Genomic DNA, 144179 nt, shown 5'->3' on the forward strand with positions numbered 1-144179 from the left:
TGCCCTCATGACTACGTCCTTGTGGGAGAAGACAGAACAAATAACCAGTAAACTATATAGCATATTAGAAGATGAAAAATAATGTGCATAAAAGTAAAATGCAGAAAAGGGATGGATTATACCTGGGCTGGAATGCACAAGACTCAGATTGTGGTTTTAAATTGAATGATCTGAGAAGTCCTCACTGAGGACTGAGAAGGTACCATGTGAACAAAAATTTGAAGGGATGAGAGTGAACCATGTGGGCATATGCGGGAAGAGTGGTCTAGGTAGTGGAAGCAGCCCAAACAAAGGAACTGAAGCAGGATCTTGCCTGGCAGGTTCTAGCAACTCAAGGAAGTCAGTGTGGCTGGAACAGAATGATCCAGGGGAAGAGGAGTAAAGGTGCGAGAGGGAGAGTTGTAGAAACAGCCTTTTGCTGAAGCACAGTAACACAGGGAACTAGGAGTTGCAATTGTTCACCCAATGAGACAATTTCAAGGTCTACTGAAGTGCAGCATCAGCTTTGGGAGGATTCCAAATTGAATTATTAATTTACTTAAGGAAATATGCCTTGCTGGGAGGGGCAGTCCAGGGAGGAGAATGGCCTTGGGGGAAGGAGAGCCAGCCTGGGATGGATATTCATCCATGGGAGCAATGCATCTGTTCTGGGAGACACGAGTGCTCTTACTGCAGATCTGCCTCTTGCTGACTCAAGTAATTATGGACTGAAGCAAAATTTGGGGTTAATGCCATTGATCTTGTTATCTGGAGGTATGTCGGCACTTGGCAGCAGTGCCTGTGACTGATGGATCTTAGCTTTGGGGTGTTCCTGTTAAGCGGGTGACTAGAGCATTTGTGTTATCTTAGGACATTTATTCTCTGTACAGTAAATTTCATGTTTTATGCCAACACATATTACTGTGCTTTCTGTATTTTCTACTTCTAGATAGTATTAATTCTATTTAAAAAATTAGGGATGGCACAACAAAGAAAAGATAGTTTCATCATTCCCGGACATGTCAGGAATGTTACCGGTGGTTTGGAAGGAAGTTTTTATTTGTTTAAGATGTATTTTAATAGATCATGTGGAAAAATGCTAACATTAAATATAAAATATTTTTGACTTATTGAGGAAAAACAATGAGGGCCTTCTGTGAAATGGCCAGAATGATATAATGTCGACCCAAGATTGAAAGCAGACAGGGCAGTATTATGTACTTAGAAAAGGGCTTCCATCTTAGCCCTCTCGAGGTCTGGAGAGCTGCTGGGTTCTATCAATGTTTTGAGCATAGGGCGAGCCAATGCACAAGGGAGGTCAGGGGTCTGCTCGAGGTCAGACAGCCCCTGGATGGCTCAATCAGGATTAGCCATGGCCGTTTCTGCTTTTTGTCCTTTGCTTTGATGACTATTCCACATGGCCTCTTGAAACGTGTACACCATCCTTCTGCAACACCCCAGCAAGGTTTAAGAACACATTTTACCACAAACATATTCTTCCTATTATAAATATGCTTAGCTTGCAAGAAGGAAAGAAATGGTAGATTATTTAAGAGTGGCAAAAGGCTAACGTTTCCTACAAAATTGATTTGGCAATACATCAACCTTTTAAAGAGAAATTGATTTTTTAAAAACTTTATATTAAACTGCAGCCTTGGTGATTTCGTTATGCACTATTTATGGGTGGGGTAGGTAATAATGTAAAGAAGCAGGCTGATATATGCTTGCCCACATTCATCTAACTCTAAAATCCTCACTATATCTTCGGCAATAAAGAAAAAATCCCGGGCAATTAAAAAAAAAAAAAAAAAAAAAGCCCTCACATGAAGACTTTCCAAAGCTCAAACATGTAAGAACAATGGAAGGTAAAGATTCTATATAGCCACTGTACCTGTCAAAGCCTTCTGCTTCCGAGGTGACAGTAATACATCTATTTGGGGATAGTAAGTTTCCTTTGGGTTATTTTTATCTCCTTCAGAATTTGGCTTTGTTAATGCACTCCTTTGGCACTCTGCTGGCTCCTGTTTAAGGCTGGTTAGTCCAAGGCCTTTTTCAACTTGGTTACCACATTGGTCTGCATCACTGGTCAGTGTTTTCTCGATAATCAACAGATTATCTGTAGCACATGCTGTGCAGCTGAACTCAGCGGTGTTCCGAAAATCCATTTGAAAACAGACTTCATCATGGTTCTCATTTGATAGGTCTTCAAAGTCTCCATGGCCTGCGTTCTTTACCACTCTCATCACTTGGAATTTATCTTTTTCACCATTTCCCAGAGTGTTGGGTGAGTCTTCAGGATTTTTCATTCCCATGGGACAATGAGAATAAACCGTGCCTTCTTTGTCGTTTTGAATAATTAATCTTTGCTCTAACGCGTCAGTTATCAAGGTCATGACTAGCTCTGTTGTGCTGGGAGTGGCGCTCTCTGGATGACTTGCCTGGGATTTTGCTGGGCCCCAATCCACAGTGCTGTGGCTGCTACCATTGAGTGGGTTGCCAGCAGAGGGGCTGCCGGAGGATGCAGGGCTGAGGGTTGGACGCGGTGTGCTCTTCATTTCCAACAGTTGCTCTGCTTTTGTACGAGTGTCACTATGAAAAGCGGCTCTGTGAAAGTCTCTGTCAGTCATGTCAACATGCTCTTCCTCAAAGTTTTTCAAAAACTCAGCACACTGAGCGAAGGAAAACGTATCCCCAGGGATTTCTTTAGGTTCTGAATGTCTGGTGGCCCAGTGGGACGGGCTGAATGAGGAGGAAGACTTCAGAGCATTTTGACTGGAAGGGAAAGATGAAGAATTTGATTTCTCACAACAATCTGCGGGTGGAATTTTGCTGCCTTTGCAATAAATGCTGGTTGCCTTTTCTTCTACAAGCTGCATGCTCGGAGAAGATGAAGAGCAAAAGTCAGAGTCTTTGCTGCCTTGAACAGGGAAGATGTCAGTCATGGCACTTGGCAAATAATTTATTCCTTCTGTGCTTTGCCTTACACATAAGTCTGATGTGATATTTTCTGGCATATCAAAGACGATCTTCCTCTCTCTGCCCACACCCTTGGTATCCTCAAAAGGCATTTTCCATAAGCCCGTATCACTTAAACTTGTGGTCTTTAGGGTATCTTGTGAAGTAGGAAGAAGGCTTTTGAGAAGAGTCTCAGCCTCAAAGAAGAGTTTCTTTTTGGGAGTGCTCTGACTAATTTTGAAGTCCTCCTGCTGAGAGATGGCAGATTCTACCTTACAGTGATCTAAAACTGGAGACAGTGTATAAGGCTTAATCTTCTCCCTCTCAGGGGTTGAGCACAGAAAATTCACGGCTGTATCGACATTCTTCTCCTTCTGGACAGCAAGCACAATAGGAGGAGAGACATGCAAACCATCTGAACTCTGATGCTTGTTCTCAAGCTGCCGCTTTTCAGGGTGCCTAATATCAGATAGTGCACGAGACCTGGAACATTCTTTAGTAGTGTGATTGCAGGAAATGTTTCTGTATGTAGCTATTTTCCCCCTTCTTTTAGGCTGAGTTACATTAATTAATATGTTCTGTTTCTTACTCATGTATTTAACTTTAATTCCTTTTTCTACAATGCTTACTTTCAGGGAAGGTCTCTCTGTTCTGGCAATTTTTTCAGACTTAGATGGCACCTTGGGTTTTAGTTCTTCTACCAACACATTCCTACATCTAGAAGAGCAGCTTCTAGAAGTGTACCATCTCTGAACGTGTCTGTAAGAGTAATGTTGGTGACATTTTGGACATCTCCTTTTTGTTGGGAACTGCATTTCTGTTTTACAGAAAAATCTGTTCTTGATTTCTACTTGCATGCTGAAAGCCCCACATTTTACTTCTGTAATGATTTTGCCTTTTGCTGGTTTAAGGGCTTCTACTGTGTTTGGTAAATCCTGCAGTGTAATTTTTCCTGATAATGATTCTTCACAGGTGTTAAACATGGCCACTGACAAGACTCTGTCTCGTTGATGAGAAATAGATGAAGGAGGATTATTGTTTTCCTTCTCCCGACTTAGTTTGCTGTCAGGTGAAAGTTGTTTATTATCTTTAGGGAGGAAAGGGGAATTCTGTTTTCCATTCATAGAAGCAGTTGTATGCTCATCTCCATTTTCCTTAGATTTCCCTGATGCCCTAGTCGGATGAAACACAGCCTTTGGGGTGTCTCCTTTGACTTCCTTTTCAAGATCTTTTATATTTTTTTGGTATGCTTGATTAGCAAGCTGAGGTTCACCTAAAGACGAAGCAAAAAAAGAAAAGAAAAAAAGAAAAAGAATAAAAAAGAGAGAAGAAGAAGAAAGAAAGTTTTCTGTGTCCATTTAGAGAGCAGAGGGTATGCAAATTCTAGGGTACAATTCACTGCATATTCTTTGTATTTTGAGTAACACTTTCATTCATTTCTAGTATGTAAAGGTATTTTACATAAAAATTCATTTCTAATAAATTAGTTTAAATCAGTTATTTTAGAATGTGGACAATTACTTGGTAGTTCTAGGAACTAAGAATGTAATTAAGCTTTACTCTAAAACAGAGACTTCCAAAATGGGTGAAATGAACATTTCAGAACAAATTAATGCAAATAAATTTTAAGAGACTTCTAGATAAAGAATAAGTTCCCATGATCAAGTATTTGAACATGGCATTATAATACTACATATAATACTACTATAATACAGGCTAAATCAAGCTTGATTTAATTTGAGAAGGTATAGCAAATAAAGAGACCCAGGTATGGGTTATAGATAGCCTTTTAAATAGGTCCAATAGTTTCCTTTGCCTGGGTAGAGGCTTTTTATAACACAGAGAAGGTGTCCTAGTATTGCCAGATGCTATCATCTTCCAGGAGAGAACTAGAGCCTGGATTTATTATATTGTGAAATCTCCCAATTTCTAAAGATTGTCTCACATTTTAAAAAAAAACCCTCTATAGATGGAGGCCAAGAAATATAGGGACCAGCTTTGGCCTAAGAACTGCCAGCTTGCAACCTTTACTCCTCTACTTCATAATTTTAGAATATTTTGCTTGAAGACTTGGTGAATCTGAGTATGAGGTAGCAGATCTTGTGTAAAAAAAAAAACAGTGGACAAAATACAAAGATCTCATATGTGTTAAACTATGTCTGAAAGAGTATTTGGAAAGGAAAGGAAAGAAGAATGGGCAACAAATAGACGGAGATGTTATGGAAATCTATGAACCAGGTCTCCATGGAAATAACTTTAATAAGTTGATTAAGCTAAAAATTGGAAAAGATTACTTATAATTATTTTAAATGTTCTTAATTTGTATGTAAGTACATATAAAATCATATTTTATATAAATATTTATGCAAATAATAAATAATTAAATTCTCTTTAACCAGAAAAAAAACATCCTACCAAAGTTAGGCTAGAGGTGGCATACAATATGGAGTGCAGAAATATAACTAGTGCTTCAGAATCAAATAAAGAACCATAGGTTTAGGAATTACTACTTTCCAACTTTAGGTTCTCAAGCAGCCTGGAGTTCCATGGAGTTCCCATTTGCCTCTCTGCTAGTCTGATTCTCTCATGGCAAGTACTGAAAGAGTTCCCTGCAGGCCTGCCTACAATCTGAGAGCTGTAATGTAGAAATCGTGGGAGAAAAGACATGGAACCATGTCTCTCTAAAGCCCATTTACAATATAGCATGAATACCCTAGTAGTTTATATACTGGTGGACTGTCTTCCAAAACTATAGATTACAGTTTATTCTTAAAATAACACCTTCATGCCAAGAACAGTTCAGTTTATAGCCCTTTTCAATTTCATAATTTTGTAGTTTATAGCCCCTTTCAACCGACTATAATTTCTACAAGTAACATAGAACAGAGATAATTATGTAATAGGCCATTGATAACAGATTCTAAGAACAGGGGTCTTAATAGTCTTTGAATAAGTATATATATATATATATAAATTTTTATTATTTGCAATATGTACATACCTACCAAACTTCTAAATTGCTTTATAACATTAATATGTATTTATCTTCTTACTTTTATAGACATTCTGTGATTAAGAAAACAAAGTACATAGCTGGGTAGTTCATTTTATACACACTTTTATAAAGCCAATGAATTAGACTTACCTACGGTGGGATACAAGATTTTCAATTTTTTATACACTTTTCTTCTTTTCCTTCTCATTTTGGGAAGCTGAGCATCTTCAGCTTTCACTGTCCTTTGAAAGCATAAAAATTGAAATTATTTTGCACTCAGAATTTAGGTTTAGTAAAATTATTAACTTATTTGCTAACTTGATAGCATAGTTCTTTCTCTGGTGTCCAATAGTGTTCTCCTTTGAATATATTTTATTACCATAATTTTATTTTCCTTTCCTGTTTAATTCTACCCCAACCATTTAGTGCATTATTATATCCCATGTGAACATTCAAACATGTATTTTTTTCATATGTGTAGACATTTAGGATGCAAGTTATAAAAACATATTCTGTTTAATCAATTATTTTTGTACTCCAACTTTTCCTAGCCTAACAGAAATATGATTTTTTTGTGAAGTTGATGTAAATTTATTATCATCAGATTTATAGCCCTGTTAAATTGAGTGGGGTAGGGAGATGGGGAGATGATTTATCTCCATTACATTATCACCATAAACACTATATTTAAATAGTCTAAGATTGGATACACACTCTATAGTCTTTGTAGAAGATAAAATTAATTCTGTACCTTTATTGTGAAACAAAGGCTTATTTTCCCTGTTGATGTCTTAACTAATAAAAAGTATTGGGAAAGTTATTTGGGGGAGATGCAGCCTTCTGCATCTTCCCCGGTATCACCTCAGTAGGCACCTGCCTGTGCTTAGAGCTATGCCTGATTCAATCGCTTTCCTTTTAGACGATTAAACTGTCTGCAAAGAGGCAAAGAGAAATAGCTTCACTCTGAAGCAATTGTTTTGAGTGTATTTAGGTAGACCGTGCCTTTGGATACCTCAGCAGAGCAGCTCAACTTTTATCTGTTTTACACATAACTCAAGTAAAACAGGACTGTTTTGTGGCCAGTTTTGGCAAAAATTTATTTAAATTCTTCTTAACTATCTCTGTCCTCAAAATCCCCTATATCCTGGAATGTGATGATTTCAAATCGTTTTTCCTCCATAAACTCTCAAAATCTCATAACTTTCTGAAAATTCCTTTTCCTTAGGCAACCTTTTGTATATAGAGTAACTGGCACTCTTTTGGCATCTTCCAATTATCCTTTCTGTTCTTTCCCCCAGTAGGCACAATTAAGTTCCTATGGCTGACTAAGGAGGCAATAATCCTTTCTTCTTAGAAGGCTAACATGGGGGTTGGATTGGGGAGAGGATTACAAACACCTAAATCATATTCTTTCTTTTTTTTTTTTAAATTCCTGTCTTACACATATTGGGTTTTCTAATTTAAAAAAAATGCTTTAAAAGCACTTGACTGGGTTATTGATTATTTCTCTGTGTTCCCATATAGTTTGAACAGCAAAATGTAGGGGGCTCCTCTGTGTTTAGTAGAGAGTACTCTGGGCTTTGACTCCAAAGTTCTGGGTTGTGGTCTGGCTCTGTTGCTTATTCAGGGCGGGTCGCGCAATTTCGGTGAAGCTGAGTTTCCTTTGACTCTAAGATGGAAATGGTAACAATTTTCACCTTACAGAGTTGTCTTGAAGAAAAAACTGAAAATGTGTGATAAATAGTTCCGGTCAAATGGTATCTAACATCTCTAACATTTTTAACCTTATACTGGAGTGTATATACATATCTGTAAGACATACACATTAATATTGAGCAGTGCTTGCCATGGGGAGAATACCCATCCCATCAGAGCTGTAAGTGAATGCTTAGATAAAGCTGATCAAACCATCAATTCTTTTTGAGCTAGACTATCTAAATGAAGTGTTCAAGATCATCCCATTCAAAGTTCTCATTTTGCACGGGAAAAACTGATACCCGGAGTGTCCTTGCTTCCTTTATCACACTAATAGTGGCAAATTGAGGACTAGAACCCAGGCTGTTAGGAATTAGGCTAACTCTCTCTTTGAGCAGACATGCAAAGTATAGATGCCCTGAGATGGCTTCTGATCATACAGAGCAAACTTTATATTCTTTTTGCACTTAAGCTCAGAAAGAGCGTGACAACTCTGATCCAGGAAATTGAACGTACTGTTGAACGTTGAATATGTAACCTAGTTTCTAGTACAGTGCCTGACACATTAATAGGCACCTAATAAATATGTATGACTAAATGAATTAGATAGCCAGCTCAATCTGCATCTAATTATGTTTTTAAGAATGTACCCTCTTGACAGTCTCCGCCGAGAGTCGCCGCGGTTTTCTGCTTCAACAGTGCTTGGACGGAACCCAGCGCTCGTCCCCCACCCGGGCTGGCCGTTCAGAGCCAGCTCTCCGCCATCTCTTCCTCGCGCCCTCGGACCTCTCCAAGGCCCCCGCTGCTGCTCGCTGCCGCCTTTTCTCAGCTGCCGCCATGACGACCGCTTCTCCCACGCAGGTGCGCCAGAACTACCACCAGGACGGAGGCTGCCATCAACCGCCAGATCAACCTGGAGCTCTATGCCTCCTACGTCTACCTGTCCATGTCTTACTACTTTGACCGCGATGATGTGGCTTTGAAGAACTTCGCCAAATATTTTCTTCACCAATCTCATGAGGAGAGGGAACATGCTGAGAAACTGATGAAGCTGCAGAACCAACGAGGTGGCCGAATCTTCCTTCAGGATATCAAGAAACCAGACGGTGATGATTGGGAGAACGGGCTGAATGCAATGGAGTGTGCATTACATTCGGAAAAGAGCGTGAATCAGTCACTACTGGAACTGCACAAACTGGCCACTGATAAAAGTGACCCCCATTTGTGTGACTTCATTGAGACTCATCACCTGAATGAGCAGGTGAAATCCATCAGAGAATTGGGTGACCACGTAACCAACCTGCGCAAGATGGGGGCTCCCGAATCTGGCATGGCAGAGTATCTCTTTGACAAGCACACCTTGGGAAACAGTGATAGTGAAAGCTAAGCCTTAGGCTGTCTTCCCATAGCCACAAGGGTGACTTCCCTGGTCACCAAGGCAGTGCATGCATGTTGGGGTTACCTTTACCTTTTCTATAAGTTGTACCAAAACATCTACTTAACTTCTTTCATTTGTACCATTCTTCAAATAAAGTAATTTGGTGCCACCCCCCCAAAAAAAAGAATGTACCCTCTTGTATTTCTAAATGTATTCTTTCTTATTACTGTGTATTAATTTGTTGATTGTCAATAAAGGTCTATTTTTCCTCACTAGTTATCTCTCTTGCTCTGTACACTTCCATAAGAGGTACCGAAGTCGTTGGTAGTGCCTGGAAAAATTGGCATAGGTCCCATGAGCAGTCTGTCATGGGTGCTACAAATTCTAGTCTACCTAAATGGCAGCAAACATTTCCCCCATTTGCCTGTCAAACAGGGCATGGCTGCAGTGACATTGTCTTAATTGACCCTGAGCAAAATGAGGAGTGGGAGAAGGTGTTCTTTAGTGTCCCCAGTCTACTGTTTCTTTGTGGGGAACCCTTTTCTTCCTTGTCAAATCACTGTATTCTCTCCCCTGCCTCTCTCCTTTCTTTTAGAAAGAGCTTAATAAATTTATTCATAGAGACAGTGCTTGCTTAGGACACCGGAAAGCAGGGGACACCAAAATTTTAAAAGATTAAAGAATTTGGTATTTGATATTTCAAAAAATTTCAGAGCAGTCATCACTGGGAAAACCAGAATAGTGTTGGATTTCCTTCCACATACTTTAGAATTTTTAATTTCACCTTGGCATCACAATCATTTCAAAGCTTTCCTACAGTGATTTAATAAAATTCTCATACTGGGGCATCTGGATGGCTCAGTTGATTAAGCACCCGACTCTTGATTTCTGCTCAGGTCATGATCTTAGGATCATGAGATTGAGCCCAGCCTCAGGTTCTGCTGGGCATGGAGCTTGCTTAAGATTCTTTCTCCCTCTTCTTTTGTCCCTCCCTGCACTGCATGCACACGTGCACATGTGCAAGCTCCTTCTCTCAAAAAAATGTTTTTGCGGGGCACCTGCGTGGCTCAGTGGGTTAAGCATCTGCCTTCAGCTCAGGTCATGATCCCAGGGTCCTGGAATTGAGCCCCGTATTGGGCTCTCAGCTCATCGGGAAGTCTGCTTCTCCTTCTCCCTCTGCTGCTCCCCCCTCCCCGTGTTTGTGCTCTCTCCCTCAAATAAATTAAAAAAATTTTTTTTCATATTTCCTATCTCTAAAACAAGTATTTCACACTTTCTCTTTTTTCCCCCCTCCTATCCCTGCCCCTCTTCCCACACTCCATGATGATGTGGACACATGGTCAGAGGAAATAGAAGCTGAGTGAAATTCTGTTTCCCAATACCAAAACTGCAAGCTTCTTTCTTTCATTCGTATCATATACTATCAAATCTCTCCTGTTTGGAAGATGAAATGGTCCCTAGGACCATTTTCCTGCCATTATCCCTCTCCTCTCATGTAGTGTCAATTTCTGTCTTCTGTTGCATCATTCTCATGTCAGAGTACAAATCTTCCCTGACCACTCCATCTGTTGTCACATGTCTCTGTTTACCTTCACAGTAACACATCTTGGAGGAGTTGCCTTTCTATTCTGACCCCACTTTATCTCCTCATGTCTCCTCCAAACCCACTCCAAGGAGTCTTTTATCTGCCCAGCCTACTGGGAGCACTCTTGCCCCAGTCACCAGTGACGTCTATATCGCCAAACCTAATGTTCCTTCTCTGTAGTCAGGTTTTTCACACTCTTAGCAGAATTCGACACAATTGGTCATTCTGTTCTTCTCGACTCTCTTCCTTCTTTTAGACTGCATGGCACCATATTCTCCCAGTCCTTGTCTTGCTCCACTGACCATTCTTCTTAGATGCTTTTGCTGGATCTTCCCTCGCTCAGGATCTAATCTTCGGCATCTTCAGTGTTCTTTTTGCTTCTTCATCACCTCTCTCCCTAGGAAATCTCAATCATTTTCATGGCTTTAAGACCATCCATATAGATGACTATAAAATTCATAATTCCACTCCTGACTTCTTCCCAAGTCCAGTGAATCCCGAGTCTTTCCAGTCTCAGCCAACAGCTTCACCATCTGTCTAGCTCAAATCAAACACTGACATACAACCTTTGACTCTTCCTTTAACTTACTTTCCTCCTCAAAACCACCAGCCAGTTTGACCTACGTTACTTCAAGTATCTTATCTTAATATGTCCATTTGTTTTTTCCTCCTTGCTACCATCCCAATCTAAACCTCCCTCCTTCTCTTCCTATATATGTGTATATCTATGTGTGTATACATGTATATATATGAGTCTAGATTTTTAAAATTTATATATAATATATCCATGATAAATATATATATTATATATATTTAAAAAATCTAGACTATAGCAATAGATTTCTAACTGATTTTCTTCTATATTTATAACCTTTGATTATTCATATAGCCAGCAGAATTTTTATTAAATATATAAATTAAATCATGTCATCCTCCTGTTTAAAATTCTCTAATGGCCTCTCCTTCCACTTTGAAAAAATTTTAAGCACTTTGGTGTTTTTTTACACATATGCAATAAGGTATAATTTTATTCACAAGTAAAATATATCATCACTAGACCTTGGGATGTACATTAAGGTATCCATTCCATTACAGATTCCCTGGATTTACATTTTTCATAAATGTTTATTCTGTGCAAAATTGGTAATAAAATTTAGAAAAGTTACCATGATTGCTGTTATATATCAGCTGAATCCTATCACATTTGAGACCTTTATATTGGATTTTATAGATCTTTTCTCTAACTGGGTTTTGACTCATTACTATAATGAGGAAAAATATAAACAGGAAATACCAACAATGCCTTTCTACTGCAGAATTATATAGTGACACCATTATCCTGAGAAAACTGTTAGATGGTAAAGATTTCTTTTTAAAGTTATTAGAAAATTTTACTGGTGCCACTTTTCTGACAAATTATTTAAAAATTCTCTATTGTATTGCTAAGCTGAAATGTTTTCCTTGGAACATTCAAAAGCAATGACCTATTGCCAATAAGAAGAGAAAAAGTCATAAAAGAGTACGTAATGATCACTGTTAAAATTCTAAAAGGAGACTAAATATGATGTCAACGATACTTCAGTTTAAAAAAGAAAGAAAAAAAAAGAAAGGTTAAATGTTTAACCTCCAGGGTGGCATACTCTCTTTAATGTCTTTAATATCCATTGGCTCCAGTTTTCTGTAGAATTTGAAAGAAATCTTAGTGTATTTCTTATGGCTTTATGTCCTTGATTTTAAAACAAAGCCCATGTTCTCTGTACTAAATGTTTAAAGGAAATTTATACATATAAAACATACCATGGAAATTCAAGCTTAAAAATATTCAAAGAAAAGAAATTTCTAAAATTTCCATTTAATTTTGAAAGTGTACAAACCTGTCTTCTGTCATTCCTGATTTTGAATGGCATGGATTTTAAACTATATTCTTTTGGCCTTTATTTTTAAAAATTATATAAGGCATAAGAAGAATAATATTGGAAAATGGCTGTTTCAGTAATGCTCATATATCACTTCAAATTTGCACTCAGCTTCCATGGGGCTGGAAGTTGACAAACTTGGTTGCCGTGTAGTAATTCTTAATGAATAGTTTGCTAGTGTCTTGAAACTAAACAGCTTTAGTTAAGATCATTTAAGGCAGTCTCAGTACTATTGCAAGTTGTTCTTTACACCTGTACTTTTTCTGTGGTGGAAACATTGAATAGTAAATGTATTTCTATCTATATTTATATACATTCATCTGGGTAAAATACTGGAATCCATTAGGTTAAAATTTTAAAATAAAAACATCCAAATCTCACATCCAGTGAAACCAGATTTTCCTTTCCCCAGGCACACAATAAGTAGGTTGTTGAAGCTCACTGGTAGTGTTCATGTTCTTGGTGATCACTTTAAACATAAGGTTTGTTGGAATGCCATCACCTTACTTGACCCATAATCGATCACACATAACCTAGAGGATGAGGGTAATGCTTGGAGAGCAAGAGGCACGCCCCATATAAGTTAAATTAGAATCTCTGCAGAAATGAAATGCAGATAGAGAAGAGCATTGTGCAGTGTGGAATTTCTTATTGTTCATATTACTATTATTAATGTTTTAAAAACTGGATAAGGAAAAATTTGTATTAGTGAACCAAAAGGAAATTGAGCTCAGTATTTAATGAAGTTTGATAAATTAAGTAATATTAGTAAAGGAAGGAAAGGATAAACTGAAAATGAAGGTCCCTTATACTTCCGAAAGTTTCTGCTGTTTGTTCCAGGATAGGTGTGAGATCACCTACCCAACTCCCTCATAGCTTATCAGAGGAAACAGAGAGGAAGCAAATTGCCCAAGGAAATGTAGCGCTGAGAGGCTGCCTCAATTCCTCTTCTACCGTGGCAAGACTCTGAAAGTGAGTTTTTTTATTTAAGATTTTTGAAAGATGTTTATTACTTTACTGTGTTAAATGTAGAGGATCTTCCTGACATGCTTCAGGAACTATCCCTTTCCTCTCTCACTTTATTATAAAATGAAAGGAGTTAAATTATGGTTGGGGAAACCCAGTGTACTCCCCACAGAGGTAGCCTTCCCACAGAGGTGCTTTGGGCTCAAGGTCCTGAGCTGGACTTAAGATGGAAATGTAAATACAATGTAAACTTCAAGGAGTTTACAGGGTAGCACAGGGATTCTCAAACTTGAGAGTGCTCAAAATATCACTGAGCAACTTGCTAAAAATGTAGATTTGGGGCCTCACTTTAGAGACTCAGATTCTGAGGCAGGGCACAGGAATATGCATTTATAGTAAGCACCCACTTTCCTACCCCCACTGCAACCAAGTGATTCCGATTGAGAAACCTCTCAATGGGATGGAACCTCATTCAGCAAATCTTTTAACAGCCTTAGGATTTTAGAATAGGGCAGTCCTGAGGAACCTTGTAATGAATTCATTCCTCCTCTCCTAATTGGTACACACTAAGGTTTAAATTTTAATTGTTTTGGTTTAAGCTCAGATTGTTTTTCTTTCTATATCAGCAAGCTTCTAGAGAAAAAAAACTCCTTGAGAGAACTTTTTTTTTTTTTTTTTTTTTTTTTACATTCAGCCCCATGTAAAGAAGCTCTACTAAAATTGTGTCCTATATCTATCTTAGGTGTTAACTCTCCAATATCCTTCTTTCATCTTGTGCTAACCATAACTTGTGATAGAAACTAGCAAGTCAGATTAGCAAGCCAGGGCCACTAGAATAAGAAGATGTCACGTTGTAATTTTCATTGCTTATCTCCCATGTTCACATTTGACTTCTCAGAGTTATTCTGGGATTGACTTTGTTTATAAGAGCCAAAATGGTTGGCAGGTACTGGGGCGTTACAGTGTAGTAGAAGGATTCAGAAGGGCGGTACTTGGTAGAGTAAATGAGGTACCCAGCTCTTGATCTTCCTATTTATAATGGTGCATCCATCAGCTCATTTCCTTAGAACTCCAGTATTTGCTGGGCATGGCTCTTTATGAAGCACCTTTAGTGAGACTATTCTCCTCTGAACCAGACCTCTGGCTGCTCCATAGTCAACCTGACTTGAGCCAACAGTGCTTTAGGGGAAGTTTAATTTTGGACCCAGCAAAGGTAGCTAGAACACCCCAGTGTATTTAGCTGTAGATTATCCCAGTCTCCTGAGAAATCATTAGAGATGTGGACTGAAATGTAGGATCCACAAGGGCAAAGAACTTGTCTATCTTATACTTGGGTGTGTTCCTATTCCACATATGTGGAAAAACACAGTAGTTAGTAAGCATTTTAGGGTGAACGAATGAGTAAAACTTGCTCTATTGTTTCCTGACTTCATCATTTGTATACTATCTTCATGATTCTGATTATTCCCATGAAATATCCATCCTGCTATTTGCTTAATAGTTTCTTGATTCATTAAAATTTTACTTTAGCTTCATGTTAGATAATAATGTATGTGAAATTCTGGGTTGTAGCTATTGCCCATTAAAACAAAAACAATAATAAAAAGAAAATACCTTTATGTTGTACCACCCAAAACATTTTGCATACCAGCCGTAGTATATTGTCTCTTACTTGAGAAGATACAGTCATGTGCTGTGTGCTATTGTCATGACATTATTAGACTAGAAATCTATTTTGTATTTTGCTTTGCTTCATTTCCTTTTTGGCTTTGGAATGATTATTAGACTACAAGTTTTGCTAATCCCATGTGCAGAATGATGCATGAATTAAATATCACTGTATGAAGAGGAATCACCCTATTCAGCTACAATTAGAACCCTAGCTACTCTAAATTTTTTCATTGCTAGGTCTGAGAAACCTGTAATTATGGTTTTTCCCTACTTTGACCTTGACCAGCACAGGGACTTTCAGAATCTATCTTGAGAATCCCGTTTCCGTTCTCTCAGTCCTAAGTGACAATTCACATTATTCCTCTTCTGCTAACTATACTGTCTGCAACTAGATGAGAGATGACAACTTTATTGCAACATTTATATATTTCAAATAATTAAAAGTTTACTAAACAGGTGTATTTCTATTAGATGAAGAGAGGGGAAAAATAAAGCACATATGTGCACTTAAATATGTCATTAGATACTTTGAAAAATTGGCCAAGAATAGGCACAAAAGGATAACTGAATAGATCTCAGGGACTACTTTTTTCCTGCTTGAGACTTTCCCTACCTATTAATTAAATGAAGAATGCCTTTGAGTTTTCTAAAGAGGAATGCTGTCTCCTTTTTCACATACTGAAGCAGAGCCACACTACTTCACTAGGTTACAGAAGGGCTATGCTTCTCTGAAGATTTAATAATTGCTAAAATACCAACTCTTGATGGGTTTAAATAGCATCCTCTTAATTTTGAAGCATTCAACCTTAAAACTCAGTTTGAAGTAGTGTTTGAATATACTGTATCTTGATCTTCATACAGAAACCTCTGTATGTAATTTCCCCCAAACATGAAATCCCTGTGATTCTTTCAATGAGATGTCTTATCCCTCAGCGGCAGATCTCATCAGTTCTGCTGACAACAGAGTTTTTGATAGCTCAAAACAGAAAATGTGTAACATCTTCATCCCTTTTCAGCATAGAACCAAGAAAAACCAATATATAACCACACTGGTAAATTCTAAAGAATGAGGAAAAGCTGAAGTCAATATTTAAACATTCAAAATACTTCTTCCTACCCCCAAGCAAACCTGTGCTTTGCTCATAGTAGCCTAAAAAATGCCGTAGGTTAATTTCTACTTCTTCCAGTCATTCAGAAGGAAGTAATGAATATATTCTATATATTCTATATATATATTCAGAAAGAAGTAATGAATATATTCAGTGGAAATGTTATCATCATCAGCTATTTATTGAGCCAACTTTTTATTTTTATTAGGGTACTTTGGGCATTTTTATTTTTTATTTATTTTTATTTTTATTTTATCGGGCATTTTAAAATAATTTCGTAATTCAAGATAACTGGAATTGCCTTAAAATTACTTACCTCTGAAAAAGTAATTTGGTGAGAATATTAATGTAAACAAGATATAAGGACTACAAAGAGGCTTCAATCAAAAAATTTAGAGACATCATCTTCAATAATTTCAGAATCACCATTTAAAAATTTTTTCTATGCTTATTTTACTAATTCACTAAAGTAAATAAATTTTCATAGCTTAATCCCATCTAATGCATGTTTTTGAAAACAACAAAAAGGCATTGATATTTTAAATGCTCTATGATATTTTCTGCTGACCTTTCTTTTACATAGCTTGAGCTACCAGCTATGCTATAGTTGGCCCACTGTCATAAAAATGTGTGTAAATTGCTGTCTGGCCAATGATGAGGGAATGAGAAATTATACTTAGAATTAATCTGCTGGGTTAATTTAATCACTTTATGATTAGGTTTATATTGGGCAGATAATCAGTGCTAACATTCCATCCCATCCCTCAGTTCATTGAGCTCTGGGCAGTCTCATGATATAAGAATAAGGTATCAGTGCATTTTGTGTAATGAGCATATATCTTCACAAGTCAGCACATTCAGAATTTCCATTCCACTTTTTGCAAAAATAATCAGGAACAAGTCTATGAAAGAAGAGTCATCATAACTGAGAGAGTCAAGAATTTGACCCATCACAGTTAAATTCCTGGTGTGTCATTTTAAAGACCTTTTTGAAAACCTGGTTATTGAATGATTTTTTTCTCCTGAAGACACCAAGGCTATTTTATAAGCATCCTGATTATAATTTCATCACATGGTTACTACAGATTTCTTTGAGAAGTTAAATGACTGCACATAGAATTTTTTTTAAAAAAGTGAATTACTAGCAATGGAGAGAATATCTGGGAAAACAAAAGGTAGACAACAGAGATTTACATTTCAGTTTACTTTCCAAATGAAGGGTTTTAGGATACTTATTCAACACTGTTGCAATCTGACACTAGAATAAAATAACTAATGTTTAAATGCTGGGATAAGAAAAGAAGGTTAAAAACCATCTAGTACTTAAGTTCCGAGTGAGACTGAGGAAGGTAAGAAGGACTGGCTGAACTCTTGATGGCAAGAAAAATCTTTGTAAATTTATATTGACATCAAAATCTTGGAAGATATCATTTAAAGATCAACTGATGGTGAAATTGCAAATAAATTATTTTGCAAACTTTGATTTGGGATTATTTATACAAAAGATATCAGCCAGAATATTTTGCCAATGAAATTGGTCTAAATCTCAGAGTAACTGCAGTTGTTTATAGAAAAAACATTATTCCTTAATGTCTTCTTTCTTGAGATCACAATATATTTCAAAAAATAAATATAAACTTTTATATAGGTAAAATTACTTCTTTATAGTATAAAATTAAGGAAGAAAAATTCTAACAAAATCAGATGAGAAAGTCATTTTGGTGATTAGTAAATTTAATGCTGCAATGGAAAAAACAGAATTCTAGAAATTCAAAACAAGGGCTATTGCTTTGAAATGAAACTGACCTTCCATGAATTCAGAATGAATTTCAATTACGCTTAGAAGCCTAGCTTGTCAGTTGCATTTTCCTTGCTTTCCAAATGCACAATTTATTTCAAATAACCAAATTAGGATATGGATGGTAGCTATTCAAATGTGCATATGATGTCTTTCTTAGCATAAATAAAAGAGTCCTAAACACACTATTTAGAATTTTTTTCCCCATCCACCCTTTTTCTGTATCCATCCTATTTGGTAACCCAGCAAGTTACAAACAGCTGTTGGATTTTTTGTGACTGGCAAGAAATGAGTTGTTAAATTGTCTTCATATATAACATTCCAATAATTTCCCCTTTGCTATCATCCTTTGCTAAGCAACTAATCTAGGACAGCAAGGATTAAAATAGAGGATACTTCATTCAAAACAGCAAAAGAAAAAAAAGGAGAAGTAAAAAGAACATATAATCAACTCACCTGGGTAAAGCCTTCATAATTCCTCAGGTCTGAAGGAGACATAGATAAAACACAAAGATGTATTTTGAAAAAGAAGAAAAGGAAGTAAAGATTTGAATACTTCCTCTTGTTCTGCTTGGGATTTATCTGGGTTGTCTAAATCCAAAATCTGATTAGCATACTTAATCTTATGCAGTGTCAGGAATGATCTACCATCCTTTAATCAGTCTATTATTATCTGTCTTAACCATTCCTAACAGTCTGTTGGTTTTCAAATATACCTTTAGTGAACACTGATCTACTGTGTGCTTGTGTTGCCTAGGAGTTTGGATAGGAGTACTTCGAAACATGGCCATGAGGTTCATGTGGTGTAAATGGAGTGGAAGAACCCCCTCCCCCAATAAAAAGGAATAAATGATCTAGTTTTGCTCTTGACACTGGTGGGGTTAATTATAAGGTAACACATTTATCTTTGTGAGACAGATACAGGGGCAGAAACAGTCTGGTGTATGGTGTGGGGTGTATGGTGTGGCAGAGGTTGTAGATTTTGATTAAGGAGATTTAAATTTGAATCACATTTCCATATCCTATGTTGATTTTGAGGGTCATTTGACTTTTTTTTTTTTTAAAGATTTTATTTATTTGACAGAGACACAGCGAGAGAGGGAGCACAGCAGGGGGAGTGGGAGAGGGAGAAGCAGGCTTCCCGCCGAGCAGAAGCCTCTGATGTGGGACTTGATCCCAGGACCCTGGGATCATGACCTGAGCCGAAGGCAGACCCTTAAGGACTGAACCACCCAGGCGCCCTCATTTGAATTTTCTTAGACTCAATGTGCTCATTTGTAAAACTGGGATTAATAATATAGACCATGATTTAGAATTTTTGAAATCCTATGAAAGATGTAAATGAAATTAGTTTAGAGATAGAGTTTAGAATCTTTAAATGAGACATTTCTATTAAAGTAGTAATATTGCTCATAATTATTTAGGTAATTCTTATTAATGCCTAATAAAAATTTAAAAAGTTTTTCTGTGGCTTTTTGCAAACACATAAATTATGATATATATGAGGCTGGAAGGAAGGGAAGTGATCAGAGTTGAAACTGCAGAGGTAAATTGCTATACTAAGGACATTGGACTTGATCTTTTGTCCAAAGGGGAGTTTTTTTGGAGAATTTAGCAAGATCTCTTTGGCTGCATTGTGAAGAATGAGTTGGGAGTGAAACCCGAAGTAAGGAGACCAATTTAAGAACCTAATGTAGAAACCAGATTCATAGCCTGAGCTCAGATGGTGGCAATGGACAGAGAGACAAGAAGTATTAAGATTCAATAAATATTGAAGTAGAGAGGAGGAAAGAGAAGAAGATACTGAGACGAAGTATCAAAGAACTAAAAGCAATAGGATTTGGAGATTGCTTGGCTGCAGGGTGGGGTAGGATAAGGAATAAAGTAGACGATAAGGATAATACCCAAAAGCTCCATATTAGAAATTGCAAGATTATTAAAATAGGTGACTAGAAGCAGGAATGTATTTGGGATAAAAGATAATTTAACTGTACACATGTAGTATTTGGGAGGCAGTGAGATGTCCCAGTAGGAATGTCTGATAGCTGGAGATAGAAATCTGATAATTAAGCAAGTAGTGAGGGTCTTACAGAAATGTCCAGAGTAACAAGAATATAAGGTCCAACCTGAAAAATGACCAAAATTTAAGGAACTGAGAGAGAAATTTGAGATTGTAAGTTCTCAATGCAGCGTTATTAAGAAAATTCTGTAAGGTAGCTCTGGTAAGTGGAAAGATGAAAGGATTTGAAGTGAAATACTTGGGTTCAAATTTTGGCTCTCCTATTTATTCACAATGTGACTTTGATAAAGTTAACCCCTTCTTAGCCAACTGTAAAGTGGGGATAATGATATTGACATTCATTTCATAGGGGTAAGGATAAAAAGAAGTAATAATTGTCAACATTTTATATATAAACTCCTATGTAAATAGTATTATGAGAATAACCTAACCAAAGAGTTACATTTTCTTAGGAGTTTGTTGTAAATAGGGATCCATAAGTAGTTCTGAGAAATACGTTGGGAGAGAAAAGGCAACAATTTTTACAAAGTTCAGAAATCTGGATTTGAATTAAACTTACAACTTATCAGTGTTAATGTTAGAGATACTGAACAAGGAAAATATTCATTCCTACCCTCTTCATGGTGTAAAACAAAACAACGTATTTTATGTGATCATCTTAATAGAATGATGATAAATCATTAAAGAATACTAGGATTTATTATCATATAGAATATTGTGATTTATCATCATAATAAAATGAAAAACATTTATTCATGAGGATGTATGAATGGCTGGGAACTAAAGAAAAAGAGCAATATGACAAACCTAGTCATATGTGTACAATAAGAGTATTTTTCTGAAATAATCATTATTAGACACCTGTACAACCATGAAAACGTTGAGGTCCACATTGATACGTGCATATTTTCTTTTCATCCTCGACAGTGTCTCCCAGAACACACAGAGTTCTAAACTTCACTACATTCCCGGTGAAGACTTCACTACAATGCAGAGCAGATGATGGTCAGGACCAAGGCAGCCCCTGAGGTTTGAATTTGTACATGTCATTAGGGCTTCTTATTTGGAGTTCCAAATCCTCCAAACTGGCATTAGAGTACTCAAACTTGTTTCATAAACACAAGTAAATCCAGCAAAAAAAGCAAAATAACCCTTAGCAGCAAAGCCACTGGATAAATGGCATTTTAAATCATTTTTAGACCCACTGATAGAGATGACTTCAGCTCACTGCTACCTGAAAGCAGTATAAATATTTATAAGGTACTCTACTGAGGTGTTCAAAACATCACACTGCTCCAATAGACTACAATTTCAGGGTAGAGTAAAATGGACAGGATAAAAAATAAATAAACAAAATAAACTTCAGACATCATTTGTCTATTTATGCTGGCTGTTCTAAAATAATATGAGTACTGTTTTCAATTTCTACTTCGGGGTGGAACTTTCACATCACTAAAAATGAAACCACCTCATAAGTTAAGTGGCTAGAATGTTCTTAATCCATCAGGGTGAGACAAAGAGTTGGTCTGCTATAGTTTCCATGAGCCAAGGACTGGAAAGCCAGGATATTTTTTTGCTCCTTATGCTATATTTTGTCTGTCTCTTATCAGACTCCTAGTGAGAAAAAAAGTTTCCATTAGCAGAAAGTCTTCTTTTTAAACTTAAAATCGGTTTTAAAATTTCACAGCTGCCCCCACTATTCTGTACAGCATCATTACAATGGGAATTGTGAAAAGGAGAAATATCCATTGTCCAATGCTATGGCGTTGTGTGCTGAGCAATAAAAGAGAAACAGTATTCTTGAAGGTATAAAGAAAAGTTGAAAGTGCTATTTCCACCAATAAGTACAATTATATGTAGATATCCTTCAGTAAAAATAGAATGAGGAACTTGCCTGTTAACCCAATTAACATGTCCAAATGTTTGTTTTATAGTTGAAAAAATGTTTCCCAAACAATAAAGTAACGCAGCCTTCTGATTGCCCATTTTTCCTATGCCATCTTTATTACTTGAATAACTTTCCTTTTGACCATTCTACTTTGGGCAAATAAAACGAGCCATTTGAAAACCTATTGTGGATGATAATAAACTGTGCTTGCTATTACAGAAGCTGTTCTGAATTCCACCTGAGTGTCCTGGGAAGAAAAAGGACAAGGCGTAGTATAAGGGGGAAAAATCATTTTCAGCATTGAGTTTATTCTCACAAAGAAACTCCTTTCCATTTCTCTTCTGACTGGTAAAACATTATGAAGATGCAGGCTCTGGTGACATTACCCCTCTCTCCTTGAAATATACCCTCTGTGTCTCTCATCTGTCCCTATGTCAAAGCTCCCTAGCATTTGAACCCCTTATTAAGCACCCTCCACGTGCACTGAAGTCAAACTCTCTTGCCCTCTTTTTCAACCCATTTGCAAGGACTTCTGGTTTGCCTCAAGACCTAGCTCTTTTACATTTATAGACAGATACTCTTAATTTTGCACTTTGGATTACTTTGTCCTAGGTATTTTTCTACTAGAGAAAACTGGACCTTTTAAGCACAGCACATACATAAATTTCAACACCCATTACTCCTACCTTGCTTGAATACACACACACACACACACACACACAAACACACACACGTATGTATGTATGTATGTATGTATGTATATATTCAGAACCTAATAGTTGGCTCTCATCTTTAATAAAATTTGTGTTGTGGAAATTTTATTCTAAATAATTAATGGATTTATCTTATAGAACATTTACACCTACTCTTTTGCTATATATACATTAGCAACACAGTTCTAGAAACAGTTGTCCACTGTTATATGAGATTTAATCAAGTTTATTTGGCTTATTAACAAACATACTCTCTTCTTCCACCTCATGGTCTCACCCTTTGTTTTTCCATTCTTTTGTCCTCATCCAAATCTCTAACCTGATCTTTGAGTTACTTCATAATTTTTCCAACTAAATGAAATATGTGTGCTTCTAATTCTTTTAGCCCTTCCATGAACAGTAAACAGTGAAAAATTCAAAATGCAAAGATCAGTATTTTGAGACAAGTAATAAAAATAGAAAGTAGACATATAACTTCAAATCTGATGATGAAAAATTATTGACTGTATATATATATATATATATGTATGTATATATGTAAGTTTGTATGTGTGTATATATATGTATAGCTTAAAGATTTAAGTCTTCCAGATATGAATACTATTAAAAGGGCTTTTGTACTTTTTGTTTACACATCATTATACAGGGGGGGATGACTGCAATTTGGCTTTTCATTTTTCAGAAGACATTAATCAAAACATATTAAAAAATACCTAACACACAAAACAGAAAATAGATAAATATTTTAATATATTGTTACCTTCATTTCCATTAGAATACATTCATGGCACTTGAACCTCTAAAATTTCTTTGCTATTCCTTCTATTTACATGTAGCTATTCACCTCTCAGAGGTTAGCAATGTTAAGAATGATTATTAACAACAATAATTTACTTACTGATTTTCCTGAGAATAGGATTAAATATCCAAAACTAAATTTATAACTACATTTTGTTGATATTTTATATTTCACTTTGCTATCTGAACATGGAAACCTGGAACTTTATGATGTAATCTTAGAATCTCTAAGTAAATTTGGAGTAAAACCGAACCTCAAGTCATCATACTTCATAATAATCAAGGCACATAATTTTCTATGTACTTATGTAGTTAAAATTTTATTATGTATCTAAATGTCCAATGTAAGTCAATTTTGTCTAAAGACCTGATACCAATAAGCTTTCACCAGTTACTAAGAAAATCATTGTTTATTAGTAAAATAAAGTTTTATCTAAGAAAATTACCATATTTAAGTTAGATTTTAGTATCTAAAATTTTAATTAACAGTATTGGTAAATTAAATTTGTTCTTATCATCGCTTATTTTAATTTATTCTACCTACATTTTTAGTAGTAGTTTCTACTTCCTATTAGAGGGAGAGTCCTGCACTAGGCTATATTGTTAAAATTAAGTTTTTAACTATAATTACAACTAATTGTATGAGCAATGGTAAGTTGTAATTGTGTAACTTTCATCGATTAATTAATTGATTCAACTTTAATGGATTAATTAAATTCACCTCTCAGGATTTCTCTTTCCTTATCTATAAGAGAAGGTCACTAAACTACATATATTATCCTTAAGATCTCTTCCAGTTCTAACATAAAATAATAAAGAGCCAAATTATATAAATTTATACATTGATAGACTAACTTTTAAAACAATTTCAAAACAGCCTTATAAAATATGACAGTTGCATATTGTAAAACTGTGAATTACTACAATTTACTTTTCTCTGAATCTTACTGATTCAGTTCTAAGATATACGTATTTTATAAAGGCTTCTTAGGATGTGTTGAAATAAGGCCAAAATCAAAATAATGCATTTGAGTTTAATAAATATAATTAGTAATGATTACATAACTTTTTGCAAATGCAGATAAATCCCTTATCACAAAATGACATAAAGCCAGTGTTTTTATTGAATATGTAAATCTATCTGGGAAATATTTAACATCTGATCTTTGAAGAGAATTCCTCAACAGATAATTATACATATTAATTGATTTTAGGTTTAAGGAGGAGGTCCCATACATAGTGGTATGCTCTTATTTAAACTCTCCTTTCATGAAGGCATGGTACTATGATCATCAGCAGATGTGTTAAAGTAGAAAATTCTTAACACTGATCAAAACAGACGAGTGGCAGGACTATAACAGCACCACTGCTAGAACAATGAAACCAGGAGAAAAAAGTGGAATACAATGCGAAGTGAGCAAAAATTAGCTACTGATGGCTGAAAGAACCTTTATGGTAATGAAAAGACTGGAAATGAAGCTTAAAATTCATTAAAATTATTTTGCCTGATTTCTCAAGAATAGAACTTTAGTGATTGGTCTAATGCTTAAAAGAGGCAGTGGAATTTAGGTTTGTTTACATTTTTTGGTTTGTTTACATTTTTAAAATATACGTCTTTACAACATGATTTTTCTTATTAGAAATATGGTTTTGTGAGATAGAATTGTGGAGTACAACCAAAAAAGTGTTTGGAGAGGCTGACTTGGATTTTAACAAAATCTGAGGCAGTCCTGTAATTTATAAAAGCACAAGTTCTATGGTTAAGATGGAAAGTACATGTTGAAAATATTTCTGAAACCTAATATGATATTTTGTGTTGTGACATTCCAAAGAGCACTAAATATTTCTAATCTCACTTGAGGAATAAGTTATTAGAAATCAATTAATACTCAAAGTCTAGTTATTTGATTTAGAGATTGGGGTTCATTCCAATCCAGTGTTTGATTAACTGATGGGCAATAGCTCGGCTTGGTGGCACAAAAAATGTCTGCTGCTTCCCTTTGGTCAGAACATCCACAACCTAAAATACACCATAATAAAATGTATTAGAATTTTAACACTGTCATACTTAAATACTACTTCTATGCTTTTACAATTTAAAATGTGATGATTTTACAGTGAATAACAACAGTACAAAGTGACAACATCCATGTTCAACATGCAAAATTTAGTATAGTATTTTTAGTTGATTCAATGAGTTAGTGAATCAATTAAAAAAAATATTCCAGAAAGGCATATTCCCTTAATGAAAATAAGGACATGAAAAAGAAAAGTACACATTCCACACTTATTTTCAAAGTGAAGTCAACTTTTGCAACAGGTTCCCTTTTATAAAATTCTAAAAAACACTTAATTTCTACTTTTTGAAGTTGAGCATAAAATAAAATAAATTTTGTTTAGGCAAAGTCTGAAAGGATTTCAGGTCTTCACTACTGATAGTGTATCCATTTGTTTTCTATACAAATACTTTAGGTTAAGCAAAACAAACAGTAATTTATCTTTCATTATACTACTGAAGGATGACATTTTAAAAAGTTCTTGTGACTGTATCTTTGCTATATAGTTTAGTTATTCTTGTCCTTAAGCACATTTTAAAATGAACAAGAACTTTTCAAAAATTTTAAGCATTTTTACTATTTTTTGAGAGCTACCTGTTTTAATGCTGTAAACTAAAATACAAAATGTCTAAGAAAAATCTTCCTGTTTCTCATCTTTGAAATAATGTTTACCTATTTTAAGTCCATTGAAAAGTATCATTAATCTGAAGGAATGGCATTTGAAATTAGAAAATGGCACAGAATCATCAACTAGAAGAACCTCACAGAATGAGTTAACATAGGACACATCAATTACATTGTAATCCATGCATGATGGGTGGGCCATATGCATTCATTCAACTTGGTGAAAACATGTATCCTTGTTGCATGCCCAAACTGATACAGTCAGAGAACAATCAATAGAAGAAGGAAATTAAATTGAACTTTACCTGTTCTCTAGTGAACCAGCGGGCATCCTCTATTTCATTCTTGTCAACTTTAATTTCTGTAGACACTGCCACAGCTAAGCAACCAATCATTAAGGAGGAGGGCATTGGCCATGGCTGACAAGAGACATACTGAACATGGCCAACTTTGACTCCACTTTCCTCTTCTACTTCTCTCCGAACAGCATCTTCTATTGTCTCTCCTAATCAAATGGGGCAAAAGACAAGTAGCTGATGAACATTCCTTGAACATTTTGTCCTCCGAATGGTTCAAACATTTGGAAATCACTTTGGACAGAAACCCAATTTAAAGAATGAGAAAGCAGAAGCCTAAAACTAGACTGGAATTTAAAAAAAATATTATTTCTTAAAGTATATAACTACAGACATAATCAAAATGCCAGAGAACTTTTCTTGAAGGTCCAAATTTTTGCTTACAGTGTAAAAATGGTAACATCTACAACTATCCAGCACCTGCTATTAGCTAAACACTATGCAAATATTTTAAATATTATCTCATTTATGTATTATCAGTAAATAGTTACAAATTATTCCAAGATTTTTATAAATGGCTAGCCTTTACCTTACTAAAATTTTGAAATTTTTTATGTTGTCAAACAATTACTGCAGATAACTTTTCTCAAAAAGAGTTAAAACTAAACACTAAAAGCTTAAAAACCACTTAAGATGAAACAGTATTTTTTCTTTCTAAATGATTTTTTTCTTCTAGATGACTATTGACTCAGGTATGATAAAATATAGTGCCTAGAAATGTACTTTTTATTTCTGATTTGTTGGAATTGAGAATCAGAATAAAGGGAATGGTTTGTAAATTTATCTGAAAGTTTAGAAATATTTTACTATTTAAACACAGCTTTTTATTTCAAATAGATTGCTATATTTCCTATATTATAATTAACAACTTATGTTCACCAAAAAATATAGTGGAAAGGTAAGTCATAGACTGGCATTAAGATATTTGCAAGACCATAGCTAAAGAGTAGCATATAATACATTCTACAAAACTCCTAAAATGAGATAAAAGGATAAACAACCAAAACAAAATTAGGCAAAAATATAAACATGTAAAATTCAGAGAAAATGAAAATCGGATGCCTAAAACACATGTGAAAAAGATGCTCCATCAGTAGGGAAATGAAAATGAAAACTACAATGACACTATTTCATAACTATTGCAATAGCAAATTATAAAGTACGAAAATTCTAACTTGGTGAAGATGTGGAACAACAAAACATTTCATGTGCTGTTAGAAATAGTGTAAATTGGTAGGGACACTTCAGAGAGCAACTTGGCAATGTCTACGAAAGGTTAGGATGTTCATATCCTACAAGCTAACAATTCTACTCTCAAGTATATACCCTTGATAACTCTTGCAAATGTGCACAAGGAGTAGTATAAGAATATTCTTTGCAGTGTTGTTTGCAAATGCAAAAGCTGATATAAACTAATTGTCCAACAACAGAATGGATGAATTGAAGAGTAAATAAATAAAATGGTACACAGCAGTTAAAAAAAACAGCCTAGAGTTATTAGAGACAGCATAGTGATTAAGAGCATGGACTCAGCCAAATTGCCCACGTTTGTATCCCTGCCCTATCACTGATTAGCTGTTTGATCTTAGGCAAGTGAGTCAGCTCCTGTACCTTAGTGCCCTAGCTGTAAAACTGCTGTAATAGTTACTCTTTAAGTCTGTATGAGGGTCATATGATTGAATATCTGGAAAGCCTTCTAAACAGAGTGTGGCACAAAGTATGTTTAGTACTATTATTATCAGTGCCGATTAATACTGGAAGTTAAGATTAAACATGTTTGTTAATTATCATTTATTCCACAGATATTTACTGAACTCCTACTATATATAAGGCACTGCTCTAAGGGTGTGGGCTACAATGATGAGTGAAATCAAGTCCCACCCCTATGCAACTTACTTTCTGGTATGAGCAGATAATAAATGAGTAGATAGATAAATAGATACATACATACATCAGATAATAAATACAGAGATACATTCATACATACATACATGTCAGGTGGTAATGAGTGCTATAGGGAAAAGTCAGTCAGGATGACAGAATTGTGAATGCAGGGTATGACGCTAACTAATGTATTTGGGGCTATCTGGGAAGACCCCTGGAAAGGTGACACAGTTGGGTCTAGTAAAGAAGGAAGTGAGGTGTAAGTCATGCAGATACTTTGGTAATAGCAATACATGAAAGAGGAAATGCTGAATTTTTAAAACAGACAAAATTATTCTGCTAGTAAAAACAAATATTACATCACTTAAAATACACAGAAAATATTTAAAAATATCCCAGTTTCATAGCATGATAATTTGTCAAATGCTGTCTAAAATTTTTATTTGGACATTACAAGTTAAAGGAAGATTATTATTAAAATTATTAAGAAAAGGCTTACCAGGTTCAATAAATCCAGCAAGGCAAGTAAACATGCCTGGGGGAAATCTTTTCTGCCTGCCTAAAAGACATTTGGTCCCATCTGGATGAATAACTTGCATGATTACTACTGGATCTGTTTTTAAAAAAATCAGATGAATGAATGATAGGAAAAAATAATTTAGACTCATTGTGTAAAGTCACTGTCAAATAGTATAATAAAAAGGTTTATCTCCTGTAACAACAAGACTCTTGTCTAATTATGAGAATATTTCAGGGAAATTGCATAGAATATTGTACGCTAAAGGAAGACCAATTTTGTCTTCTTCTTAATAGCAACACTTATTATATACTTACGGTATGCTAGGCATATATTTTAATTATAAAAAAGTTAGAGTAGGTATTTTTTTAAAGATTTTATTTATTTATTTGACAGAGTGCTTTAAAGAGAGAGAGCACAAGCAGGGGGAGCTGCAGGCAGAGGGAGAAGCAGGCTCCCTGCTGAGCAGACGATTAATGACTGGGCCACTCAGGCACCCCCAGAGTATATTATGGCATGAAGAAAATACAAATTTTACAATAGTAAATGTGAATTTTTCTCTCCCTTCCAATCCAATCGTGAACAAAAGTTTTTATTTTTTTAAATATTTATTTATTTAATTGACACAGAGAGAGAGAGAGAGAGAGAGACAGTGAGAGAGGGAACACAAGCAGGGGGAGTGGGAGAGGAGAAGCAGGCTTCCTGCCGAGCCTGATGCGGGGCTCAATCCCAGCATGACTCGAGCCGAAGGCAGTCGCTCAACCAACCGAGCCACCCAGGCACCCCCTGAACAAAAGTTTTTAAAAGCTAATGTGGCTCTATGACTAGGTTTAAGCTGTTAAAAAGATAAAATTTAAATTAAATAAGTTTGTTTTCCAGAAGTCATTAATGCAGTGAATTCTCCTTACTAGAGCATGATTGAAAACAGTTATCAAATGAAAAAGGCTCCTGTGCAGTGAACCCAGGTGTCACAAAGCCATGCATTTTACTCTCAGGAGACTTCCTCGGGTATTGCTCAGTTTATCTATTATTTTTTCACAAGTTTTAAAGGACTAGGTTCTCAGATTTCCAAACCTACAGAAGACTCCAATGCAGCAATTAGAAGGAGAGAAAGTATAGGCTGACAACAGCAGTGATGTAAAGCTAGGTCCAGGCTGTATTGCTTTGGTGATGCCTTGAACAGGCACTGAACTGTTGGGGTACTTTTTTTTTTTTTTTTTGTCTCTGCACTAAGTGGACCCAGAATGGTAGACTTTTGAAATCATGTATTATAACACATCAAATTCATATTGATTAACTCAGAGTTAAGAAATGGCTAATTAGGGATGCCTGGGTGGCTCAGTCAGTTAAGCATCTGCCTTTGGCTCGGGTCATGATCCCAGGGTCCTGGGATCGAGCCCCGCATCAAGGCTCCCTGCTCAGCAGAGAGTCTGCTTCTCCCTCTGCCTGCAGCTCCCCCTGCTTGTGCTCTCTCTCTCTGACAAATAAATAAAACCTTTAAAAAAAAAAAAAAAGGCTAATTATGTACAATGTCCCTTACTTAAAAGTCATGAAACCATATAATACTTTAATACTTATAGTCTTAAGTTATATTAAATATGCTTTTAATAAAAAGGTAAACACCTCAACAACTCAAAACCTTTTCTTCCCAGAATGTCTTATTCTCTAAGATTCCAGATGGCTGAGATTTCACTATAAAGGAAAAGGCTTACCAACTCTTGGATATGATGTATTGTGAACACCATGGAGACTAGGACAGTCTTCTTTTAAGCATACTCTTTTGTAGCCACCTTCTTCAATTTTAGTTGCACTTCCACAGGTTGGGCAGAACTTATATCGACTGTGCCAGGCAAGAACAGATCTTGCTTGAGCTACAACCCCTTTAAGAAAAGCGTATAAAGTTTTAATTCTGTGATAAACTGTAAACAAATTAATATCAAAGTAAAATGTTCACAAGTCAAGGCATACACTATATTTTCTGAATAGCAACATAATCAAGAATTTTTGTATTCCTATTTTTATGATGTATATTTCTTTTGAAGTAGAATAATCCAAAGATGACATGAAAATTTGATTTAACTTTAATTTGAACTAATCAAATATAACTCTCATATAAGATAGATGTTAGCACACCTATCTTATATACTATATTAGCTCAGGCTTTTACTACAGGTGATTTTTAAATTTTGGATATACAAGATTCTAGTGTATAGTGATTTTACAAATACTGACTTTACAATAATGATGTTTATAAAAATACACTATGCAGCGGGGCGCCTGGGTGGCTCAGTTGGTTAAGTGACTGCCTTTGGCTCAGGTCATGATCCCGGGATCCTGGGATTGAGTCCGACATCGGGCTCCCCTGCTCTGCAGGGAGCCTGCTTCTCCCTCTCCCTCTGCCTGCCACTCCTGCTGCTTGTGCTCTCTCTCTCTGTCAAATAAATAAAATCTTAAAAAAAAATACACTATGCAGCCACTTCCTGATTTAGACTTGGACTATAAAGAAAATATTAATAGGAAACTGCAGGAATTCTCCTTTCCTGGGTGCCTAAACCACTACTGCTCCATGTCACTGTGAAACATATCCTGTTTACAACTGGAAACTGCATAGAATATTAATAAAATACTATATTTATAACATTCATGTTAACGTTGTTCATGAAAAAAATGCCTACTAGAATAAATCTTACAACATATATATACTTTGGCTATAGCCTTTACCCTGGTACGTCAAAAAAGAATATGGCCTGACCAAAAATGTTATAATTGAAGCAATAAAACTAGAAATGTTACATATGCATTTGCCTGACAAACTTGTTCTCATTAAAATACATTATTTGGTTTAAGGATTTTTGAAAAAAAAAACAAAATAACCACAAACAACAATAACAATGTTTTAAACTGGAAAAAACAAAATAAACCATACATAAAAACAAATTAATACTGAAATTCAACAAACCATAGGCAACATTAAATATTTCCCTGCTATGTTACCTTGTAATACGTAATTCATGCTATCTACATTATTTCAATATTGTTTCAATAAGAAAGTTAATATTTATTGAGTACCAACTATGTGTGAAGCATCATGCAAATAGCTTTATATGTATCATCTTATTATTTATTTAGTTATGAAGAACAAAACAGGTATATTTCTATTGAACTACCTGATACAACAGTGTGGTATGGATGGATAGTATGAATGACAAATAATACAATATATTTTATGTGAAATAAAAATATTTACATAGCTCAATGGGTTACCTCATCTTATTTAATGTTTAGAGCAATCCTATGATGTAGGTACTATTATTACCCTCTGTTTCTAGAGTAGGAAACTGAGGCACAAAGAGGTTAACTGTGGAAGTTTACATAGCAAGTGAATAAAAGGGCCTCAGTTTTCTTACTAGTAAAAAGAGAGATCCTTTTGATTTTAAAATTATAGCTACAAAGAAAATATATTTTCTTAAAAAGTGCAATGTTTTCTCCATAGATGTGGAGAATAAAACATACCAATCCAGACTCTGGGAAGAGATAATCTAATCATTCTCTGGAGGGGCCCACCATACATCTCCTAAGGGAAGGTGGACATTGACAAGTGACCCCTTCCTTACCTCCCATTAACTTTCAGTCTACCATAATTTAGCTTATATTCCTTCCACTCCATTGATACCCCTCTTGTCAAATTCATCAACAGCTTCATATTACCAAAACGAAAGATCCTTAAAAAAAATCTTTGTCTATCTTACTCAAAGTCTCAACAGCATTCAATATATGTAATGTAATGTAATGAAGGGGGGGAAATCAGAGGGGGAGATGAACCATGAGAGACTATGGACTCTGAGAAACAAACTGAGGGTTCTAGAGGGGAGGGGGTGGGGGGATTGGTTAGCCTGGTGATGGGTATTAAAGAGGGCACGTACTGAATGGAGCACTGGGTGTTATACGCAAACAATGAATCATGGAACACTACATCAAAAACTAATGATGTAATGTATGGTGATTAACGTAACGTAATAAAAAAAAAAGAAATACTCTGCTCTCTTGATTTTCATGAGCATATTCTCCTGTTTTCCTCTTACCTTATGGCCACCTTGATGGCTCCTCTTTTTCTACCTGACCTCAAAATTTAGGGGGATTCAGGTATGATTCTGAGGCTTTCTTTCTTGCTTGCTCTTAACTCTCTAAGTTTCCTGAGATTTAACTATCACCTTCACGTTGCTGACTCCCACATGGGTATCTCTAACTCACACCTCTCCTCTGTTCCAGATTCTAATATCCTTCTCTAAAACTTGAACATGCCCAAAACTAAAATCTTGATTTATTTACTTCAAGTCTGTCTTGCTTCCCTTGCTCAACCTGTCACCCTATTTTATCAAGAAATAGTATCACTATCCACCAAATTACTAGTCTCAAACCTAGCAATCATTCTTGATCTTTTCTTTCATCATTATATACCCCATACCCAATCCATCAACAAGTGCTAATGATTTTCTAAAAATATACCTTGAATGTACCCTTTTCTCCATCTCTACCATTGTCACCTTAATTCAGGCTGTACTCCAGGTTACTATCATCTCTCCCTCACTTATAATAGTCTCAACCTACTGATCAAGCCCTGTCAGTTTTACCTCCAGAACATCTCAAACTCTCCCTTTTTCTCCATCAACTCAATCCACTGCAACCTTTTACCTGACCTACTGTAATCTCAAATCCCCTCTTAAGACTTCTGATTTCATACTTAATTACCCAGAATTCATGATCTACAAAGCAGGCAGAGTGACGGTTTTTGTTTCTTTTTAAACCATAGGTCAGGTTACAACATTTAAATGGAATTTAGAATAAAACCATGGCATATAGGGCCCCACATTAACTAGCATACCCTGCAACAGAAAATAGTCAAGGTCTTTGACATCATGCTCAGTGTATTGCAGGTACTCAATAATTACTCACTGAAGAATCAAATAAAACAAGCATGCATTAGGATTAATTCTGGGGAAACTAATCTTGGCTGATTAAAACTGCTGTAACTGCTCAGGAGAGTAGTCCCCTAGAATGAGAACTTTAGGAAAGTTCTAATGAAGACAGCCTAATTTCATTGCTTACTGAAAAAAGTGTGCCTCCTAGAAAATGAAGATATGCTGTATAACTCCAACCCAGTTCCAAAAACCAGATTACCACCAACAGGTAATTATTACCAACAGGTAAACCATGTTCACTTCTTACCAGCTTCTTTTTCTTTCAATTGCAGAAGAGCAGGTATTGGAGGATGAAGAAAATAACAATTTTCATGTCTTTGCTTAAATTCTTCGGCAGCAACAGGATCTATATCTAGAGCAAACCAGGCAACCAACCCATCTTCTTCTCTTGGGACTTCTCCAGTATAATTGAAAGACTCTTTCTTCATTTCAAGTTCTACTCCAAGAAAAATCAAGGTGATCTTTTCACGCTGAGCCAAATAATTTTTTATATCTGTGTAGTTCAGCTGACAAAGCCTGACTTCTGGCTGTTGGAAACTTTCTTTATTGCCACCTAGAGTAACTAAAGGATTTAAATCTGAGAAAAGGATATAAACTGTGGCTGGATGGCTTTCTTTAGCTAGTAGCCAGTCAGAATTATTTCTTTTTTCACTTTTTCGGTCTAATAGTGTTTTACTAAAATAATTTTCACATTCTTCCACTTCATTAGTTAGGAACCAAGGCTTCACCCCACCTTTAGCATTAGCTAGTAAGTTAGCTATATGCTTATAACCCCAAAATTTAGCAATATCCAGTGCAGTCTGCCTTGATTTATTGACAATGGATCTGTCACACCTATAGATGGAAAGAAAAATAAAAAAGGAAATAAACATTTTCTTTAATATTTATTACAATAAAATATTTCCAGATGCACTTGATAGCCCCTCTAATGATTATTATGTAGATTTTTTTAGTACATAATTTACTAATGGGAAGGTTAAAAGAAATAATCATAAATGATGAAAAGTTAGAGATAGTAGATATTTAACATTTCTGGAGAATTGTAAAATAAAAAACAGTAAGTTTGTGTTATAAAAAGAAATTAAAATTTTACGAGGGGTTCTTGAAAGTTATAGTGGGTAGATCTACATTTTCTATTTGGGAGAAAAAGATTAGACTAACTCATATATTTGCTTTGCTATTAAGTATGAAGGATTTATCCCTCAATAAAAGAAGTTAAAAGCTTTTAGTTAGATACTATGCTGTGTTTTTATAAAATGAAACTGGTCAATGAGTTATTTACAAGCCCAATGATATAAATACGACTACAAGAAAAATTTAAAAGGAAATATGTAACCCAGAAATTAAACCAGAGCCCTTCAAGAAGTAGTGCCTAAAATGTTTACCCTTTCTCAAGTAGAAATTGGACAACATCTGGGTGCCCATTCCTTGCAGCATACATTAAAGCAGTCCAGCCATTTTCAGAAGTTTCATTGAGAAGAGATGGAGAATGACTGAGGAGTACTGTTAGTCTGGCAATATCTCCTTCTGCAGCTGAATAGTGAAGCTGGGAAATTATTTCTTGCTTTGGGCTTCTTTTTATAGAAGACATTTCTTCCTTAAAAAGAGGAAAATAGAAAAAAAAAGCCCTCATTTTCAATTGCCCTTTGTTCAATGGTGGAACATTATCTGAATACAGATGTAATTAGGATAGTTATAGTTTTTAAAGCTATATACTCTTCAAAAGGTAATTAGTACTCAACTGTCATCACAGCATACCTTTAAAAATTGTCTTAAACATAATTTAAATTTTAAATATAATTCACCATGGGATGTATAACATAATGTATAAAGAGCTTTGGTAATAAAGATGGGGGGGGCATATCCTTGAGAACGGGTGTCAGGTAACACACATTACAAAGAGGAGGTATCTGAAGTAGACCGGAGGGATTTCACTATAGATCAGGGAAATGAGGGGAGTTAAAGCAGGCAGAAGTCAAGTCAGAGGTTTTTTAGCAGATGACTAGTATTCTCTTAGATTCTATGGTACCAGAGACAGGTGCCTGCCCTTAGGAAAATTATGATCCTTTCAGCTGACTATTCAAAACTTGTGTTAAGTTTCACATGAAAGCAATTTATTGCTTTCCCATGCACAATTAATTCTACAATTCATCTGGGATTGATTTTTGTTCATAGTGTGAAGTAGGGGCAAGATACATTTTTATCCCAGTGGAAAATCAATATGACTTGGCACCATTCTTGAAATTACCATTTGTCCCATTGCACTGCAGTTATCATCTTTGTCATAAATCAGATGACCATATATTTTGGATCTATTATTGAATATAGTTCATTTGGTCACTTTGTCAAAATTTGAATCCAAGAAGCTTTTTAAAACCATTACTTTGTCTGCTTTGTTACTCGCTTGTTTCAGTAAGGAAAAAATATAGAAAATATGTTTCATACCTCTTCATAAACGTCTCAACGTGGATTGAAAGTGGTAGGGCACAAACTGAGCTATTCTTTGTGGAAATGGTTCATGCTTACGTTGTCTATGAGAATAAAGTATTTTTTTAAGGCATGAATTTTTGTTTACTGAAATGTTATTTAAGAATTGATTTGGGATTCTAACTAGGTTTCTATTATTCTAAGCAATAAGATATTTAGGCCAAAAAAGAAAGGTAATAATCCATACATTTTGACTGCTCTTGTCTTTCGTATTCTCACACTGCAATTTGGCTGATCAATTATATAGTAGAGGGAGTATGAACAAAATTTAGGGAAAAATGGGCTGAAAAAATTGTTCACCTTTCCTGATTTTATCTTTCTGCTACTTATAAAAAGGTCAAATGTGACTATACACAAAAGGGGAGGCAGGTGGGGGCATGGGTGAAATAGGTGATGGGGATTTAAGAGTATACACAGGATGAGCACTCAATAGTGTATAGAATTGAATCACAATATTGTACACCTGAAACTAATATAACACTGTTCATTAACTATACTGGGATTAAAATAAAAGGGTTAAAAAAACTACTCACAGGAATGGTGAAAATGTTTATAATTTAAATTAGGGGGAGTGACTTCTATATTAGAAAACTATTTCTTTACTGTAGAATTTACTTCACTTTTCTGTTCATATTGAGATTTCTAAATGCTTTACAAATATTATCAATTACAAAACTACAACTTTTCAGGACTTGATTTTGAATCATTGTTGTATATTGACTCATGTATAGTATCCCTTCCAAGTTGCCTTTCCCTTGAACTGATTTTCCACAAAATATCACACTGATTCTTCAGGTAGGTTTACTTTAAGCAGTATTTTACTCTCTCATGTTCTGAGGTCATAGTCATTTCTTCACCACAGGCCACTCCACAGGACAAAGTGCAAAACTGTCCTCCAAAAATAAAGTACTGTTCACTACCTCCAGTGCAATTCTTATGCATACAGTATTCTCAGGAGAAAGGCAGTGAAAAATGTGTACTTTCTCCCTTAGCTTTTTTTTTTTTTTTTGGCAGCATAGCCATCTAGAAACAACCATTTCTCATTACAGAGAATCACACAAAATCTGCAATCCAGCTCTACTGCTGGATTTACTTTTTCATTTCTCATTGACAGGTTTTCCACAAGGTAAGGATCTGAAGGCAGGATGAGGTGATTCACTTAGCAAAATGCTGCCCCTGCTTTCCAAAAGGAACAGAGACCATTCTGAGAGGTCCTTTAACCAAACCACATCCACTTTTACCGATGTGTACTGGGGGCCCATGACTTGCTCAAGGTCACATGGTTCAAGAGACAGCGCAGAGTTCCAAATACGGCTGTCAGTGAAGTCGCTGACCATTATTTAACGAATTCCATGTCCCTCGGGATTCGAGGTGGCCATTTAACAAGTCAAGCGCCACTTACGCAAGGTCTCTTCAAACATTTAAATGCCTTGAGATCGTTTACTTTCTTGTCACTACTGTGAGACTCCTTCTTTTAAACGTGAATCTAAACGGTGAAGCACCCTTCGTTTTCCCCACCTCAAAGACTGGGCTCTAAAGGCCACCAGGAGTCCATCGGCTGCGCCCCCTCCCCTCTCCGGGGAGCCAGGGCTACCAGCCCACAGCTCCCGCCCCTGCACCCTCACCGCATCCGGAGGCTGCGCCAAACAACCCAGCATGGCCAGGCCAACAGCGCTGAGATCAAAAACACTGAGAACTGGTCACCCAACCCAGGGAGGGCACGGGGCCGACTAACTAGTCGTTGCTGTTACTAACCCAAAAGTGACCAGAGTAGAGAAAAGCAGGATATAGCCGCAAGACCCGGAAAACCCCACTTTCACTCTTCCCGGCGCCGGATTCAGCCTTCCTGACTTCCGGCGGAGGTTCGCTGTCCTCGAACGTTTCTATGGGAAATGTAGTTTGATTGTCATAAATTGTGTGCGATCCGTGAAGGGGCGGGGCTTGGGGGGCGCGGGGAGGCGATGGCGTTCGGGAACCTTGGCGGGAGGTCCCGGCTGTGAGGTCCAGCATCTTGGCGGTGAGTGAAAGACTGGTTTTCCTTCCCGGTCATACCGAGACGTGTGAGGTGTGGTGAGGCCGCGGAAAACTGTTGGTCTGTGGAAGCGGTTTTTAAGTTTCCAGTATTTCACACCCAGTCCGCTAACCTTCTCTGTTGTATGGTCCGATGCAGTGGCATGTTCAAAGCATTCTTTCACCTGGAATATTGGCTGGGCCAACTACAGTGCGTGACCCTAAAACATTTGTGCACCTCTAAACCTAAACTCGTCATGTGCAAAATGGTACCATGTATTGATGCCTCCTTCATTTAATCGTCCTTTAAAAAGTATATATCAAGTACCCACAACACCTCCTTGGGTTATGCGGTTAAAAGAGGATAATGCATTCAAAGCTCTTATGAAGTTTAGAACTTAGAATTAGTACTCACAACACAATTATTATTCGTGCTGTTAGTCCACTTCCTGTGCTTTCAAATTCCAAAATCTAAAGTTACATGTGTCCGAGATTACAAAGCTAGGTGTTGGTAATCTCCTAGACCAGGGCTTTTTTTCTTTACCAAACTGCCACCTTGGCAATCAGCAAGTTGAGTCAGCTAAGGCTGACCATTGCTTCCTGACTGAATTTGAGAATTTGGAAGCTTTTTCTTCTTACAGTGAAGTTACGTATACTTGCCGGCATTGTGCTTTCATTACTGCTTTTTTATTTTTAATTTATTTTTATTTTTTAGGTTGTTTGTTTTATTTATTTTTTAGTAATCTCTACACCCAGTGTAGGGCTTGAACTCACTACCCCAAGATCAAGAGTTGCATGCTCTTCTGACTGAGCCTGCCAGGCACCCCATTATTACTGCTTTTTAAAACTTTGTCCTATGCTTCTTTCTGTGAGTAGTTATTTTAGTCTCTCTTGATTTCAAGGATCAGACAGGAGATCAGAAGTACTAAGTTTTGGTAACTCACTTGAAATACGCAATCTTTGTATGCAAACATATATTAAATAGATTAGTATAAGGGACACTCATATATTAATCATCTAGCATAAACAATTACAAATATATAGTCATCCCAGTCCTTTGGATTCTTGTGAAGTAAATACCAGACACCATATTATTTTATTGATAAATATTTAAGGGTAAGCTTTTCGGAATTATGAATATATATCTAAAATGTAAAATGTCTCTTAAAAAGAACATAACTATAATATCATTAGTACAATTAAAATTTTAATAATTCTGTAATATCATGGAAGACTCATTCAATGTCAAATATAATTGTCTCAAATTTTGTTTTATATATTTTACAGTTGATTTGCTTAAATCAGTCCTAAACAAAGTTTCCACATTACATTTGAAGTTTTTAGATCTATAGGTTCCCCTATAATTTTTTCTTGCAATTTATTTGTTTAAGAATAATGATTATCTGCTCTGTAGAGTTTCCCATATTCTGAATTTTATAAATTGTCTTCCTACAGTGTCTTTTTGCCTGTATTTCCTATAATCAGGCAATATGATGCCCCAAGCTTTGTTTTTCTTTTTCAACATTTCCTTGGCGATTCGGGGTCTTTCCTGATTCCATACAAATTTTAGGATTGTTTGTTCCAGCACTTTGAAAAATGTCATTGGAATTTTGATTGGGATGGCATTGAAGGTATAGATTCCTTTGGGTAGCATAGACGTTTTAATAATATTTATTCTTCCAATCCATGAGCATGGATGTTTTTCCATCTTTTTGTGTCTTCTTCAGTTACTTTCATGAGTGTTCTGTAGTTCCTAGAGTATAGATCCTTTACCTCTTTGGTTAGGTTTATTCTGAGGTATTTTATGGTTTTGGTGCTATTGTAAATGGGATCATTTCTCTAATTTCTCTTTCTATAGTTGCATTGTTAGTGTGTAAGAAAGCAATTGATTTCTGTGCATTGATTTTGTATCTTGCCACATTACTGAATTGCTGTATGAGGGGGTGGAGTATTTTGGATTTTCCACATAAAGTATCATGTCATCTGCGAAGAGAGAGAGTTTGACTTCTTCTTTGTCAATTTGAATACCTTTTATTTCTTTTTGTTGTCTGATTGCTGTCGCTAGGATTTCTAGTACTATGTTGAACAGTAGTGGCGAGAGTGGGAATCCTTGTCGTTTTCCTGATCTTAAGGGAAAGGCTCTCAGCTTTCCCCCGTTGAGGGTGATATTCACTGTAGGGTTTTTCATAGATGGATTTTATGAACTTGAGGAATGTTCCCTCTATCCCTATACGCTGAAGAGTTTTAATCAGGAAAGGATGCTGTATTTTGTCAAATGCTTTTTCTGCGTCAATTGAGAGGACCATATGGTTCTCCCTCCTCTTATTAATGTGTTCTATCACATTGATTGATATGTGAATGCTGAACCACCCTTGCATCCTGGGGATAAATTCTGCTTGGTTGTGGTGGATGATCCTTTTAATGTATTGTTGGATCCTATTAGCTAGGATTTTGTTGAGGATTTTGGAGTCCATATTCATCAAGGATATTGCTCTGAAATTCTCCTTTTTGATGGTGTTTTTGCCTGGTTTGGGGATTAAGTTAATGCTGGCCTCATAGAATGAGTCTGGAAGCTTTCCTTCTGTTTCTATTTTTTGAAATAGCTTCAGGAGAACAGGTATTATTTCTTCTTTGAATGTTTGGTAGAATTCCCCAGGGAATCCATCAGGCCCTGGACTCTTGTTTTTTGGGAGGTTTTTGATCACTCCTTCAATCTCATTACTGGTTATTGGCCTATTCATGTTGTCAATTTCTTCCTGTTTCAGTCTCGGGAGTTTATAGGTTTCCAGGAAGGCATCCATTTCATCCAGGTTGCTCACTTTATTGGCATATAGTTGTTGATAATAGTTTCTAATAATTGTTTCTATTTCCTTGGTGTTTGTTGTGATCTCTCCCCTTTCATTCATAATTTTATTAATTTGGGTCCGTTTTTCTTTTGGATAAGTTTGGCCAGTGGTTTATAGAACTTATTAATTCTTTCAAAGAACCAGCTTCTAGTTTTGTTGATCTGATTGTGTTTCTGGTTTTTTCTAATTCAGAAATTGCTTTCTTTTGAGGTCTGTTGGTATGGAAGATGGATCTCCATCCCTCCACTTTTAGTCTGGATGTATCCTTAGGTTCAAAATGAGTCTCTTGTAGACAGCATATGTATGGGTCCTGTCTTTTTATCCCATCTTCAACCCTGTGCCATTTTATGGGAGCATTTAGGCTGCTCACGTTGAGAGTGATTATTGAAAGATATGAATTTATTGTCAACATGTTGCCTGTGAAGACCTTGTTTTTATAGATTGTTCCTGTAAATTTCTGTTCTATATCACTCTTGGGGTCTTTCTCCTTTTATAGACCCCCCCTTAATATTTCTTGTAGGGCCAGCTTGATGGTCACATATTCTTTTCGTTTTTCCCGGTCTTGGAAGCTCTGCATCTCTCCATCCATTTTAAATGACAGCCTTGCCGGACAAAATATTCTTGGTTGCATGTTCTTCTCATTAATACACTGAATATGTCTTGCCAACCCTTTCTGGCTTGCCAGGTCTCTGTGGATAGGTCTGACGTTATTCTGATATTCCTCCCTCTGTACGTAAGGAATCTCTTCCCCCGACTGCCCTTAAGATGGTTTCCTTGGTTCTAAGATTTACAAGTTTTACTATTACATGCTGGGGGGTTGGCCTGTTTTCCTTGATCTTGGGAGGGGTCCTCTCTGTCTCTAGGACACGAATGTTTGTTTCATAATCCAGATTAGGGAAGTTCTCAGCTACAATTTGCTCAAATATATCTTCTAGTCCTCTCTCTCTCTCCACCCCTCAGGGATCCCAATAATTCTGACATTGGAACGTTTCATGGTGTCACTTATTTCTCTGATTCTATTTTCATGGATTCTGAGTTGTTTTTCCCTGGCCTCCTTTTTTCCCTTCTTGTTTATCAATTGGTCTTCTAGATCACTAATTCATTCTTCTGCCTCGCTTACCCTAGCTGTTAGATTATCTAGATTAGATTGGATCTCATTGATAGCATTTTTAAATTCTGCCAATTCAGCTTTCATTTCTGCCCTTAGAGACTCTATGTTGCCATTAATCGATTTCTCCACTCTCGCTATTGTCTTCACAATTGCTACCCTGAATTCCATCTCTGACATCTTGGTTATATCTGTATCCATTTGTAAATCTGTGGCATAAGTAATAACCTCTAAGTCTTTCCTATTTGGGGGGTTCCCTCCTCCTAGTCATTCTGTTGAGGGGTGGTTGAGGGAATGTATAGAGTCCAAATTATTGACCACAACCCAACCAAGATGCACCTGTTTTCTAGGGACCTTAGGGTTGCTGGCCTCTTTTATTCCCAGCCTGTCCTTCTGGGGGAGGGGCCTGCCAGTCTGTTACTCAGACAACGCTGTTTGGGGAGAGTTGCCCTGCCCCCTGTGCTGGGGGATGGGCTCAGTGAAAACCGGTTTTTTGGGGCTTTTGTTCTCTGGTGGCTTTCCCTGGTGGCTTTCCACATCTCTTCCGAGAGTCAGAGCAGAAGAGATCGTTTCCAACCCTCTGCCTCAGAGCAGAGAGATTGTAGTCTCTTCTTCAGTGAGCTCTCCAGGCCACACTTTCTCCATTTCTGTCTGTGCTGCTATGAACTGCAGCGTCCTGCGTTGTGCACCCCTCAGCAGCGCTCGCAGTCCTTGCCTCCAGGTCTGGGCACATCTCTGCCCTTTGTGCTTCCAAAACCGCCAGCCACCTCCAGTTCACACGTGTGGCCCTGCCGTTACAGGTTTCCGTCGGGGGGCTGCCCTGAAGTCCTTTCCTACCGCTACCGATCTGCGAGTCTGTGCCCTTTCCCCAGCATGGGAGGCTATCACTCACCAGGAGTGTAGGATCCCCACGGCTCCCTCCCCTTCTGTTTATCTTCAGATATCTGCCCGCAGAATTATGGCTCCCTGCTTCATACCTTGAAACCAAACGCCTGTGATACTCTGTTTGTAGAGATCCAGATCTATCTTCTTATATCTCAGGATGATTTCCTGGGTGTTCAGAGTGTTCTGGTAGTTATCCAGCTCAATTCTGGGGTCAGTTGGAATAGGGCCCCCTACACCTCCGCCATCTTTTCGCTGCCTCCTTATATATTTTTTTAAAGATTTTATTTATTTATTTGACACAGAAAGAGAGAAAGCATGCACGAGCAGGGGGAGTGGCAGGCAGAGGGAGAGGGAGAAGCAGGCTCTCCACTGAATAGGGAGCCCGCTGACATGAGGCTTGATCCCAGGACCTGGGATCATGACCTGAGCTGAGGGCAGATGCTTAACTGACTGAGCTACACAGGACCCCTCAAATTTTTGTATTAATACTTCATGTATTTTTGCCTTATTCTTTAATAGATTGTATTTTTTTAATTGAAGAGTGATATTTAAAAAATCCAATATGATAATAGCTGCTTTTCTTTCACATGTAAGGCACTTAATAAAGTTGGTGGTTGATAGTGATGAGGTGTGATGGGAACCATGCTTTAACTCGACAATATAGTGGTGAATTCCTTAAAAGTGAGAATATCTTTAACTTTACATAAGGTCCTTGATAAAAGATAATTTCATATGTAACTATAGTTAGGGGTGTTTCTACTTTACATACATCATACAAATATTCTACATTCTTGAATATACCAAGTTTGCTTTGGACTTCGGACAAGCTTTTACCTCCTTTAAAAATATTCTTCTCTTAGATCTTTTTTTTTTTTTAAGATTTATTTATTTGAGAGAGAGTGAGAGTGCAGGGGGAGGGGCAGAGAGGGAGAGAGAAAGAGAGTCTTAAGCAGATTCCACACTGAGCATGGAGCCCCATGCGGGTCTTGATCTCTGGACACTGAGATCATGACCTGAGCTGAAATCAGGAGTTGAATGCTTAACCAACTGCACTACCCAGGTGCCCCTCCCTTAGATTTTCTAATTACTGACTCCTTATCACCTTGCCCTCCAGATCTTTATTACCCTGTCATGGCGATATGGGTATGGCACGTTAAGACCACCAAGTCACAAGGAGATAGGACTGGCACTCACCCTTGAGAGGGAGCTGCTATGGATGGCTGCCAGACTTGAAACAGACTTTGTATGAGTGAGAAATAAAACTTTTTGGTGTAAGCAAAGAGATTTCAGGGTTAAGTTGCTACCTCACCATAACATAGTCTGTTCTAAGTAATATAGAAAACAGGGAGGAGGTAATCTCTGAACTGAGATTTAAAAGATCAAGAACAATTGAAGGACAAAATCAGTTCATCAGGGACTCGTCCTTTCCTTCTTGCCAGGGTGGAGCCTGGTCCCTTAAAAGAGTAGGAGCAAACTTAAAAACAGAAGTAGGTTAGTACTCCAGATTCTAAGGAAATAGTAGAGTTTACTAAGTATCAGATATGTCAGGAAAACGCACCATAAAATTCTGATATTCAAGGGCCCTGGTAGGCAGAGTGCAGACACCGCTTTGTCAGCAGTCCCCAACTTGTCTGATTTAAGGCCTGTTGTGCTCACTCTGCTTTTGCAAATACATTTCCCCTTACTGAAAATGACAGCATGTAATAGCAGTTGGCAGAGATGACCAAAATAAAATACTTTCCCCTTTGCAATGCGTATATCCAGAAATGCATTTAATCTTTAAATACACTCATTTATGATTTTTATGGGTACCAAGCCACTTTTGTCTAGTTTAATGGTAATTTCATCTGTCTTATGATTTTCAAAAACAATTTTCAGAGTTTTTCACTCTTGGAAGTATATGGAAATGACTGTATTTTTCACATAAACATCAATTTAGTTTATGTATTTTATAAAGAATTCCCAAGCAGCAGTTTATTCTTATTTATAAATCATCTCTCCCCTTTTGCTGTGTGAGTTGTGTTTTATGAAGCAACAACTGTGATATGAGGAGGAGTCTGATCAGAGGCAGAATTAACATTGCTTTGAAAGAGCAGTATTCTTTCTGTGTACTCAAGTTAATTGATGCAGTAATTTAATCATTGAGCCAATACTCACATTTCATGTTTAAGTCACTTAAGCTTGATTTTTTTTCTTTTTTAGAATGTCTAGGCTGATGAGGATTTAAATGGATTTGTAGCATTTAAAAATGTCGTCAAAACTGATTGCAGCATGACATTCATCAGATTCTGTATTCAGTTTCAGTTTAGTTATTTTGAAGCTATCAGATGAAAAAAAAGTCTGCATTTAATATTCTGCAACAGGTTTTTCTTTCACCATCCCAAAGCCGAGGAGCACAATATATATATATATATATATAGTTTTGTTTTGTTTTGGTCTTCTATTTTTCCTTAGGATATTTTTGACCCTAGATACATTTTCCTTTAAATTTGACTGAGCTGTGATCATGACTGTGACCTCTAGCCTTGAGAGAAGAGGAGTTATGCCTCTCAGGAGCAATGCCTCAGGCACTTTGCAAGTCAGCTGGCAGGGATTATTTCCCAGGCTGTGAAGCGATGACCTTCTACAGAGAGTGAATGTCTTCAGTGCACGTAAATTCCTTCAGCCATGATTGAGAGCCTTAGGTTTGTTACCTGCTTTATGAATCAGAGTCCATTCTATCTCTATGGAGGACAAGTGCTATATTTAAAGCCACATGTTATGTGCTCACATGTCAGATAATTTATTGTTGGTGGTGAATATATTTTGTTTTTGAGCCCTGTATAGGGTTAGTTCAGAAGTAAATCGAATTTTGGAATGAAAAATTGGGATGACTTTACTATTATAGAGGGCACCTTACCTGTTATTTCTAAACCAAGTGCCCCAACAGTGCTCTGTCAGCTGTCTCTAATTCGTATGATTTCAGTATCCCAGAGAGGATTTTTGTTGCCTCCTAAGCTATCATTACAACAATAATATAATGCTGATTGCCACGATATTCTCAGAATACATTAAAAAGAGGAATGAAATTTAGAATGATTAATAAACAATTTTGAATCTGTGGGATGGCATTTGTTTTTATTCTCTGAGCTGTCAGTCTATATTCAGTGAATTTCTAGAATTTTGAAAAATAACAAGAATATTCCATCTCTCCCTCTTTTCATTCCAGAAGTACCTATACATTTTCAAGGTATAAAAACCTCATATTTAACATTATATTTAACAGTCATGGTAAAACACTTTATATATTTTATTGATTTTTTTAAAAGTAATCTCTATGCTCACTGTGGGGCTTGAACTTCCAACCCTGAGATCAAGAGTTGCATGCTCTATCACCCGAGCCAGGCACCCCAAAAATGTTTTATGTATTTTAAGTTCTTGTGAAAAATCCTTGAGAATCCATTTATTGTCACTATCCTGGTTAGCCAGTTTCAGTATAAATCTGACTGGCAGAATTGTGGGAAAGCCAGAGTAATTTAAGAGAGGAGCTGTGCCACTGAAGGCCACATGAAATACTTAGAAAACACTTTTCCCTTTAGAAAGTCAGGATAAGGAACCATTACAAAATGCCAGTAGCGATATCTCGTATAATATTCTGTTTTGTCCTAGTTAAAAAGTTATCTGCTGTGGTGAAAACATTTCCAATTTAAATCACATGGAGCTTTTCTGGCAACAGGCCACCCATGTGATACTTCTTATATAGGACTAAGCACTTTGATCTGAAATAAAATTTGAACAGTAATTTATTCATTCAGAAATAGGTAAGGTATTGTTGAAATGTTGATGGAAAATAGTACTGGAAGGTACAACGTAATCAAATTCTATTATCAAATCTTTTCCTTTTCCACAGTTTAAATTTAATGGAGATCTGTTATGCAGAATGTATCTAATTTTGTTAAATCCAACTGTTTAAACTCCCATGGATAAAGCATAACTTACCTAAGTTGTATCTCATTATTTGTTCTCTTTTGTTTGGTTTCTGGCTCTTAGCAAAGGAAATCTGTGATATATTTGGACGCAGATTTATTTAAAAGTCCCTGGCCTTTTGAACCTTTCTGGTAAAACAGAGAAGGAAAATGGAAGCAAATACTGTCTTTCTTCTATCACCAATATGATGGCATTGGATAATTAGATACTGATCTGAGTATCTTAGCTTTCTATCATCTAGTACCTTTCACCTTCACCTTTGCCTTCCTCTTCCTTCCTTCCCTCTCTCTCATCGTCTGTAAGATTTAAATGAGCTTACATGAGAAAAACTAGAATGATATAGTTTGGATAATGAATATACTGCTTTTCAAATATTGGTCCTAGTCATGGAATAAGAATATAAGTTCATCTTTGAGTTTTAATGATCTCTAATAGGATAATAATGCATTTTAACTTGACCTGTAAACCAACTTTTGGAAAGGTATGTGAATTATCTTTGTGGAATTGTGTAAGGCCCAAAATGTAATAAATGATGTAAATCAATCTGATTTATAGTTTTATACTCTTTTTTTTTCCCCTTACAAGCAGCCTCTGCCTCCTCCTTGGCATTCCTCTTGTGCCACCATCATTATTTAAGATATTCTCACTAGGATTACCACAGTGGCTTCATAACTGTTTTACCTGTCTCAGGGCTCATCTAATTTACCCCCTAGAATATAGTCAGAGTGACCTTTTAAAATCCAATCATTGGGGTGCCTGGGTGGCTGAGTTGGTTGAGTGTCCGACTCTTGGTTTCTGCTCAGGTCATGATCTCAGGGTCTTGAGATCCAGAGCTCAGGTCTGAGTCTGCTTGAGATTCTCCCCCCTTTCCTCCCACTCCTCACACTGTTCCCCTCCCCCAGCTCTTGGGCGTGTGCACACTCTCTCTTTCAAATAAATAAATAAATAAATAGATAGATAAATAAATACATAAATAAAATCTTAAAATCCAATCATTATTCATTTGCTTAAAATGCTTCATTACTATGCATCACTTTGAGGATAATATAGAATATGAGGTTCTTTCTTTTTCTTTTATTGCAATATCACTAATTAAATTTTTGGGAGGACATATACCCAATGCATATTTATTTATTTACTAAAAAATAATGTTCATTAAAGAATATGTTCAAAAAATAGAATTTTGAGGAAAAGGTGGTAAGCATAATTGTAAAAGAAGTTTTAATATTTTATTCCTGTACTCTTATATTTGTCTTATGCAGCTTTGGGCGTATGCAACCAACTTGGGAGAATCCATCACTTCCTTATTTGGTACCTACCCTAGACCCATAGTTAAGTAATTATAAAGGATGTGGCATGTCACTTCTATTTCTTCTGGTTGAAATACCTACCCCACTCCATTTCCTCACCTATACTGCCTCTTCTGGAGTAATGCCCACTTAATTTTCAAAGCTCAGTTCATGTGTCACCGTCTCTGGGAAATTGAGTTATATCCCTTTGTTTCAAGAGCACTCTGAATGAATCTATCTTATAATATTTTATAGTATAGGTATTTATTTTTTCTGTCACTCAAAGGATTAGGATCTTCTTTGGGAGCAACTATTTTGTTCATCTTTTTAGACTTAGAGGCAGCCATAATGCCCAGCACATGTTATACCCTCTATAGAAGTTAAATGAATTAATGAATTAATCAAGAATGAAGGAATGAAGGTAGGAAGTAAGCCAGAGCGAGGGAGGGAAGAATTATCAGCTGTATTCAAGATAAAACAATTGGTTGTTGGTGGAAAGAGAATCTTAATCCACATCTCCATGGTTCCCTGATGGCCAATTGATAAATATTCAGGGAAAGTAACTTTGCATTATTTTTAGGTGAGAAATTTTGATTATATATCAGTATCAAATATAAATATTGTTGGGGCACCTGGATGGCTTGGTCAGTTAAACATCCGACTCTTGATTTCGGCTCAGATTATGATCTCAGGGTTGTGAGACTGAGCCCCGCACTGGGGTCCACGCTGGGTGTAGAACCTGCTTAAGATCCTCTCTCTCCCTCTGCCCCTCCCCCTTCCTCTAAAAAAATTTTTCTATATATAAATATTGTTATGTAAATGTTGTCTGATTTTGTCCAGTTCCTAAATATTCACCTGGTTACTTCTTCCTATTCAAAGCTTCATTTTTGTCCTTTAGAAAAAAATACTCTCTTTTATGTAATGCCATAGGACCAGCACAGGTATGTAAAATATTCAAGTGCTTAAAGTTCCTTTTGAAATGAGTATGAGGATAGAGTGAATCATAGGAAGCAGGTTATGGATAAGGATAATGTATTTTGATAATATTCAAATTCATGCAGCAAAGACCAAATAAGTCAGAGCAGATTTGCTGGTTCATCAGTTGTGCTTCTTCTGCATCCTTATTAGTAAACTGTAACACATTTTACAAAGACCCATCATTTCCCACAGGGTACAGCTCTAGGTTAAGCCTAAAAAAGCAGCTTTCATTATAGATCGTTCATTGAAAGTGGAGTGAAGCAATTACGGTATCTCTCTGAAGAGGTATATTGGCCAAACACTACTTTGGAATAGTGCATTATACTGGATTAGTTATTTAATATGTTGACTATTACTGAAACTTGGAAATGTGTGTAGATGCCCTCTTGGGCTTATTGATATTGTTAGAAAAGCAACAGATATGTTCCCGGGGGTGGGGTGGGAGAAGAGCCCTCACCAAGTTTCTTAAAAACTAAAATGGGGGGCGCCTGGGTGGCTTAGTTGGTTAAGCCGACTGCTTTCGGCTCAGGTCATGATCCCGGAATCCTGGGATGGAGTCCCGCATCGGGCTCCCAGCTCAGCGGGGAGCCTGCTTCTCCCTCTGATCCTCTCCCTTCTCATGCTGTTTCTCTCTCTCTCAAATAAATAAAAATCTTTAAAAAAACAAAACAAAACTAAAATGTAGTAATTTCCCAACTGTTGGGTTTTAGTTCTATGCAGTTTACAGTACTAATGAAAGTTGTTTTGAGAATTTACAGAAACTGGTATTTCTCACTATAGTAATCATTATTCTGTGACACATTGGTATAACCAAATTTCTATTCTGTTGATAACTTGTCTTGAGCAAATTTCAATGTAAAAATATAGAGACCCTTCTTTTATATTTAATTTGTCTGAATTTTCTCATTTGAAAAATTGGAATAAAATGCATAAGATCTGCTTTTTCATAATGGACCAATAATAAAATCCTGGCTCCTTTTAGGCAAATTAGTTTTTCTAAGGAGTCAAATAGTCTCCTTGGAAATGTTTGACTCTTTTCTCCTGAAAGTAATGGATTTTTGTCACCTTTCTCTGATATTGGGACTTGGATATTTTCTTTTTCATTTCTTTAAATTTAAAAGATCTGAGTTATTTGAATATGTCAAATTTAAGTTATTTAAATTAAGCTGAATCATCTTTCTTGAAGGTTTGGAATATAATTCCAAATTGGAATTTCAGAGTTGAAATTTCTCTATTTACATGGCATATATTCTAATAAAATAATAGCCTACAAAAACTTGTCATTAGTATTCAAATCTCAATCTAAGATGTGTTTCTTTCACTATTTGTAGAGAGTTGTTAAACATTTACACATTCCAGGTGTGTAGAAGTCCATCATTCTGTGGGACTTTTTTTTTTTTTTACATTGCCATCTTTATGTATTCATTCTTTAAAAGATATTAAAAGATATGATAGATACATGCTATATATATCCAATTTGGAATGCATTCTTGTGGAGTACTGTGTTAGAGATGCCATAGCTGTTACTTACTGTGTTACAGTTACCATACACTTATTTGTTCATGATCCTAGCTTTTTCAACTTTACTTTTTCATTACCAAGAACACAATCTAGCTCAGAGATGAAAATTTCTCAGCTGCACTGGTGAAACAAAAATGGACTTTTTGAAGTCGATTCATCAATAACAATGAAAGAAATTGTAGCAGTGGAAGTAATGGATTTAGATGAACAACATTTATGTTAGTTGATGCATTTACATGATTTCTATCAATATAAAATTTCAATAATTTAAGTGAATGGGATTATTTAAAAGACAGGCTTAATATGTACTAATGAAATAGTAGTTTATTATTGACACAACTACATGGCATTTTTTCCCTAAATTATTTTTGGTTCACTTGTATTGGTATGATAATATTTGGTTGAAATGGAGTTTTAATATTGCCTGCCTGGTTTCAAACCTGACTCTGCTACTTAAGAGCTGTGACTTTTGTACAGTTACTTAATCTGTGCCTTAGTTTTCTTATATGAAGAATGGACTAATTAATGGTAGCTTCCTCATAGAATTGTTATAAGGATTAAGTGAGTAAATACAAGTAAAAAGCTTAGAAAAATATTAACATATGCAATTTAAAACACGTTGGGATTATTTCTTAATCTCTTTTGTTAAGGACATGAAAGTATTTTTGTTCTTGAAATGGAGATGTTTTTCAAATGACCACCTAGAATAAAAAAGTGAATTACATGAGAAAATGCTCTTATTAATACAGTTTATTGTGGTTTTCATAGTGGGGTTAGTGGAGAAGTAGAAGCAGTTTCCAACATTACTTGATTCTTCAACAATCTAGTTTTTGTACTAAGGTTTATGGAAACTATATTTATGCATCTCTTCTGCTTCTGTTGTGATCATGTGGCCTTTTGTTTTTTTAGGTTAGGGAAGAGGTTATAGCATTATTTGGTTCCTGCAACATGTGGTAGTCATAGATTATTATCCTCATTTTTTCTAAGCTTCTCTACTGACTCAGAGAGGTTGAATGACTTCCCTAAAGTCACATAGCTAAACTTAATGGCAGAATGTATAGCATTAGCCTCATATTTTATCTTACATTTATTTGATAACTATTTCCAGCTATCAAAACTCTATTAAATATGACACTGCTTTCAGAAAGAGATACTTAAACAACAGCAAAATTAATATCTGGATTATAGAGGACTTAAGGCCATTGGTATTATAAAATGACCAAGGAAATAGGAATGGTATTAATTTTTTTGGTTTGTGCTCTCTGGAAGAATCAGAACCCTTGGTATCAGGTTGTTTTCATAAGATTGAAGGAAAGCATACAATTTGTTAAGAACTTTTTCTCAATCAATACATTGTTTTGAAAAACCTTATTATACAGGTTTTGGAAAAGTACAGAGGGTAAAATTAGAATATCTTTGAAATATATTTTAAGAAGAAGTATGTCTTTTTGATAAATCTGTTGACCACTCTTAGAAACACGGAGGAAGTAGTAAATCTATCCCTTGGTAAGTGTTATCTATAAAGATCCTTAAAATCATCAACAGTATGATAGCTTGAAAATTAAAAGGCCTTATTTAAAATATAAGCTTACTGGCAATATTTAAATGAACTCCAGGATGAAGTATTTACTTTCTTACCGATTGGCTTTATTTGTAATGTGTATCTATCTGAGACATGTACCAGTCGGCTTTTGCTGATACAATCAACTCTAAAATTTCAGGGACTTATAACAATAAAGGTATATTTCTTATTCCTATTTTGCACCTATTGCAGGTTGACAGGTAACACATCCACACATTATTGTAACACAGGCTCACCATTGTTTTTTCTTGTGTGGTCAGAGAGAAAGGAAAGCAGATTGACTGTGAAACTGGAAGATGGCCTTCACGTTCCTGCTTGGCAATGGCACAGTCACTTGGGCTTACTTTAGATTGGCTAAAGCAAGTCATGTAGCCAAACCTGAGGTTGTGGTGGTGGGAAATATATTGCTTTCATTGAGAGAATTACTAGAGAGGGAATTTAAAAGGAGGAGGAATGAATATTTTGAAGAAATAATACAATCTGCCACAGTCACCACTGTAATTCCTAGGTAGGGACTCTGTTAAGGTAAATATTGCAGTTTTATGTTGAGGTTGCTTATCTCTAAAATTGTATTTCATAGGCAATATATCTACATCTTTAATTTTTCTTTTCTTCTGTATCTCTTGTGTCAACAAATTGTTGGAGTCAAGGCTTTGTCTTTAAGAAACAGAATCCCACTGTAAACTAGTGTGAGTACAAGGTTGGGAGGTAGGGTGCGGGTGGGCAAATGAATACAAGGGAATGTCATGAAACCCATGGGCTCCTGGGCTCATGTGGGACTGGAAAACTTTAAGACATTACTCCCTATCTCTTTGTGTCATCTTTTCTTCTTTATTTCTGTACACATCTTTCCTTATTTTCTCTGTGCATATGGACATTTCTCTCTGCTTTTCCATGCATTTGGTACTCTATGACAATCCCATAGCTCTCGAGTTTTCCTGTCACTATTTCAAAAAGCATCAGAGACTGAACTTATCCTTTCTGAATTCCAGTTCTGAACTCCCAGGAGAGAGAAGCACTGGCCGGTAGGTTATGATTGGCTAGAGTCATGGAATTTAAATTTCTATGATAGGGGAATTGGGAGGGAAAATCCACAGAAAGAAAGTTGTACAGAAAACCTCAAAGCTGTCTTTTATGCAAATGTTAGGTTTCCTGGTTAAAAAAAATAAGCAGCTTTAAAATGAATTTTCTTTCTTTTTAATGATAATAAAATCCTCATGAATATGTTTTAAAGAAGTTCTCAGTTATGGTTTTTTACTGTTTGGTAGACAGGGAAAAGGAAGCACACTGGTAAAGCTTTCAAGGCAACTAACAGTTGAGTTTTGAAGCTGTTAAATTATAAAAGAAAAAAGTATTGGGTATACTCATGTTCTTTTATACACTTTGTTCCTGCCTTCCCCAAGAGGCAGTGTTAGGTCACTGCTCCAGCTACATGACTAGCCATCTTCCATAAGACCCATGGCTGCTGTAAATCATGTTTCTCTAGAATGGGGGAAAAAAAGAAAGCCTCAATATTCTTTAAAAAAGAAGTATTTCCACCTTTCTCAGACTTAAAAATACATATTAAATTTGTCTATTATAGTATCAGTGTTCCCTTAAAGTTTATAATGTTTAGCTGCACTGGTAAAACGGATTAAAAATATCAGCACATTATAATTTTTTCTCCAACTTTTTATTTAGAAAGTTTGTAAACTTAAGCAAAGTTGAAAGGATCAAAAAATGCTTTCCCCTGTATCGTTCAGGTAGATTTACCAGTTTTGGCACATTTGCTTGTATCTCCCTACATGCTTATATCTTCTTTTATTAATTAGACATGGCTTACTCAATTAGGAGGAAATCATATAATTCCTCCTGGAAGAACTTAATTACTCTCATTTTTCTGGATACTGCAACCCTCTCTTTTTTGTCAAATAAATTGTGCTCTTTTAAAACTATACCACGAACAAGTGTGCATAACTAAAAAGGCTCAGGGCCATTACAGTTACCTATTTTGTTCCTCTTGCACAGTAAGAGGCTTATTACAATATAGATATAACTTTATGCCTTGTTAGGAAAAACTTTATCCGTGGTTTGCATGCAAATTGTCTCTAAAATCTGTGTTGCTGCTTGTTTTCTAGACCAGTTTGCCCATGCTAATTTTATTTTATTTTATTTTATTTTTTATTGATATATGCTGGAAAATGATTTAGAATCAACAGCAGGTGGCAGTGCTAGTAAAGGTTGTGACTTTTGGTGTATAGTCAGCTTGGAAAGGAATGCCCTCCCTGAACGCGCCCCATCTTGTCTGATCTCGGAAGCTAAGCAGGGTCGGGCCTGGTTAGTACTTGGATGGGAGGAATGTATCTTTTAAATCTACACAAGTAATACTGTTAGGAAGGAATCTTTAAATTTATCACTAATTCATTTTATTTCAAAATTATTTTTGCAATCAATTGAATATAAGGTAAATGTATTTAAAAATACTGTTTTAGAGACTGAATTTTGTTTTAATTGTGGGACTAATAACTGAGAAAAGTCAGCTTATTTTTTCCTTTCTTTTTTTGCTTATTCTACAATAAGAAAAAATAAACACTGAATACTTACAGTTAGAAAGATTAGGTAGTTTGAATCCTGTTAAAATTTGCAGGAAAAATGTCACAGCAAAATCATTTATTTTTCTATTGATGAAGATGTGGTTATTTTGAAATTTTGTGGCAAACTTCAAGAAATCTTTTATGAAACTAAAATACTCTATTTTAACAGGGTAGCACATTTTAGAAAGCTTAAACTTCTCTAGGCATTTGTGGAAATAATTTTAAAATTTCCTCTTTAAGTTATAATTTGTTTCATAGATCATAATTTTGCTGTGTTTGTCTGCTTTCATTTTAAAGAAGAGAAACCTGGAAAATAATTTGTTCCCACTGAGGTATTCTACTTGGTTTTTCACAATTCTTTTTGTGTCATTTTACCACAAATGATGAATTTTGAAGATGTATCAAAAACTTAATTGTTTCTTAGATTTTAATAGATCTGTACGTGTGTTTAAATAACTTACATATTGCATATTTAAACATTCATATGTTTGTATATCCATGTGTCATCTAGACATTAGCTTACAGCAGACTAGCTGATTTCTGTTATTAGCCCAATTTAACTTATTAAGAACTCACAATGCTTAAAACTACAAGAGAATTGGGAAATTAGGATCATTGCTCAGATGAAGAAACTGAGGCCCAAGAGAAATTTCACTGAAGGAGACTTAATGTTGTGGGAAGACCTTGTTACATTGATTCTTGGGACTCAGGAATGACTCAGTTACAAATTATTATTTTATTTACTTACATTCTCTGGACTTCTGCTGCGTCTTCCCCCCCCCCCGCCCCGGAACAGGGGAATGGAGGGGGCAGTATCATTCACTAGGTCCTGTATTTTATTATGAAGAAAATGATTTTAACAAATATTCTTTTTCCTCCAGGAAGCACATAGTTAGCCACTTGATTGAAGAGTTGACTTCATGCTTGATGTGTAATTAAAATTAGATGAGCTTTTCTGAACCCTAGTTTCAGTGCTTCCTGAGAAATACTCTATGTAGTGACGGCTATTATTACCCCTACTTTTTAAGAATAAGTGAAAAAAAGTGACAAAATATTTTAGTTGCTTTAAGATAAAACACTGAGTCATCAGGAGATTTGAGTGGGACAAAAGGACTCTTAGGCGTAATCACTGTTCCCCAAGGAACAGCTTTTTCCCTGCAGAAGTAACAAAACAGAACCAAATCTTAAATTTTTCTTCCAGAACTACATTAGAACTAGGAAATGAGATGGAAACATCTATACATTGTATATAGGATAAATCAGGATAAATCATTATGAAATAGAAACACATTTCCTTTTCTCAAAATATCAATGGTTTATTAACCATATTAACTAATGGTTTATTAGTTAACTCAATTTTTTGTACTTTTGAAATTTAGTTATGATTAATTCTTAATCATTACCCCTTAAAATGTAGTTTTTACACACAGAGTAGCTTTTTTTGTTGTTGTTGTTAAGTTTAGGCGAGTCACTGTTTCTTGAAAATTCTCAGGTCAAGTCCATAGCCAAGTGAAGTACCTTAAAAAAAGAACTTTATCAAGTTTGGCCTGTGGTAATCTATGCTTTAAATTACAGCACAACTCATTCCAAATCAATATAATGAATTGATTTGTAAACGTTTCAGGCAGGATTGCTTTCTTTGGATTTTGTCTATTGAATGTGCACTACAGTTAAAGCATCTTCTTTTTTCCCCTGCATAATTAAGTCCCTGCTCTTGGCCTTTCACTGAATTTAAACTGGTTTTAAAAGGCAGAAATGTATGTTAAAGCAAAATTATGCACATCCATTATTCTTAGTCTTATAAATATTGAAGCATTTTTTTTTCTCTTTTGTTGAGAAATAGAAGAGAAAATAAAGCTGAATGCCCTGAACTTCAGTTCCCATTTTTAAAGATATTTTATACCTGGAAAAAATTGAACTTACTGTTTTTGAATGCCTAAATTTCCTGAATATACAGTAAAATTCTTTATTTTTATAGATATGATTATGTTTAAAGACTTTATTTATTTATTTGAGAGAGAAAGAACGAGAGAGAGAGAGCACATGAGAGGGGGGAGGGTCAAGGGAGAAGCAGACTCCCTGTCGAGCAGGGAGCCCGCTGCGGGACTCGATCCAGGGACTCCAGGATCATGACCTGAGCTGAAGGCAGTCGCTTAACCAACTGAGCCACCCAGGCGCCCGATATGATTATGTTTAAATTATGGTATATGACAAAGCGTAAGAAGGAACACGATAGTTGTTTAAATTTTGAAAAATCTGGAGAGATTTTGAGTTAATATGTACATGGAAGGAGCTGCAGGGAAAGATCAATTCAACTAACATTTACTGAGCACATATAATAGTGCCTTCTATGTGCCAGGCACTGGGCTAGTCATTTTATAGGTATCTTTCAGTTTCCCAGGAATCCTGCAAGGAATAAAATACCTAATCATTTGCATATATGGAAAATGGAAAGTTCAGTGCACCTAGGATTAAAACACAGGTCTTCAAAATGATGTTTTGGGCTCCAAAACCATCTTGTTGCTTCATCACCTAGTACTTTTCAGGTAGTGGGAAATATAAAAATAAATCAGTTCAGTTCCTGTCTTTAAGAAATAATATATGGCGGGGCGCCTGGGCAGCTCAGATGGTTAAGCGTCTGCCTTCAGCTCAGGTCATGATCCCAGGGTCTTGGGATCGAGTCCCGCATCAGGCTCCCTGCTCCTTGGGAGCCTGCTTCTCCCTCTGCTTCTCTCTCTCTCTCTCTCTCTCTCTCCCCGCCCCCCGTCTCTCATGAATAAATAAATAAATAAAATCTTTAAAAAAAAAAAAAAAGAAATAATATATGGCGGTCTATTGGGAGAGATAGGCATTCAAGCAAGTCATTTGCATTATCATGTGATAAGTCCCAATATATAATGATGTACTACAATAAGAGAGGGCATTATTTCTGATGGAGCTAAATATGTAATCATTGGGATGTGCAAAGGTATAGTGCTGACGAAATGAAAAGTTGTGTCCTATGGCTGATTTTGAGGGCCTGGAATTTTCAGCTGGAATTTCAGCCTGGAATTTAGGACCCCTAGGTTACTCTGCTTTCAAACAACCCTCAGTACTGTCTTCCTAAGTCATTGCTGGGGCCAGTAGATTTTAACTGTTTTATATCTTTGAATGCACAATTAAATTATCAGACTTTTGTAGGACACATCAGACTTTTGTAGAATAGGATACATTTGAACACCTGTATTTGCAATGCTCATTAGCAAAACATACGCACTTTTTAAAAAAGATACACATATTTATAAAATAGATTCCAGTTGTCAATGCATGCCCAAGGAGGTGCTGGTAGGGCTCACTTGGTAACTTCATATCAGATTTTTCAGTGTTTATGAACCATGAATAAGGTATTTTAAACAATGTACATGGTTGCATTGTAAGAGAGATGACTTGTAGGATTTTAGATTCTTTGGAAGTATGATTATAAAGAACATTTCTGAAACTGGCAATAACCTAAAGTTCTGAAATATGTATTTGCTGTGAACAAATCTGACACACTGAATAACATATAGGAAACCTATGGATTGATACCTTGCAGGCATTGGTGATCTTTGTAAGTGCTATTATCTACTGTGTGAAATAATTGCATTTTTCAGTTCAACCACCCCAAATTGTATTTTTAAATTTCATTTGTAATTTGGGAATTAAGAGAAACTTACATATTTGAAGCATCATCCTATGTAATATCTGACTTTAGCTTGATGAAATTGTGTTTTCTATCTCCTTAAATGTATTCAGTTATGGGATTTCTTGCACTCTTGGTTTAGTGCACTTTTGTGCCCTTAGTAATAGTAGTTGTATTTTGAAAACAAAGTTACTGATTTATAGATATATCTATTGGTTCTGAAGTACTTTTCTGACAAAAATATGAATGTAATTTAAGTTAGGAATTTAAAGTCCATACAGTGCTCAAGTTACACTTCAATCTGACAAGGTGAGGCAGTCACCCCACTAAGAAAAAAATATATGGAAACGCAACAACAGTTCTCTTCACAAATATTTTAAATAGTAGTACCTCTGCCATATGTAGAGTTTGAACAGTTGCTCCTCTTCACCACAAAGCAGATATCCTTATCACTAGCAGCAACATGAACTCAGAAATAAAGCTTATCACTATAATTTTTACATTTTTCCTAAATGCTTTCTAAACATGAAACCATAAGTAATAGAAAGAAGGAGATTTTAAGTCAGGAAAGGAATAAGCAGTCTTTCTTTTTATTATGGGTGTCAAATTAAACATAATAGAAGGGTAACAATTGATCATTAGTTGTTTTTTTTTTAAGATCTCTAGGTTTAAGGGAATTTAACGTTTCCAAGACAACATATGAGTCAATTAAACTATAAAGTGTGTGTGCGCGCTTGTGTTTCATCTTGCTATTGCTACTTTTTAATGAAAAACAGCCACGTTTCCGCTGTTCTTTTTAGGTTATTGTCTTATAGAAGTCATTTTCATGCTTTGTAAAACAGGCCCAAACAAATTCTAAGTTGATTTTTGTCATATCAGTATCAGGAAATAAGGCCTGTGATACCTAATCATGGCCTTACTGTTGAGTTGTTTTATGCCTAGGAGGCGGAATCTAAAATTCTTATTAGCTTGTTAATATGTCAGACATAATTGGAAAGTATGGTGCTTCCTAATTATTATCCTAGTAACCTCAACTCAATCTACTTTGGTTTTCTCAACAGTGTGAAGAGGTGTGAGCTTCAATTAATATTTGGGATTATGAAATCACAGATTTAAGGGTGTGAGGTGTGTAAATGTCATTATTCTAATAAAAATTCAAATTTACAAGATGAAATCTTTGAATAGCCTTGAATAAATTGAATCTCCCAATAAAGCAAATCCTAAAATGACCATAAGAGGGTGCACAGGCATTGTAGAAACAAACAAACCCAATTCCTAGAATGACACAGAGAAGTTTATCTTTTTAACCATGAAATATTTAACATTTTAGAAAACATTCAAAGCTTCCAGAGTATTTTGTTGAACATGACATGAGTGTATGCTCATCTGAGTATGATCCTACTTTTCTTGATTTCTTCTCAATGCACAAGTTGTCACTATGTTGGTTCTTGAAAAGCTTAAATAGGATCAAATCAGGAAAGCAGTGTCAAAAAAGGGGATGTAATTATAGCTGTTGCTATTAAACAACTGAATCTAGGGGTTTTTAAGTCATAAATTACCATATTAGAGAAATCTAGATCCTGTTTTATACTCTACTTGGAAAGGTGGACTTTTCACTTTAGGGAAGGGGAAATTAATTCTTAGAATAAGAGGCTTTGGGAAAATTCGAGAAAGACAAAAATGCTATAAAATGTCTTCTAAATGCAAAGTACAAGGTTTCCATTTGTTAATTTGGGCCTTAAAATTATTTTCTACTTTAGATTATATAATTTTGTGGAACCTAACTGTAGGCTGACTTTAATGAACCATTTCATCCTTTGCAATTTTTAAGAAATAAACCCAATTTTTTAACAAAGAAAGAAAACCAAAATAGCTAACCTAAAATTAACTTTAAATATTAGTAGATTAATTGACAAATTTTTATTGCATTAGACAATTAGATGAGATCAAAAATTTTTTTAATATAACATCTTTTGTTTCGTGATAACCTTAGAAAAGATTGAGAATTATATCTCCTATTAGTTATAAATGAGAAGAAATAAAATAAATGATTGTTGGGCATTCAGTAATAAGGCTATATCTAAAGGAACTACTTTAGAAATAATCTCTTTGGTGATTTCATGTTAGCTTTTCCAAAATAAAGTCAACTTTTGAAGTGAAATTTTATAGCAGATGTTAAGTCAGTGGAAACATTTCTTGGTTGTAGTAGGTCATCTACAAAGAGAAGCCCTAAAGTTCACAGCACTCCTCAGTTTTTTTCTATTAGGATCTTAGAACCACAGGAAGCCCCCCAAAATCACCATCGCCATATCTTTTAGGTGACTATTCATCACAAGAGCTGAATTAAGGGAAGATCTGGTAAAATGGTTCTTCACATTGCTGTGTATGTAAGAATCAGATTCTTGGAACTTGGTTATCCAAGTAGATATCCAGATCATAACCCTAGAAATTTAGCAGTAGAAATATCTCTGCTTATACCTCAGCAAATTTTTATTACAGGTAAATTATTATAAAAAATTCTTGGAGTGATAAAATAACAATTGTTGAATACTAATAGACAGGTGTATGAATGTTAGAAATTATCAGCGAAGTCTGGGCCTAATCTAACTTACACTCCAGTTGTTCAGTTTCTAGTTGAGATGGAGAAGGTGGTCAATTTAGAAAAGAAAATTAATATTCTTGCTGAACTTTCAAAAATGTATCTCAGCAATGATTGAAAGATCTGCTGAGATTCATACTGATCTCAAGATTTAACAAAGGTAACGTAAACCTCAGCTGCGTAAAATAAGCCAATAAGAACCTAGATATAAGCAATTACAGTTTTTAAAAAGGATTTGTTTTATTTTAGAGAGAGAAAGAACGTGAGTAAGTGAGGTGACGGGTAGAGGGAGAAGAGGGAGGGAATCTCAAGCAGACGCCCTGCTGCGTTTGGAGCCACCCTGAGACCATGACTGAGCCAAAATCAAGAGTCAGAAGCTTAACTGACAGAGCCACCCAGGCGCCCCACAATATACTTTCTTAAATTGAAGTATAATTGACATACAATATCCTACTAGTTTCAGGTGTACATCATAGTGATTTGAGGTTTTTATATATTATGAAATGATCACCATAAGTCCTGTTACTGTCACCATTCAAAATTATTACAATTATTATTGACTATATTCTCTGTGCTCTCCATTACATCCCCATGACTTATTTATTTTATAACTGGGAGTTTGTATCTCTTAAACTCCTTCACTCATCCCCTAGCCCTTTACCACTCTGGGAACCCACAGTTTCCTGTATCTATGAGTCTGTTTCTGTTTTGTTTTTTAGATTCCACCTATAGTGGAATCATATCTGATTTATTCCACTTAGCATTAAGCTAAGGTCCATCCCTGTCACATATGGCAAGATTTTATTATGATTATTTATTTATGGCTGGGTAATACTACATTGTGTGTACATACCACATCTTCCTTATCCATTTATTTGTTGATGGACACTTAAGTTGCTTCCATATCTTGGCTATGCTGCAGTGAACATAGGGGTGCATATGTCTCTTTGAATTGGTGTTTTTGTTTTCATCAGGTAAATACTCAGAAGTGGAAATTTTGGATTGTATAGTAGTTCTATTTTTAATTTTTTAATGAACTTCCATACTATTTTCCATAGTAGCTATACCAATTTATATTCCCACCAACCGTGTACAAGGGCGAGTTTTTCTCCACATCTTCACCAACACTTGTTATTTTTGTCTTTTGGATAATAGCCAATCTGACAGGTCTGAGGTGATGTCTTATTGTGGCTTTGATTTTCATTTCCCTGATTAGTGATGTTGAGCATTTGTATGTTGGCCATCTGTATGTCTTTTTTGGAAAAATGTCTACAGAAGTCCTTTGTCCATTCTTTAATCAAGTTGTTTTATGATATTAACTTATGTACGTTTTTATATATTTTGGATATTAACTCCTTAATCAGATGTATGATTTGCAAATATCTTTTCTCATTCAATATGCTGCATTTATGTTTTGTTGATGGTTTCCTTTGCTATGAAAAAGCTTTTTAGTTAGATGCCATCCTAATTGTTTATTTTAGCATTTGTTGCCTTTGCCTGAGGGGACTAGTCTAAAAATATATTGCTAAGACCAATGTCAAAGAACGTACTACCTATGTTTTCTTCTAAGAGTTTTATGGTTTCAGGTCTTATATTCAAGTCTTTAATCCGTTTTGAGTTTATTTTTGTACATGGTGTAAGATAGTGGTCCAGTTTCCTTCTTGTACATGTTGCTGTCCCAGCAATTTTACTCTGAATGAAAAAGAAAGCAAAGATATGTTAATCCAAATTTCATACCAGAAGGAGAGAGAGGTCTGAGCATATTGTGAAGGGCAGTAACTAGTCATCTTAAAAGGAGCAAAGGACACCCTCCAAATGGCAAGATCCCATTCCTTTTGATAGACATTGGGGAGGGTATGTGCTACGGTGAGCGCTGTGAATTGTGTAAGACTGTTGAATCACAGATCTGTACTTCTGAAACAAATAACGCAACATATTTAAGAAAAAAGAAAAAGAAGAAGATAGCAGGAGAGGAAGAATGAAGGGGAGTAAGTCAGAGGGGGAGACGAACCAGGAGAGATGATGGACTCTGAAAAACAAACTGAGGTTTCTAGAGGGGAGGAGGGTAGGGGGATGGGTTAGCCTGGTGATGGGTATTAAAGAGGGCACATTCTGCATGGAGCACTGGGTGTTATGAACAAACAATGAATCATGGAACACTACACCAAAACAAATGATGTAATATATGGTGATTAACATAATAAAAAATTTAAAAAAAGGAGCAAAGGACAGAAGAAACAAATATAGTCCATTTATTCCACATTTAGTTACTATATGCCAGACATTGGTCAACCTGTTGCTATTTTAAGACTCATCAGCTCTTAGTACCTGGAGTTCTAAAGAGATGAACTGATCTTTGTCTTAGATTCTACGTCGGCTCAGAAGATGTCAGATATCCTAGTACTTTTAATAAACATTCCAGTCACCCTGCATTAATTACTAGACACTGCAGACTTGGGCATAACTGAGTTCTAAAAGGCAGTTATGTCTTCTAATTTAGTGTTGATATGGGTCTTCTGTGGCTCATTATGCTACATTGGTATTTTTCATAGTAGTCAATTAATTTTGTAGCTCAAATGGACAGAGTTGGTGCTACTTTGACATTTAACGTCAGGGTGGCAGAGAGTTACATTTAAAAAAGAAAAATTGCTGCATTGGAAATAGTGTTTAAAGGAATTGTTTCATATAGTGAAGATAGCTAATGTTTTGTTTCATTTTGCTTTTCCTGACTCATAGGCACTAGGGACAGCCAAGGTTTTTTAATTCATTCTTCAACCTGTCGTAAGGATTCCATGTCATCCTTCAAAGACAGTTTGATATTTATCTTCTTTAAAGATCTCAAGGGAAGGAAAATCTATAAGCTACCTTAGTGACCCATCTTAGTGTAGAATAGCCCTTATACATTTACGTAAGAAAGAATGAAGAAAATTTCAGTTTGACATAAAAATCACCATTTACAACAGGTCACTGAGGATGAGGGGACGACTATGCCTTCCTTCTCTTCCCATGTGAAGACTAATGACCTCTCACAGCTCTAACTTTCCCCTGTGTTCTGCCTGAAATCCTTGTGACCTGTGAGTGTTAAATGAATGGAGATCAAGAACAGCTCTCAGGCCGTGGATGTAATTTTGGGGAAATGAGAGGTTGAGGAAAACTCCTGAATATCCTCCTCTTCTTCCATCCTTTTTTTTTTTTTAATCCATGGCTTTTTTTCTGACTTTCCGCTGGTCTCATCCATTTCTCCCAGCTCATTTTCTCCTAAGTTCCCATCAGTGAACACAAGCTTAGGTCATGACAAGTTATGATATTCAGGTGCAGAACTCTCTGAGGCTCTGTGACAGAAAGGAGGCGATTTTTTTAAAAAGAAAAAACAAAAACCAAAACTGACTTAACGTGAATGAGGTTGGGCCAGGCATAAAAGCTGGAGTGTACGTCTCGACTCTAACTCAGAAGTTGATGCCCTGGGGATAGAATGGACGGGTGGTGGGTGCAGGGAGTACATTTTGAAGAAGCAGCATAGTAATTAGACTCTTGGGCCTCTGTTTAACATAAGGCCCTGTTCTGTTAGGTCTCAGGGATAATCTGTGTTCTTCTGGCTACATATACCATAGTTTGAAACTTTAAAGAAAACAAGTAAAAGCAACTAAAGCAGGAGTTATATTTTAATAAGATGATAATTTTGAACTACTCTCTCCAGAGATGGTCTATTCAAAAGTTTTGTGGGTATGATGCTCTTTTAATGAAAGCAACATGAGAAATGCATCATATTACTACATAATCAAGCTGTGATAATGTTTTCATTGGCTATTACATCACTGCTCTGTGATCTGCTCTGATTCCAGATGAGATTTAAGGTGTTGACTACTGACTATAAAGTCCAAAATTATCTGGATCTTGATTGCTTTATTCTCCCCTAATGTGATCATTGTAAATTTAGAGTTCTGGGGCATTTTTGCTGCTAGTTTTCATTGATGGAAATTGGAGAATAGGATACATGAGTCCTTGCTTATTAGGAAATCAGCTTTTTGAGGGGGGTGGAGAGAGATAGAGGCAGGGTGGACTTAAAAATACAGTAAACAGCATCTGTGAACACTGAGCTTCCTTTGAGAGAGGAAGTTTTATTTCAAAATGTTAAATATTTAAAATTATTTTAAATAACTGGTTGCTTTTAAAATCTCAAGTATTGTTTTGCATATATAATCTTGTACTTAAGTTGTATGGAGTTAAACTTATGTTATACAATAATGCGGTTCTGGCTTAGGGCTAGAGGTGTGTTATAGACTGAATGTTTGTGTCTCCTCAAAATTCCTATGTTGAAGCCCCCGCCCTGAACATGATGGTGTAGGAGTGCTGACAGTGTTGGGATTACATGTTCTGGGCCTCTTGGAGATTAATGTACATACTTTAGAAATAGCCATCAAGGCTGGGATGGGGAGAGGCTTGCTTCAGGATTCCATAAATCTGTTAGAGATAACATAGTTTTTTCTCTTCCTAACTCACAGGTGGCCCACAAAATCTAAAGTTTAGCTGTCAAATAGGTGTGCCAACCCTTTGAAATGCATGCAAACTCTTTGATCTTTCTATAGTGCCCACCACCCTTGCCCCACCACTTGTCCCCTTGCTCTATAAAATTTATAGACTAAGGTCCAGACTTTGCAGAGAATAGCTGTTCAGGGTCTGGGTCATCACCTGCCCAGTCCATCCTGGCAGTAAGGTACCCTGAATAAAACTGTGTGAACTGTATGGAGTCAGTCGCCTGCTTTGTTTTTCAATCTCAGAGTGCCTCCTCAATTTGGGGGATAGTATTCTGTTCCTCCCCCACCTTCTAGTAGGCAGTGTTTGTAGTTAAGGACTTTAAGAAGTAATTAGGTTTAGATGGAGTAATGAGGGTGGGGCCCTCATGATGGGATTAACATCCTATAAGGGGAGGAGAGACTGGAGTGCTTCCCCCCCACCCTCGCACTCTGCCCTGTGAAAACCCAGTGAGAAGGCAGTCTGCTGCAAGTCAGAAAGCGGGCTCTCACCAGGAAGCATATCTGCTAAAACCTTGCCCTCGGATTTGTCAGCCTCCAGAATCTTGACAAATAAATATGTAATATTTAAGCCACCTAGCTTACAGTATTTTGTTATAACAGCCCGAGTTGACTAGGATAGGATGGGAATATCAAAACAATTCTAAGATGTAAAGTATTATTCCATTAGCTTCTTTTATGAATGTTCTGTTGAACTTTCTAGCTATCTTTTCACAAATCCCTTGCTGCCATGGACCCATCCTGGTGGCTTCAGAAAGTATCCATCTCTCAAAATCTGTACTTTGGAATTTTGCTTGTTTTCTATTACACAGCCAGAAATCTATGTCATTTATCAGTACATCCCCCTCCCTCTTAACCCATATTCAAAATTCCACTAATTCTCATTGCCCTAAAATATTTTGATTCTCCCCTTTTTATTCTTATCTACACTAGTCCAATTTATTACCATCTCTTGACTTGATTGCAGAAGGCTCCTAACTGGACCTCTACTTCCACTCTAGCTCTACTCCAATCCATTTTATTCAAAGTGATCAGCATCATCTTTTTTTTTTAATGGGTTTATTTTCCAAAGCAGTTTTAGATTTATAGAAAAATTGAGTGGAAAGTACAGTTTCCACACACCTCCCTGAACCCAGTGGTTTCCCCTATTATTAATGTCTTGCATTTTTGTGCTATACTTGTTACAGTTGATGAGCTGTAATTGATATATTATTATTAACTAAAATTCATAGTGTTATTTTAGGATTCTCTCTTTGTAGTATACATTCTATGGGTTTTGATGAATGTATAATGATATGTACCCACCGCAGAGTATCATTCGGAATAGTTTTACTGCCTTAAAAATCCTCTGTATTCTCCTGATTCATCCTGCCCTCCCCTCCCTTCTGGCACCCACCAAACTCCCATCCCTCTCCATTCACTATTTTGAGAATGAAAGTCTAACATTTAACACATTGTTTTCTGGTTTATCTGTTTATGCTGTTAACAATATTAGAATTAATTTGTTTTACATTATAAAGTCCTAGAGCAGTGTGTTGTGGTTTGTTTTGTTTTGTTTTGTTTTGTTGTTGTTTTTAAGATGAAACCATTTTGAGTATTTCAAGGAAGCTAAGGACCCTCATCCTGTATTCACTGATATCCATCCTATCATGTAGCTTCACATAAAATTTCACTGGCTTTCAGTATTAACTAAAATGTGTAAATTTAATGTACAAACTAAACTTTTAAGCTGTCCTCCTGGGGTGGCGCTATTGGTTATAAAGAAACAGAATTTACTTTTAGAACAAATTTGATGAATATATTTTTTCTCTGGTGAATAGGGATTTCTTTCTACCAGAGGTTTGAGTTTTTAAGATTGCCCAAACACTCATAGGTTGTAAAAAGTCATTCTCATTTCTGTGTTTGTGAAAGCCATTTCAATCTGTGCTCTTTCTCAATTGTAGCGTTTTCTCTTTTTCATTTTCTGTTCCAATTGTTTTAACCTATTCAGTTCTTCTTATAAATTATTCCTTCTCCAAATATGGGATTCTGTTTTGAGATAGAATATTTACTGAAGATACTTGAGTTCATAGAAATAATAGGACTGCAGATCTAGGAAAACCGTCATATGATAACATTAATTTCCTTGGCTTGTCCCTCTCTCCACCATGATCCCAACAGGTTCCACAGCAGATTGGTAAGAGGTCCGCAGCTTCATTGCCTTTCCCATAGCCATGGTCCACTCTCCGGAGTTTGCAAAGGAGGCCTGAGGGTTCCATGGACTCCTGGATTTCAGCAAGATCTCCCAGTTCTGTGTGTTTGATGAGTCTACCTCACTAAAACAAGCTTAAGGGAAGGAAGCCCAGAGACCTCACTTTTTTCTGGTAAGGCAATCACTCTTCATTTATCTTATGACTACAAGTATCCAAGGTAATAATCATCAAAAAAATGCTGCATTTAAACTGCTTATCCTTCTAAAAAAAAGCATCAGGACAAATCCCATTATACTTTACTCTCATGTTTATCTAAGTCACCTTCAGAAGCCCCCAAATTTCAGTTCAAATTTCCAGATCATCACCTGGTCTCATGGTCCATAAGCTTCAAATATCTCCTGATATGACCATGTCATTTGCCTTCACACCATACTTCAAATTCTTTCACTGTGCTTTTACAGTGTATCATGACAATCTGAAATCCTTGATACTTGCAACTCTTCTCTCATCATTCCCTTTACCGTTTTTTCTTGAACTGAAAGCTGGTCATTCCTGAGGACATTGATTCTCATCTGGTTCTCTTTATTGGTGGCAATTTTAAAATCTCACCTCCTACATATAATGGAGACTGAAGATGAGGTAGATCCTCCTTCTGTTTCACTGTTCTTTCTAGATCGCTGTATTTACCTTTTCTCTCCAAAAGATAAGGTCCTCTGAAGTACATCCCTTCTTGGTAATCTACAAACCTCTCCCCTTCATTCATTGAAGATTTGAAAATCTGGATCACTGTTTTCATTATTGATCACTTCAATAATCTTGCAGTTGATCACATTCAACCCCTCTGAACTTCTTGACCTCACTTTTCCTGACCACATTGTAGTCCATGTGCTAAAATTTGTCATTACCAAGAGGTACTCCACCTTTAAAAATACTGAATTCGAACATTCCACTCTTTAACCAATTGTATTAGTTTCCTATTGCTGCTATAACAATCTTAGTGGCTTAAACAACACCATTGTTTTATATTGTATTTCTGTAAGTAAGAAGTCTGAAATGGATTTTAGAGGCTAAAAGCAAAAAATCAATAGAGCAGCATTCCCTCGGGAGGCTCTCTGGAAGAATATGTTTCCTTGCCTCTTCTGGCTTTTAGAGGCCACCTACTTTCCTTGGTTTGTTACCTCTTCCTTACTGTTCAAAACCAGAACCATGGCATCTTCAAATCTCCCTCTGACTTTCACTCTCTGTTTCTATCATCATATCTCTTATTTGTCTGATTTTTCTGCTTTCCTGTACTAGTGGCCCTTGTAATTATATCTGGCCCACCTGGATAATCCAGGGAAATCTCCCCATTTCAAGATTTTTAACTTAACCACATCTGCAAAGTCCTTTTTGCCATATAAGGTAACATATTTACAGGTCAGGGGATTAAGATATGGACATCTTTAGTAGACCATTATTTTTTTCTGTCAGATCAACTATCTTATATTTCCAGGTCATTTATTGATTTTTTCTTCATCATTATTTGATTACATTTGGATCTAATTCATTTAATATACTACTTATTCATTGTCTATTACTGTTTTAACAGACTCACTTTTCTCCTTATCCAATTTATATTTGATTCTTTTACTCCTTTACAGACACTCTCAACACCCCTCTCCCTTTCTCCTCTGCACCCCTGCCTTCTGTAATACGCATCAGGTTGTATTCCTGGTTAAACACAAGCAACTCTCTGTCCACCCACTTTGTGCCTGCACCTGAGCAGCAGAAAGTGGCTGTTCATGTGTTGAAAAATTAAAATATGAAAAAGTTTAGTATATAGCAAGAAAAGTTTTGAATACCAGAGTCTATTTTCTTTTTTTTTTGAAGATTTTATTTATTTATTAGTGGGGGAGAGAGAGAGAGAGAGAGTAAGCATAAGCAGGGGGGAAGGACAAGGGAGAGGGAGAAGCAGACTCTCTGCTGAGCAGGGAGCCCAATGCAGGGCAAGAGTCTGTTTTGAATAGAAGTATGTAATAGTTAACATCTATCAAATATATCAAACATGTATCAAATTGTGTGTTCTTCAACTTGGGAACATCTTTCCTCTTGTCAGTCAGAAGCACAGAATGTTAATTTAAATGTTGGAATTGAAGCAAAAAGGCAGAGTGGTTAAAGAAATCATTCAATAGAGAAAAAAATATACCATTTCTTCTTTACAGCATGTTATACAAACAAATTTTTCTTTAAAAAAATTTTTCTTTGTGCCCTTTCTGAATTCAAGTGCTTGAAAAAATGAAAGCATGATAAGAGATTCTCTTTTGAAAGCTGTGATGAAATTTGGTTCCATTAGTAATGGTTAGAGAAATGCTGCTAAACAGGAAAAAAGTTTATTTGAAGTCTCAGAGTGAAAGATATAACAAATACCAACTGTTCCTCTTTTCTGATAGTAGACCTAGCTTTCCCTTTTGTGAGTCTTCCCTTTCCACTTGCAGTCCCTGTGATTCAGGTGGGCCTGATTGCCCTCCTAGTTGCAGAGGGTTTCAGAAGGATATCAGGCTTGAATGATCACCATGTTCCATATCCCTGGCCACAGTCACTGAGACGGAGATGAGCTCATGACCCAAGCAGTCTTGGTCAATGGTAATGCCAGGACTTCAGTTGGAACTCTTGGAACAAAGTGTGCATTTTAGCTGGGCTTGATTGGCTTGGAAGAATATAAAACGGTGGCTGCCAGGGCTGTCTTGCTGGAGGCAGGCCAACTCACTGAAAATCAATTCTATGAAAATTAATTTTCTGAAATTAAATTTCCCAAGTGAAAATTTGCTTAAATGACAAATCTACTGATTTACCAAAATCTTATTTCTTTTAACTATTTACAAGGATTACTACAATTTATACTTATTGGAATGCTTTTAAAAGATGTAAATACTTTTTAAAAATAAGTTTCTATTTTTTTAGTTCTTATTTTTATATAAGCAGTTGATAAAGAATTTACAGTTGATAAATTCTAAGGATCATAGGGTGATTTATTCTTCTAAATAAATATTTCATATTTAGAAAACAATATTCATCATCAATAACTAAGAGCATTTCATGTGAATTTTTTCAGTTTCTATTTACTTCATATCTTTTTAATATCATTTTTTGTATTGTTAGGATTCTTCTGCCAGTCTTCCATGTGACATTTAAATCTTAGTTTATTTCCAAGAAGTGGTAGTAAAATTTAATATTTGGTGTGAGTTTTTCTTCTTTCTTTCCTGTTAATTTTATGCTTTAAACATGTCATTTTTAGGATTTTTAATCAATTTCTATTCCAATTCTCCAAAATTTTTTTTGTTTCCTATATGCCAAATATGACACAGTAATCACATAGTACATTACAATAATAACAGCAGTCGCCTCTGTTCATCCTAATTTTCCTAACAATGCTTTAAATAATTTTATTGTTTAAAGTCAAATCTCTTAAATTATTTCCAAGTTCATATATTCAATTGTTTATTGTGAGAAACCAGAATAACTTCATTTCTTTTGGATGATTTTTTTTATGTCATATTTCCTCCACTTTTGGTCATTTTTAGCTTTCTTATACCACTTCCTCAGATGACATATGAACTTAACTTTATTTTTAGCAATTGTTTGCAAAATTTCAACAAAGATGTTAACATCAACAAAGTTATTAGACAAATTTATTTTCACAGAACTGATTTTGGAAAAAAGAATTTTGGTAAAATGGCCTAAAATCTACTTTCTACTACAGAGGAGAGATTTGTTAAAACTGAATTGAATGCAGAGCTGAGAGAGAGATTGCTGACAACAACATCGTTTGAACACCTGGATCCTTCTGTGCTTTAAGATAGAGTTTGGAGATTGGGTTCTCAGGGATGCAAACTTTGAACTAGACATTAGCATATAAGAAGTATATTGGAATCAACACCTATGGAAGTGAAGTAAAGGAGGCTGATTGGGCAGAGAGAGAAGCTGGGCTGTGATGTAGTCTCAACAAGGATTGCAGACAATCCCACTTTTTCGGGGGGCTGGAATGCCTGGATCTACCTCTATCTTTTCCTAGCATCAAGGTACCAGGGAAGCTGAATTGTAAACAGAAGTTTGCATGGGAAACAAGGGGAAGTAGAGACTTTACTCAGCACACAGTGATGCCTTAGATATCTTGCACAGTGGAGGATTTCTCTCTGGTGACTTTTCATGTCTCTTAGAAGTGGTACTCTCTCCCACGGAATGTGTTGGACAGAATCACAGTGCCAGTTCTACCTCTGAAACTCCCCTATTTCCAGTCACACTATTCATAACTTTTTTGTAACAAAATTTAATTTCTCTTATTTCCCAGTTCTTCTGGAAGGTTCTTGCTAGAGCGTCCATGAATAGCTTCCATGGGACTCCTACTGCCTTTGACTCTTAGAACTAAACTTATGTTGTTAAGACTGATGAACATATAAATGTTTTCATTGCACAGGAATTAGCTATTTCTGGGAAGAAGTCTCCAAATAGGACTTTTACTTAGTATCCTGTATAAATGGGGCCTATTTTCACTTGCCTTGAGGCCAAAGTCTTCATGGTATTAGATACCAAGACACTTAACATCTGTCTCGGAAAGACATAAAGCACACAGGCATACCTCTTTTTGTCGTGCTTTGTTTTATTGTACTTTGCAGATACTGTGGTTTTACAGATTGAAGGTATGTGATAACCCTGTGTTAAGCATGTCTGTTGGTGCCATTTTTTCAACATTTGCTCACTTTGTGTCTCTGTGTCACTTTTGGTAATTCTTGTAATATTTTAGACTTTTTCAAGATAAACATGATCATTTCAAATAATGATAAGTGCTCTGTAGAAAATATAGCCAAGTAATAGGCAGAGAGTGGAAAGAGGGAGCCACTTTAGATAGTGTGATCAGAAAAGGCCTTCATGGGTGACATTTGAGCTGAAAACTGAATAGTGACAGAGCTGGCTATGTTAAGGTCATGGGAAAGAGGATTCTGTGCAAAGAAAATAAATAAGTGATGATGGTGGATAGGAGCCTAATATAGACAGTAATAGACACTTGGATTTTTATTCTAATTGCAATTGTATTCTGGTGGAGGATTTTAAGTCTGGGAACAATATAATCTGATTCATCGTTTAAAATGGTAACTCTGGATTTGGGGGACATAAGATTGTCAGGGAGCAAGAGAAGAGGCAGGGAGACTGGTTAGCGATTATAGTAATCCAGGAGAATGATGATGGTGGCTTGAAGTGGTGGGGTAGCCGAGAAGATGGAGAGAAGTGAGAGAATTGAGATATATTTAAAGGTGCGACTATAAGACTTGCTGATAATTGAGATAATGCTAGGGAAGATAATAGTGAGGAAAAGAGAAAAATCTAGGGTGAAAGTTTCCTTCTTTCTTTCTTCAAGCAGTTTCCTCATAAGGTGATGGTCTTCCTTTTCCACTTCCATGTCTGCCCTCTCTCATGTTCAGTAATAGACCACCTTCCAGGTATTGTCATGAGACATACTTTCTGGAAAGAAAAATCTATCTTTTGCTCTGACTGCCTTGTTTTTGAGAAACAGCCTACTAGAATTTTGTTGACTATATATTTCCATCTTGAAAATACCATGTTATATTTACTGCCTTTTTTTTTTGCTGTTACCCCTTGAATGTTTGTGTCCCCACAAAATTCATATGTTAAATCCTAACATGCTTTTTGCTATTATCCCTTGTTTGTGTCCCCACAAAATTTATACATGAAATCCTAACATGTAGTGTGATGGTATTTGGAGATGAGGCTTTTGTTAAGTGATTAAGTCATGAGGGTAGAGCTATCATGAATGGAATTAATATCCTTATAAAGAAATCTCAGTTCCCTGGACCCTTCTGTCCTGTGAGGACACAGCAAGAAGACAGCCCTTTATGAACCAGGGAGCAGGCTCTCACCAGGTACCAAATCTACAGGGACCTTGATCTTGGACTTCTCAGCCACCAGAACTGTTAGAGATAAATATTTGTTGTTTGAACCACTCAATCTATTGTATTTTTGTCATATCAACCTGAGTGAACTACAATACCCCTGCCTTAAATTGTTTGACCTGTGTTTCTGGCCTCCCCCAACCCTCTCCAAGCTCTAGAAAGACAATTTTATCTTTCACATATTAACTCTTCTCTTTAGTTTTCCCCACTATCTTTAGCAGAATTAGCCACTCTTTTCTTCTATATCTTTTTGTACCTGTCTCTAATATTTTATTAGAACACTTTCTGCATTCTATTTTCATTGTTTAAATTTGTGTCTCTTCTGTTGGAATGTGAGATCTTCAAAGGTAAGAAAAACGTCCTTTTTCATCCTGGTATCCCTAGCACAGAATCTGGTACATTATAAGCTCTGATTAAATGTTTGATCAATTAAAGGCATTGAATTACCTCCCATTCTGTTTTAATTACTTTTACTTATAACCAATTACTGAAATAATCAAAAATATTATCAAATAGCACCTAAGTGCCATTCTTACCAAAACAGTTAATTTATGTGTTTAATGTTTATTTAAAGGGATATTTTAAAATTTGCATTATATGTTTCCAATCTCTAAAGTTCTTTGCTATACTGGATCCAACAGATGTCTCAGGAAGTTAAATTTTGCTTACCTGTGTGAAAACAGGTGACTATTAACTGACTTCTCTCCTTTTCCCTTGGTCCTACTAATGTCAGTTCTGGAAAGCTTCAGCCCTGTGCTGTTTGATGGAAACTTGTCAACAGTATGTCACAGTATTGCCACATGAACTCTTCTTCCTAAGGAAGACTGTGGAATAGCTTGGCTTTTTTTGAGAAGCGTCTTGCTTCTGAAAAGCAACTTGTTCTCTGTTCCCTTCTGCATGTAGAGATGCTGATGGTGAGAGTGATGTCCTGGGTGAAGGGTGACCAGAGATTTTAGGTTTGGATTCATCTCCTGAAAATATGTGTGTTTCTTCTAATTTTGGAAGACTTATCTTTTTTTTTTTTTTTTGCTTTGAAGCAAAAGGATACGGAGAGAAACAATTTGATGATTCAGATTAAAAAGAGAAAGGCACTAGTGTGTGTCATATTTTGGCAGGAACGGATGGAAGGATAAGTACACCTTTCACACTTTACCAAGGCGATAATTGTGGTGACTAAGTTGAACTAGGAGAAGGCATTCATTGATCGAATATGTTTAAAAAGTATTAAATTGTTAGCAGGATTGAATGCGAATTTTTCTAAGTTAATCATTGAAGGGAAACCAAAATAATTATATTTTGACCAAGGATAGAATTGAGACTTGTGCTACTATTACTGCCATCTAAACAAATGTGTGACTTGGGGTATGTCTGTGATTATATTTGAGTCTCAAGCAGCTTACCGTTGATACATGTTGGGAACCGCATGGTATTGGCTCATCTTAAGATAAAAATCTCCTCTGCAGCCTGATTTCTTTGCTTCTTTTTGCAGTAAAAGTCCTCAAAATGGTTATCTGCACTTCTGGTCCCTGAGTCCTCTCTTTATATATCTCCCTACACTCACTCTTCTCAGGCTGTTGCCACTCCACATCCCACCAAAATTTCTCTCATCAAGGTCAACAGATAGCCTCAGGCTGCTCAGCCCAGTTCTCAGTCTAGCAGCATTTTACACAGTCAAGGATTCCTTTTTTTCTGAGAACTCTTTCTTCACTTAGTTCCCAGGATACCACACTCTTCTGATTTCTTTCTGCATTACTACTGCATCTTCTCTCTCTCCTCCTTTCTGATTTGTCTTATTTATCCTTACCTTTTAACACTACTTTGGCTCAGGCCTCAGACCTTGGATTCTTTCTCTTTCTCTCTCTCCTTACTTTGTGGGTGATCTCATCTGCCTTGTGGGTTAAATTTCGTCTGTGTGTTTATAATTGCCAGATTTATATCTTTTGACCAAGACCTCTCTCCTCATTCTAGAATCATATATCCAGCTGACTATTCGATAGCACCATTTAGATCTTTAATAGATACTTTAAAATTAATATGTCCACAGAGGGATTTCTAGCCTTGCCTTCCCCCAAATTTATTTCACTCACAGTCTCCCCCCATATCAGTTAATGATGACTCCCACTTTCTAATTGTCCAGCTCTGAAAGCTTATACATTGAGTCCACCTTCAAAACAAATCCAGAATTTTGCATCTGCTTACAATCTCTTTTGCTACTAACACAGTCCAGTCTACCATCATCCCTCTTTGGGACTGTTGTAATAGTTTTCTAACTAGTCTCTCATGTTCCATACCTACCCCACTCTAGTGTATTCTCAAATGACAGTCTGAATAGTCTTGCTAAATGTAACCCACATCATATCACTCTTCAAATCACATTCCACCAATGGCCCTCTGTTTTCTTCAGAGTCAAAGCAAAAGACCTTACAGTATATCATGTATTAGTAGCTTGGTTAATTACGTCAAACTACCATACACTGAGTGGCTTAAACAATAGACATTTATTTCTCATAGTTCTGGAGTCTGGGAAGTATAAGATTAAGGTACCAACAGATTTGATTACTTTTTTTAAAAGAAGATTTTATTTATTTATTTGAGAGAGAGACAGAGAGAGAATGAACAAGGGGAGAAGCAGAGGGAGAAGGACAAGCAGACCCCACAGAGTGGGGCTCAATCTCACGACAGTGAGATCCTGACCTGTGCTCAAATCACGAGTCGGATGCTTAATTGACTGAGCCATCCAGGTGCTCCCAACAGATTTGATTCTTAATGAGGGCCCTCTTTCTGGCTTGCAGAGGGCTTCTTATTGTATCACATGGCAGAGAGAAAAAGCTCTGGTATCTTCTCTTCTTAGAGGGACACTAATTCCATCATGGGAGCTCCACCCTCATGATCTCATCTAAACCTAGTCACATCCCAAAGGCCCCACCTTTAAATACCATCACATTGGGAGTTAGAGCTTCAACATTTTGGGGGAGACACTAACATTCAGCCTATAACAGCTTATAAAAATCTACCCCACCCCATAGTTCTCAGGCCTCCTCTACAGTATGCTGGTCTGACGATGACAGCCTTCTTACTTTTCCTTGAACCTGCCAGATAATATCCCACATCATGGCTTTTGAACTGACTGTTTTTCCTGAAATGTTCTTTCCCTAGATACATGTATGGATCTACCCATATGCCCCTTTAAGCTTTTGCTCCATTGTCACTGGATAAATGAATCTTACTCTGAGCAAGTTGTTTAAATTTGTGACCTCCTTCTCAACACTCAAAATCCTTTTTACTTTTGCTCATTTTTATCCCATGGTACTTTTTACCTTCTAATATATTGTGTATGTGATGAAGACAGTGGTTTGTATTCATTGAATATACTTCCTGGCTGTACCTCTTATGCCTCTTGCATTTTGGTGGGGCATGTAACTCTTTTTTGCATATGGAATATGTGTGGAAGCGATGTGTATCACCTCCAGGCCAGGGTGGTTCAGAGCAAGTATTTATTCCTCATGTTTTTACTTTATTTCCTCATCTCTTGGCTGGATGCAGATGATTAAGAGAAACCACTAGAAGGAGAAGCCTGACTTTGTGAATCACAGGAAGGATGTCCACAGAACACCCAATTGAAACATGGTATGAGGAGGAAAAATTGTTATTGTATTCCAAAGTTATGTCCAGCTTCCATTCTAATTGGTTAATGCCCATGCTATTTTATTTCATTATTTCATTATTTATTTATTTAAATTCAATTAGCCAACTTATAGTACATCATTAGTTTCAGATGTAGCGTTCAATAACTTATCAGTTGTGTATAACTCCCAGTGGTCATCACATCATGTGCCCTCCTTAATGCCCATCACCCAATTGCCCATGCTATTTTAGAACATTTGGAATATCACTCTGGGTACATAAATGGATCAGTGCATTCTCCTGAAGCTGAGTGGGCATAAGTAATAGCTATTAATGGAGGGGGATATCAACAATTAACATGGATACTATAGGTGTCATCAATAATTTCAACAGTTCCTTAGATGAATTGAATAAGGATCACATGCATTCAAGATCATTTAATATTGACAATAATTTGGGCTAGTTTATGTGAAAGTTAGTATCTTAACTGGCAAATCTGAGGAAATTTGAAGTCATTTTCATTCTTTCAATGTTACAGATGTTCATCAGCAAGCATTTTACTTTAGCATTTATTACTGACAACAGAAGTTCAAACAAACCCCAAATTAATACATGTATTGTTTCCCAGCCATGGAAGTTTGCATATCCTGCAACTTATCAGAACTGAGGCTTAGTTAGGAGTAAATGTGTCAATTAGGATAACGTAGGGGCAGGAGAAGAGAAGGCTCTACAGTCCTGAACAGGTAAAGTAGTTAGATGTTAAAAGAAGGCATGAAGCTGAGTTTTAGAGCAAAAATCTTAGCTAGTGAGTTGGACAGGTCAGGAGAAAAGGTTTCTAGAAGGGAGTCAAGATCCTAGTTTAGATGTCTGAGCCAAAGGTAAGGAACCAATTATTTTATTTGGAATTCAAGAAACCAAATAGATGTTCAGGTAAAAAGAGAAATCTAGGTGCTACTATGAACAGCCATATATAAGCTGACTTGATAATAAACTTTGGGGCTTTGAGTTTATGGTACAAAATTGGTTCCTGCATCTGATATAAGATTGAACATACAATTGAAAATTAATGTTCCAAAAGCTAAAAGTTTGAGTGATGCCAGGCAAGGAGACAGAAGATGTTTTCACCATTGCTTCCCAATAAATACCCCCACAATGCTTTGTTAATATAATAAGGGAATGAATAGGCAGAATGGTTTAATTTAGATATTTAAAAGATAGTTAACTAAAACAATCTTCAGTTGTTCAGTGTGTTAAAATATATTTGGTTGTATCTGGGTAATCTGAATATGAATTTTATTTTCATAATTTCAACTTGCTCTTAAGCTTATGTGGGGAAGTTTTTAGTTATGAAATGTATGTATAAGACATTTTGTGATACAAAGTACATCCAGCTGATCCTTGAACAGCTCAGGGGTTAGGGGCTCTGCCTCCCCCTGCCCAGTGTAGTTGAAAATCTATGAATAACTTTTGACTCCCCCAAAATTTAGCTGCTAATAGGCAGAGAACCAGGAGAGATCACTTTTTACTGCCATGTGCAATTTACTAGAGAGATGAACTGCTCAGGCGGAGATGATTGGTGTCACATGGCATTTTAAGCAGATACTTGTAACCCTTGAGCTCTCTGCAATAACAACAAGAAGTGGCTATGAAATTATTACAGTAGTACAGTATGTACTGTAGTTAATTTTATGCAGTTGATTGAATTCTCCTTTATATTTGTTTACATTTCTAAAAGTGAATGGCACCAAGTATGGTCTGTACGTGTCTGTGTGCATAACTTTTGATAAACTTTAGCTTTTTACAATAAACTTGTGTATGTTTTAGAGTAGCAAATGATAAAATAGAGTAGTATATATCTGTATTTTATGCATTCATGACATACCTAACTTTCTCTTAATTGTTTCAGTATTTCTAGGCTACATGGTTTGTCTCTTGAGTTTTTTCATTGCTAAAAATCTTCCAATATATTTATTGAAAAAATCCTCATATAAATGGGTCCATGCAGTTCAGATTCATGTTGTTCAAGGATTAATGTGTATTATTTGCAATTCAAGCCATTTAATTAATAGTAACTTAAAAATAAGTCAACAAACTAAAAATAGGGATAGCATTAGTTTGAATTAGCCTTTTTTTTTTTAAAAAAAAAAAAGACTATTTGAGAGCAAGAGAGAGAGAGATTGAGATAACAAGTGGGGGTGGGAGTAGAGCGTGAAGTAGACTCCAGGAGGAGCAGGGAGCCCCACGTGGGACTTGATCCCAGGACCTTGGGATCATGACATGAGCTGAAGACAGACGCTTAACTGACTGAGCCACCCGGGCACCCTGAATTTGCCTTTTGTACATAGAACTGCCAACACTTAGTGTGTATAAAAGTGACCATGGATGTCAGTATTTTCAAAAGTCCACAGGATAAATTTCTTCAAAATGTAGAAAACTAGGATTTTAATATGCAGTCTCACATGCTTGATTTCCTAGGTCAGGAAATTAGGGTTTGCTTCTCAATGAACAAGTAGGAAAAGCCAGAATTATATATATGCTAATTTTGTGTTGAAATAAACTTTTGTTTCAAGAAGGATGCATGGCCCATACCCTCTTTGGGTGGGATTAATGCTCAGCTGTATGGCTCTTTATTAGCTGGAGTGATGGGTGATAGTAAAAGTTATATTCACCTGCCTTTGCTTTGTTGAATCCAGCTAAGTTCTCTTAATGGTGAGCTGGAAGGTTGTGTTGACCCTTTGCCTGCTCCCTGAAGATGTGGCTGGTGTTACTGACTTATTGTCAAGTTTCTCTCCAATGTCTCCATATTGCCCTCTCTTGGTCCACAAGCAAACATGAGAGTTTTGATGAATTGCCTAGAGATTGTGTATGTTGTTGTTGTTGTTTTAGAGAGGGAGGGAGAAAGAGAGGGAAGGGGCAGAGGGAGAAGGGGATTGAGAGAGAGAGAGAGAGACAGACAGTAGATGCCCTGCTTAGTGCAGAGCCTGATGTGGGGCTCGATCTCACAACCCTGAGATCATGACCTGAGCCAAAATCAAGAGTTGGATGCTTAACTGACACCTAGGTGCCCCAGAGATTGTGTGTCTTTGATCTTATTGTTACAGTCACTCAAATATCTTAAATAACATTCTAGCCACCATTCTAATCAATGCTTTGTTGTGTCAGTTCTCTATAGCAGGATAATCTTTTGAGGTTTTTAAAACATATTTCTCCCCTGTATTTTCCCCTTTTTCTTTTATGCAGGTAAAAGATTAAGTGCTTCCTTTGTTCAGAGGTATATGGAACAGCATAAATGTAAAAATGGTAACTAAAATTTATTGAAGATCTTAAAATTCTTTTTTATTATTATGTTCAGTTAGCCAACATATAGTGCATCATTAGTTTTTGACATGGTGTTCAACGATTGATTAGTTGTGTATAACACCCAGTGCTCATCACAATACGTGCCCTCCTTAATAACCATCACCCAACTACCCAATCTCCCCACCCCCCCTCCCTTCTGTAACCCTCAGTTGGTTTCCTGGAGTCCAGAGTCTCCCGTGGTTTGTCTCCCTGTCTGATTTCTTCCCATTCAGTTTTCCCTCCCTTCTCCTGTGGTCCTCTGCTCTATTCCTTATGTTCCACATATGAGTGAAAGTATATGATAATTGTCTTTCTCTGCTTGACTTATTTCACTTAGCATAGTCCCCTCCAGTTCCATCCATGATGATGTAAATGGTAGGTATTCAGCTTTTCTGATGGCTGAATATCTTCTGAATGTTAAGTACTTTACTACTTTTCTAAATCGGAACTACTTTAATTCTCATAGCACTTTATAAAATGGGTATCATTTTTATTCCCAATGTTGACACAAGAACAGAGAGCTGCAGTGACTATATCACAGTCGTATTATGCAAAACAGAAATGGCTAGGGTATTTTCCTTTCTAATGAGAATTTCCAAAGCTGAAGTCACCTGAGGAGACTAAAACTGGTGTCCTGGAAATAGAGAAGAAATGGTGTATCTCTGAGAGAAAAATAACAGGACAGAGGAAGATTTTCCTATGATTAAGGTGAGATTCCTCAGACTGGGAAGAAGAGGTTTGTGGAAGAGGTTTCTCAGAAGCCACGAGAACTTTTTTGATTCCTGACCCAGGATTAACATACTCTAAAAGCAGGTCTTCAAACTACATACAGCCTGTGGGCCACGTCCAGTTGGCTGCCTATTTTTTGTTTGTTTGTGTTTTCATAGACTTTATTTTTTACAGCAGTTTTAGGTTTGTAGAAATATTGAACATAAGGTAGAGATTTCTTATATGCCCTCTGCCTCCGACACATGCATAGTATCTCCATTATCAACATCCCCCACCGGAGTGGTACATTTGTTATAATTGATTAACCTATATTGACACATCCTTACCACCCAGAGTCCATAGTTTACATTAAGGATCACTCTTGGTCTTAAATTCTATAGGTTTTGTCAAATGCATGATGATATACATTCACTATTGAGGCATCATACAGATTATTTTCAGTGCCCTAAAAATCCTTTGTGCTTGGCCTATTCATCCCTCCATTTCCCTACCCTTGGCAACCACCGGTTTTGTTACTGTCCCTATAGTTTTACCTTTTTCAGAATGTTATGTAGCTGGAATCATATGGTATGTGGTCTTTTCAGATTGGCTTCTTTCACTTTGTAATATGCATTTAAGTTTCTCCATGTCTTTTCATGGCTTGACTGTTCATTTCTTTTTAGCCCTGAATAATATTCCATTGTCTAGATGTACCACAGTTTATCCATTCACTACTGAGGGACATCCTATTGCTTTCATGTTTTGGCAGTTATGAATAAAGCTGCTATATGCATCTGTATGCAGGTTTTTGTATAGACATAAGTTTTCAGCTCCTTTGAATAAATACCAAGGACCATGATTGCTGGATTTGTAAGAACCTGCCAAACTGTCTTCCAAACTGGCTGTCCTATTTTGCATTTCCACCAGCAATGAATGAGATTTCCTGTTGCTCTACATCATAATCAGCATTTGGTGATGATAGTATTTTGGATATTGGCCGTTCTAATAGGCTGCCTATTTATGTAAATATATTTTATTGGAGCACAACCATGCCCAGTTGTTTACATATTGTCTATGGCTGTTTTTGCACTACAGTGGCAGAGTAGAGTAATTGTGACAGAGACCTATGACTTTGCAAAGGCTAAAATATTTACTGTCTGCCCCTTCACAAAGTGTTTGCCATCCCCCGTACCATGGAATCGCTGTTACCATATCTATTCTAGGTATGGCTGTTTTACATCAAGCTGACATTCAGAAAATATTTTCCTGTTTCCTATGACTCTATTAAAACTCTTGCAATATCTTAGTTGTTATGGATTGAACGAATTCTTGAACAGACTCCTGAGGCTCAATATTATTTTTAAAAATCATGCTTTTAGAGTGCCTGGGTGACTCAGTCAGGTAAGCATACGACTCTTGATTTTGGCTCAAGTCATGATCTCAGGGTCATGAGATAGAGCCCCGTGTCGTTGTCTCCGCTCAGTGGGGAGTCTCTTGGAGATTCTCTCTCTCTCTCTCTTTCCCTCTGTCCCTCTATCCCCCGCTTCCTTGCTCTCTCTCTCTCTAAAATAAATAAATCTTTAAAAAATCATACTTTATTTTGATTTATAGGCACATATCTTCTTAGAAGTTTTTTTTTATCAAGATAGTTATTTCCTTAAGTACATGAATTCAATTAAAGTTTATTTTTAATATATATTTTGGAAAGTGTAATATTTTCTTTTAGCATTCTCTCTTGCCCCCCTCTTTTTTTCTAACAAGCCTTTCCGCCTGTTTCACTGATTCACCCTCCTATGTAGCAATTTAAAATAGTGCCAAGGAAAGATGCTTGTCCCTGTTGAATCTGTCAAGCTGTTAACTAGTTTCTTCTCAGGTGTCTGCTCAAAATGAAGCAGGTTTTCAACAAATGTGTTTCAGGGACTCTCTGGCTAGTTTTTCATCATTATTTTTAGCTACAAGAGGGTTCTAACCAAGAGAATCCTTTGTATTCTAAATATTATTTTACCAAATTGCCATCTTCACACCTGTAGTAACTTCGTATTTATTTGGTATAGGCAACACGACCTACAGAATAATTTATGATCTAAATGCGGCTTGTAATAGCAGACTTGCTGCTGGTGCTTAGAAATTAATTCAGAAATCACTGTCTGTAGCGTATAATTTACCATTGTTTTTGAACGATGTTATGGAACCTACAAGTATTAATTAAGATTTATGGCATAAGGCCAGAGAGAATCTGGTGAAATTTTGTGTTGTAACAAAACAAACAGTTATCAAAGTATTTTTAATATAATAAACATTTTCAAGTTTCCAGATCAGGTTGGGAGAGATACTGTTTAATGTACTCTGAGGGTTTGAATCATGCCAACACCACATTTAGTCTACAATTTGGATAGTCTAATAGATGAATATGTCCCATTTTATGAATTTTAAAAACTTAGAATAATTCACCAAGTTTGAAGCAATTGAATGGATTTAAAATTGAAGTGAGACTTAAAGAGGAGGATTTAATAAAGCAGGTCAACAGTGGTGATTTTTAAAAGTTGGATTGAGTTGAAAAAAATTCATAAACAATTGAAAATAGAGCAGAATGAAGTGGAGATTCATGGGATGTTTAAAAAATATGGTCTGTCTCAGATATAGTGCATCCCTGAAAGCTTAGTTCAAAGTAACTTTCTCTCCAAGCAGTTACCAGAAAATCCCTACTGAAAGTGATGATGCTGATTAGAATGGTCATTAACATCTTACAGCATTTGATAGCACTCTAGTCTATAGTGCCCTTTCGCAAAATGAAGCTCATTGGATTTCACAGTGTGTCTAGAAGGTATCTTTATTTCCCGAACTCCTTTATTTATAATTGCCTGTCAGTGCAATATTCTTCTATCAATCCTTCTTTATCAGGGATGTATGTCCAAGATTCTAATTCGGGAAGAAGGTCTGGGATTAGGCCCCCACTTGTTTTCTAATCTTCCTGATTCTAACATGTACCACCGGGATCAATTTGTATGAAACATTTTATGTGCTCTTTTGCCTCTATGTTCAAGATTTGTTTTTCCAACTGAGGCAACAATTATTAAATGAATTATAAGGGTAATCAAAACAAAACATATCCATAGAATAGGAATCCTAGAAATTAAAACCTGACATTAAAATTTTACAAAAACATTCCCATTTGTCCAGAATTTAACTCAACTTAGTTAATATGACAACTCTTCCAACTATTATATGTTAAGTATTGCAGAGACTTCCAAGCTGAGTTAAACATGCTCCTTGTCCTCAAAGAGCTGGCAATGTGGGAGGTGAGATAAAACAAAGCAGAATATTATCCCTAAAGGAAATTCTCAGATTAACTGAGAATTATTACAGTTATACTAAAGAGGCTATCGATGGCCAAAGAAATAAGAAAGCAGTATAACATACTTGATACCCAAAGCCCACTGTATGATTTATGATATTCTTTTGATGCCTATGGAAGAAGTATGACTTCTCTCTCTCTTCTAACGTGTTAGAATCCAGGAGAATCTACCTTTTGTGGGAGAGAACCAGACATCCTAAATAGGGGAAAATAAAATGGCATCCAAGGAAAGTGCAGATTGCAAATGAAGGCAAGTTTAAGTAACCAGTTGGGGGGTTAGAAAACTGGAAAAACAAGATGATAGAAAATGGGAGAAGATTGGGGATTAATTCCAGATGACAGAATCATGTGCGCCTTGCCGAGGTTTCTGTGTGCTCCCAGGAAATGTTCACAAACAGTATTCTAGGTGCATATAAAAGGGCTGTGACCAGTGGACAACTTGGAAATAGCTACAAAAATATTGGAGGATGTTATGGTTAATTGGATAATAAATAAAAAGTTATTTTTTCTATGCCGAAAAAGAAATTCCTGAAGTGTAAACTGTGCTTCACTGTCAAAAATTTCTCCTATTTTTTCTTTTAGTAATTAATTCAGGAAGGGTATACACCATACAGCTATGTATCACAATTGATCACTAGGCACTACATGGCACTACTACCATCTAATAAAACCTTGTCATGCCGAGTTTTTTTTCCTAGTGAAGAAATCTCTGTCAGCTTTGCTAAAACATAGATTTACTGTCTGGCATTGTTCCCTCAGGCTTTCACTTTATGAGGCTACAAGTGTTCTTGATCCTAACAGGAACCCATTTTTGTTGTTATCTTTCTGGATAAGTGGCTTCGTTTTCTTTTGCTGATGGCCTGATGTGGATTGGGCTGAAGACAGTACTACATTAGACTTGTGTTCTTTTGAGGTAAATACAGTTTGTAAGTAACAGTGGAAACATACCTTGATGAAGAATGTCCAATAGACATTATGCTTTTGAAAGTGCTTAGCCTTTCCACTATATGTAATGGGATCAAGATTCATCCTCTCAGTTAATAATTAGCGAGTGTTTGTTACAGACCAGGTAGTATTTTATATGTTAGCAGTACAGTGGTACACAGGCCAGGATTCTAAGCTAAACAAGTTTATTAAACAAGTGAGCAAGTATATGAATAAGATAATGATTATTACTAAAAGAAAACAACAAATTGGTGAGGTAAAAAGTAATGTGAGTCAGAGTCAAGTGGTAAATTCGGTGAACTGATTGGGGAAAGCCTCTCTGATGATGACAGGACATTTAAGAACTGAATGACAGAGACAGTGGCATATGATGATCTGGGGCTCTGAATGTTCAGCACAGGGAACCAAACTAGCACATCAATGGCTGGATGGAAGGAAGAAGGCTATAGGTGTGAAGAAGCTTGTTGGGCATTTCTTAATGTTGACTTGGTAGAGATGTCCGTGTAAGCTCTAGTAGTTCCAGCTAGGGTTGGAATACAGCTGAATTTGGAAATTTTGATAAAAATGAGAACTTTTTCTTTATTTGTTTTCTTTGTTGTTTCTTCTAACCAGATGAAAAGTATAAAAAGTTACCAGGGGAGGGGCGTCTGGGTGGCTCAGTCGGTAAGCATCTGCCTTCAGCTCGGGTCATGATCCCAGGGTCCTGAGGTCGAGCCCCTCATCGGGCTCCCTGCTCAGCGGGAAGCCTGCTTCCTCCTCCCCCCACTCCCTGCTTGTGTTCCCTCTCTTACTCTCTCTCTCTCTCTCTGTTAAGTAAATAGATAAAATTGTTAAAAAGAAAAAAGTTACCAGGGGAGAAAATTAGTTTAACCTACTTAGACAACAAACAATTTTCTTGTTTAATCACATAAGATTCACACCCAAATAGCAAAATGATTTTATATTATATAAAATTGTGTTTTATGTTATTAAAGCAGAATTACCAAATAGTTACTGGAAGTGTTTTATTAATCTTGTATAATTGTTGAGGGATGTGGAGTAAATGAATGTTTGTGAGCACCCACAATATTTCAGGATGCACTGTTCAAAATTCTTTGTAACTGTTGTCTTCTTTAAACTTGCTCCATTTTATGGACAGGAATCTGAGGTACAGGGAATTTAACTTATGCAAGTAGGAGAGCTGGGCTCTCATGGCTCCTAAGCACAAACCTGCCATATTACTCTTACCCTTGCAGCTTGAAAGTATTGACATTTCTTTATAAATAAACAGAATAATTATGATCTCTCACTTGTTCAGGTGGGGCATCTTTTTACCTGGTTCTAAGTAGTGAAATTTATCCTGGATATGATAAAACCTATGTTTTCTTTTACATTTGTAAACTTTGATAAACCTTATTTTTTTTTTTACTCCGTTTCAGGAAATTTTGCAAGATTTCAGGCCACTAGTATCATTTAAAGTTTTTTTTATACAATTTTTTTTATTATTATGTTATGTTGATCACAATATATTACATCATTAGTTTTTGATGTAGTGTTCCATGATTCATTTTTTGCGTATAACACCCAGTATCATTTAAAGTTAACTAAAGCTTATTATGTGGAAGCATTAAAGGTTTAGATGGCTTTGTTATTATTTATCATCTAACCTACTATTGGACTGGGGCAAGAATATAGCATTTGGGGAAAATGGAACCACTGGTTATTTGACACATTCCTGTACAAGGACTTATAGTTCAGAATGAACTTCATTCCAATACTGCTTTTGAAGTAGCTGCAGTTTTGAAACTTTGTGACACAATTCATCACTGTGATTTAAATTTTCAAAATTATTCATTTCTGTTTCTACTACTGGAAATGTTTTACTTTAAAAATGTTCAGGAGGTGCCTGCGTGGTTCAGTTGTTAAGCGTCTGCCTTCAGCTCAGGTCATGATCCCAGGCTCCCGGGATGGAGCCCCGCATGGGGCTCCCTGCTCGGCGGGAGGCTTGCTTCTCCCTCTCCCACTCCCCCTGCTTGTGTTCTCTCTCTCTCTCTGTGTCTCTCTCTGTCAAATACATAAATAAAATCTTTAAAATAAGTAAGTAAATAAATAAATAAATAATAAAAATGTTCAGTCCCCTGCCGGCATCCTATGTATAGACTTGCTAATCCATATACTTAGTTCATGGCTTTGAGTTACAACTTGTATTCTCAATGACTAGATTAGTGGTCACCAAGAAAGCTAGCTACTAAATGTGACTGGTTTAGTATAACTCAAACAGTGTGTCATAACAACTGTAAGTCAGCATATCATTTTGAGATACAGATAGCACATTGAAAAGAAATTTTCCCATCAAGTCATAGAAGCTAAGAAATCAATACTTTTTTATGAAGAAATATTTGGAAAAAGAAACTAAGCCACATAGATCCATCCTGGTTTTATTTAAGTAAAACGAGTGTCCCCTTATATAAAGAATGTTCCCTTATAGATTTTCATTCTTGTTGAGGAGGTAAATGAGAAACGGTGTTTCACTGTCGAGATGTATCTTGCAGATTTGATGGAAAATTACTGAAGAGAAGCAGTCACATTTCAAAGTCTCAAACCTGTTAGAAAGTAAGAGCAGTTTCTCTCCATGGAATTATTATTGTGAAAAAATAGGCTAGCTTGTAACACTGGGGTGCTTGATTTTAAGTCCAAGTTTATATTGGGCCCTCAACAAGGTGTGGAACTGTAATAGGATGTGGTGGTTTGATATAAGGTAGTTTATAAGTCTGATCCTTAAAAGCCCATGACATTCTACTGAGAATTCTCTGCTCTGATTTTTCTCAAGTAAGAAATGTATGTATGGGGGTCACTATTAGACATTCTGAGTGGTTAAAGAAAATAAACATGAAACAATTACTACTGTATGGGAACATTTCCTGAGTGTCTATGTTATGGTATATCTCTGGCATATTTGAATTCTTGGCAAAAGAAGAAAAAACTACCATAGATATATTGATACCCATAATAACTTTGGGACAATATTGGCCATATTTAATTATCTTGGAGTATAGCTGTTCTACTTATATTGTTTTCAGAAAAGAGATAAAAATAAGACCAATTATAAGAAGACCCAAGTCCCCTGGGTTTTCTCTTCAGTGGGTAAGATTTCAGGGAAATCCCAATTTATCTGATTTAATGTCTGTGAAAAAGTAATTCCTAGAATATAAATAGTTCTAATACAGATTTTTTCATTGCTTTACAAAATCCTCAGTGTTTCACCACCTTTAATTACTACCATGCTGACGTGTAAATGAGGATCTATAGTGATCACAGCATATGTCCTAAGCATGCTTACTTTGGCAGACCCCACTCCTTACTGTATCACATTCTAATTCTCATGCACCTATTTGAATGCATCACATTAGATTGATTTTTTTGATGTAAAATTTTTAGATAATTTTATTTTAAAAGAATAAATTATTTCTTTTGCTCTTGAGATTTAATTTTTTTGTATTTGCATATGAGCTGAGTAGCAGTTGACATACATTTCTGTGGACATTATTTGTACATTGATTTATTTTTGTTTTTGGAGCTGATAAACAAATTTGGGGGAGGGGGCCCTTGGAAAGCTCATAGTTCCTAGGTTTTGTGTTGTAATACCTAATGCAAAAAATGTCCCTGGCTGTGCAAAGCTGGTCTAAACTACTACAATTCTATACAGTGGTTTTTATGGAAAAGTTGGTAAGTATTTGCTTCTACTTTTGTAAGAAGTAATGTTGAAATGTTTGGGTTTTTTGAGACAAAATGCTGTCACCTTAAGCATAGAATAACTGTCAGAATCAATAAATCTGAGGTGTTACTGCTACTTAATATAGAACAGGTATTACTCGGATACCAGTTTTTCAATCTAACATAAAATGATCATTGGTTAATCACACATATACATCCACACATATGTATGTATGTATAACTTTTAAGATGACCATATTATATGTCTTTATAAAAAGGAGACAGAAGCCTTCCTACCCCCACCTATACTGTAGACACTGCAGATTAAAAAAAAAAAGGTTGAACCTTGTGGATTGAAGATGAGGCAGGAGATAAAAAACGGATTAAAGTTAAAATGAAGGTAAATTCCTGAAAGCAAACAAAGGCATGAGAAAATGCAAAAAGCTTTCAAGGTTAAATAGAGTGATAATCTCAAAAGCCAAATGAGTTTAAAGTTCTATTCAGTTTTATCACAGCCTTTCACAAATAAGACCTTAAGGAGATACCTGGGTAAACATGATGAGGGGCTGCAGTAGTTCAACACAGGAATACCATATCTATCATCTGATTCCCTCTTCCTAACAGTTTCCCCCTATGTAAAGAATCTCAGTTTGAGACCATTTTAATGAATTACTAATATATGGGTCATCTCAGTACAATGTGTATTTTGTTTTCAGATCAAATCATTGGCTCAGTGAAGTGCAGTTACCATTTGTTAAATAGAGAAAGAATATTTAAGTTGTCTGAAAATGGTCAACACCCCGGCATAGAGTTCTGTGCCAATGTGGCTGGATTTTGTGTTTAATATCTCCATAGAACACCTAGTTTTACTGTGGCATTAGCTGAAGATTTCTTCCTCTTCCCATTAATCTTTTCCTGTATACTTGCTGAGGGCTTTTGACCTGGTCACTCATGAACTTGCCAGCCAGCAGTTGACCAGTATGTGTCCTTTGTTTTGAATTCTGGATGATCTGGTGGGTCATCAGGTCACTGCCCAACTATATTAGAATTAATAGCTGTAAGTCAAATCATGGTGAGCCTTTAAAAGCCCATAAAATGGGGAAAAAAGCCATTTGATCACACGTAATGTTTAAGAAATAACCTGGTAGAAGTTTGTGTGAAAAATGACAGGTGCATGTACTATAACTAACCCTGACCACTGACTCTTAGTTTATAGCAATGCTGAGTATTTCTAGTCTTCAACAATGCTAAATTTGATTTTTTAAATACTAGGATAATTGGAAAGGGGGTTACAGTAAAGATAGTACAGAACATCTTCATTTGACTGCTAACATTTCTTTATAGGGTCATACTGTGCTTCCTGTAATTTCAAAAAGAAAGTATATATTGTGCTTGCATTGCTTGACTGTTTTCTAGTAGAAAGTATACCATGTTGTAAATTTATAGTTTAAGAATATCGTGGATAATAAAAGTATCATATCCAAAATTAGAATTTGTGGAAACTAGAATGAATAATGTATTTATTCAAGGGTTAAGAAATGAACATTGTTTCCCAGTGGAATATGGAGTTACTAACATGGAGAATGAAGGAATGATATTAAAGCTCGAGACAGCAGAAATTCAAGGAAGACAGGCGTTTCAAGTATCTTATTACTTGTGAGAAACGAAAGTAGGACACTGAAGTGAAAAAGTAAATCTGTAGGAGGTATAAGTAGATATGCGACCCACCATTATCTTTTTGATTGGGGACTGAGCCAGAAAGTTGCTGGTAGCTGGTACTGGTAGCTGCTAGCCTGTAGTGGAGTCAGGTGGGAAGCAGTTTCCTAGTCTTGCTCTGAGAAAAGCACAGTGGAGATTAGTGTGGTTGGGGAGAGGGGAGGGAGAACTCAGATAAGATTGTAGATGACAAAAGTGATACTGAATTCTGGACCAATTAGAAGTGGCAAGGTATGGGCTTATGAAATTCTGGATAATTTACAGCAGTGTTTCTCAGAATGCTGTTTGGCTGCCTGGAGGTACTTGAGATGATTTTAGAAGGTACATGGGCACAACATTAAAAAACACTGAGCCACATGGAAAGAAAGTCACTTTCTTCGTAATTTTTTTTCCTAATTAGAATAAGGAGAAAAAAAAAAAAAACCCAGTGTGGGACTAGTGTGTCCTTAATAGCTCACTAACATTTGCTGATCTCCATGTTTAATAATTGGAAAGCAGGTCTTGGCAAACCACTGCGTCTAGCTAGAGGTTTTTGGCATTTTTTACTGACACATACTGATTTTTTGTTTAAAATAGAAGTAGAAAGTTTTTTAATGTAAATTCATTTAAGTAAAAATAATGATCCCATTTAAACTAAAATATTAAGAGTATAAGAGTCTAGGTGTTATAAGGATAATATAGAAGTCATGACAGCAGTATGCAAATGAAGGCAGTTTGGCCAACACTGATAGAGATGGTTCAGGTCCTCTTAAGGAGAGATTTGGAGATACTTGGCCAACCAGTACATGCAAAAGTTGTCTGTGTCTCCACCTTCTTAGTGGTCAGAACTCTATTTACTGGGAAGAGATAAAAAATACTTCCCATGTTAAAAACTAGGAAAAGCAATCAAAAAGTTCAAGTGGAGGCTTGGATAGACCATCCCTTCAATAAAAAGGTGACTTAATACTATTTTCACCCCCAGATACTCATACTTCTCATTTGTACAAGTTAGCTTGCAATAGTAATGTTTTTGGTAAGTAAATGGGGAAAATACTGGCTTTTCTATTGACTTTTAAAAACATATGCAGTTTATTATACAGGTTGGATATTTAAAAATAAAACATATTTGGTAATACTTAGTTAAAGAAAAGTATCGCTAGAATTTGGGCCTTAAACAAAAATCACAGATATATTCCCTCATCTTCAATATATCATAACATAATTATGTGTCAAAATATTCCATTGAGGGGGCAGTGATTCTTGAATGGTCTGGGCTGGTACCTAGGGATCCAGAATGGGATGTATTTGGCAGGAGTTAGTCTCCTTACTCTGACTCTCATTTGCACTTTTCTTACCAAACCAGGGTCATCTAAGAAATTAACACAAGTTATATGACTTTTCAGCAAGAAACTAACTCATAAATTTATAGGTTGCCACTTAAGAGGACAGTGAATGTAAGTGGATTATTTTATGGAGGCTTTGAGGCCTCCAGTAACTTTCTGTAAAGATTCTTTGATATATTAAGAGAGCTTTTGCACAGCTGATTTATTTAGTGCATGCTCTTTACCCTCTGCACCATGGGCATTAAAAAAATGCCCTGAGTGCTAACTAAATCTAGAAGTGGCTGAGTTGAGTATGGTATAGAAAAAAAGTTGAGTTGAATAATAAGCATTTAAGAATATGAAAAAGAAATACATGTGGGGCGCCTGGGTGGCTCAGTCATTAAGTGTCTGCCTTTGGCTCAGGTCATGATCCCAGGGTCCTGGGATCAAGCCCCATATCGGGCTCCCTGCGCCGCCAGAAGCCTGCTTCTCCCTCTCCCACTCCCCCCTGCTTTTGTTCCCTCTCTTGCTGTGTCTCTCTCTGTCAAATAAATAAATAAAATCTTTAAAAAAAATAAAAAGAAATACATGTATATCCACTGGGCTCTACTGGTAACAGATTGGTTCAAAGCAGATCTCAATAGGTTATAAGGTAGTATTGGCTGTTTTCATGTCCACCCTCAGCCCTGAAATTGTTTTCTCTTCAGTGCACTTTGCTTTTCTTTTTTCCCTAAACACTCTTTGTTCTGTATCACAGTTAGTGGTAGATGCATCGGTCTTTTTTGATAGGTTTTTAAGCTCTGTATCTAATATATCTTATTCAGCTCCCAAATTACTGTCTTCCTGGTAGTAGCCTTTCAGTCACTGCTTTTTGAATTAAATCTTAAGAACAGTTTAGCCTGCATCAGGAAATAAGCAGACTATCTAGAGCCTCAGGTGCCATTCCAGCTTTACCACTTGCTACCTGAGTGGCCTTGGAAAAGTTACTCAGTCTTTTTAAGGCTTAGTTTCTCCATCTGCAATATGGGCTAATAATAGTACCTGTCTCTTAGAGTTGCTGTGAAGGTTGAATAAAATAATTTATGTCAAGACTAAGAACAATGCCGGGCACCTGGGTGGCTCAGTTGGTTAAGCGACTGCCTTCAGCTCAGGTCATGATCCTGGAGTCCCGGGATCGAGTCCCACATCGGGCTTCCTGCTTAGCATGGAGTCTGCTTCTCCCTCTGACCCTCTTCCCTCTTGTGCTTTCTATCTCTCATTCTCTCTCTCTCTCTCAAATAAATAAATAAAATCTTAAAAAAAAAAAAGACTAAGAGCAATGCCTAGAGCCATATACGGGATACATATAAGGGAGTCAATACATTTGAGATACTTGATTTTGGTGATTATATCCCAGTACTTTTTTCAGAGACTACTTAAAAAAATTATAGGTTAGTAGTAGAAAGAAAACTGTATTGAAATCCTGGAGATTTTCACCTTGTTTTTATTGGTATTTATGTAACCCTTACCCTGACCAAGATTTCATGAGCTTGATTCCTCATTTAGAAATGAAGGTGTTTGGACTTGATGTCTCTAAAACTCCTTCCAGTTTAAAAGTTTTATGATTATTATCCTGCTTATTCTAATGGGAGGGCATTTTCAAAATACAGGTTAATATATGAACCTTTAGGATATTGCATAATCTGTATATGATAGATAGTACTTGATTAAAAGTTGAAAAATATTAAGGCCTTATTGAGACCATAACAATTAAATAATCTTTTAATCTGTATAAACCTCATTTAAATGAAAGTAAGATGTATGGTTTTTTATTGAATTTAACATTTTTATCTGCTTAGCAAAAGTTGAAGCTAAACAGATGATTTATCAGGTGAAGTGATTAAGCCAGATATTGCTAGAACTGAATAAAATGCTGCACAAACTTAATGAACATGTCATTTTCCCAGGGGCAGCTTCCTAATGCTTTGGTGACATCTTTGGATCCATTATGCTTCTGTCTGGATGATTGCTGAATGGTTGAGCTGTTCTTCTGGAGTTCTCTCCGTGACTTGGGTTCCAAAGCAAATTGACATTTAAATCTTGATGACTGGAAAGCAGAAATGACCCATTCCATCAGGTTGTCCTTGAAAACCTGGATTCGAAGAGATTACCCTGGATCTTTCATGGTTCCGAGTCACAACACATGATTGATTAAATCTTCTTTTTACTCTAAATACCCAGCAACTATAACCCTTTTCTTTCCACTCTGTTGAGTTTTGAAGTGATAACATTTAGTGCTGTCTCCCATTCCTTGGACCCCATTCACTCTCCAAACCATTGCAATCCAATTTCTGCCTTGCCACTTCATTGAAACTGCTTTGGCAAAAGATAACACCTTCAAAATTGTTAACTCCAACGGATATTTTTATCCTTTTTTTTTTTTTTTACTCTACTGCTTTAGATGATATTGCTACATTCTCCTTCTCTAAACTTCCTTTAAACAAATATACTTTCTTTGCTCTGTGCATTCATAACTTGTTTTCCTTTCTTATTGACTGGTCCTTCTTATTTGAGACTTTGTATTATCTCTTGAACCTTAATTTTATCCTTTCTCATATACTCAAACTCAAAAGATCCTGTGAGCTCTACTTTCAAAAGGTACCTGAATCCTACCAGTTCTTGTTACCACTCTAAACTACTATCATTCTCTCATGAATTAATGGTACGGCCTTCCAAACAACAACAACAACAACAACAACAACAACAAAGGCCTGTTTTTGCTTTTGCCCCACACAGCAGATTCGGTAAGTAATAGCCAGAGTAGGTTTGCCTTGGAGGAGCCTAGGTGTGATCTGCCAGAACAGGAGATATTGCAGATGAGAGCTGGTGAACCCAGCAGTCAGAGGGACCTCAGCGTCATCAAGGACCAACTATATGTGTCCAGCATCGACCAGGTTGCTGGACATCTGCGGAGCCTCCTGGAGGGAGAGTGTCACACCTTGGAGAGGATGATCCCCACCCTGCAGCGCTGCCTGGAAGAGGAATATACAGGGGCACCCCGGCCCTCCGAGGCAACCCTAGAGCCCACCCTGGCAGAGCTGAAGGAACAGAAGGCGGCCATGCGACAGGAGCTGCAGGCCCCTCTGAGGCCATCCTGTGTCTCCTCCAGCCACAGGCAGCAGCCCATGGGCTCCTCCAGCCAGGGTCCCGGAGGAGGCTGGCCTTGCCCCCGTGGGGCTGCAGGAGGCTGGGCGGGGCCCCGCCGCGGCTGCCTGCCTGCCCCTCCACCGGAGCACTGCCCCGGAGACCTGACTGCCACCTGCTGCGGGCGACGGAGGCTTCAGTGCAGCACGGGGAAAAGGCCTGCGTCTACTCCAGTGTCCAGCGCGGCACCCCACGTCCCCACCTGAAGGGCTGGTCGGGAAGTAGGCTTCGGCTTCTGCTTCTGTTGGAACTCACCCCGTCTGCCGCTGCCACCTCTCAGCTGCTCTGGCCCAGCCTGCTTCAGATCTAGTCTTGGTTAGGCCCTTGCCAGGACGCAAGGCTGTCCATCTGTCTGGCCCTTCTTGCCCCACCCCCTTGCCAAGCCCCTGGTGTCTCATTCTGACCATCAGGGCCTTTAGCCTTTCTTCTTCCAGTCCTCCACAAAGGCCTGGCGGGCAGAGGTCTCATCCCAGCACCGACTCTTGTCCCCCTGGGGGACTCAAACAAAGCACAGTGGCAGCTCAGAGACAGGAATAGAAATTTCATTTCAAATTTCAAATTTCAAAACATAAATCATATTACTTTGCCAATTTAAACTTCTACTGGCTTCCAATATTATTCAAAGTAAAATTCCACATAATGAAGTCTATATAATGTTCATTAAGGCTCTACTTCATCTGTCTCCTTATTCTTTCTCTGACATCACTTCCTTCTACTTTCTTTCTCCATTTGTAATATTTTTCATCCGTACTGACCCCATGTTGTTTTCCAATCCAAGCACACTCATAACTCAAGAACCTTGCATTTGCTATTTCTTTTTCTTGGAAAGCTCTATTCCTAGATATTCATATGACTAATCTTCTCACTTTAGATCTTTGCTCAAAATCACCCTAAAAGTGAAGCATTTCCTAACCACGCCATATAAAATAGCAATGCTCTCCCTCCTCCAGACCTTATTTGATTTTTCTCAGTTGTACTTATCTTCAACTTATTATACTATTGGTGGCAGCTAGATATTTTGTCTTGACTTTTCTCCTAAGATTCCTGAAAAACATTTCTACTTAATTGTTGTAAGGACACCTTGAATGGACATGTTCAAAACTTTAGCACATTTTATGCCCCCCGAAATACGCATTTGTAACCTGAACAAAACCTTTGGCATCATGCTTCTATGTAGTTATTCATATTCCTTTTCCACTTGTAACACTCTTTGTCATTTGCTAATTCCTACCCATGCTGTAAGATCAGATTTCATTTCTTGCAGTTTTTGTATTAGCATGATTTCCACCCTTAGAATGGTTAATTGTTCCTCCTCTCTCTTTCTATAAAACCTTGAGCTTATCTTTAACCACTGTATGTATTGAATTATAACAATTTGATTTCTTTAATTATCTCTGTCCCCTAATAAATTATAATCTCCTTAAGGATAGGGATTGTGCTCTACATATCTTTCTGTTCCTAGCACCTTAGTATTGTCAGCAGAGAAGGCACTCAAGGAGTGTTTGTTAAACTGATTAGAATTTTAAGGCAACGACTAGCCCAAAAGGGCAGAAGAGAAGGGAAACAGGAGGAAAGGAACTTTGTGCCCCAACCTGATTCATTACCAAGATTAATCTTTATGCAACTGCAAAAACTTGAAGTCTTGGGGACTGGAAGTAGGGCATAGGGGTAGAAAAGGATTGGCATGCGACAGATGCCCTTGAAGAGAGGGAAGATAATAGAGGTAAAACAACAGAACCTCCTTCTCTTAAGTTTCACAGCACCATATCAGGTGGCTGGCCCAGCTTTAGTTGTCCTGTTGGCTGGTGGCAGAAAGATAAATTACACAACAATGAATTTTTACATCCAGAAGTATCTTGCAAACAGAAGGAAAATAGAGAACAATGTTATGTTTCAGAGAAATGCCATGAATGAACAATATAATAACAAACTTTTAGTATATTTTAAATTTTAGATAATTGGATAATTGATTTCCTTTGATGCATGGCTGTTTTCTTATCCTTTTCTGCCCAATGGCAAATAAATAGATGCTGAATTGAGGCTTAGAGTAGATAATTCAGTGGTTGATGTTTCCATTCCTAGTAATTAAAGAGTTAGAATAGAAAAATACTTCTGACTCCAAATATTTGCTTTTTTGTTTAATCTCTTGCTTCTTCAGAAAGAAATGTTTCCAAAGACATGTATTCAAGTGCTGGCTTCCTTCCTTACTAATTAATCACTTAACTTACTGGATTCAGTTTCCTGATTTTTTGAAATGACTGTAATAATATTTGTACTACCTAGCTCCCAGTGTTGTTGTTGTGAGGCTCCAATGAAAACTATAAAGTGCTACGTGGAGGTATTATTTTTAAAGTCACCATAAAAACAGGAGACTATCTAATTGGTATATATTGTCTTCTCACTTAAAATTATATTATTTGATGTTTGGTATTTTAAAATGACAACATTTACTTTAAACTATTGTTTTGTTATTATTACTTCCAGAACAAGCAATATGATTGATAAATTAATTATGAATATATTGAAGCCTTTCTCTGAGACAGTGTCTGTCCACACTCAAAAACTCAGGGTCCACACTCAGAAGACCACACTGAACATTTTCTTTTGTTTCTGCTGGTGGCTTATGCTTCCTGAATGGATTCTAAGAAGGAATTCTGTTATATTGATTTACTCTTGTAGCAGGTTTGTTGTATAGCCAGCTTGGAATATAGACATGATTGTAGGAGTTCATAATATTTGTTAGAGGAAGCAGATCTATCTTTATAATAAGCACTTGGCAGAACATTTTTTTTCAGGAGAAAATATTCCAAGTTTTTACTGGATATTAAGTGAATTATCATTCATTTACTCATTCAACAAATATATACTGAGTAGCTATTAAGTGCCCATGTTTTAGGCATTTGGAAATATCTATGAGTAAAATAGAGTTTCCAGCTTCTTGTTTCAGTAGGGGGAGACAAACATTAAACAATAAATATAATAAATGAGTATATTATGTAGTATGCTAGAATGTGAAAATTAATATGGGGGAAAAAAGGAAAGCACGATGACAGAGATCCAGAGGCTGAACTTACACACTCATTCAGCCAAATAGTGAGTATTTAAGTACAACTGCAAAGAAGGTAATCTCTAATTCATAGTGTACTAGCAATACTTAGAGAAATCCAAAATCTAGTTTGAAAACATCAGCAAAGGTGGTGATGATATGGGGAAATGAGGCTAGCTAACAGATTGCTAGTGGGTGTGTGAATTATTCCAACTTGTAAGTAACATAATCTGACATTATTTATTAAATTTATAATGAACAACTATTTCACCAACTTCTGTGAATCCATCCTACAAAAGGGAAAATATTTGTATATAAGGAATTTATTCCAGCATTTTCTGTTGTTGCAAAAGAAGGAAAAGGAGGTGATTAGGTAGGAGCCAATGCACAACTAAAGCAGAAGATGAGCACCCATCTGAATATTACCAAACATTTAATGATAACTGAATCCATGAAATTTCATGGATAATGCCAGAGAAAATAGAATTAAAGAACAAGTAGGATTTTAAAGCAGTATAATTTATATCATTTAAGAGATTAAAGAAGCTAATGCAACCAGGAAACAATGACAGGCTTAAAAAAATTAGCCGATTAGAGATCATCAAAATAAAAAGCTCAGTAAATGGGCTGAACAGTAGCATAATCAGAGATGAAGATTCAGTTAATGATTAAGAAGATGGAACAAATGAGTTTACTTAGAATTCAGCACAAAAGACAAAAAGATGAACAGTATGAAAGAGATAATTCATTTAGGTTCAAAAATTGCTATATTCATTTAAACGATCTCCAGGAGTTTCCAGTTATTGCGGAGTGAGTCACCACGAGCAGCAAAGGCTCCAGAGACACCCTGTACAAGACCAGGGTTTAGGGCGGGGTGGTGGGGTGGTGGAGTGGGGTGTGGGGGGGTCGGTGGAGGGAGGGGGAGGGTCCTGATTGGTAACCAGGAAGTTTTTGGAGATGGTGGAGCTGCAGATCATCTTGAAGAACTCTGACCCTCAGAAGGACAAACCCTTCTTAGGCACCATCAGGCTTAAGTCCACTCCCTGCCCCAAATTCTTTGTATGTGTTTTGGGGGATCAGCAGCACTGTGATGAGGCCAAGGTTATGGATATTCTCCACATGGACATTGAGGCACTGAAGAACCTCAACAAGAATAAAAAGTTAGTCAAGAAGCTGGCCAAGAAGTATGATGCCTTTTTGGCCTCAGAATCTCTGATCAAGCAGATCCCACAAATCCTGGGCCCACACCTGAATGAAGATGGCAAATTCCCTTTCTTGCTGACCCACAATGAGAACATGGTGGCCAAAATGGATAAAGTGAAGTCCACGATAGATTCCAGATAAAGAAGCTGCTGTGTCTGGCAGTGGCTGTTGGCCATGTCAAGATGACAGATGATGAGCTTGTGTACAACATCCACTTAGATGTCAGTTTTTTGGAGTCATTGCAAAAGAAGAATTGGCAGAACGTCCGGGCCTTGTACATCAAGAGGATCATGGGCAAGCCCCAGTACCTGTATTAAGGCGCAGCTTAATAAACTCTAGTGCTACCATTAAAAATGATAATAATAAATAATAAATAATTAAAAGATTTCCAGGAGGAGAAAAGATTCTGTGACAGTACCTGTACCTGTATACCTGTATATTCTCAAACATTGGTTATTTTTAATATAAACATTTTTTATTTTTTGCAAATCCAATAGGTGAAAACTTATGAATGGCATTGAGGTTGAACATCATTTTCTATATGGAGTAGATATGTGTGTGTGTGTGTGTATTATTTTCCCTCATCTATTACCTATTCGTGATCTTTGCCTTTTTTTTCTATTAAATTATTGCTTTCTAAAATATATAAACCTTCTTTATATGTGAGGGATAATAATCTTTTGCTTATCATATAAGGTACTAATACATAATCTTAGTTGTCATTTAAAAAATTAGTTATATTTCATCTTTGAGATTTTTTCCCATTTATTCAAATGTCAATATTTTCTTTTATGTTTTCTGAATCTTATGAGTATCTTAAAAAGTTTTCCCTTTTGCTTAGCTCCCCCAACCTAACCTGTATTTTATTTAACTCCTTTATAGTTTAGTTTTTCAGTTTTAGATCTTAAATCAATTTGAAATGTATGTTTAATTACCATATGAATTAGGTAGTTCTCATATTAAGTCTGTGTGTATGAGTTTAAAAATTTGAGCTATTATGTTCCATTCATCTCCTTACTTATTTTCCTCCTAGTACCATACTGTTTCAGTTACCAAATCTTTATATTTATAACTGGTAGAGAAAGTGATTGCATATTATTCCTTTTTTCCAAACTTATCTTTGCTATTTTTCTATATTTACTCTCTAGAAAAACTTAAGAATCTATTTGTTAGGTTTCTGTATAAATTATGACTTTTTGTTTTAAAATAAAACAAATATGTAAAACCACAAAAAATATATGTAGCTTCATGAATTAATATAATGTGAACACCCTTGTAGCCACTACATGAATAGGAAATAGAATTTTGTCTGCCATCCTAGAATCCATCCATGTGCACTATCTGAATCCCAATTGCCCCAATAAAAACCACTACCTTTATTAGTTTATCACCTGTGCACACCAGGGTGCTAAACTAATAAACTCAAGGGAGTAATAAGTATAAAAAGGAAGACAGTATAGATGTTTAATTATTTCTTGTAATTTACCAGTTTCCAAGATACAGAACTGATTTCCAATCATCTTGCAGAGACCCATCGGCTTTTTTCCCTATCATTATGAGCTCATAGATTTAAATGTGTTGTGATATGTTTCAGTCTCTTGGCATTATTATTTTTCTGAAGCATAAATTGTCTCATTTTTGCCCAGTGGGAACCTCTTCCATTTGGCCTGTGAGCGTTTTGACAGCATTCTGGTAATTTTTGATTCCTTCCTTTCTCTACTCTCTGTATAGTTTGACAGAAATTTCTGGCCTTATCTTGTGTATTTCCCATCTCAGTCCTAGAATCAGCCTTTTTCCAAGAAATCAAACTCCGGATTATTCAGTGGAAAGTTGGATTTCGAATTTAAAATCTGGATATCAGGGATGCCTATTTATGTTGGTCTAGTCATTGTTTCTAAGCATTTTAATAAAATTAAGTTTGTAGGAAGAGGCAAGAAGCACATAGAAATACTATATCTTTAAATATATACATATCCAAAAATAATATATGAGTTTATATTGATATTTTCCAATAAATTTAAGTACTATGGGTTTTTATGTAACCTCTTCTCAGGGACATAGGAGATGATCAGATTAAAATTATGCCATAATTTCTTATTTCCTTTATCCTGAATTATACATACAGCAGCCTAAAATGACATTACTAATACAGCCATTATCAATATGAGTATGGAACACAGTTATAAGTAATTTTTGTATATGCTATTCACATTCCTTGCTCATTTCATTTTTTAGTGGTTGAACTATAAGGTCAGTATATAACAGTTACATTCTATATCCTTTTCCTTTTAATTTAATTCATTTAGTTTTAGTTCTAAATGTAATTATAAATGTAATGCTCAGTCATCAGTGCTTATGTTGATATTTCTGTAGTCATTTTGGTTGCCAGAATTCTTTCCATATTAGATTTCTTAGGAAGTGCTTATGAGAGCATTCCTGAATTCTTGAACGTTGGTAATAGTTTGTCTTATGCCCTTTATATTTGAAAATCAGTTTTGCTGGATATGAAGTCCTTGAGACACATATTCTGTCATTGAGATTCTCAAATATATTATTCCATTTTTTTTCTGGCATAAGACATTGCTGTCAAAGTCCGATGATAATCTAATTTTATTTTTCTTATAAATACTTTTAAAAAATGCCCAAAGATATTTTTTCCCTTTAAAGTTCAGTAATTTTTTAGAGTATACTTTAATGATAGTAGTTCTGAGTCTGTAAAGTACATGGGTGTTCTTTTAATATGCCGTTTCAAATCTTGAACTCAGGAAAGTTTTCTTGTTTATTAGTTTTTAGTATTTGTTCTATCCCCTTGCTTTGGTTTTTTTTATTTCAGGGACTCCTATGATCTATATCCAAGACAATATCTTCAGTATTTTATCTCTTCAATATTTGTCATGTCCTTCCTTCTAAGCCATTTTTTGTCATTTCTTTTTCAAAAACTTCCACGGTGTAATTTACATAAAGTAAAATTCACCCATTTTGGTGTACTGTCCTTTGGATTTGAGGAAATTCACTAAATGAAAATGGTGTAAATGTGGTTTAAATATCATCACAACCAAGATATAGAAACAGCTCCAGCACTCCCATCCCCCAGATTTCTCTGTACTCCTTTGTGGTTAAGAATTTCCCCCACACCAATCCCTGGAACCACTGATATATTTTCTGTTTCTGTAGTTTTGCATTTACAAGAATGCCGTATAAACGGAATCATATAGTATGTAGCTTTTTGAGTCTGAGTTATTTCATTTAGTGAAATACATTTAAGATGCATACATGTTGTTGCATTTATCATAGTTTGTTCTTTTATTGCTGATTACTGAGTAATATTGTAGCACGTGAACGTACCACTGTTTGATTCTTCATTCCTCAGTTGAGAGACATTTGGGTTGTTTCTAGTTTTAGGTAATTATGAATAAACCTATAATATTTTTGTATGAGGTTTTGTGTAAACTAAGTTTTTTTTCACTTGAGTAAATACATAAGTGTAGGATTTCTGGTTGATATGTTCAGTATGTGTTGAAAAAGGCTTCTGCATCTAGAAAGAATGAAGCTGGTGTGAGGAGAAAGGAAGAGCTGAGTGATCTAATGGTGTTAATTTCTTGGTCTCAATTTTTCCTAAGATCCAGATGCTTCTTTGTTTTCCCCATAACTTGGTTGTGCAGTTATTCTTTAGATTTCATAAAATAAACTAATGTCCTTTGGATAATTCATTTTTGTCCCGTTAGGCAGTTCTAAATATATTTCTGATGTGTGCAACAATGTAAAACTTGTTTTATAGCAACTTTTATTGAGCATTTAGAGGGAACTAGCCACTGTGCTCAATCCTTAACATGCATTTTATAATTTGTGCACTGAGATTATCCAGCCCATTGTACATTGGTTGCAATGACAATTTAACTCACTGTTGTGAAGAAGAGAGAGAAGGAAAAATGAAAATAACCTCATGTGGAACTGATGTGTTTACTAAAGGGTTTGTAACAGGCTGTCAGGCTGTGCCAATGTATTTATTGTTTTGGAGAAATGCCCTTTTGATTACAAAAGACTATTGTTTAGTACAGGCACTTTAATGTTGACAAGTCTACCTTGCACAAAAGAACAAGCCACATTGCTATGAATTCACACATAAATATGTAGATTACTTCTTTGTTGTATATATTAATAAATAAAATATTCATGAACTAAAGTCTTAAAATGAGAAATTTAACATCATGATGGTTAAAACACTTTGCTATTTCCATTAGTTCTAACAAAATCCAACTTTCTGGTTCACTTTGGAACAGATTTTTAAAATATAAATGATAGAATATACCCCTCAATTTGGCCATGACCTTTATTGAATAATAAGATATTTTGATTTTCCTTCTGTTTTGGGATGAATGTTGTCTTTTCTTGACTTATTTTAAAAGGACACATATGATAGGTGCTATTTGAGCAGTCCAGCTGCTATGTGCTTCTGGAGTCGAGAAGAGGGAGAGGTCAGTTTCTGGGTTGGAATCTCAGGGAAGGCTTTGTGGAGAAGGTGATAGTGGAATGGGGCCTTGTAAGTTATTTGTGTTTGGAGACCACTGGTGCCAAAAGGAATACCTTTATTTAATCTGTATGTAATATATTAAACTGGTGTTCTGGTAAAAGATTCACCTAAAAAAAGTAATTAAATTTCTTTTTCAGAGTATTTTGAACATACCGTTAAAATCATTAAATCCATATGCCTGGATTCTTGACTAATTATTAAAAGAAAATCATGCCCTCTTTGATCCTATTTCCTAGAATAAAATTATTCTCTTATCTAATTCATGGTGGAATTTTTTATTTAGCCATAATTCTATATTGCATCATTGTAATTGATTGACATGAATTCCAGCAAGAGTTATTTTTAAAGTTTCATGATCTCCTGGAAAAATAATAGGTCATTAAAAATGAACATTATTTTTTCAGTAGAGAGCAAAAGAATCAATGTGGTCATTCAGGAAAATATACTTTTGGACTTAAAAATGACTCAAATGGATTTTTAGAGTAATAAAACAATCCAGAATGCAATAAAAGTACACTTCAAAACAGGAAAAACCATGATGACATTTAGAAGCAATAGAAAAAATAATATATAACCTATCTGTAATTGATTACAATAGGACCTCTGACATTTCTGTGTACTAAGGGGCTTGTTCATGGAGCCATTGCTAATAAGCAGGGAAGTGTTGCTGATTATTTATGAAACATTTAAGAAATAATGGTTCATATTCAGCATAAATTCTGAATTAATGTCTTGAATAATTGTATGCTATATAGCATTATCAGCTTGATATGCTGATATACAGGGATCACTATAGACACTTGTAAACAGAAGTTTTCTTAATATTTACAAGATTTTGAAAGATTTGATTGCTTAACCAGAAACCGCATACATTTGCTATAATGTTTGTGTGTCCTATAATAAATGTGGTGTTTTATATGTGGTACTGTGTTAAGCATCAGACAAATGAATTGAATCCACTATGCAAATTTTATTTAGTAATACAATAGACTACATGCTTTAAAATGCTTGTGTAGTCATTGATTCCTTTAGTCTTTAGATAACATCAGTGGGGCATGTTGTGGTCCCAGACTCTGGGCAGGTGAACCTCTTTTACTTTATTTAACCTGCAATATAGATTCCAATTTTTATTTTTATTATTTTTATTTTTTTCAAAGATTATTTATTTGAGAGAGAGAGAGAGACTGGGGTGAGGGGCAGAGGGAGAAGCAGGGAGCTTCTGCTGAGCAGCTTCCCTGCTCAGCAGGGAGCCCGACTCGGGACTCGATCAATCCCAGGACCCTGGAATCATGACCTGAGCCGAAGGCAGATGCTTAACAGACCGAGCCACCCAGGTGCCCAACTTCCAATTTTCATATATGCCCTGCCAATAAAAAGTTTGGGAAGTTCTGAAAATAACATTTATTGATCAATAATTATGTGGAAGATATTGGCCTCAGAACTAAAAGTGATTTAAAAACAACAAAATATCTTATGCTTTTAGAAGTATTTAAAATCTAATGTAAGAGGATTATATAATGAATAAAAAAATAGATTGGTTATTTCTTTTTAAATGAACTTAACATGTATTCCAAGTCCCCATTTCTACTATAATGGAAATCAACCTTGCCAAATCAAGGTAACTTCAAGTCGAAAGCTGTATCTTCCGGATAAACTCAGGCAACTTCAAGTCTCCTTTCCTGCTCCTCTTCCCCAGGAGGATCTAGGTTCTAAGGTACTTCCATATTTTTGTGACATTGGAGGGAGATAATAGGTCTGGGGTTCCTATCTGCTGTGTTCAGTGTTGGAATACTTTGCCATCTTTTTGTCAGTGTCAGCAGAGTGCAGTGAGCATTCTGGGAAGTTCATTCTGTGCTGTAAGCCTCCCCACCCTCACACTATTTCTCATCCCCTTAACCTTCAGGGACACCATATCTTAACTTTCATTTATTTTTCTCCCTGACTTGGGCAAGAGAGTCTTTTCCGATTCTCTCCACATCCTACAGGATTCAAGGAAGGATGGTAGAGTGGGCACGAATCTCAAGATACTTTTCTGTCTATGCCTGTCCTGTTGTAATCTATACTCAAAAGTGATGGCTCCATGTCGGCAAACATCACACTACTAGGCTGCCTAACTCCAAAATCCAGACAATAAATGGACATTTTTTCTGCCTTCATATTCTCATGAAAGTTTGGGTGGTTTCTGTAGACTCTGCTTCTCTGGGTTTCAAGCCATCAGTGGGAAAAGAAAGAGTCTGGTACAACAGTTGAGCAGTTGTGCATAGCTTCCCTCCCCCAGTCCTCTACAAGCTCTCTCTCCCATATCACCCATGAACATACAAAGGTTCTGGACAACTAGACTTACATAAGCATATTCCTCCCCCTCCCTAATGTGGTTTATAATCTAAACTGGTATTCTTCAAATTTCTTTTTGATAGAAACCCTTTGTGAGATATACATTTTCATATCAACCCCAGAAATCACACACTTACCTTAGTCTTACTAATTGCAGTGTACTCTGTTCTAATTCATTAGGGAAGAAACAAACAAAACAATGCTAGTCTAGACCCAGGAAATTGTTTTTGTGACTTACCTGTGGGCTTTGAACACCAGTTTGAAAAGCAATGCTATAAACCTTTGCCCTGAGATCCTTCTTAACTCCTGATGAACAAAACCAGATTTTTAGAATTCTAGTAGGCATCCTCCCCTTTCAAGTGGCTGGGTCTTGCAAATAGAAAGAGCTTTGACCTTCAGACCAGTATCAATGCTATATGCTTTAAAAATCCATTTGAATTATTTGTTTTGGTCTGTACCCCATTCTCCACCTTTGACAAGGAATATCTCTGGGTATATGGGCAGACAATAGTAAGAAAAATGTGGGAAAGCATCTACAGATTTTATCCTGTTACATATAAATCAAACAGAGAACCATAAAATTTTAAATTTCCAAAGACCCTCAGGTTAATTTTCCCAGCCAGGCAGTTCACAAAGGACACTGCTATTCTGGGGGATTATCTGACTTGTCCAAGGACACAGAGCTTGTTAGAGGCACAACTTGAACGCTTGGCTGTTGACTGTCATGTCATCATTTTTTCCACCTAACACTATTTGGCAATTAGAAAATTGGTCAATTGAAAAGTAGTATAAAGTACTAACATGGAGTGGGGGCTGATTTGCATCATGTACTTACTTGTTAGGGCTTTTTTCTCTTCCTGACCTTAATGGGCCTGAGGTTGTAGTGTTCATTGTTTCTGATCCAGTTCCTAATTTTATATATTCGCTCTCTCTTTCTCTCTTTTCCATCATACTTAGGGTGCTGAGGGAAGAGTGAATACTGCATTTATTTTTGTGGGGTCACGATTAAGCCTTGGTGTTAGAGAGCCTGACAACTCATGTACCGTAAGACAAACGTTTGGGGATTAAATTGGTCGTCACTTTGTTCTTTGGCTGATTTACTTGGTAATATAGAACCATCTTCCATTTCAACTCTTCTTAGAGAAAACATATTTCATACACTGACATACAGATATCTGGACAGTTTTGATGATCTACATCAGGGATCAGCAAAAAGAGGTTTATTTAAAAAAATATGTATCTAAAAAGAAACATGTCAACAATTCTTTTAGAAAGTGCTTTATCAATGTGTCAAAGATCTTTGAAATACACACCAGTATTTATCTCAGAGTTATGTCTAATCACAAAATACTATGTTGGATACAACTTAAATATCAGCAGTAGTAAGATGATTAAGTGGATTATGGTACTTGTGCAAAATAAATTATTATATAACCCTGAAATATGATATTTGATGAACAGTGCCCATGACTGTGGGAAATGTTTTGTGTTTTTAGTTTTATTTATTTATTTTTTTTAAAGATTTTATTTATTTATTTGAGAGAGAGAATGAGATAGAGAGAGAGCATGAGAGGGGAGAGGGTCAGAGGGAGAAGCAGACTCCCTGCTGAGCAGGGAGCCCGATGTGGAACTCGATCCCGGACTCCAGGATCATGACCTGAGCCAAAGGCAGTCACCCAATTGTGTCCTCAGTATGGGATTAACTATGTAAAAACAATTGTATAGAAAAAGATTAGATGGAAATAGATTAAGATAAAATAATGTTTGTCTTTGGGAGATGGATTTACAGTGGTTGTACTTTCTCTTTTCCCTTCCAAATCTTAATTTTTTCTTCAATTATCATGCACTACACATACTTAGAAAAAAACAGTTTAATAGAGGTATTTTACAAATATATAGTATCAGTTTAAAATGTTGGAGTCAGGAAAAAAATCTCAAGTTTTGAGTTTTTACGGATTTTAGGTTGCATTTGATTATAATGTTCAGAAAAGCTTTGTGAGTTGAGGCTGTAGCGCAGTTTTTCTCATGGAGTATCCTGAGATGTAGCATCAGTGAATCACAGCCGCTATTAGTAATGCCCAGTATGAAGAAAGAATATGTTGAATGGAAAGAACATCAATCTTTAAACAACAGGTGGAGCTATTATTTAGCATTTTGAGTGGGTCAGGGTGTTTGTTTATCTCCTGCTGCTATTTATAATTCAGGACTGTTGTTATTTGATCCAGAATAGAGGAGCACGTTGAAAAGAGAAGAAGAAATGAAAAGCTCCTCCACCTCCTCTCTAAGGAAGCTTACCTGCAATCAATCCTGCCCGAATGAGCAGCCCCTACGAGTGGGTGTGCTCTCTTGAATTCACTGGCTGTACCCACAGTCCCTGCTGCAGTAGTTGAAGCAATCTTCCTTTGAAGATATTGATTTCCTATGGAATTGCCATTTGAAATGATGGATCTACAGTTGGGTTGGGACCTGGAGGAAAGATGGTTGTGTTTGTGTTGCAGGCATGAATCTTGACAGGCTTTGTCCTCCACACAAAGGACAAAAGGAAAGGAAAGAAATTATTAGAGTTGGGAAAAAGATTAAAGAAAATACTTTAATTGGCTTCCGGTTTTATAGGCCAATTTCTAATACTTAGGACAAGGTTATTTATGGGTCCATCATTTCACAGCAGTTGAATTTTTTTTATTATTTCTAAAATGAAAGTAGTAAGACTTATGGTTGTGTACTTTACAACAGAAATGCAGAAAGTTTTCTGTTTTGGCTAGAGTATTCATTGGTCATAATTTCTGTATCTCAGAGGTGGTCTGAAGGCTGATCTTTGGGTCACAGTGATAACAGTCCTTTTCCCATAGATTAGATTTCCTGGACCCCTGGAGCCTTCCATTAAGAAGGACTTGATCCTTGATTGTTTCCATCCTAAAATATTGGACTTTACTCCTTTCTTTCCACTCTCCCTTCTGTTACCTTCTTTTAAATAATATGAATTTCACGTAATATAGATCATATTTTTCTGTAATTATCTTTGCTTTTTTTTCTGCCATACTTTGAGGCAAGTTATTCTATCCTTTCTTTTTTTCCTCTTGTCATTTGTTTTTCCTGTATGCTCTACTTTTTACCTCAGAAACAACCAACCTCATTGGGTTGGGGTTCGTTAATCAGACTGATTATTTGCTTGACACACATTCTTTTCCTATTATTCTAAATAGGCCCAAAGATATTAATATACCATTTTGTTTTCTTCATTTTTAGAGAATAGTCAATGATGCAAAGTATGTACGTGAGATTCTTAGAGTGTGTGATATACAAAAACGTTAAGTTCCTACAGCAGTTAGTGAATACCTATCATCAATGAATGTAACATTCTTCATAAATAAATTTTATAACAACAAAAACTTGGCTTTATTGTCAGACTATATTTTTAAAACCATTTTCTACAGAAAATTTTCTGTAAAACTCATTTTTCTACCTACATCAATTATAATAAAGTTAGATCACTTGTTGGTGTTGGAACATCAGCAGTATATACTGTATAAATGGTACTTTTCAGAGTTTTTGGGTCATTGAGTCATTATGTCCTTAGGGTAAATGACCACTGTGATTCTTTGTTATTGCATTTAATATATATACTGATTTTTCTGAAATTGCATTATATATATATGTCTTTAAGCAGCTGACTTTTCTCACTGTCTTATATATGTGCTTTCCCTCTTCTCTCATTTTCTACTTTTAATCTACTATGTACTAGAAAAATCATATCTGTACTAAGCAGAATTCTGTCTGATGTAGGAATAAGTAGTAACTGGGTAATATTTAAAAACACAAATTTTGTAATATAAGAGTTGAGTTTTTGGTGCAGCTTTGACCTCTATTTTTTTGCTGCCTTGAGCTCTTTAATAAAACACTGATTTCCTGATTCTTATTAGGATTGCAGAGATTTGAAGTTGTTGGGTGAGTGTGATATTGAAATATGTGGCTATTTCTAAGCAATGCCCATAATAATAGGTAGATCAACTCTCAGAATGTTATGAGGATTAAATGTATCCTATATGTGAGCATTTCATACATGATAGTAACATGATAGTAACACACATAGTGTGTGTGTGTGTGTGTGTGTGTGAGTGAAAGAGTGAGAGAGAGAGAGAGATGGAGAGAGGTAGGAGTGGGAGGGAGAAACCAAACCCATCTTTCAGGAAAGAATTGACCATAAAGGGGTGGCTTAAAACTTCTTTGGTAAGCCATCTAGCATATTTCACTGATCTGAATCACAATTTTCAGCACTAATAATGTCAGGCAAACAGCAATGCCACTTTCATCTTTGTTTTGTTTAGGACACATTCCCTATATTTCTTTTATTTAAAGAATCTATTTAGTTTGGGGAATGGACTAGGATTTGTGTATGTAGATTAATGTAAGGTGAAATAGAGTATGAAAACATCCAATTGGAGCAGTGATTCATCTGATTTTAGTATGCAAATGAATTTCTTTCACCCCCCAAAAAAGAAAATTCACTTGGTAGATGCTTGCTAATGATCACCTGTCATCTTGGCAGTGACTTATTACTGAATAATTAAAATCACACTTCCAAACTAGAGAAACCCTATCGATTTGGGCATAAACATGTACTAGGATACAAGTACCATTTTAGATTTCAGTGAATGAAACCTTAATTAATTAGAAATCAATATGTTAGGAACTCTAATAGATTTCAATAGTCAAATAATTTCTACTCTATAATGGTAAAATAAAACAGCCTAATATTTTTTAAAGATTCTTCAATAACAGCAACAACAAAAATGTGTATTTTCTAGGAAACTCGCAGATAGCCAGGGTTCGTCCTCCCATTTCTGATAGGTTATTGTTAGTTGAGTTTTTATTGTAACAGTATTTTTAAGGGAGAAATTTTTACTCCTTCAGGACAGTGGGCCTATATGCATCCTTTAAATTTGTACAAATCAAATTCTGATTAGACATATTTATAAAAGTTGTTTGATATGGATTTCCTATATAAAGAGAAAGATTTTCATGTTAGTCTTCTTCGTGCATGTCCATTATTAATGGGAACAATATCATTTGAAAAACTATTTTATGTAGATTCTCACATTTATTTTAACAAAGTAAGTAAATTCTATTTGGTGTTCAGTGAAACAGGCTAAGTTATGTTGCTGGATGTGTAAATATGTGCCATTTCTCACTCATCTTTGTTTAGACAAACATTCATTTCTGACATTTATCTATCTTATTTACCAGTCACTTCTATTTATATTAGTAGGCAATGTTATTTCCTATTTAACTTTGGTATGATCACTATGCAAGTATAATTTTGGGCTCAGCCACCTGTTTACACATTCTGTCATATGGCAAAACAAAACCCTTTCTAGAGTAAGTATTTAAGAGGAGAGAGGCAATGGTGTGAGTGAGACATTTGGCAGTCCTAACCATAAAGCAGCCTTAAATTAGATTTTTTAAACTGTTAGCCTGCATTAATTCCTGAGGAGGCTTATTGGTAGGCAGTATAATTGAGATGCTGGTGACTATGAATGGAGAAGCAGGACCATTATGGATCTAAGCTTTTAGCTTATAAATATTGAAACTGTGTTAACATGTATTGATGTTTGGTCATGAACCCAGGGGCAGTGAAATACATAAAGAAGGCACTGAATACATAATAAATGAAAGAGCCACAACTCTGCTGTTGCATTGATGATGTACTTTTCACAAGCTTTTTTTTTTAACATGGAGAATATTCTTTCTTGTCAAATATTCGGAAAGGAGCTATGAAATCTTCTAGTGCATAGGTTTGCTAAATTTCAGCAGCTTACAGAAAAATCTCAGAGTAAGCTTCTCAGTGAGTGTGGTGTACTAGGGATTCTAGAGATCAGAGTTTAATCCTATTACCTGTGTTGTTTTCCACCTTAACACCAGGAATCCATTTGGACATTGATTTCAATGATCTATTATTAGGTGAATGTCATTTTACTGAGTGCTAAAACTGAATGAAGTCCCCCAGTCAAATGTTTTGTCTTGTATACAACAGTAAAGGATGCATGAAAAGAATAATTTACTTTGAGAATATGGAATTTGATGTGGTAGGCTCTGCTATAAAATAAGGAATTCTGTTTTCCTGAATTCGGGGTAATCTGAACGTATAAAGGAGATGGAATTCTGGGGAGCAAAAATAGTTAATATATTTTTGTTAATGAAAAACATTTATTTCTGATATCTTTTTTTTTTTTTTTTTAAGGTGAGCTGAAAGAAAAGCTATTAGATCAAACTTTAGGTAGTGGAATGAGAGTTTTGATCCAGGATTTTTCTTCCTATCATTGAAAAGAGTTTCCTGAGTATGAGTTTCTAACAATATGGGTAATCAGAAATTTGGAAAAGAAAAGACTAGTCTTGTAGGATGTCAGGAAAGGGCATGAGCAAGCATTAGATTAAATGAATGCACACAAAAAAGACCCCTAATGGGATGAATACCCAGCTTGTCACAAAAACGCTTAATGATGGAGTAAAATAAATTTGTCAGTTTCTCATATGTTGAATATTCATCCTATAGTCTATGCAGCTGTATCTTAGAATGCCATTTCCTTTTTTTTTTTTTAACATAAAGCAGATTACTAGTTTATTCTTAGGAACTGCATTGTATACCTTGTATACTTAAATGAACTGTTGTAAGACAGGACTTTAAATGATATTTTGTTATTCTCAGTATTTTTTTCTTACTGTATGATCAGGTTTATGGAATATGGACTACATTTTTTTTTTGGAAATAGGCAAAATGTTATGTGAAATGGGCATATTCCTAGTTGGTACACAGGTATTCTGATTGATTTATTGAGTCTTAAATGAAACTAGTGCTGTATTGAATCATATATGCACATATATGTTAAGGTATGGATGTTATACCAGATTATTTATTAGTAGAGGACATGATCTCTATTATTTCTCTAGTATGTTTTATAGGTTAAGGCAAAGTCTATCATATCTTTTCAGACTCAATAACACATATGACTCAAATTTTACAAAATAGTAACTTGGAAGTAATATTTATAATATCTTTTTGGTCTTTATAATCTTTATTTCAAACTAATTTAAATGACCAATTTAAACATTTAAAATAATTAAATATATAGATTGATAGTATAGCTATATATAAAGTACCTGACTCCAGAAGTGAATTTAAGATGAAACTCATGAAGTTTAAGCCTTAGGGCCCCCCACTTGCACAGATCCTTTTCAATTGCAGCGTATCTTCCTCCCTGGTTATAGAGAGGAAGTGCAGATCATGCTGTAGGTAGTAGTCCTCCGACTGTGGGTGGTTCTGGGTCACCAGCATCTCCACGTCTACCCACCTCCTCCATGAAAACCTTATCCTGGTAGAACTCATTGTTCATCTAGACCCTACCATTGTTTATCCCGAGGATCTGAACAAATGGTATTCTCTCCCTGTCTGTATCAGAGGCCTCTGAAGGTCTTGATTTGTGGCCATTTGTGTCCTCTCCCAACAAGGACCAGCTCACAAGGGGCAAGGAGGACCTAGCTAGGTCCAGGGGTAAGTCTAGGGAGGATCTAGCCAAGTCCATGGGGTGGGGCATATATTACAGATCCAAGTGCTGAGATTCTTCAAGAGCTTGCCCACAGTGATCGTAAAACACCATAAAACTGTGGTTTTATAGTGAACATCAAACAATAGAGTAAACATAAAACAACATAAAAATCATAAAACTCCCTCTATGCTGAAGCTTGAAAAAAAAAAAAACCTTCTAAGCTATCAATAACACAAAACAAATTTCCATTAACCATGCTAGAGGAAAGACTAAATTATCATTTTTTTGAAAATGATATACAAATTGTTGATAGAATGAACCCAAAATGTAGGGGAAAAAGTATTACACAAGTATTATGGAAGTAGCAATTAATAATATTGTTAAAAGTGATGTTATTTTTTTGGATTTTGTTATGTTCATAGTATTTTTCAGCTTTTTAAAACTTTATAATTTATTACAAATTCTTTCCTCATTCTAAATATATACTCACTTTCACAGCTACTTTTGTATTCATAGTATTATATTATTTTCTAAAAAACAGTTCTCTAGGCTACACAAAACCTGGATCCCTTCTCTGCCTGGTACATAATAGCTATTTAAGATATGTTTATTTTATTCCCCTCTAGATCCATTAAATTTCCATTGACTGTATAAGTAATGATGACTTTATCTACTAATATTTGTTACATGCAAATGCATAGTGTCTATCAACTATGTTTCACTTACTTATTATGCCATTTTAGTGGGATGAATGATGGCCTTCAAAAAGGTATGTCCACATTCTAATACCAGAAATTTGTGAATGCTATCTTATTTGTAAAATCAGTTCTTGTTGGCCAACAGACACATGAAAAAAATGCTCAACATCACTTGGCGTCAGGGAAATACAAATCAAAACCACAAAGAGTTACCTCCTCAAACCAGTCAGAAGGGCTAAAATTAACAAGTCAGGAAATGACAGATGTTGGCGAGGATGTAGAGAAAGGGGAACCCTCTTACTCTGTTGGTGGGAATGCAAGCAGGTGCAGCTACTCTGGAAAACAGTATGGAGATTCCTCAAAAAGTTGAAAACAGATCTACCTTATGACCCAGCAATTCACTACTGGGTATTTATCCCAAAGATACAAATGATCTGAAGGGGCATGTGCACCCCAATGTTTATAGCAGCAATGTCCACAATAGCCAAACTATGGAAAGAGCCCAGATGTCCATTCACAGATGAATGGATAAAGAAGATGTGGTGTGTGTGTATATATATATATATACACACACACAATGGAATACTACTCAGCCATTAAAAAAATGAACTCTTGCCATTTACAATGATGTGGATAGAACAAGAGAGTACTCTGCTAACTGAAATACGTCAATCAGAAAAAAGACAATTATCATATGATCTCACTCATATGTGGAATTTAAGAAACAAAACAGAGGATCATAGGGGAAGAGAGGGAAAAGTAAAACAAGATGAAATCAGAGAGGGAGACAAACTGTAAGAGACTCTTAATCATAGGAAACAAACTGAGGGTTGCTGGAGGGGCTGGGGTGAGGGGATGGGGTAACTGGGTGATGGAGATTAAGGAGGGCACAGGATGTAATGAGCACTGGGTATTATATATGACTGATGAATCACTGAACTGTACATCTGAAACTAATAATATATGTTAATTAATTGAATTTGTATAAATAATAATAATAAATGGGTTTTGCAACTGAAATTAAGTTGAGGATCTTGAGATGAGGAAGTCATCCTCCATTTTTCAGAAAGGCCCTAAACTTAGTGACAAGAAACAAATAGAGAGGACAGACAAAAGAGGAGGAGGCAATGTGACCATAGAGGTAGACCACAGAGGAGTGATGGGTACACAAGTCAAGGAATGCCAATAGCTACCTGAAGTTAGAAGAAGCAAAGAACATAATCTGTCCTAGAGCTTTCAGAAGGAGAGTGGCCCTGCTGACACTTTGGTTTTGAATTTCTAGTCCTCAGAATTGTGAGAGAATAAACTTCTGTTTTTTTAAGCCACCTGGTTTGTGATAATTTGTTACAGCAGCCACAGAAAACTAATACACCATTCATTTTATCACAAACATTTTCTGATGTTATCATCATGCACATTTTATTGTAGTAAATAAATGACCAGAAATTAGGTGAAGGAGGTGGTATTGGAGGTTGAGAGGGAGAAATAGAACAAATTTTGATGACAGAGCAAAATCAGGAATTTATAGTCATGAAACAGACAATTCTGCTTTTTCCTTCTCCTGTTGCATTCTTTCTGATATTATGGTTTATTTTTTTCTATCTGTATTGGGGAAATGGTTAAAAAATAGACTTTATTAACACTTTGTGAATTAGAAAAGAGCCCAAGGATCACTGTGGTAGTTCAGGACCAGAGTCACAAGAGAAGTAAAGAAGAGGTAGTTACAAATTTTATGAAACTTCTCAATTGCACAAGGAGGCACACTGTGTTTTAGCCATATGAACAATCACCTAAAATACATCATTTTCACATATACAGGCTCAGAAATGTATCACTACACCAGGAGGTTGTGAATTTTCCAATTTGTCCTAGGTGTGACTTATTAATGGTACTGTTTCCCTGAGTATATAAAGATCTTGTTTTTATTCTTTTATAATGCATTTTAAAAAGTATTCACTTAAATAAACTGACTTCACTATGTTTTTGCTTCTTTAGTTGTACAAATGTTTTCATGTAAATATACATAAGATGTAAATACGCATAAGCTAATAAGTATACAAGTTTTTTCATTAAATAGGGACAGTGATCTAGACTTAAGAATTGATGTGACTGTTAGAAAAAATATATTAGTCATTTAAATGAATGTTAGGAAATATACTGAACTAATATATGTGGAAAGATTATTTCATTTTCATCCAAGAAAGTAATTTAACCATTTATATTTAATAATGGCTTCCTATTTTGATGTGTCTATATATCGAATTTTTATATATCATCTTTGGAAGGTATAGTCATTTTTCTTAAAAATTGATGAGGACCTCATGAATTGTATCCATTGAAAATCAGACTCATTGTTCTTTGTAAGAATAGAGATGAGAAGGAACGCTTTGTCTATCTTGTTTTGTATTAAAGGACATGTTTTCTTTTTTTAAAGATTTTATTTATTAATTTTACAGAGAGAGAGAGAGAGAGGGAAAGCACAAGCACGGGGAGCAGCAGAGGGAGAGGGAGAAGCCGGCTCTCTGCTGAGCAGGGAGCCTGGTGTAGGGCTCGATCCCAGGACCCTGGGACCATGACCCGAGCCAAAGGCAGACACTTAACCCACAGAGCCACCCAGGTGCCCCAAAGGACATTTTTCCTAAGAGGAACTTAATGTGTGGACCCTGGGACCATGACCCAAGCCAAAGGCAGACACTTAACCCACTGAGCCACCCAGGTGCCCCAAAGGACATTTTTTCCAAGAGGAGCTTAATGTATTTTATCAATATTGGCCCAGATTCTGCTGGTAGTCTGTCCATTAGAAAGACAGGTGGGAGGGGCGCCTGGGTGGCTCAGCTGTTAAGCGCCTGCCTTTGGCTCAGGTCATGATCCCAGGGTCCTAGGATCGAGCCCCACATCGGACTCCCTGCTCCACTGGAAGCCTGCTTCTCCCTCTCCCACTCCCCCTGCTTGTGTTCCCTCTCTCGCTGTGTCTCTCTCTGTCAAATAAATAAAATCTTAAAAAAAAAAAAAAGAAAGACATGGGTTCTCTTATTTTTTTATTTTTTATTTTTTGAAGTCTATTTTATCTGATAAAAGTTTGGCTATCTTTTTAAATTTTAATTATTATTATTATTATTATTATTATTATTATTATTATGGTTTTTATTTTAATTCCAGTTAGTTAACATACAGAGTACTATTAATTTCAGGTATACAGTGTAGTGATTCACCACTTCCATATAACACCCGTTGCTCATCAGGCTGGCTTAGTTGGTAGAGCCTGTGACTCTTGATCTCCGGGTTGTGAGTTCAGGCCCCACATTGGGCATAGAGCTTACTTAAAAAAAGGGGTTCTCTTCTTTTAGATAAATCTCCTATGTTGTCCCATCCCAATCTATCCTCTGAATCCAATTCTATTTATAAAAAATACAAATTGCTTCTCATTGTCCTCAGGGTAAATTTGAGTTGTTTAGCATTCATAAAAAAGCCCCTTTTATTTAAACGACTCCATCTCCTACTATTGCCTCCCCTCTTCATCCTCTATCATTTTATATTGCAATTATACTGTACTGTTAAGCCATGCTGTTCTATGTCTCTGTACATTTTTATGAGTATGTCGGGGTTCTAAGTGAGATGCAAACATAATGTAATTTGTCTGGAAAACTGGTGGGGTGGGCACTTTTCCTACATTGACAGAACTTTTAGAAGAGCTTATTCTGAGGCAAAAAGAAGGATGAATGTGTTGTAATAAGTGAACCTTGGCTGCAGAAGGGCAAAGCCAGCCTCAAGTTCAACATGTTGCCCATCACTTGTTTAGCTTCTTGTTGGGCACATGTTTGAATCCTATGGAGACCAAGTAGGGGAGAGATATAGAAAAATCATAAGAAATGTTAAAAGGTAGTAGATGGGGGGATGGGTGAAATACAGGATAGGGATTAAAAAGAACACTTATGATGAAAAATAAAATGATAAAAAATGGTAAAAGGTAAAAAAAATCATAAATCACATTTTCCCTGAAATCTATGTAAAACATTTAGGCTGTAGCATCCTTGCTTTCTGAATCTGCTTTTTGAGTGGAACTCCTACTATGCTTTGCCATAGAACTCCCTAGAACTTGGATTATATGAAGATCCAGTGATGGCCCCCCGAGAGCTTGATTTCCTGTGATACGATACTCCCTTCCTCTGTTGATACCAAGGAGATGCTCCTGGGAACATATTTTATCATAGGTTTCTATAAGACACTTTCTGTGATCTCAGAAATGTCTGGTTGTTGTGGTGTTGGTGTTGGAATTTGTAGGAACTATACATTCTGCGTTAAGAGGTAGAGAAAAGTTAGAAACTTTTGGAAGTTTGGAAGTTCCTGACTTAATTATTTGGTGTCCTAGAGTCTTGCTAAGTAAATGAATCTTATCTGATATATTTATTTATGTTATTATATTAGTGTCTAGAAATGGCTAAAATATGTTCCCTCTACTGCTATTTAAATATTATCAAACTATGAAATTTATCCAGAAATTAAATTCTTTAATTCAAAGACCTAACTCTATTATGGTAGGATTTTAGTCCCTTTGACAGGGTTGCAGACCTGATTTTTGATGAGATGTTTCTCAGGTGTCATCCCAAATCACACCTCCTAACTTCTTATAGCATCAATCCTTCCAGAACTGCCTCCAAATAAGTAAATTTCTCTGGGCTCTAAGGGCCCTCCAAGATAGCTGATGGCTCTCTGAGGAGAGGGCCAGATGCTCTATTTTTGACTCCTAACACACTTCACTACTCCCATCTACACATGAGAATCCTCATATTTACATGGAATATACTGAATAGGAAAAGGTCAGTGGTGATGGTTGATAGAAAAGCCAGTCCAAAGCAGTCATCAAGAAAGATGTGCTCTTTATCTTCTTTTTTGTTTTTCTTTATGATAACGCACAGAAATATCAAACTAAAGTGAGGAAACAGTCTTGGCATAATAACATTGTGGGTTGAGATCTACTAGCTTCATGCAAGATTCAGATTTGTGCATTGAAAGAAGTAATTGGTCCAAGAGAACTCAAAAGACCTGAAATAGTTATTGCATCCCCTTCAGAATAATGTAGTTAGCTAACTTATTAATTAGTGGGAATTTTTAAAATCCAAACTTTTATCTATAAAACCTCGATTAAATTGAACAGACAAGCACAATCTTAACACTTGACCCATGTGGATGAAGGAGAGCTTAGATAGCGTCAAATGAACTAGGGATAAGAATGACCACCTAGGGTTGTGAGCATCCCTGTAGACAGACCCATTGTTGGGATCTCCTGCCCCTCAGTATGTGTATTGCTCTGGTGAGGACCAAAGTGGACCTCCACATCCTGTTATGCCTGAGATACTGCTGGACAGACTTCCTTCCTCTTTAGTACATTTTTGTAGCCCCAGTTTCCGTATTTTTATGCAGACTCCAACAACTGGGTTCATGAAGAACAGTATTCTTTCTCTTTTAATGGCATTCATTCAAGTGTTTCCCTCTTTGAAATTGCCTGACCAAATTTTATCACTCTGTATATGAAGCAAATGGAGAAGTTAAGCAGCTTTCTGTTCACATAGGTTGCTAAGACCAGAAGCCAGGTCTTGACTGAGACAGACCAGAGCCAGGACTCTTGTCTGCCTCTCAGTCCATTCAAACTTTTTTTTTTTTTTTAACATTATGTATTTTTTGACTAAAACTCAGGGTAAGTGGCTCCTTTTCTATCTGAGAATGAAAAATGGCTGAGGTGTTCTTGGAAGTAATTAGAGCTTACTATCCCAGCCAAGGGAAAAACAAAGCTAAGTCTGATCACTTATTTTTAAGTTATTTATTAACCGGTTTCTCGGTGTGGGCATTGAAAATTATAAAACCTTAATGAAGACCATACTACATGACATGGCATATTATATATTTATTTGAAAAAGGAAACTGAAATTATTTACAAAACACATAATGGCTATACTTACTTAGCTGCAATTTGGAAATTTGAGAGCACTTAAAAATTTTTTCACAAATATTAAGTAGGAAGCTACAAAGTGACAGGCACTATGTGAAGTGCTTAGGATGAAATGACAACAGTTTGGACATGTCTCCTGCCTTCATTGTGCATACTGTCCAGAGGGGAATATAGACAAGTAAGTGGGTAAGTAAGATGGAGTGGGAAAATGAGCATCAGAGGTGAAATACAAGGCATGTGAGTACTTAGCAAGGGCACCACATCTAGACATGGGGAGTATAAGTTTTGCCAGTGGTAGTGACATGTAAACTGCAAGGTCAAGGATGAAGAGAAGTTAACGTGGTGAAAATAGGAGTTGGATGGGGATGGACAAGCATTGTAGATAGAGGAGCGGCATGTGGAAAGGTTCTAAATTAAAAGAAGAAATGATTTTTTTTCAGGAGCCGAGAGAAGTTTAGAATTGTTGAAATATACTGGCTATGTGATGCCCCCAGCTTTGTTTTTCTTTTTCAACATTTCCTTGGCAATTTGGGGTCTTTGCTGATTCCATACAAATTTTAGGATTGTTTGCTCCAGCACTTTGAAAAATGTCATGGGATGGCATTGAAGGTATAGATTGCTCTGGGTAGCATAGACATTTTAACAATGTTTATTCTTCCGATCCATGAGCATGGAATGTTTTTCCATCTTTTTGTGTCTTCTTCAATTTCTTTCATGAGTGTTCTGTAGTTCCTAGGATATAGATCCTTTACCTCTTTGGTTAGGCTTATTCTGAGGTATCTTATGGATTTTAGTGCTATATTACAAAGCAGTGATCACCAAGACAGCATGGTACTGGCACAAAAACAGACATATAGACCAATGGAACAGAATAGAGAGCCCAGATATGGACCCTCAACTCTGTGGGCAAATAATCTTTGACAGAGCAGGAAAAAATATGCAATGGAAAAAGTCTCTTCAATAAATGGTGCTGGGAAAATTGGACAGCTATATACAGAAGAATGAAACTCGACCATTCTCTAACACCATACACAAAGATAAACTCCAAATGGATGAAAGACCTCAATGTGAGACAGGAATCCATCAAAATCCTAGAGGAGAACATAGGCAGTAACCTCTTTGACATCACCCACAGCAACTTCTTTCAAGATACATCTCCAAAAGCTAGTGAAACAAAAGCAAAAATGAACTTTTGGGATTTCATCAAGATAAAAAGCTTCTGCACAGCAAAGGAAACAGTCAGAAAAACAAAGAGGCAACCCACAGAATGGGAGAATATATTTGCAAATGACACTACAGATAAAGGGCTGGTATCCAAGATCTATAAAGAACTTCTCAAACTCAACACCCAAAAAACAAATAATCAAGTCAAAAAATGGGCAGAAGACATGAAAAGGCATTTTTCTGAAGAAGACATACAAATGGCTAACAGACACATGAAAAAGTTCATCATCATTAGCCATCAGGGAAATTCAAATCAAAACTACACTGAGATACCACCTTACACCAGTTAGAATGGCAAAAATGGACAGGGAAAGGAACAACAAATGTTGGAGAGGTTGTGGAGAAAGGGGAACCCTCTTACACTGTTGGTGGGAATGCAAGCTAGTACAGCCACTTTGGAAAACAGTGTGGGGGGTCCTCAAAAAATTAAAAATAGAGCTACCCTATGACCCAGCAATTGCACTCCTGGGTATTTACCCCAAAGACACAGATGTAGTGAAAAGAAGGGCCATATGCACCCCAATGTTCATAGCAGCAATGTCCGCAATAGTCAAACTGTGGGAAGAACCGAGAAGCCCTTCAACAGACGAATGGATAAAGAAGATGTGGTCCATATATACCATGGAATATGACTCAGCCATCAGAAAGGATGAATACCCAACTTTCACATCCACATGGATGGGACTGGAGGAGATGATGCTAAGTGAAATGAGTCAAGCAGAGAAAGTCAATTATCATATGGTTTCACTTATTTGTGCAACATAGGGAATACCATGGAGGACATTAGGAGAAGGAAGGGGAAAAGGGGGGGGGATTGGAGGGAGAGATAAACCATGAGAGACTATGGACTCCGAGAAACAAACTGAGGGTTCTAGAGGGGAGGGGGAGGGGAGATGGGTTAGCCTGGTGATGGGTAGTAAGGAGGGCACGTGCTACATGGAGCACTGGGTGTTATACGCAAACAATGAATCGTGGATCACCACATCAAAAACTAATGATGGTATGGTGACTAACATAACATAATAAAAAAAAAAATGGAATATACCGGCTACAAACTTTTCTGTGGTTATTTCAATGGTAAGTATAAAATGTTCCCCCCCCCCCTCAGGGCACACATTATTTGGCAAATAAATACTTTTTCTAGACCTGGACCTTTAGGAAACAATTTTGGCTCCTTTTTCTTTTCTTTTCTTTTCTTTTTTTTTTTTTAAAGATTTTATTTATTTATGAGAGGGAAAGAGAGAGAGTGGGCAGGCAGGGGGTAGGGGCAGAGGGAGAGGGAGAAGCAGGCTCTCCCCTGAGCAGGAGAGAGTGGATGGAGGGCTCAATCCTAGGACCCCGGGATCATGTCCTGAGCTGAAGGCAGAGGCTTAACTGCTTAATGGACTGAGCCACCCAGGCGCCTATCCTTTTTGTTTTCTGAAGAAGGGACAGAATGATAATTTCTAAACATACTGGTTGTTTATTATCTCTGCCTCATGTTTGTGACTGTGTGTGGGAGTGTTGCCTGTAGGAGTGGATACCATGCTTTTACATAACTTGAACTCTGTGAATCATGACAAATAAAGGCCTTCTGTTGTCACTTGCAACATAGAATGCAGGCATTGTTGTCAAAAACCTTGTGTGACTTGTGATATACAGTTGTTAACATGTTTCCAACTCTTGGCTCTCTTAAACTTTATTTTATATATTTTATAACTTTCTTGTTTACAACACTTCAGAATCCTACTTTAACACTTGGAAGTTTCTGAGAATTTTGCCCCATTGGACAGTTATACTTGACAACTGAAAGGGAAAAAAAAAGACGCATAAGAAATGATTGTAACTAACTTATGCCTATACAGAGCAAATTGGTGATGAAAAATTGTCCTGTTTATGTTTCTCTGTACTGAAACAACTTGCTCCCCTCCGGCACAGCTGATTCTTATATATTAGGTCATTCAATATTACAGTGATTATGTAGATTCCTAATGCACAAATATGCCCTAATAATGTATAGTAATTATTAGCAATTATCATCATCATCGTTATTAATGGTATTAATAGCTAAAGTTTGTGTCATGTTACTATATATCAAATACTGAGCCAAGTGTTTCATGTTTATTATTTCATTTAATCTACATAGTGTTCTTATGAAGCAGGCATTATCATTTTCTTTATCCTACAGTTAAAGAAATAGGTGCATAGAGAGGTTTTATATCTTGCCCTAAATCACAGAACTAATATGTGGGAGGAAGAATTTGAATCTAGGCTGTCTGACTTCAGAGCTCACTTACATACTATTTAGAGTCTGTTGCTGAAGATAGTAGCATCATAAAAGTTTGCAAAAAGTTTGCAACTAGCAGCCTGCCTAAGAAACCAGTTGAGTATGACATTAATTTAAAGGATAAGTTTCCTTGGCATGTTGGACTATCTTCTTATGAGTATTTTCAGGATATTTATTAGGTTAAAATTAACTTGCAGTTCTTGTGGATGCTAATAAGCTGCCCTGTTTACCTTTAAGCTGAACTTTACAAATGGTATTGTACCTTTATACCCTTGACATTTATTAGGGTTTGAAAAGTGCTGTTCGCTACTTGAGAAAAGAGTAAATGGACTCTTAGAGTGCTTTGAAAAAAAAAAAATCAGTGCTGTATGTGTGAATTGTTTGAGTGGTTCTTTATGGTACACCAAACACTTTTGCATTATTTTATTTTATTCTTATAGCGCTCCAAGAGAGATAGAGTGGGCATTATTGCCTCTGTTGTGCTGTTAAGGAAACTGATTCTCAGTGAGTTAAGGATGAACCAGAACCAGAACATGGAACTCTACTATTTTCCCTATATGCTGCTTTTCCCCTATATGCCTCTATACAATTCGGAAGAAAAATAGATTAAGGAAATTTCATAGGGAATAATATGTAAAAAGATAAAGTCAGCTCCCCTTAGGGTGAACTAGAATATGACACTGCCTCTTGACTGCTTAACATTACCAGATATGACTTGGTTAATAACCTCACTGCAGACAATGAAATTCCCAATGATCACAACTCATAAACATGGCATGTGGCTTTTTTGCTGGCACCTACTATGTCATTAGAAGATGGGGGGGTGGGCTTCATGGACTTTAGTTCTCCCCCTTTACCCCACACTGATGCCTCCATGGAAGGAGGACAAGTGTTTATAGACAGTAACTTTATAAACCCTAGGAAAACTTGGGAAGCTCCTTCATTTTTTATGGAGGAAACTCATTGACTGTCTTGGCAAGGATTTAAAAAGAGTTTGTTACTTTAGTAAATAGAACTAAGGTAATTTTCTTTTTGAGAACCCATCGTAGGAGGAAACTACATTCCAATAATTTGCCAGCATACTCAAATTCTTGCTCAAACTTGTATTCAAATAATCTGTGTTGTGTTTTGGAAAATGTACGTCTTGGCCAAAATTTTCCATATTGAACTATAGAAATAAGAATGAGGTAAGTGGAGGGGTGACTGGGTGGCTCAGTTGGTTGAGCATCTGACTCTTGATTTCAGCTCAGGTCATGATCTCAGGGTGGGGGGCGGAGATCAAGTCCCCACATCAGGCTCCACACTCAGCAGGGAGTCTACTTCTCTTGTTCTCTCCCTCTGCCCCTCCCCCTGCTTGTGCACACTCTCAATCTCTCTCAAATAAATAAATCTTTTAAAAAAGTGAGTCAAGTGGCAAAATAATTGTGTTGAAAGTGTAGATTTTGGTAAATAATGGGCAAGAATTGGATGCAAAAATATGTTCGAGGAGATCTTGGTAACAGTCCCAAGACACCAACAGTGTTAGCCTAAAGCAAGTATCTGAAGTGGCCAGTGTGCATAGTGATATGAGGGCAGGTAGGGTCAAATAGAAAAGGCAAAAATCAGTGTACATTAGCCAATAGACAATATCTTTTTTATTAAAATAGTGTTAGAATAATTTTACAATGATCACATGTTATGGGAACTTTTCTTCAAATATTATGATAAAAAAATAATTTCCTTCTTTTGAAGAAATACTTCATTACCAGGCAAGTACTTAATAGTCAGAAGCCTGCGTGGCAAAATTGCCCATCGTATTGGCCAAAACATCCAGCTTGATGCAGACCAGGAAGCACTACAATCCTAACAACTTGAAGAAGGTAAAATTACACAGGGGCCGATGGGCTGATTTAAGACTCCTTTAGAAAGAGAGATTGAGGTCTGCCCGGGGCAAAGACTTCATGACTCTGGTGAGGAGGTCTAGTCTCTCTGCTTCAGAGATATAGGCCTTAATCAAATCTGTTATACCTGGGTTTAGCCCAACTCTAGTTTATGTACTTACCTTTAGCAATATCTATCATGGGTCTGCCTCAAACTAGCTCTGTGACCTTGGTCTAATACTTAACCTCACTGGGTCTTTTTCTATAGCACAATCAATATACTCCCTGTTCTTTTTCAGTCCTCACAGGGATGCCTGTGAACAAATAACATAGTAAATGTGAAGTTGTTTTGAGTTCCTCAGAGGAAAGACACGTTGAACACTTTAAATTATTGCTGTTATTAAAGTTGATGATTATTATTAGCAGTACATTGGGATAAACAACACTGCCAGTCAAGATTTGAGTATTCTGAGCTAAAAGTCGAGAGTTAAGCTTAAATGTTATGAGGGTTCTACTGGAATAGATACAAGGTTCAGGTATAATATCTTTTTTTTTTTTTTCTGGGAAGAGCATTAAACAATAGGTTTATTTAGGACCCACTAAAACATTTTCTTAGATTTTTTTTTTTAAATTAGAATTGGAAGGTGCTAAAGTATCAGAAAAAATCTGTTCTATTAGATGAGATTTACTCATTTCAGTGATGACTGACTGGCTTCAGTTTTTTTTCTGCTCGCTCTATATATCCCCTCTCTTCCTAGGCTCCTCCACACACAACTATGAAATAATTATAAAAAGCAATGCACTGAACAGTCTCAGCTCAGCAACATGCAAATATGTAGTATTCATTTTTTAAATATTTTGTCAGCATTATTTTCTGTTCTGCTACCCACTGATAAGACTGGGGAGTAGAGAACCTTGATCTTTACAGTAGAAGTATCTCAATACATTCAGATAATTTTTTTCAAGTCACATTCAGATTTATTATGGTCAATGTCTACTTTCAGTGGAGGGGTAGTGGCCTGCATTCTCTTTCACCTGTGTTGGTGGAAGTCTGGGATCTAGGTAAGGACTAACTCCCCATGTGAGGGACTGCATGCTCTTTGTGAGGAATTTGGGGCACCTCTGTAGTTGGCCATCACCTCTTCTCCATCTAGCTACTGGCTGTCTGATAAGATTTGATGCAGCTGGTCTTTAAGTGCCTGTTCCCTGGGATGGCACTTGAGATGGGCATGGGTGGCTAGGGGCATTCTCTCTGTGGCCCCCTAGCTGAGAAACCTTGTGGGGATGGTGTCACTTCTTTTTCCTCAAAATCCTTAATGGATGGTCTCTGTGTGGGCTCGTGCGGTGACAACCTATCCTTGCCTGACATTATTTTTGTAGCCTGCTCTAAGCGCTCAGAAAGCCTCAGAGTCCCTGCCATGGAGCTTCAGCCTAGGGAGAAATTGAAGAGAGTAAGCTTTGCCCTATTCCCAATTGTTTGCAGGTCTTGGTGCTTAGCAAACAGCTGTATAATGAGTGGCCTGTGAGATGTCTGTCTACTTCCACAAAGGACAGAGGAGAAAGGAGGAAGTGCGAGTGCTCTACAAATTCTCTCCTATCTTTTCTTCATGGATACCACTTCTCTCCTACAACTAGGCTTTTTAAAAATTTTTATTTATTATTTTTTGGTGGCAAAATTTCGGTTTCTTTGGAAATGACTAATGCCAGGTAATTGGCATAAAGACCACTCCATTTCACATCCCTACATGATTCTTGAACGGTTCTGAATCTTTTAGAAATAGTTTGAAATTTGTTTTTATTCATTCTCTTTAATTAGGCAAAATAAGACATCAGTATTTCATGGTAAATGAAATCTCTCTCCTATTTTAAAAAATGCCAAGAGATAAAAATCCAGGCTAATCAGTTCCAAATTAAGGATGTGTGTGTGTGTGTGTGTGTGTGTGTGTGTGTGAGTGTGTGTTTCTTCCCACAAATCAGAAATGTAGACATTGTTTTCCTGGCTTTACTGATGTGGAAAATTAATCTCGGAGAAGTTGTCACATATCTAATAAAAGGCAGAGGATATATTCCAGTTGAGATTTGGCAGACTTCAAATTCTGCATTATTTCTGCTAGACACAACAAACTCTCAGCCTGCCATTCCACTTGGTTGGCCAGCATTTGAACCCTGTTCCTATGTATGGGAATGACCTTTTCCTTACGCGTTTTGGAAGGGGCATGACCACTTCCCGTTATAGAGGGTGAAAATATTAGATACTTTCTTAGCCTCCCTTTTATCTAGGACAAGGACATGTGATCTAGGTACTGCCAAGTCAGTTGTGGTCATCCTAGAATAGGGGGCACTTTGAGGAGTTCTCTCTTGTCAGTGGTAAGAGTTGCCTTGTTGGGGTGAATCTCAGGGCGAGCCAGAGCAGTACTACTTCTGCCTGTGTCCAGTGTCGAGGGCCAGCAGTGCTGATAGTGCAAGCTGCAAAGTCTAACTATGTGTCTCATTTCCCAACTTTGCCAATGAAACTGTGACATATCTAATATTCTTTTAATATATGCCTTCCTATTTAAATTAGCTAGGATTGGTTTCATTTTGGGGGTAGTTCCAATCTATAGTCTTCTGAATCATTTTCGGCCTTATTCTTCTGTGTTTGATTTGTTTTTTTTTCTGGGTTTGTGGTCTATGGTGTTTATTAGAGAGCAAGGTAGTATCACCATTGGATGTGTTTTGCAAAACACTATCCATTGTTTCCTTAAAACTAAGTGTGATCATTAGGATGCAAAGAATATAATTGCTGGTAACATACCTGGCAATATGCAATAATATACAAGGGCATGAATGAGTTTCCCCATAACTTAACAGGTACGGGCTTTGGATTTTGTGGAAAGGGAAGCAAAATAAGCATTTGAAGGGATTAATTTTATGAAGCGGTGCCCTTCAGTTGCCATCTGCCTAGCAGCACCCACTCAGTTCAAGAGTTAATGCACTTGAAGCCCTTTCTCTGTCGACTCCTCCCTTTCCTAACAAACCGGTCTCTCCTTCGATTTTACCTTTACATTCTTTATTAATTTATTTTTTTCTCTCTCTCTTTTTTGTAAGCTTATTCCCAACACACACAGATACATAGAATACATTCAGTGGCTCCTCAGGGTTGTGTCTCATTTTCTTTTTCCTCCTCCAAAATCAAGGATACTGTGTCTCATTTGCATTTTTCTCCCCAAAATCAAGCCCAATGCCTGAAACAGAGTTGGCAATCAGTGAATATTTATTTAAAGAAACAATTAGTACTGTAAATTCTGGTATGGTTAATTTCTTTCAAGTTTCACCTTTTCTTAAGTTAAATTTTCAAGAGAGGTTTCTCTGCATGATTTATGTAATTCTTCATTAAATTTCCATGATTTATTTGGCTTCTTCTCAAACCCCTTGTTCTTTCTGAACTCCATCCTTTCCATATTCTCTTCCACCACTCACTTCCCCCATGTAAAGCCACATATAACCTAGGTGCCCTATACAACAATGTGGTCCAGGGTTCATGGCTATTTTTTTTTTAACTTTAAAAATCTCCTCTGAAAAACCTTGGTATTGATAGCAGCACATTTTAAACTACCTTGTGTTTTTGCTTTCTCTGGCTCCACTCCATTGTTGCTACTCTCTACCCATGAATACTTAGGAAAAGGGTTTTGATTGCTTAGTGACACATGGTTATATTCAACATTTTAAATATAATTTTGGGAAGAGAGAAGTTTAGATTGGACTTAGACATGCCTTTAACTTTATATGCTTAGAGCCTACATCCCAAAGTTCTCTGGTACAGTCATTATCCTAGTCTATAGTGTAAAACTCTATTTGTGTTATCTGTCTCAGAATTCTGAATTTCATGCTGTGAAATATGGGGTTCCATTTTGTAACACTCCCTTTCTAGAACCTACTCTTTATTTTCAAAGAGAATAAGGATTATAGTGGAAGAAAAGAATGAGGATAATAATGGCTCCATTTTTACAAGCACCCTGTCAGGTTTTTGTGATGTAACCTTCGTCAATTTAAGTAAAGGCAGGTGAGAAAGACCCAGGGGCTCCAGCCACACAAGCCTGCCCTACATGTCCCTACTGTTCTATCTAACCCTAACTCTCTCCCAGTCTTTTCAAAAGGAGAAAAGAAAAAGACATGAATAGTTCCTGTCTGTTGTACTGCAAACTGGATAGAATATTTCAAAGAGGAAATTATACGTCTGGGATTTGGAAAACATTCATTATAACTGATCATAGAACAAATTGACATGGACTAGTGCAATGTGCGGGCCTTACAGTAGATTTGAATATGTAGAACAAAGGCAAGGACAGGCACCAGCTTAACCTTGATTTTCAGTCAATTTCCTTAAATATTTTTTTAAAATTTCTACTATATTTTGGGCTTAAAAAAATACTGAGATCCTTTTCTAAAATGAAACTATGTTAAGCATCACATTGTATAAACAGATACCTTTGAGGCATTTAAAGTTTAGTCAGAGAGGAGGCAGGGAAGAAATACAGCAAATGATAATACCATGTAAGATTTAATACTAAATACCTTACAGTGATTAATTACCTTGTGCCTTAAACTCTTCTAACTGCCGTACCAATAGTACCTCATTTAATCTTCATAACGACCCTATTACTAATCTGCATTTTACAGAGAAGGAAACTGAGGCACAAAGAGGTTGCCCAAGGCCACACAGAGACTAAATGGTGGAACAGAATTCAAACCCAGAGAGTTTGGCCGCAGAGAACATACGCATGTTTTAGACAGTAATAAGAGGTGACATAAGGCAGGACATGCTAAATGGATGAGTATTTCAGAGGTGGCAAGATGGGGGCTTGTGCTAAATCTGTTCCTTCACTCTTTGGGTCACACTCTGTTTTACCCGCAGGTTGTTTTGAAAAGTTTCTGTGTATTTTTAAAAATTTGAAATTAATTGCCAGTACTTAAAAAGCGAGGGGTTTTCCATAAATATTCAGATATTTGGCTCTTCCTGAAAATTTGGAAGATATGGAAATCCACATTCTTATGAGGAAACATTTTGCAACTCTGCAGCTGCTGTTCACTTAAAGAGGCATTACTCTTCAGTTTGCTACAGTCCTCACCACTCCCTTTTATTTCCCGGATGAACATTGTGTGTCAGCTGCCATTTATCTTCCTGCTTCAATATTTTTTGTTTGTTTCTCTAGTGGTAGAGTTAGGAGGAAAATTACTTCTTGTACTCGTGTCTATGTCAACTGTGAGAAAAATGAGAAATGTACATAGATACCAAGCATTTACAGTTATTCACTCATTTATGTTATTTGTCAGGTTTATAAACTTGAGGTTGTAAACTATGGAGGCCACAACACAAGGCTCACTTGGATAGGAAAACTGCTAAATATAAAAAAGGAATTTACTTGGTTCTTAGAGAGTGGATAGGATTGTTGTAGGTAGAACAAAGTATGTTAGGGAAGGTAGGAAGGTTAAACGGGTAAAAATGAAATCGCAATCTGTATAAAAAATAGATTCTGTAGCAAAACGAGCATTACTTAGTTTTTGACTGGAGTCATTTGTGATGGTTTTGGTGGATTTTGAGGTTGAAATGAATGAAATGCATAAAAAAATCTAAGAATGTTTTAATGGAAGGACAAATTATGTTTTCTCTTTCTCTCTGCCCCCTGTCTGTAAGACAGACAGACACACGTGCACATACACACACATACTCAGATATATACATATATACCCAAACATACAAGTATATGTACACACAGATACACATTCTTTTTCCCTTCGAATTGTTTGATGGCTTTAAGTGACAGGATAAGACATAAGGTTGATGCAGCTACCACAGTAAATTAATTACTGGACCATAATTGTATCCGGACGATCAGGTATAGTATTAGAGATACTATTTTCCTTCAGGCAGGCATTTATGGTATCCACAGGGTCACAGAATCAGGAGAGAATAAGGGATGAGCCATGAATGCCTTACAGATAGAATCAACAGGTAACCATGTCCATGTGATTGCCAGCCAGTAACGGTCTGGCTTTTCAAATTACCTGCAAGATCTTCTATTGTCATCTCATCTCTACAAGCTCTGAGTGCAGCCTCCCCTTGTTCCAGATGGAAGAACTAGTTTTAAAAAATATCATTTTAAATAGGTTATTACCTGGCATCTTTCAGAATAATAAAGTAAAGAACAATTTCAGAACTGTCCTTGAGTGCATTTGACTGAAGCATCTTCATGCGCAGTGAGGCTCACTGAGCATCAGTTTGCTACACTTCACTGTACTAGAGATAGTTCTCAATGCAATAGTCCATTCCAATTTATCTTATGCCAAGTAAATGAGTATTTTTTAAACTCTAGAGGCACAAAATTTCCTTTCTTATGTGTTCTGTCTTAAAAGAAAATATCACTTCCAAACAAAAAGCAAATATTTAAATCTCTCCCTTACTCCTTTCCATCCTATCTTTAAAAGATTAGATATCAGAGCAAAATAATTTGTGGTAACCATGCAAATTTTTAAGATATAGCCTGGCTGAGCTACTTCTGTTCAATACATAAAATTTTTCTTAATAAACTGCTTGAAGCAAAATAGGAATTTCACAGATGTTAAGTCTATTTTTCTCTCTTCAGATATAACTGCTGATTTCAAACATGTAGATTTGGGACCCATGAACAATAAAATTACTGTCCTGCAGGTGCATAATAATAAATAAACATTAAAGGTTGAAAGTATATGAAAAGCACATACAAAAGCAAGTGCTAACCAGGTTTTATAATTGAGAAGTGTCATAGCATTTGCTGCAGTGGAAAAAGCCTAGACGTTTTGGAGTTTTGTTCTGTGGACACTAATTTCCATCTGTAAGGGACTCTTTTCTTTCCTCCCTCCCTCCCTCCCTCCCTTCCTTCCTTCCTCCCTCCCTCCCTCCCTTCCTCCCTTCCTCCCTTCCTCCCTTCCCTCCTTCCTTACTTCCTTCCCTCCTTCCCTCCTTCCCTCCCTCCCTTCCTCCCTCCCCTCTTTCCTTCCCTCCCTCCTTCCTTCCCCCCCCTTCCTTCCTTCCCTCCCTCCTTCCCTCCCTCCTTCCTTCCTTCCCTCCTTCCTTCCTTCCCTCCCTCCTTCCTTCCCTCCTCCCTTCCTTCCTTCCTTCCTTCCCTCCCTCCTTCCTTCCTTCCCTCCTTCCTTCCTTCCCTCCCTCCTTCCTTCCTTCCCTCCTTCCTTCCTTCCTTCCTTCCTTCCCTCCTTCCTTCCTTCCTTCCTTCCTTCCTTCCTTCCCTCCTTCCTTCCTTCCCTCCTTCCCTCCTTCCTTCCTTCCTTCCTTCCCTCCTTCCTTCCTTCCTTCCTTCCTTCCTTCCCTCCTTCCTTCCTTCCTTCCTTCCCTCCTTCCTTCCCTCCTTCCCTCCCTCCTTCCTTCCTTCATTCCCTCCTTCCTTCCTTCCCTCCCTCCTTCCTTCCTTCCTTCCTTCCTTCCCTCCTTCCTTCCCTCCCTCCTTCCTTCCCTCCCTCCTTCCTTCCCTCCCTCCTTCCTTCCCTCCTTCCTTCCCTCCCTCCCTCCCTCCCTTTCTCCCTTCCCTCCTTCCTTCCCTCTTCCCTCCTTCCCTTCCCTTCCCTATCAGCTCTGAAGGTCTGTGATTCCAAATCTATGTCCTTCCTTCCTTCCCTCCTTCCTTCCTTCCCTCCTTCCTTCCCTCCTTCCTTCCCTCCTTCCTTCCTTCCTTCCCTCCTTCCCCCCTCCTTCCTTCCCTCCTTCCCTCCTTCCCCCCTCCCTTCCCTATCAGCTCTGATGGTCTGTGATTCCAAATCTATGTCCTTCCTTCCTTCCCTCCTTCCTTCCCTCCTTCCTTCCTTCCTTCCCTCCTTCCTTCCTTCCCTCCCTCCCTCCATCCTTCCCTCCTTCCTTCCTTCCCTCCTTCCCTCCTTCCCTCCTTCCTTCCTCCCCTCCTTCCTTCAGTCCCTCCTTCCCTCCTCCCTTCCTTCCTTCCTTCCTTCCTTCCCTCCTTCCTTCCTTCCCTCCTTCCTTCCTTCCCTCCTACCTTCCTACCTTCCTTCCCTCCTTCCCTCCTTCCCTCCTTCCTTCCTTCCCTCCTTCCTTCCTCCCCTCCTTCCTTCCGTCCCTCCTTCCCTCCTCCCTTCCTTCCTTCCTTCCTTCCTTCCCTCCCTCCTTCCTTCCCTCCTTCCTTCCTTCCCTCCTTCCTTCCTTCCTTCCCTCCTTCCTTCCTTCCCTCCTTCCCTCCTTCCCTCCTTCCTTCCTTCCCTCCTTTCTTCCTCCCCTCCTTCCTTCCGTCCCTCCTTCCCTCCTCCCTTCCTTCCTTCTTCTGTCCCATCTATTCCTTGTAAAGACCACGTACTCTGCACCACTTACTGTACCAGGTGCTGGGACACAAACTCCCTGTATTCATCTGCTTGGGATGCCATAAGAAAATACCACAGATTTAGGTGGTATTTTCACAGGTGGTATTAACAACAGAAATTTATTTTCTCATCTCCCTGGAGGTTAGAAGTCCAAGATCAAGGTTTTGGCTGGTTTGGTTTGTGCTTATGCCTTTCTCCTTGGCTTGCAGACAGCTGTCTTCTTGCTGTATCCTCACATGGTCTTTCCTCTGTGGACATGCATCCCTGGTGTCTCTTCTTCTATTGATCAGTACACCAGTCATATTGGATTAGGCCCCCAATCTTATAACCTCATTTAACCTTAATTACCTCTTAAAGTCTCTATCTCTATATGCAGTCACATCCTAAGGTACTGGGGGTTAGGACTTCAACATATGAATTTGGGAGGTACAGTTCATTTGGAGAGGTTTATAAAAGAGAGAAATAGAGAAGGGAACAAAAGTATGAATCTCTTGACCAAAGACACTTGGTCACTTCACCTGTCAACTTCTCACCATTTTTCCTGTAAATGAAGAGTTGGGTAAATAATATCTAGAGTTCCTATCAGCTCTGATGGTCTGTGATTCCAAATCTATGTCTAAACTTAGGCTTGACACACAGTGTGAAATAAATATGGAGAATGGGAGAAGAGCATGAGTAGGCAGTGGGGACAGTAGCAACTGAATAGTTACTACTCTCTTTCCAGGGGCTGCTGGTATGACTGCCATCATTCTCCTTCGATTTTCTAAGAATGGTTCCCCATCTCCCATGTATTTCAGGCAGTTGGTGATTTTTATTAATCAATCACCCACCAACTTTATATTCTGAAAGAATGAACTAACATTTAACAAATTCTAAGCAAAACAAAACAAACAAGAAAACCCAAAACTCTCCTGGGAGTTGGGCAGACATTTTGTTGCCTGATTTTAGGGACTGAGTTCCTGAAAGAATTCAAAAAACATGTGCCACCAGTCAATAAAGTAACTTCTCCCCTACCATAATATCAAATGCATGCAATGGAAACCCTTAATGTTGCATATTCAGTGACATATATATAAGGCTTGTTTTCATAAATTATAACTTCTCTTTCTCAAAATGAGTTTCCCTTTTTCTTTTTACCTTTTATCCAGTGTGAAGTAATTTAAAAATCCATTAACACATATTGCCATGTTAATTGGATGATATTTTTCAAGGTCAAGAAACTATCAATAGATATTGAATAGTGACTATAAATAAACTCATCACAGTAATTAGATTTGTCAATTAAAATTGGGAACAACTAGCTCTTTATGACTGGATTAAAGGTGGATCACTTCGGGAAAATAATTTTACTCAACATAATAGATGAAGTTTGGATGATGATCTCATATGCAAGTTTGACCCCATGAGTGAAATAAGCTTTTGATTTTTTTTCATAGCAACCAATTCTGAAACTCTAGGATGATGTATGGATGCTGCTGAATTTTCTCTAAAAATATTTAAAAAAATTAAAACAAGTGAAAACTCCAACATATTTACAAGACACTCTAATAACAAGATCTAGCATTTATTAAGAACTTGGTCTGTGCTAGCCTGTGCACTAAAACTTTAATGCATTATCTTTTTTTATTCCTCATAAAAACCACATGGGGTATATAATTATCTTCTTTTTGCAGGTGAAACTTATCCAAGGTCATTCATACTACTAATAAGTGCCAGAGCTGGATTAAAATTTAGGTCCATCTGACTCCAAGCCCAACACTCTTGTCACCTCTCTGCATGTCCATGACTAGATAAATATTTTAATTAGTTTCACTTTGTTCGTTAATCTCTCCAAGTGAGAAGGTTTTTGGTGAAGAAGAATGTAACTCTTGTTGTTTTAGTTTTAGTAAGTTTGGAAAGATTATTCTGAAAACCAGATCGCATAATTTATTGCATATTTCTTCCTTTTTTAATCTGAATATTGTACAGTATATAAAAATTTGTGGCCACTATTTGCATTCAATTTTGTTGGTGACACAGAGCTGTATATTTTTTCCCACGTGTTCTTTCTTTATAAAGGGGTCTAAATTGCATAGCAACTTTAGCATTACTGGTCTGGGGATGTCAAGTGTTTTGAATGCATGGAAGAGAGGTGTGACTGTCAATTTTTGATACTGCCGAAGTGACCTATTCACTCAGCAAATAATCATGTGCCAAGACCTGGTCTAGGTGCTGGCAATACAACAGTGTAATCAGAAGACAAACATTCCTGAACTCAAAGAATTTATATTCTGGGGGCAGAAAGGCAGAGCTAGTGTGTGACCTCAGAGCTGTCTGACCCCAAAGTGCATACTCTACCAGTAAGCTATTCTACTTTTATATCTACTGAGTCACTTTTTTTTTTCTTACATAAAACACATACATTTGGTGTGTCTGTGTGTGTGGGGTAAAAGTTTGGGGTGTATGTAGAATGTGTGGGTCATAGCTGGGTAGTAACATTTAAGCTTTGTCTGCTTTAGTTTATCAAAGTGTGACACTAACTACTCCCATACTCCCATCTGAGAGCATGATGCAGTAGGGCAGGGTTCCTACTTTCTGACTGTTGCAGAAAAATATCTGGACTTTGTGGTGTGCTGGATCCCCAAGGGGAGCGGCCCCCAATAACTTCTGTGATGAGTGAGGGATTATTATATGGACTAGCTGTCATTGCTGATAATCATTTTGAATGCCAAGTTTTTATTTGTTATTTTAATAAATATTGTCATTGAGTAATCATTATGTTTTAGGTTCTGGAGAGTGGAGATAAGTAGAGATTTGGAAAAATGACACAATGGGACATATATAACAAATATCAAATATTTTGACATGGATATCATATTGACTGGAAGTATAAACTGAAAATAAGGCTGAAGAAAATAGAATGTATGCTGTACTGAATGGTGTTTGATCTTATGGCAACCCATATGAGCTTTCCATGCTTCTCTATACTGGGAAGCAGACATCCCTGGGAACATGTGGTTGATGCTAAGTGGTATAAAGGCTGATATATAAACCTGTTCTCTCTGTAATACCAACTTTTTCTTGATTACCCAAAGGAAAAAAATTAAAAATACTAAACATGGATAGATTACAAAGAAACATGCAAAGTCTATATGCATTTTAACTTTTATATCTATTTTTGAAGTATAATACACAAGAGAAAAGTAAACATATGTGTAGAGATGGTGAATTTTCACTAATGACAACCAATATGTCATCAAGAAATAGAACATTACAAGCACCCTGAATGCCCCCATGCACTTTTCTGGTGTCTTCCTCCTTTCGCCAAGAGTAAGCATTCTCTCCAGACTTCTAAAAGCACAACTTAGTTTCACCTGTGTTGAACTTTATAGTCATGGCACCATACAGTGTATATTTTTTTGTGTCTGGCTTTTTTAACTCATCATTATGTTTGGGAGAGGCATCAACATTTTCTGTATAGTTGTAGACTGTTCATTCTCTTGGCTGTATAGTGTTCATTGTGTGAATATACTACATTTTGTCTATACACTCTGCTCTTAATGGGCATTTGGTAGTTTATGATTTTTGACTAACACAAGTAGGTGTAATATGACATAAAACTCTGTCTTTTCATGGACATATGTGTGCATTTCTAAGAGACACGTTGCTGGGTCATGTGTTTGTATATGCTTAGCTTTAAAAGATACAGTTTTCCAAAGTGGTTGTGCAATTTATATTCAGACTAGCAGTATGTTAGAGTTTTGGTTGCTCTAGATTCTTGATAAAAGTTGCCATCTTTTTAATTTTAGTCATTCCAGTAGGTATGCAGTAATACTTGATTGTGATTTTTAATTTGCATTTCCCTAATGAAAATTTTCGTATTTTTTTGTCATTTCGATATTCTTTTTGGGTAAGTGTTCATTTTTGGGCACTTTTTAAAAAAAGATTTTATTTACTTATTTATTTGAGAGAGAGAGAATGAGAGAGAGAGATCATAAGCAGGAGGGAGGGGTAGAGGGAGAAGCAGACTCCCCCCTGATCAGGGAGCTCCATGTGGGACTTGATCCCAGGACCCTGGGATCATGACCTGAGCCAAAGGCAGATGCTTAACTGACTAGGTGCACTTTTTATTATTTTTATTTTTATTTTTTAAGGATTTTATTTATTTGACAGTGAGAGACACAGTGGTAGAGGGAACACAAGCAGGGGGAGTGGGAGAGGGAGAAGCAGGCTCCCCACTGAGCAGAGAGCCCGATGTGGGTCTCGATCCAAGGACCCTGAGATCATGACCTGAGCTGAAGGCTGACGCTTAACGACTGAGCCACCCAGGCACCCCTTTGTGCACTTTTTAATTGGATGTTTCTGTTTTTGTTTTTTTTCTTAGTGATTTGTAGAAGCTCATTATGTATTCTGATATTAGCCCCTTGCCAAATATCTATGTTAATAATATCTTCTCTCAGACCATGTGTTGACATATAAGTATATTTAGCTAATATATGAGACTTGAATAAAATACGGCTCACAAGAAGGCACTTTGGGTTATGCCCCAATCATAAGATGAAACTTTTCTCATGTATTTGCTCCACTACCACTTAGGGGTCCAGGTACCATATTCTCCAGCCCTGTCCTGGCCCCCTTTCAATCCAGAAAGATTTGAGAAGTGATTAACAAGGTTCAATTCATAATGTTTACTAGTACACTTCGTAGTCTCAGGAATATTATAGAATTTAGAATATGGAGTCATATTTAATAGATTTTAGAAAATTAAATTCATGTTTAAAGATGAGTTGCACGTGCAATTGAATTAAATCCATGTTTTAGGAGCCTTAGGTGGTTCTCATTCAAAGGAAGAAGTGGTTTTTAGAAAATGGTGCCCTTTTTGTTAGTAGATACATGGCATGTTTTAAATCCAAGAATGACAACACTATTGTTATGTTGAAGCCCCGGTAGGAAGGTCACTGATAACCTTGGCCCATATCTTGTTTGTGCACAATATAAGTACTTTTCTCATTCTGCTACTCTTCCTCACTATTTAAATATATGTATCAGTTAGGAATGCATTCTTCTGCAAATAGCAATTTAAACCCATGAGGGCTTATTGGTTTTATGAAACAAATTCGGGGTGAGGAGTCCAGAGCTGGTATAGCAGCCCAAGATGGTTGCGAGGGACCTGGTTGCTTTTCATTTTCACACTCTCTTCTCTTTAGCATGTTAGCTCTTTGTCCTCCTGCGAACTGACTCAGGGTTATAGGATGACTACTGGACCTACAGGGAGAGAATATGTTATCCAGGCAGGAAGAAGCCAGAGAGCAAAAGAACTAATAGGCTAATCCCTAGTAGGCTTTATGTTCATATTGAAAATCGCTAGGAACTTCTGCTTAGTTCTTACGGCCTGAACTCTGACACGCTGCACTTGGCTCCAAAGCAAGCTAAAAAGTGCGATGTTTTTGCTTTCTAGCTGAGAGAGTAGGCAGACATGGACAAAGAGACTTGTAAAAGGGATATAGTCCCCAGAATAGGCTACAGAATCTTCACCTCCCTCTCTCCTTTCTTACAAATTTTTTAAAACTATTGGTTAGCATCATAAAAGTATTAGAAGCTTATTGAAGAGGGGCGCCTGGGTGGCTCAGTCGGTTAAGCGTCTGCCTTCGGCTCAGGTCATGATCCCAGGGTCCTGGGATCGAGCCCCGCGTTGGGCTCCCCGCTCTGTGGAGAGCCTGCTTCTCCCTCTCGCTCTGCCTATCTGTGCTCTGTGTCTCTGTCAAACAAATAAATAAAATCTTAAAGAAAAACTTATTGAAGAATAGTTGAGAAATGTTTAACATCCTAGACAGTCACTATAAATATTTTGGCTTGCATTTCCTAGTCCCTTTGGAAAACAAAATTGGGGTGCTCAGTGTCCTCATTGGTGTTGGGGTGCTCACAGGTGTTCTCAGGGGACAGAGGTAGGTAATACACACATACACATTCCATCTATATTTATTTCTACACGTACCTGTTTATTATGAAATAAGTGAGTTCACAGTGATATATTTAATTCCAACCCCACATCATCTTAGCTGTGTTCTTTCCCCCTCTATTTGTCAGCCCTAAACACTGCGAGAAACTTGGCTCTCTTTATCCTCTACTTACTTGATCAATCTCTCTGTAACCAATCTCCTGTCTTATCACTTTCCTCTCCCATTGCTCTGGATGTCTTCCTAGCTCTGTTCAGCCTTCAACATCGTGTGCCAGGCTGCTCCCTCACATAAACATGATCTTCTCTTCCTGCTTGAGCTCAGACAGCTATGCGAGGCTGCTCATCTGCTCCCGCTCTCTTCCTACTTCCTAGAGGAAGCCCCTTCCCTTAGAGGCAGCTGAATGCTGCAGCTTCTCACTGGTTCAGTGGACCACCTACCCCTACCTTGGTGGGTCCTGTTAGTTAATTCTGGACTGAGTTTGTCAGGAAAAGAAGGGAAGGAGATGAAAGCAACCATCTGCCTTTTTATTGTACGCTGTTTTCTGATGTTAGAAATTTTATATTTTCTTTAAGTAAATTGGTTGATCTTTTTTGGGTGATTTAATATATTATTTTTAAGTCTAAAATAAGAGGCCCATAGAGATATTGAAAAATATATTAATTTTTCTAATTTTTTTGCATTTGGTTATCTAATCAATTGGACATTTATTTTGTCATTTAATCTTCCCCAAGAGGGGAAGATCTAAGCTATTTTTTTCTATGTAATTGCAATACCACCTTCCCTTTTTTACTTTCCTCATATTCTCTTCTTGTCTCTCACCTTATCCCTTTTCTGTTCCTTCTGCTTGTATTTACTTTTCCTCTTTGCAACTTCATTTCTGTATTCCCTCAGATCCTGTCACCAGAGATCACAACCCCTGCCACCTCCACCCTAGAGTGCCCTTTGCTTTCCCCCTCTGCCATTCACGGAAGGCTCTCTCTTATGCCTTGAATAATTGTCAGCTAGGTTGTAGTCAGTCAGGCTGAGTCATTCACAGTAATGAAGGCCAAATAAATCACAGATATGTAAGGCTCTTCCTAGGAGAGGTGAGGGAAAGAGAACCCTCTGATTCTCTAAGATCTTCCAGCCCTAGCTTTCTCAGTCAGCAGAATTATTATTTTTTTCATTCTTCTCTGTGAGGTGAGTATCTTACCTTATGCAAAGTATGACTTGCTACTCCAATAGATTTCTACCCTTGGGATACACTGGTCAAAAAAGGTTTCCCATAATACCTAGGTCAAATATTTTACCTGTTGGAGAGGGTAAGTTTAGGGGTCCCAGAAACATCCCAGGACAGCTGCCTCAGACCTCCTTTTTCTTTCCCTCCTCTTTCCCAGATAAACAGAAACATGCGTAGTTTGCATATTGGACAAGTCAAGAATGTGAACTGCTTTATGTTTATGTCTCAGTAAGGTACCATGAGAATAACGATTACTCATTTCACTACTCTAGGTTTTATATTCCAATATTATTTACATTTTCTAATATATTTCTAGTCTTTAAAGTCCTAGGGCATAGTTCTCAGCCCACAACTTAAAATAAGTAGGGATTAAGGGACTAAAGAGATAAAGATGAGGTTTAATGAAAATGAGTTGGAAGGACTATAGGACCGTGAGTAATTCTCCTCTCCTCTTGATTCCTAAGTGAATGCATTTGTGAGGAACTTTTAGAAGGATGCTTATGTCCTGAGTAAAGTCAGAGAAAGCACTAAAATGATGTGGTTACAATTAGGAAATGTTTGGGTATGGAGAGGGACGGAAAGTATATAACGTATTTGCGAGTTGAGTGATTTTTGGAACTACCTTCAAGGTGAAGGTAATAAGCCAACCCTATGTCAGTCTTTCTGGAATATACAGTCAACTCTTGATTATGTAAGGGAGCAGGGGAGTGGATAATTAGCAGAGAATGGATAGTTCCCTATGCTTTTCTATTCATGCGGGCAAGAGGGTGTTTGGATAAGGTTGTTTAATAGAGGAGAGGGAGAATCTTTTTTCTCCTCAACCTTCTCATTTTAAACCATAACTTTGTTTCTCATTTCATAGAAGTAATCAGGAGAGAATTTCTTTATCTTCCTATCATCACATCATTCAACACCCTGCATCTATACACATAATCTCTTTCACTGTGGGTAAAATGTATCTAGTTATGGTAATACCCTCTGTCTCCCCTCCCACTCCAACAATTTACTCTTTTTTTTTTTAAAGATTTTATTTATTTATTTGACAGAGAGAGACACAGCGAGAGAGGGAACACAAGTAAGGGGAGCGTGAGAGGCTTCCCATGGAGCAGGGAGCCCGATGCAGGGCTCGATCCTAGGACCCTGGGATCATGACCTGAGCTGAAGGCAGACACTCAATGACTGAGCCACCCAGACACCCCCCGATAATTTACTCTTAAGACCCTACCTCTCTGGCCTAGTTAAGAGTGTTACTCTAACAAATCTTTTCTCTCTTGCTTTATCATTTCTTGCTTTTTACCAGATCATTCCAGTGAATTAACCTATAAGCTTTCTCCTATCTTCAAAACAAATGACAGTAATAACAAAACCCCCAAATTCCCTGTACTCCATTTATTTACTCTTCTTTTCAGTGAAACTACTAGAAAAGGCTTTTCTGTACACACTGTATACTCTTTGTCCTCACTCCTCTTTGAGCCCACTTGATGATCTTGAAACCACTCTCATAAAGTACGCCTGACTTTTATGTGGCTGAATGGAATGGTCAATTATCACCTTGTCTTACTCAGCCTGTCAGTATCATTTTACACAGTTAAACACTTTCTAACTTCTAAAACACTGTAACTGATTTCTAGGATGTCCCTTCAATCTTGGTTTCCTACATCACTAGAGATTCCTCCTTAGTGTCTCCTCGCTACCCTGACCTTTAAAATTTGGAGAGCAATTTCTCGTTGTTCTTTTCATTCTTATGGCTTTAAATACTATCTCTGTGCCAAGGACTTCTTTACCCTATATAGACAGCTTGGTTTTATTTATTTAACTTTCTTGAGGTCCCTGATCAAACATTGGGTTTTTAGTGTCTTCCCTGACCTGCCTTTGTAGAAGAGTGAGCCTCCATAGTCACTGTCTATAGCCCCTGATCTTCCTTTTTCTCCTCAGCCCCAAGCAACATCTGACATGCTGTATACTTACGTCCTAAAGTTTAAATAGAATATAAACTTACTGAGTCAGCTTTTTTACTTTGTAGACTACTGACTCCTAGCACCTAGAACAACATCTGTCATGTAATAGGTACTGAATAAATATTTACTGAATGGATGGTAATGGAAACAAGC

The 144179-nt window shown here is 36.7% G+C and overlaps 2 protein-coding genes and 2 pseudogenes across 5 annotated transcripts; 3 read left to right on the plus strand and 1 right to left on the minus strand.

The window, feature by feature from the left end:
• The first annotated feature begins 8446 nt into the window (after window positions 1-8446).
• LOC113928526 lies at window positions 8447-9170 on the plus strand (annotated as a pseudogene).
• A 14226-nt stretch (window positions 9171-23396) lies between these two features.
• On the minus strand, window positions 23397-38239 carry NUDT12 (nudix hydrolase 12). 4 transcript variants are annotated; one of them, XM_027607182.2, is made up of 8 exons: window positions 38126-38216; window positions 36329-36414; window positions 35269-35476; window positions 34131-34717; window positions 30617-30784; window positions 28887-29000; window positions 26453-26652; window positions 23397-25486 (listed from the first exon to the last, which is right to left on the minus strand). In XM_027607182.2, exons 3-8 carry the CDS (start codon window positions 35472-35474, stop codon window positions 25376-25378), a joined length of 1386 nt encoding a protein of 461 aa, XP_027462983.1. In that variant the 5' UTR covers window positions 35475-35476; window positions 36329-36414; window positions 38126-38216; the 3' UTR covers window positions 23397-25375. The 4 variants fall into 4 exon arrangements, with proteins under 4 accessions (XP_027462983.1, XP_027462981.1, XP_027462982.1 ...); XM_027607180.2 differs by having other exon boundaries at window positions 35269-35480; XM_027607181.2 differs by lacking the exon at window positions 36329-36414 and having other exon boundaries at window positions 38126-38239.
• An 87-nt stretch (window positions 38240-38326) lies between these two features.
• LOC113928402 (coiled-coil domain-containing protein 24-like) lies at window positions 38327-99797 on the plus strand. Its single transcript, XM_035727456.1, has 3 exons — window positions 38327-38387; window positions 68081-68283; window positions 94685-99797. Exon 3 carries the CDS (start codon window positions 95594-95596, stop codon window positions 96125-96127), a length of 534 nt encoding a protein of 177 aa, XP_035583349.1. The 5' UTR covers window positions 38327-38387; window positions 68081-68283; window positions 94685-95593; the 3' UTR covers window positions 96128-99797.
• LOC113928525 lies at window positions 99617-101375 on the plus strand (annotated as a pseudogene).
• Window positions 101376-144179: the final 42804 nt, after the last annotated feature.

Source organism: Zalophus californianus, chromosome 5, assembly GCF_009762305.2.
Source record: "Zalophus californianus isolate mZalCal1 chromosome 5, mZalCal1.pri.v2, whole genome shotgun sequence".
Classification (NCBI taxonomy): Eukaryota; Metazoa; Chordata; class Mammalia; order Carnivora; family Otariidae; genus Zalophus; species Zalophus californianus.

Coding starts and splice junctions, on each gene's coding strand:
- NUDT12 (XM_027607181.2), bottom strand. CDS start 35,474: ATGTCTTCTATAAAAAGAAGCCCAAAGCAAGAAATAATTTCCCAGCTT. Junction 30,785..34,130: donor ATTGAAAGAAAAAGAAGCTG/GTAAGAAGTGAA, acceptor CTTTTCTTAAAG/GGGTTGTAGCTCAAGCAAGA. Junction 26,653..28,886: donor TGCTGGATTTATTGAACCTG/GTAAGCCTTTTC, acceptor CCATTTGATTAG/GAGAGACAATAGAAGATGCT.
- LOC113928402 (XM_035727456.1), top strand. CDS start 95,594: ATGAGAGCTGGTGAACCCAGCAGTCAGAGGGACCTCAGCGTCATCAAG.